Source organism: Acomys russatus, chromosome X (genome assembly GCF_903995435.1).
Source record: "Acomys russatus chromosome X, mAcoRus1.1, whole genome shotgun sequence".
Lineage (NCBI taxonomy): Eukaryota > Metazoa > Chordata > Mammalia > Rodentia > Muridae > Acomys > Acomys russatus.
The window spans coordinates 57240407-57384585 of record NC_067169.1 but is presented as its reverse complement, the minus strand read 5'-3'; the positions used below and the strand labels follow the sequence as shown (position 1 = coordinate 57384585).

General features: G+C 37.2%; 2 protein-coding genes and 2 pseudogenes across 6 annotated transcripts; 1 reads left to right on the top strand and 3 right to left on the bottom strand.

Moving 5' to 3' along the window:
* Positions 1–30882: 30882 nt before the first annotated feature.
* On the bottom strand, positions 30883–106659 carry LOC127184784 (putative P2Y purinoceptor 10). Of its 5 annotated transcripts, none has more exons than XM_051141169.1 (3): positions 59629–59826; positions 59150–59456; positions 30883–32868 (listed from the first exon to the last, which is right to left on the bottom strand). In XM_051141169.1, exon 3 carries the CDS (start codon positions 32670–32672, stop codon positions 31614–31616), a length of 1059 nt encoding a protein of 352 aa, XP_050997126.1. In that variant the 5' UTR covers positions 32673–32868; positions 59150–59456; positions 59629–59826; the 3' UTR covers positions 30883–31613. The 5 variants fall into 5 exon arrangements, with proteins under 5 accessions (XP_050997126.1, XP_050997125.1, XP_050997127.1 ...); XM_051141168.1 differs by having other exon boundaries at positions 59254–59456; XM_051141170.1 differs by lacking the exons at positions 59150–59456; positions 59629–59826 and adding an exon at positions 106570–106659 and having other exon boundaries at positions 30883–32721.
* Positions 82998–93263, bottom strand: LOC127185290 (glucosamine-6-phosphate isomerase 1-like; annotated as a pseudogene).
* P2ry10 (P2Y receptor family member 10) lies at positions 96216–106710 on the bottom strand. Its single transcript, XM_051141171.1, has 2 exons — positions 106570–106710; positions 96216–97395 (listed from the first exon to the last, which is right to left on the bottom strand). Exon 2 carries the CDS (start codon positions 97344–97346, stop codon positions 96360–96362), a length of 987 nt encoding a protein of 328 aa, XP_050997128.1. The 5' UTR covers positions 97347–97395; positions 106570–106710; the 3' UTR covers positions 96216–96359.
* Positions 106711–124614: 17904 nt separating this feature from the next.
* Positions 124615–127041, top strand: LOC127185289 (actin-histidine N-methyltransferase-like; annotated as a pseudogene).
* The last annotated feature ends 17138 nt before the right edge of the window (positions 127042–144179 follow it).

The following is a 144179-nucleotide window of genomic DNA, read 5'->3' as shown; positions in this document are numbered from 1 at the left end:
CACCTCACCTCCCCAGTTTCCCCTCCCTTTCTCCTCTGAGATGGGGAGGCCTCCCATGGATTTCAACCCACCTTGGCATATCAAGCTGGAGTAGGACCAGGTACATCTTCTTCTACAGAGGCTAGATAAGGAGCCCAGTTAAGGGTATAGGGATCCAAAGGCAGGCAACAGAGTCAGAGGCAGCCCCTGCTCCTGCTGTTAGGTCACCCACATGAAGACCAAGGTGCACTTATATTACATATGTATAGGGGGCCTAGTACTATCCCAAGCATGTTCTCTGGTTGATGGCTAAGTCTCTGTAGGTTTCCTTGTGGTGTCCTAGATATCTCTGGCTCCTTGAATCCATCCTCCCTCTCTTCCACAAGATTTCCTGGGTTCTGTCTAATGTTTAGCTCTGAGCCTATGCATCTCTTTCCATCAGCTGCTGTGTAAAGCCTCTCAGAAGACAGTTATGCTAGGATCCTGTCTCCAAGTATAGCAGAGTTTTAACTAGTGTCACCTTCATTGATTCCTGAAAGTTTGCTTTGTTCTGGTTCTCTAGCTCATCAGGACCACATCAATTCTGTTCTCTTCCATCCCTCCCGAGTACGCTCTCTTCTCTCTCTTCTCTCTCTCTCTTCTCTCTCTCTCTTTCCTCTCCTCCCTCCTTCCTCCCTCTCTCTCTCTCTCTCTCTCTCTCTCTCTCTCTCTCTCTCTCTCTCTCTCTCTCTCTCTGCCATCCTCATGCTTAATCCCTTCTGTTCCTCCCCTACCCTTTATTCCACCATGTTTCCTCTCTCCATGGCCCCATAACTATTTTATTTCCTCTTGGACCCTCGTTACTTAGCTTCTTTGGGTCTGTGTAGCATGGCTATCCTGTACTTTTATAGCTAATACCCACTTATAAGTGAGTACATACCATGCACCTCTTTCTGGATCTGGGTTACTTCATTCAGGATGATATTTTTTAGTTCCATCCAGTTATTTACTCCATCCAGTTACTTGCTCAACTATGTTCATACCAGCTTTATTCATAATAGCCAGAAACTAAAAACAACCTAGATGTCTAACAACCAAAGAATGAATAAAGAAAAAGCAGGAAATGTATACAGTGGAATAGTACTTACCTATTAAAAACAAATATCTGTTTTTATTCTTTAATATCTCTATCGTACTTGTTAATTTCTTCTGTTATCATAAAGCCACATCTCAGAGCTGAGCTTTGGACAAACACCAAAGTCTTCAAGAACTTTCACTTTCCATGCTTTGGTTTTACTATATTTTATTTTGAAATTATCTTATATTTATAGAAAAGTACACTAAATTTTCATTTATAATAGCATATCAGTCCACTGTGGATTTCTGGAATACTTAAATCAGGGTACTTTGTGAAGCGGTTTGCTTTGTTCGCCATTCTGTTGACTGAATGATCACAACAGTATGATACTTCCTTTCTGGGATGAAACTTTGGCTTCATCACAATATTTCAAACAAATAAGAAGAAAGAATTGGTAAAATGTACAGGTATTCGGTCATGTGGGATGATCTTATTTTATAAAACCTGATTTTGTGTAGAAAATATGTTTCCATGAAAGCTAAAATTCCCGAGAGATAGCACTAATCATTTCATGAGTGTGTCCCCATATGATAATTACATCTCTTGGGCCCTGTCTATTAAAGATTCTTACACATCTGAGCACAGCTACACTGGAGCCCATACTTAAAGTTCATGGACCTTGCCATAAACATACAGTTCAGATTTAGACCACAGTAAGTGCTAATACATTATACTACTATATATATTCATTATAATAATATCTAAAATTATTGTATGTGTAATAGTCATGTGTGCATAGGTTTTTTAATTTATTCTTATTTTATGTGTATCTATTTTACCTGCATGTATGTGCATGTGCTTCATGTGTGTCTGATGCCCACAGACTAGAGACAACATTGGATGCCTGGACCTGGAGTTACAGGTGGTTGTAAGCTCACGTGTGCATACTGGAAATTGAAGTCAGGTTCTTTGCAAGAGTAGCCAATAATGTTAATTACTAAGCCATCTCTACTGCCCCTATATAATGTGTTTTGAGCAAATCCACTCTCATCCTCTTCTCTTCAGTTCCTGCTCTACCTCTTACCATTATTTCCTCCCAATTTCATCTTGTTTTGTTTTGATTGTTTGTTGGCTTTTAAGCACAATGAGTCCACTTAGTGTTGATTGTATGTTAATGGGTATAGAACCATCTTCTAGAGTATAGGTAATATTAATACCACAAGAGAAAACTGTCTCTTCTCCTGTGGCAGTCATAAATTGCCAATACCTCTTTAACTCAAGGTAAGACTTCATAAGCTCCTCCTCTTTTCATGCTGACATTTTGGCTGGCTTGATCTGCAGGCCCTGTGCATGTAGCCCCTGCCCCTGTGACTTCATGTGTGTTACTGAACTGGCATGTCCAGTAAGTAATTTTTAAATATGTTATGTTAAGAAATAATAAGCTAGGTGTGGTGGCACATGTCTTGGGAGTCAGAAGCATGTGGATCTCTGTGAGTACAACTCTAGCCTGGTCTAGACCCTGTCTTGGGATGAAGGAATTATGGAAGGAGCAAAGAATTGGTGGGAGAGAGGAAAGGAGGGGAGGAGGGGGTAAGAAAAAAGGGATGAAGGGAGAGAGGCAGGGGCTTGACTAATATACAGAAATGCAAACCAAATTTAATCCCATGATAATTTAAATGCAGGAAAAATTTTAAAATGTGTCACTCACTAAGGTAAGGACTTAAATGCAAAATAATCAGTAACATATTTTTTAAACTTTTGTAAATATCTTAACTAGAGTTATAAAAAGGAGTTTGAGAAATTTGGAAATAACTATTGCTGTCTATTAATATATTTGAAGTTTCTTGTTTTCTACATACTTTTGCTTTTTAAAAAAAAATCCAAAAATCTGAGTAACAAATACATTAGATATTCTTGCTTATTTACTAACATGCAACCCGCTTTCAATCTGCTTTGTTGACAAAATCATAAAAGAGAGATAACATTTATTTAGTATTTTCCATGTGATAATTTTTAAGCTGGGTCATGGTAACTCAAGTTGTAGAATAACTTGAGTTGGTCACTACTGTCAATCCCTAACTTGCTGCATTAGTTACTTTTCTATTGTTGTGATGAAACATCATTACACAGACAATTTATAAAAGGAGTTTATTTGGGCTTATAGTTTTAGACAGGAAAGAATTCAGTATGAAAGGGAAGTGGCAAGCATAGTAGGAGGAGTAGCAAGTTGAAAGTTCACATCTTGAACAATAAACAGGTAGCAGAAAACACATATTCAAAATGGCTCCAGTCTTTAAATTCCCAAACCTTACCTCCAGTGACATACCTCTTCCAACAAGGCTACACATTCTAAGCTTTCCCAACTGGGACCAAGATAATAGAGGACATGTTCTTCAAACTGCCACAATAGCTAAGAAAAATTGATATCATTCTAAAGAGATTTTTAAAACACTGGATGAGATAATCTGCAATAGTAGGTGGTATGTTTAGGTCCTATAGTATTAAAATAATTTGCTTGGATTACAAAAATATTCACGTGACACGAACAGAGATTAATTTACTAAGTGGCACATGGCAATCTATTAAGGCAGACAGATTACCCATCTGCTAACTGGAAATCTTTAAATCACTCATGGGTCCTATATATAATTACTGTAGCTGTCTCAAAGTAGGGCCTAATAAGTTTAAGGACAGAGATTATAAAAAAAAATCAGTAGAACTTGGAATAGATTTTTATCTTCACAATTTACAAGCTGACAACCTTTTTACTTCTTACAACTTGGCTTCTTCATCTAAACTCCAGCTTGATAGCAATACAATTATAATAACAACTCTAAATTGTAAGGTTTTGATGAATATTGGGTGAGATGGCTTATGAAAAATAGATGTGCTAACACTTGATAAATGATAATTTTGTTTAATTATTAAGCAGTGTTTTGAAATGTGAGTTTTTTTGAATGGTACTTTAAGAGCTAGTTCTTACAAGTAAATGAATATACAAATAACTATTATTGCTCTGCAGACAAATGCTTTAGGGAAATGCTGCCAGTTAATAGCCTCCATTGGGACATTAGTAATTCAATTAGCATAATAATGTCTCTGTAAACTTCTACAATAAAGAAACCTACTAAATTTCCATTAACTCTATGAGAATCTCAGTAAAAAACAGTTTGCTTCAGATGTTCAAATAAATATGGTTTAATAAAGTGACATTCTAAGGAGTTCTGGATAGAGTTAACAAAATAAATTGGGCATGTCAAATCACCTAGAGGCTACTATCATTATTTATCCCTAGGGCTGAAGTAATCAGATAATTTGCTGTTTCCTTACTCTTTGATTACAAAATTCCCAATTATTTTTTAAGACACAGTTTACTTGTCATTTCCTGTGTTGTACCTTTGAAACTTGATGGCTTCAAATCTCTTATGTTTCTTGGTTAAAAAAAAAGATAGCCCAGTGATTGAGATGTCTAGAGTAAGCATTCAGAATCACAGAACAAAGCAAAAATTGGAAGAACTGTTGGAGGTGAAAACAAAATATAGAATAAACAATGCCCAAGTTGTTTACAAACACTTAGCCAAAAACCCCCATTTAAAAGTATCTAGTAGACTAGATTTTGAATGATTCTAACACCAAAAAATGATAAATGATTTAGGTGATTGATGTCACAATCACTCTGGCCTGGATACTATGCATTAGTATTCATGTTTAGAAATGTCTCATTGCATTCTACAAATATGAATAATTATTATATGTTTTTAAATGTTTATGGAATGTTAGGTATTTTAGAAACATTTTTGTGAACTGTTTTCAAATGTTTGACATAGCGAAAATCTTTGTTTTAATGATCTATCTTTACCTAGCAGCTATGAGGTGTTGGGATTATTTCAGAAGGCTTGAACACAGTGACTAACATACAGGGATGTTCCTTACATATTAAGGGGAAAAAATAAATTTTGAATTAGGTACAGGATTTTATGGTATGATTCATATGTAGGTATGTAGATGATTGATAGATAGATGGATAGATAGATAGATAGATAGATAGATAGATAGATAGATAGATAGACCAGAAATGGGCTTTTATGTTCCTTTATTCTACTCCTAGAACAACTTTGCTTGGGAAGAGGCAGAAATACAGTTTTTAATCTGCTTCCAAGACTCACAGGGAGCCAAGAATACATTATTTATTTATGAGTTTATTCATTTAGAGGCTGTCTCAAGGACTCGTTTCTAAAGTTGGATCTGAAGTAGAGACAAGCAAAATTGCATATTGGTGAATTCTATGAATCTACATAATGAAAAGTATAAAGTGAGGCAAACTTCATTGAGATGTCTGAAAGAGAGCAAGAAAACTCAAAAGCAACAGGATAAAGTTATTTTCAGCAAATCTAACTCATTTCTCTTCATAAGTTTAGAGCACAGAAGACATGCAGGCATGAATGAAAGAAAAAGCTATTATCTAAGAGCTCTATATCTGAAAAAAACCTATTACTTAAAAATGATGAAGTTCATATATGTCACAGCTGAGTAGGACTATTGATTGCCTGCATACCTTGGCAGCTTGCATATCACTTTCTGGCACTATAAAAGGCAGGCCTCAGAAAGGATTCTTTCATGTCACAACCAGCTTGAATCTTCCAAGTCCTGTGTCTGGACTGTGGTGGCTTCTACAATGTCTTACTGCAGCCTCTAGGAGTCAACCAAAGGCAACATCAATAGCCTGCATTGTTTGAGGAATCTCTTGAATTACCGTGACCAACCACTTGAAAGGAGTTTCTCATGCCTAGTACTAGATCAGGGAGTCTACTGTGAGGTTGTGTCTACTAGAAATAACAGGGAGGCTATACCCACGGCATTTATAAAATATGAATGCCTAAATAAGACCTGAAGAAAGACAATACAATAGACATACTAACATGGAAAAGAGAAAGTCAATGGCAACCCACCCCTAGACAAAGACCTGCAGGCAACTAATGACTGATGAGAGAGAAAGAATTAGTTTTTCCCAGGAATGAGTTCCCTAATTGGTTATTGAATACTAAGTGGTCAGTCCTGAAAAGATAAACACATAAACAACATTAATCATACTGTTCAGGTTGTATTTATATATTTATGCATTTCTGTGCATGTATATGAGAGAGGGGGTGGAAAGAGAGACAGACAGACAGAGAAAGAGACAGACAGAAAGAGAGAGAGAGAGAGAGAGAGAGAGAGAAGAGGGAGGAAAGAAAAAGAAAGAATAATCATCAAAGAGAAAGAGGATATGAATTTGAAAGAGATTGGGGGTAGCAAGGGAGGATTGGACTGAGGGGACATGGACAGAGTTAAAGAGAGGAAAGAAAAGGGAAAATGATATATTGTAATTAAAATTAAAAATATGCATAGAATGATGACATTAAGACATGCCCATGTAAACAGAATTGAGGATATTTGAATATGATCTACCCATTATACAATAGATACGAAATGGAGTCCTTATGACTGAAATAAAAGTTTAAAGAATAACTGAGAGTCATGCCCCAAAAGTACAGTGCTAGCCTACATTTACATAGGCAATGTATATCATTACTTGAAATTCTTTTTTCCAAGTGATTTAAAATGGAATTTCATGACATAATAAGCATAAAATTATGCTGACAACACAATGTATAAGAATTTAATTTTTAAGAAAAAATATAAAGGGTAAAAAGACAGGTCTGGGCCAGATTCACTGTGTACTATTAAAACTAATCTATTAGCAATTAGAACTTTGCAAACATTTTACCATAAATCTTTTAGAAATGGAACAAGGATAGAGTGCCATTGGATAGTCTCATGGTAACCAGTTGAAACAGAAAACAACAAAACAGGGAAATTAGAACTCAATCAAAACAATGCGCTAAAAGAAGCATATAGAAGACAATAGAGAATTTTCAAACAAAATATATAAAATACATTAAAAAGTAACAGAACTTTTATAAATCCTCCTTAACTAGCAGCTACTTTAAATACAAGTTTTGATTAGCTTACTAGTAATATAGAAAACAGTTAACTAAAATGAAAATCTTGATGGCCTAGTGAAGAAAGTGACATCTTTCAAATCACTAAATTTAAAAATATCAAAGTGAGGATAGTTCTACAATGTTAGAAGGAAATTTCATGAGCAGTTGTACACCAGGAAATTGGATGAAGTAGATGGAATGGAAAATTCTAAAAACCTCCACATTTTCAAAACTGGCTCAAGAAGTGAGGCAAAATAAGGTAAACATTATACACACACACACACACACACACACACACACACACACACACACACACACACATATATATATATATATATATATATATATATATATATATATATATATATAATGTTTTGGGGACTTTTCTCCAACCAAACAGAAAAAGGAAATATAATTTAAAATAAAACAACTAGATGACTTCACTAGTCATTTCTACCAAACTTATTTTTAATGGCCATAAGCATTCTTAACATTTTCAAAATAAGTAGAATGGACACTTTCTCTTTTTGTCAGGCTTATATTATTGTAAAAAATTATCCATATGCTGAAATCACACAAAAAAGAGAGTAATGTACTATATCTCCTTTAGTTTCTTTGCAATAAATATGAAAATCTCCATCACATTAACACCATAAATCTATGAATATATTTGAGGGATTTTGCATTGTAGCTAATGAGAATTATCCTAAGTATTTGAAATTTTCAACATATGAAAATCAACTACTATACTACAGTACTAATAGAATGAAGGGAGTAAATCTGGATGATGAAATTTGATACAGAAAGGCAACTGAGAAAATAAAATACAATTTCATGACAGGAACACTCAACAAACTAGACATTTGTTTCCTCAATATGAGCAAAGACATCTATGAAAATTCCACATCTGGCATTATGTTCTCTCCTTAGAATAAAAACCAAGGCACTGATGCCTATTTTCACAACACTCATTCAACCTGGTTCTTAAGTTTCAACTATAGACATAAGAAAAGGAAAACACACTCCAATCAGAAAGCAAGGTGTAAAAATATAATGAATTTCAAAAGTAGGAAAACAAATATTTGAAGAAATAGTGGCCCAAATCTAGGTAAAATTATCATATATACATAAAATTTAAGATTCTACACAGAAACTGTTAGAGATAAGTCAGTTGACCAAAATTGTAGCATGTAATAGTATCACTCTAAAAATGTTATGTCCACACAACAGCAAAACTAACATAAAGATGAATTAAAGAAATAATTTATACAGACATTAAAATAATAAAATGCTTCAGGATAAATTTCATAATGGACAAGTGTGATGGTTTAAATAAGAAATGGCTCTTATTTTCTCAGGTGTTTGAAAACTTGACCCCACTTGGTGGCATTGTTTGAAGAAGTTTAGGTAGCACATCCTTTCTGGAGTAAATATGGCACTGGCTTTGAGATTTAATAGCTGCACTGCTTCCATTTCACTCTCTCTGTTTCATACTTTTAAAAAATGAGCTCTCAGAATGCCATTCCTGATGCCGTACCCGCTACTTCCTACCATGCTTTCCTGCAATGATGGACTCCTATCACTCTGGAACCATAAACCCACACGAACTCTTTCTTCCATACATTGCTTTGGCCATGATGTTTATCACAGCAACAAAAAGAAATACATATAGGTGGAAAACCATGTACTTTTAAAACTTGGAAATTTTGCTAGAAGGAATTAAAGAAAACCTAAATTAGTGGAAAGGCAAACCATGCTCCTGGGTTGGGAGAATTAAGATTGTTAAAGATGGCAGCAGTCCCTAAATAGTCCATAGCTTTGTTAGACATTTCATTAAAATCTTAATGCTATTTTTCTTCAAAATGGAAAAGAGTTGTGAAAATCTATAAATATACAAAATAATATTAAAAGGAAGAAGTTCAGTTATTATCATGGCATACTCAGTGGGCATATCTTACAAGGCAGGTCATTATTGTAGCTTCCAGGTTTAACATCTGGGTAATACTGCCTTTTTTTATTCTCTGGTAGCATGCATAGACCCCTCCAGAACTATAACATCTAGTCAATAAGAATGAAACTTCTAAATAATTTAAAGATTGAATTTTTCCATGTTCTTTGACTGAAGTATGTGGTGCTTTCAACAATAGGGCCTTACAGTTAACTTCCAGAGGATCACATTAGAAATAGCCTCTTGTATTGGGTTGTCTATGGAAATTCACAGGCCAACAATTCCAGTACAGGTATCTCTTACAGTTATCTTTATATAGCTGTTTGTTTCTCTTATTTTATTTCTTTATTTTTATTTTTTAAATAATTTATTCAGATTACATCCTGATCATTAACCTCTCACTTGTATCTTCACGTTCCCCCTCTCTCCATCTTTCACCCTATTCCCCTCCTCTAGACCTGTGACAGAAAAAGGCTTCTTCCCCCACTATTTGATCATAGCCTATCAGGTCTTATTTGGATAGTCAGGTTCCTCTTCCTCTGAGTGCCACCAGGCCTCCCCACCAAGGAGTAGTAGTCAAATTGGGGGCACCAGCATTCATTTCAGAGACAGTCCCACTCTCCCCACAATAATGGAGAATAAGCTGTCCATTAGCTAAATATGAACAGGAGCTCTAGGCTTACTGCATGCATTGTCCTTGATTGGTACAGCAGTTTGTGTAGGCCTCCTTGGGTCCAGATCCACCAGCCTTGATGGTCTTCTTGTGGGGTTCCTAGACCCTCTGGGTCTTTCTATCTCCCCGTCCTTCCATACCACTCTCACCTGGAGTCCAATAGTGAGTGCCAGCATCTGTCCCAATGCCCTGCTGAGTGGATACACTCAGAGGACATCCATGTTGGACTAATATGTAATTATAAGTGAGTAGTTACCATGTGTGTCTTTCTGGGTCTGGGTTATCTCACTCAGGGTGATCATTTCCAGTCCCATCTATTTGCCTGAAATTTTCAAGATTTTCTTATTTTTACCAGCTGAGTAGTGTCACATAATATAAATGTACCATAGTTTCTTTATCCATTCTTTGACTGAGGGACATCTAAGTTGTTTCCAGATTCTGGTTCTTACAAATAAAGCTGCTATGAACATAGTTGAGCAAATGTCCTTGATGTGTGGTGGAGCATCTTTTGGGTATATTCCAAGAAGTGGAATAGCTGGGTCTTGAGGTAACCCTATTCCCAGTTTTTGAAGTTTTATTTTAGTGTTTAACTTCTTGAGCTCTTTTTTCCTTTTTTAAAAAAATAATTTATTCAGAATACATCCTGATTATTATCCCAATTTCTTGAGTTCTTTATATATTTTGGGTATTAGCCCTTTGTCAGATGTAGGATTGGTGAAAATCTTTTCCCAGTCTGTAGGCTGTAGCTTTGTTCTGTTGACATTGTCCTTTGCCTTACAGAAGCTTTTCAGTTTCATGAGGTCCCATTTATTGTTTGTTGACCTTAGAACCTGGGCTGTTGCAGTTCTGTTCAGGAAGTTGTCTCCTGTGCGAATGAGTTCAAAGCTCTTCCCCACTTTTTCTTCTAACAGATTTAGTATATCTGGTTTTATCTTGAGGTCCTTAACCTACCTAGACTTGAGTTTTGTGCATGGTGATAAATATGGATCTACTTTCATTTTTCTACATGTAGACATCCAGTTAGACCAGTACCATTTGTTGAAAATGCTGTCCTTTTTCTGCAACTGGCTATCACATAAATAACTGAGACTCTTATTTAGTTATAAAGCATTACAACACAATTTTGAGCACTTTAAATCTATTAACCTTCTATGTTTTCCTGACTCCAGCTTTGCCAAAATGCCCAAGCTACTTGCTTTATTACTTCTTTCTTTGCTCCAGCTAAATCTTCTTCATCTCTCTTGCACCTCTGCCTGAGGCTGAATCCCCTGGTGAATCCCCTACTTTCTCTTCTAACGCCTTCTCCCCTGGCTGTCAGGAAGTCCACCCCTATTCTCTCCTCTGCTCAGTGATTAGCTGTAAGCTGCTTTATTGCCATACAAGGGGTAATTGTGGAGGAGAGTTTATACAACATTGAGACAAGAGATTCTCAAAACAAGGCTTGCAATCATATATAGGGGATACAGAAGTCAGCATTTCAATTGCATAATAATATTCTGCCTACAGGTATACCATTACTGACACTGGGCTTTTGTATTTGTTGCACTGTGATGTCTAGTAGGGATATTACTGACCAATCACAACGTAACTGTGATTTAAAGTCTTTTCTATATGTATATGTTTGTATTTGTGGAAGCTTCTGTAGTTACGCTTTTTCATGACTTTTTCAGAAGATTTAAGGTTAGTTATCCTTTATCCTATTCCCTGTTCTGCCCTGCCCTGCCATCCTTTACCCATTTAGCACTTCCTGTTCCATTACTCATCTTATACACTTTGTATTCCTGTATTATGTCTTCTCTCTCTTAAAAGACTCCTTTCTGCATGGCTTCTTACAAGTTTCCTAACCGATATCTGTATTCCAAATGAAACACACATATCCCAATATTTAAGCGAATATCCATAAGTGAGAGAAAATATGATATTTGTTATTTTGGATCCTACCATGCTCGTAATGTTTTTAGATCAATCTATTTACCAATTGCTTTGTTATTGGGTTTAAGTCCTACTCCACAAGATGGGGCACATACCTAGCATCATTATCAGGACCAAGAACCTGTGACTAGTCAGGTCATAGCCCATAGCGAAGAGTCTACTATTATTATGATAATGAAAGGATGTGATATTAAAACAATTCCTAAAGCCTTGTCTTTCATTATGCCCATAGATTAGTTCTGTAGACTCAAGACTCATCAGAGAATTTTTTGCAATAGATACAAGTAGTGACTTAGCAGAGAGATCCACAACAGGTCAATTACAGAGAATAAATGACTGAACTAAATGATATATTTATATCATATTTCTTTCTCTAGAGCTTCAGGAATCATAGTGGAAGCATGAGAGAAAGGCTATAAGAGCCAGAGGTAGTTAATTTCTACAAGGGATCATTTTTTTTTCTGGACACAGTGGGGCAATTGCACATATGAACTCACAACAGATGTAATAGCAGTATCAAGACTTCAAAATAAACAAAATCCCAGCATGTAAGGAGTATATGGGAAGGAAGTGCTACCCCTAGTTGAGGTGTAATTGATTGCTGCAGGCTCAAGAGGGAGAGTTAGTTTTCTTTAAAGGTGAGGAATCTAGTAGACATAACATTCTCCAATGATGGCCACACACTCAAGAGTATATTGAAAATATTAATGGGACTCTTTAGGTTTAAAGAAATTAATGAGTATAAAAAGCTCTTGAGATATGGATTGTGGCTATTACACTCTTGTATCTGTATTCCCAAAGGAAAAGAAGCATATGTACAAAAATATCTATAAATGTCCATATCAGCATGCTTATAAAATCCAAAGAGAAAAACAAAACAAACATCTAATAACTTATGAATATATAAATAAATTATGGTACACTCAATGTTATGTAACATAAAAAGGAATGGAATACAATATATAAAATAAAAATAAATTCAAAAATATTATTCTAAATCATCATAACCACATATGAAAAATTATATATAGTATGATTCCATTTATATGAAATATCTAGAGAAGAAAAGCAAACTTGTGAATTCTAGGGTTTAACAAATATGAGCTTACATTTGAGTTAATGAAAATATTTTTAAACTAAATGGGAATTGTGAATGCTTGCACCAATTGTAATTATAAAAGCAATCTAATTTGTGATGTATCAAAATTTTTTTCCATTGCCATGGTATAATTCATATGTAGTAAAATCCATAATTTAAATTTAAATTCAGGCTACCAACATGTAGTAATAATCTCTTGTGATGTTAAGCAGTAACAGTAAGCTCCATGGAAGCCCTGCAACCATGGCAACAGTAAATAATCTATATTCTACAGTGCTCTGTACTACAAAGTTATTAAATTAACATCATTATGTGCATATTTGACCTTTGATATTGTTAAATTACCTTGAGCTTAATAGGATGTAACTTCATCATAAGTGAAGTAGAACTAAATGCTGCTGAACTGTACACTTTATCATGATTACTTCTATACTATAAAGTTTTTACATCAGTTTGAAAATAAGTTATCATTGAACTTATGCAACACTATGTGAACCAAATGAACAGACCTTGTATAGTCAGTATTTTCTTGAACAAAACCAGCATAATGAATCTATATGACAAAGAAAATTCACTAGATTGGCTTACACAATATAGGCTGGGGATTCTGGAAGTTGCTTTCTGCATGTTAGGCAGAATGAAGCTCTAGCAATTGCTATTATAGTATACAAAACTAGATCTCTCCTCAGTCACACTCTGGTACTGACTGCAGAGAAGATTCCTGGAGAGTCCTTAGTCTTTGGTGTGCACTCTAAGGCTGAAGAAACTTGGTTTCATTGTCAGTGAAGATGGCATCAGTAAAAGAGTAGATAAAAGGAGTTAAGGTGAGTGTGCAAATGGAGCACTTCTTTTTACTTGGTTCTCTTTATATGTGGGTTGTCATCGGAATGTTCTATCTGTCCAGAAGGTAGTTTCTTCCTTTAGTTAATCTTTTTGGAAAACATCTTTATAGAGTCACCTAGAGGTGCAAAGCTTAGTTGATTCAATCAAATTAACAACCAAGATTAACTGTCATATACCTCAAACCTACATTCTTGTAGATGTTTAGCAGATGACTTTAAATGTATAGGCAAAGTTAACAACTACTAACAAAGGTAAGGGAGAAAATAGATGCTTATGACATTCATAAGAGATTATAAAGCTGACTTACGATTAATTGCCTGTCATGTCGACATCATTACTTTCTTGAATATGGAAATGTGTTACATTAGTGAAAACATTGTAGTGGGGGAAGTTGAAAACAAAATAAACCTAGAGAACATATTTGTTGCTTTTTTGAATTCATAATATAATTCAGACAATATGGGCATGAAATATTTCAATACTAGTGAACAAATGGGCTGACCTGAAAAACATAAACACAGTTGCTATGTGTGCTTTACATGAAAGATGGCCATAGTGTGTGCTTTTTCATAGTTCATTAGCAACCGAATCAGTAGTTGTACTTACACAAGGAAGAAATTCATATGAAGAAATAGTACATATGATTATGCAGATTGAAAAGATTCATAGTCTGCTAGTTACAAGCTGGAGACACAGAAAAAACAGTGACAGGGACATCCTAGGAATAGAGCTGATATTTGAATTTCCAATATTAAAAGAAAACTGTTGTGATATCTCAAGCAGAGACGCAGAAGACAAAGGAGCAGATTCCCTGTTTCTTCTATCTTTATGCCTCTAAGATCTTCAGTTGACTAGAGGTTGCATGACAACATTAGACAGAGAAAATCATCTTACATAGCTGTATGACAATAGAATTAATGATCACAAGAAGTAAGAGAAATGCTATAATTGGTATTTTTGCAATGAGTCAATTTGTCAGCATTTCAACTTATTTTTCTGCTCATAGCAGTGATTGTCCATAGACAGCTCTTTATCCACAGAGAATAATGCATCAGTGAAATCCTCACCAAACTTGGCACAGTATCTTATCATGCATATGTTGGCCAATTAAATTATTCATCCAGTTATTCATTCAATGGGCATTGAGCTTCTAATACATTCTATGCATGGTTCTAGACACTAGAAATGGGGGAGTGAATAATAAAGACAAGGCTATGGGAGGATTTGAGTGGGACTCTAGTTGAGACTCCTAATAGGAGGGGACATGAAGACTAAAGAGGATGCCCTCTAACTGGACAAGACTCCTAGTGAAGGGAGGGGAACACCAACACACCTGCAAAAACTTTGATCCAAAACTTGTCCTGACTACAAAATGTGAAGAGATAAGGAAGATAAAGATAGAGCAGATGGAGCTGACATTGAGGGATTGTTCAAACAATGCTTGGCCCAATCCAAGACCCACCCCATGGAAAAGAGTCAACTCCTGACACTAATAATGATACACTGCTATGCTTACAGACAGAAGCCTACCAGAGTTATTTTCTGAGAGGCTCCCCCAGCAGTGGTTTGAAACAGATGCTGAGACTCACATCCAAACATTGGGCAAAGAATAGGGAGGCTTGAGGAAAAGTGGGGGGAAAGAGAAAAGGACCTGGAAGTGACAGGAGCTCCACAAGAAGACCAACAGAGCCAACTAAGCAGAGCCCAGAGTGGCTTGTGGAGTCCACGCATGGACTGGACCTCAGCCCCCTACATAGATGTAGCCAATGGGCAGCTCACGCTTTGTGTGGGTCCTCTAGTAAGGGGAACAGGTGTTGTCCCTGACACAGACTCTGTTACATGCTTTTAGATCACTTCCCCTTGCTGGCACTGCTTTGCCAGGCCTCAGGGGAAAATGACAGACTCAGTCCTGACGAAATGGGGTAGATGAGTAGGGGAGGCTCCCCTTTCCTGAGGAATAGGGGAAGGAAGAGGGAGGAAGAGGGAAGTAGGATGGGACTGGGAAGAGAGGAGAAAGGGGCTAAGACCAGAATATAAAGTGAACAAATAAATTAATTAATAAAACAAGAAAGACAAGTAAACAAAAAACTTACAAATTAGTATTACATAGAATAATTAGTAAACTGGTATTTAATTAAAATTATAATTATGAAAATATGTAGGTCAATTGAGAGATTTTTGAGATATTAATGTAAACTAGGAGATCAGTGAGTACCCCTATGAAATTGAGAATTAAAACGTACTGGTTAGTTTTAATTGTTAATGTGACACAATTAAAATAATCTTTTTTTTTTAATTAAATTGGCTTTTATTTTTTTTTCTACTTAAATTTACAATTTTTATTTTATTATTATTATTATTTTTTATTAATTTATTCTTGTTACATCTCAATGTTTATCCCATCCCTTGTATCCTCCCATTCCCCCCCCCCCATTTTCCCATTATTCCCCTCCCCTACGACTGTTCCTGAGGGGGATTACGTCCCCCTATATATTCTCATAGGGTATCAAGTCTCTTCTTGGCTACTTGCTGTCCTTCCTCTGAGTGCCACCAGGTCTCCCCCTCCAGGGGACATGAAGGATTATTTTCATTGGGCTGTCCTATGGGCATGTTTGAGGCAAATAGCCACAATCAAATTATTTGATGTGGGATGACACAGTCCACTATGGGTATCACCATTTCCTTAGTTGAGTCTTGAATATTGTATGAGAAGAAAATGTGAGTAGATTATTAGTAGTTTTCATCCATTCATTTTTCTCTGCTCTTGAGTATAGCTATGAAGTCTTTCCTTGACTCTCTTTGTACAATGGACTATCGCAGAATTGCAAGCTAAAATAAACCCTTTCTTCTGCAAGTTGCTTTTTGATGGGGTAATTTATCCCCATAATAGGAATGAAACAAGGGCAGAAGGTAACAACAAATTATGATAACCACATGAAAGTTTTCAGTACAAAGCAAAAGGAGAAGAACAGGACTTTAAAGTAGGAATGAGCCTAGGTTTCAGTGAAGAACTTAAAGGTGGTCAAAAAAGATAAGTTCTTAGACATAATGTAGTATCAAATTATGAATACTGTGGCTATAATAATAAATATTTTGTGAATAAGTCAGGCTCAAAAAATTCAAGAATTTTAACTATGTGGACTCTAAAAATCAGAAGTTGATAATAGAACTCTGGTTGCAAAAGACTAAGTGGAACAGAAGAAAAAAACAGATGGAAAGAGCCATGAAATAAGCCCTTTGGCACCAGGTAGAATGATACAAACTTTGGAGTTTCACCTGCTGGGTTTCAATTCTTGCTTTGGTCCAACATGTCTTCACTATGGCCAAACTTTCCTCCTTTTTGTGCCATTGTACTTTGGAAGTATATGGTTTCCTTTTTGATTTTACAGGAGCTACATTTAAGGGATTCCATTGACTCACAGAAGAGACTTTGGACTTTGTATTTTGAAACAGTGTTGAGACTGTAAAGAAATATGTGGACTTTTGAAGTTGTACTGAACGAAAATTAAATTATAATATGGCCATAAGCCTATGAGGGCCAGCGAGTGAAACGTGTTGGTTTTAATGAGAATAGTCCCCAAACATCATATGCTTTAATACTTTGGCTCCTAGTTATTGGAACAGTTTGGGAAGGATTCAGAGGTTTTACTTTTTGAAGTAAGTGTGGTTTTGTTGGAGGAAGTGTGTCACTGAGGAGGGGCTTTAAAGTTTCAAAAGCCTTCCCACACCAGGCCCTAGAGGAATTTCTCTCTGTCTCATCTATTCTCTCTTTGTCTCTCTCTGTCTCTGTCTCTCTGTCTCTCTTCCTCTCCCTCCCTCTCTCTCCCTCTCCCTCCCTATCCCCATTGCTCTCAACCCCTTCCCCTCTCCCTCTTCCTTCCCCTCCCTATCCCTCTCCACCCCCCCCTTGTCTCTCTTTCTCTCCCTCCCCCTCCCTCCCCCTCCCTCCCCCCCCTTTCTCTGAATTAAAATGCAATTTGTTAACTACTGATCCAGCACCCTACTGATCTGGCACCATGCTTGTATGCCTACAAATTACCACACTCTCTGTCAAGATGATAATAGACTAACCCTGAGAAACTGTAAGCAAGCCCCCAGTTAAATGTTTCCTTTTATAAGCTTCTTTGGTCACAGTGTCTCTTCACAGCAATAGAACAGTAACTAAGACAGCATGTAACTAATATACTGGGAAAAGGATAATTGGCCTTTCCCAAAGATAAGCTATTGATTATCCAATACAAAGTAGTCAGCCCTTAAATCATATAAAAACCAACATTACTTTTCTTCTTCCTTTTTTGTTGAGGCCTAGTCTCTCTATACAGCCCAGACTAGCCTCAAAGTTAGGATTCTCCTGTCTCAACCTCCCTAGTGCTGGCAATAAAGGTGTGTGTCACTTTTCTTGGCTAAAAGTTACATGTTTTAAAATTTGGAAAATTATATAATGGCACAAACAATTATTTTTTGTGGCTGTCACTATTTTTAACTGGTAAACTTTCTTCTCATTACTTAAATAAAAAAAATTATAATGTGTGCATTATATTGCATTGTTTCTCCTTTCATTAATGACTTGGAAAGATCTCACGTACTCTGGTGCCTCACATTTGACCATGTCCCCTGGAGGGGGAGACCTAGTGGCACTCAGAGGAAGGACAGCAGGTTGCCAAGAAGAGACATGATACCCTATGAGCATATACAGCGGGAGGTAATCCCCCTCAGGAACAGTCATAGGGGAGGGAAATAATGGGAAAATGGGGGGGAGGGAAGAATGGGAGGATACAAGGGATGGGATAAACATTGAGATGTAACAAGAATAAATTAATTAAAAAAATTTTTAAAAACCAAAAATAAAATATAAATAAATAAATAAATAAATAAATAAATAAATAAATAAATAAATAAAAAAGATTTGCAACAGAAACTACTCATAAGAGAACCAGAAATTTATGTGGCATTTTCTATACCCAAGTTTGATTGGAGTTGAATCTGTTCCCACATTACTCCTTTCTGGCCAAAGTACTGTTCCTTGTTGTCTACATTAATCCAGACCAAAAAAAAAAACATAGATAAAGGGGGCTGTGTGGAGAGCTATCTGTCATAAAACAGCATAGAAAGCCTAGCCTCTTCTAGCTTTATTTCCTCTACTCCCAGAGTGTTTGTGCTTTATGAACTTTTCTCCCCTCCCCTGGGTTTCACTTGCATCATTGTGCCTGGAGTGTGTTAAGAAAACTCAGTGTTCATTTCAAAACAACTGAGAGGCAGACATAAAACAGGAAACCAGCCACCATAAATTTCAACACCTCATTTGGCCAAGAGGAAATTGAGGCCCAGAAAGACATAGTGATTTGTGCGAAGTCTTAGCAAATGAACAGGAAAACGTGCACGTAATTTTGAGAGGCTGGCCAGTGTTTTTTTTTTTTTTTTCCCCTATAGGAGCAGTTCTTCTTTGCCCAACTATCAACCAAATTTCAGTTACCAGAACACGCTCAATTGCAAAGCATTCGGAGCTACTGAGGTGAAAGACATAGGCCAGAAGTTAGTCTTGGAGAATTGGAAGCTATTTAAGTTCTCATTAGAGTAACTATTGCCACTTTGCTAAATCAAGATTTGATGTTGGTCCTGCAGAGGACTGAAGTTTAATTCCTAATACTTTCATTGTGGTTCATAACCATCCTTACCTCCTGATCCAGGGTATCTGCTGCCTTTCTTCTGATGTCCATGGGCACTAAGAGTACAGGTAGAGTGTATACATACATACATCCATACATACACACATACACACATACACACATACACACATACATACATACATACATACATACATACATACATTCAAAACAGACATCCATTCATCAATAGATCTAAAAGAGAATTTAAAAGTGAATTTTTTCACCATATAGAAAAGAGACATCAAGGAGAAAAAGTGTTTCAAAGTTTTCTCGCCATCCACACCCTGCAGCCTGCAATCTTACAAACGAAAAACTTACTCACAAATGCAATAAATTCAACATTAAGAACATATAAACATATATAATGACAAAATATCATAGTAATCCATCTACACATGACATAGATTGCCATCACTAAGATATCTTTAACATCTAATAAGTACCACCTGTGGTTAAAAAAAAGAGAGAGATTTAATGTATATTGTCTCTCCATCCCCATGCGAGACCTACAAGCTAAGAAATTATAGCTTCAATTACCACTAAGGAAATAAAATCATCAGGAAACTAAATAACTCGCTGTAAATAATTATTAAGTTGACACTTAACTCCACAATTACCAAAACGTGAAACCCCACAGCTTCCTTTGGGGTTATATTGCTAAGAATGGGTAAAAATAAACAACCCCTCAGATTCAGAGCACAAATGTAACACGGACAATGTCAAATGGTCTCTTTGACAGAGTGATGTTTGACTCACTATCTTCATCTAATGAAAAATTTGAGAGGTACATATTATGATAATAATTATTGTGCCATTTTGTGTCCATGTGAGTTATTCCTCCATTAATGAACTATTAAGGAAGCAATAAAAAACTGAGAATGTCAGAATAAGGAACCTCAAAACTGTGTTATGTGCTCATGGGGAAAATCTCAGAGGGCCCTACCCCTAGATATAAAGCTCTAAGCAATTAGTCACCTCTAAGAAAATCAGAATAATTATTCTCATGGACGAACCTCCTAATTGGCTATCCAACACAAGTGATCAGCCCTCGAGTACAAATGGACTCAGCAAGTTCTATTTACATATTTATTTATATTTATCTTTCTCTGTGTCTAACAATAATAAAGGAAGGCAGGCTATAAATAGAAGGGGACATGGGAGGAGTTGGAAGGAGGGGAAGGAGAATAAAAAAATGATATAATACTATACCAAAAGGTCATCCCTGAAAACCTACATCCAAATACTATTATACAGACTGTGGAGGCTGTACTTATGTATTTATATAAATATGCAGAGAATATATGTGTGTGTGTGCGTGTGTGTGTGTGACAACAATTAAGGGAAAAGGAGAAAGGATATATGGAAAGGTTTGTGAAGAGGACATTGAAGAAAAAATTGATATAATTATGTTATAATTTCACAAAATAAAATAAAATTGAAAAATAAAAACAGAAATTGTAAAGGAAGAAACTAATCCCAGAGAGGAATTGTGACACTCTTTATTTTAAAATGCTGGCATATAGATGTTTATTATCATTCCATTTTTGCTATGTAAATAGTTATTCTGATGTAAATGAATAAGAGATGGATAATTATAGAATAAACATGTAAGTAATTATACGAAGCTATCAATCAGATATCCATAATAAACAAAATAGTAATGGACAGATTGTTACTTGGTGTAAAAATTCTGCTAACCTATGTTATCAAATTATAGATAAATATATCTGCCTCTAGACCTTGCTTCTTTTTTTTCTCATTTTTTAAAATTTTTTTATTAATTTATTCTTGTTACATCTCAATGGTTATCCCTTCCTTTGTTTCCTCCCATTCCTCCCTCCCTCCCATTTTCCCCTTATTCCCCTCCCCTATGACAGTTCCTGAGGGAGACTTCCTCCCCCTGTATATGCTCATAGGGTATCAAGTCTCTTTTTAGTAACCTGCTGTCCTTCCTCTGAGTTCCACCAGGTCCCCCCTCCAGGGGACATGGTCAAATATGAGGCACCAGAGTATGTGTGAAAGTCATACCCCACTCTCCACTCAACTGTGAAGAATGTCCTGTCCATTGGCTAGATCTGGGTAGGGGTTTGATGTTTACCGCCTGTATTGTCCTTGGCTGGTGCCTTAGTTTGAGTGGGACCCCTGGGCCCAAATCTGCCTATCATATAAAATGTTCTACCTGTAGGTTTCTAGGATCCTCTGGATCCTTCTACTTTGCTATTCTCCCATGCTTCTCTCATCTAGAGTCCCAATAGGATTTCCTCCCCTCTGTCCCAGTTTCCTGGTAAGTGAAGGCTTTCGTGGGACATGCCCCTTGGTCTAGTATGCAGATATAAGTGAGTATATACCATTTGAGTCTTTCTGCTTCTGGCTTAACTCACTCATTATGATCATTTCTAGCTCAATCCATTTGTCCACAAATTTCAGCAATTCCTTGTTTTTAATAGCTGAGTAGTATTCCATAGTGTATATGTACCACAGTTTCTTTATCTATTCTTCTACTGAGGGACACTTAGGCTGTTTCCATGTTCTGGCTATTATGAATAAGGCTGCTATGAACATGGTTGAGCAAATTTTCTTGTTGTCTGCTGGAGCATCTTCTGGGTATATTCCAAGAAGTGGAATAGCTGGGCCTTGAGGAAGCCCTATTCCCATTTTTCTGAGATAGCACCAGATAGATTTCCAAAGTGGTTGTACTAGTTTGCATTCCCACCAGCAATGAAGGAGTGTTCCTCTCTCCCCACATCCTAGCCAGCATGTGGTATCACTTGAATTTTTGATCTTAGCCATTCTGATGGGTGTAAGATGGAATCTCGGAGTTGTTTTGATTTGCATATCCCTGATGACTAAGGAGGTTGAGCATTTCTTTAAGTGTTTCTCAGCCATTTGATATTCCTCTGTTGAGAATTCTCTGTTTAGTTCCAAGCCCCATTTCTCAATTGGGTTATTTGGTTTGGTGGTGTTTAATTTCTTGAGTTCTTTATATATTTTGGATATTAGACCTTTGTCAGATGTAGGGCTGGTGAAGATCTTTTCCCAGTCTGTAGGCTGTCGCTTTGGTCTCTTGACAGTGTCTCCTGCCTTACAGGAGCTTCTCAGCCTCATGAGGTCCCATTTATTAATTGTTGACATTAAGGCCTAGGCCGTTGGTGTTCTGTTCAGGAAGTTGTCTCTTGTGCCAATATGTTCCAGGCTCTTCCCACTTTTTCTTCTAAGTGACTTAGTGTCTCTGGTTTTATGTTGAGTAGACCATGCTTCTAAGTAAACAAAAGATTTTTAATAAAAATAAAAGTAACACACATGTGAGATAAATAGCTCAAATTGGTACTAACCTGAAAGACTTTGCCTTGCTGGCTGGCTATCATATTACTGTAAGGTGCTATGTAGGCTATCAATGCTGTGATCTACTTTAATGACTTTTGTAGCAAGATATGCCCACCCAGCTGCATAATAGTGGCTTGAACATTATGGGGCTCTAAGGAACCACTACACTGATTTTCATAGTGATTGCACAAGTGTTCACTCTCACCAACAATGTATGATGGTTTCCCATCTTCCACGCCAGCCCTAACATTTGTTGTCATCTGTTTTCTTGGGCACAGCCAATTTAACTGGGGAAAGATGAAATCTCAAAGTACTATTACTTTGTATCTCTCTGATGGTTAAAAGAGTGAACACCTGATAGACTGTGGTCAAATGGGAGGGGAGGAGTGTCAGAGGTCTAGGGGTGGGGAATAGGACAGAAGTGGGAGGGAGGATGGGACTGGGAAGATATGACTGAGAAGATAAATGTCAGAATGTAATATGAATAATTTATAATAAATTTAAAAGGATAAAAATGAGAACTTATTTCCTTTTCAAATTTCTTAGCATAAAATTGTATTTTATGTTTAATTTTAATTTTTAAAATATAAGGTATAATAATCAGCTGTACTTCAGAGAAGGCTTTTGACCAAGAACTGGTCTTTTAGAAAAATCAACAAAACTAACTAAAAGGGAGAGGGAGAGTATTCAAACCAACAAAATCAGAAATGAAAAGGAAGACATAATGACAGACACTGAGGAAATGCAAAGAATCATTAGATCTTACTTCAAAAGCCTATATGTCACAAAATTTGAAAATCTAAGTGAAAGAGACAATTTTCATGATATATACTATTTATCAAAATTGAATCAAGACCAGGAAAAAATGCCCAGGGCCCAATGAATTCAGCACAGAATTCTACTAGACCTTCAAAGTAGAGTTAATACCAATTCTCTTTAAACTATTCCACAAAACAGCAACAGAAGGAACATGACCAAATGCATTCTATGAGGACACAGTCACCTTAATATCTAAACCTCACAAAGACCCAACAAAGAAAGATTTTCAGACCAGTTTTCCTTATGAACATTAGTGCAAAATTCTCAAAAAAAAATAATCACAAACCAAATCCAGGAACACATAAAAAACACCATCCACCATGACCCAGTCGGCTTCATCCCAGGCATCCAGGGGTAGTTCAATATATGGAAATCCATCAATGTAAAACATCATATAACAAACTGTAAAAAAAAAAAAAAAAAAAAAAACACATGATCATCTCCTTAGATGCTTACAAAAGCATATGACAAAATCTAAAACCCACTCATGTTTAAAGTCTTGGAGAGATCAGTGGTATAAGGCACATACCTAAAAATAGTAAAGGCAGTACACAGCAAGCCTATAGCCAGCATTAAACTAAATGGAGAAAAAAATAAAACAATTCCACTGAATTAAGAGACATGACAAACCTGTTCACTCTCTTAAATCTCTTCAATATAGTGCTTGAAGTCCTATCTAGAGCAATAAGACAACTAAAGGGATACAAATTGAAAAGGGAGAAGTCAAATTATCACTTTTCAAGGATGATATGATAGTATACATAAGTGACTCCAAAAATTCTACCAAGGAACTCCTATAGCTAATAAACACCTTCCACAAAGTGGCTAGATACAAAATCAGCTTTAAAAAAATCAGTAGTCCTCCTTTTTATAAAAGACAAACAGACTGAAAAAAAATTATGGAAATAGCATCCTTCACAATAGCCATAAAACACAAAGTATTCTGTAAGGCAGGAGACACTGTCAACAGAACAAAACCTACAGACTGGGAAAAGATCTTCACCAATCCTACATCTGACAAAGGTCTAATATCCAAAGTTTATAAAGAATTCAATAGGATTTCCTCCCCTCTGTCCCAGTTTCCTGGTAAGTGAAGGCTTTTGTGGGACATGCCCCTTGGGCTAGTAGCAGATTTAAGTGAGTATATATCATTGAGTCTTTCTGCTTCTGGGTGAACTCACTCATTATGATCATTTCTAGCTCAATCCATTCTTCTACTGAGGGACACTTAGGCTGTTTCCATGTTCTGGCTATTATGAATAAGGCTGCTATGAACATGGTTGAGCAAACTTTCTTGTTGTGTGCTGGAGCATCTTCTGGGTATATTCCAAGGAGTGGAATAGCTGGGTCTTGAGGAAGCATAGGAGAACAGCAAAGTAGAAGGATCCAGAGGGTCCTAGAAACCTACAAGTAGAACATTATGATAGGCAGATTTGGGCCCAGAGGTCCCACTCAAACTAAGGCACCAGCCAAGGACAATACAGGCGGTAAACTTTAAACCCCTACCCAGATCTAGCCAATGGACAGAAAATTCTCCACAGTTGAGTGGAGAATGGGGTATGACTTTCACATGTACTCTGGTGCCTCAGATTTGACCATGTCCCCAGGAGGGGGAGACCTGGTGGCACTCAGAGGAAGGACAGCAGTTTACCAAGAAGAGACATAATACCCTATGAGCATATACAGGGAGAGGAAATCCCTCATAAGGGAGGGGAATAAGGGGAAAATGGGAGGGAGGGGAAAATGGGAGGATACAAGGGATGGGATAACCATGGAGATGTAACAAGAATAAATTAATTTAAAAAAAAAAGAATTCAAGAAATTAAACACCACTAAACCAAGTAACCCAATTGAGAAATGAGGCTCAGAACTAAACAGAGAATTTTCAACAGAAGAATATCAAATGGCTAAGAAACACTTAAAGAAATGCTCAACATCTTTACTCATCAGAGAAATGCAAATCAAAACGACACTGAGATTCCATCTTACACCCATCAGAATGGCTAAGATCAAAAATTCAAGCGACACCATATGTTGGCGAGGATGTAGAGAAAGAGGAACACTCCTTCATTGCTAATGGGAGTGCAAACTTGTACAAGCATTTTGGAAATCTATCTGGCACTTTCTCAGAAAATTGGGAACAGGGTTTCATCAAGACCCAGTTATTCCACTTCTTGGAATATACCCAGAAAGTGCACACAACAAGGACATATGCTCAACTATGTTCATAGCAGCCTTATTCATAATAGCCAGAACCAGGAAACAGCCCAAATGTCCTTCAATTGAAGAATGGATAAAGAAACTGTGGTATATTTACCCTATGGAATACTACTCAGCTATTAAAAACAAGGAATTCCCAAAATTTGTGGGCAAATGGATGGGACTAGAGATGATCATAATGAGTGAGTTAACCCAGAAGCAGAAAGACTCACATGGTATATACCCACTTATAATGGGGCACTAGCCCAAAAGGCATGTCCCACAAAAGTCTTCACTTACCAGGAGATTGGGATAGGTGTGAGAACACCCTACTGGGACTCTAGGTGAGAGAAATAGAGGAGATGGGGAAATAGAAGGACCCAGAGGGTCCTAGAAACCTACAAGAAGAACATCATGATGGGTGGATTGGGGCCCAGGAGGGTCTGCTCAAACTGTTGCACTAACCAAGGACAATACAAGTAGTAAAGATCAAACCTCTACTCTGATCTACTCAACGGACAGGACATTCTCCACAGCTATGTGGAGAACGAGGACTGACTTTGACATGAGCTCTGGTGCTCCATATTTGACTACGTCCCCTTGGTGGGAGGCCTGGTGGCACTCAAAGAAAGAATAAGCAGGCTACCAAGATGAGACTTGATAGCCTATGACCATATAGTGGGGGAGGAGGTCCCCCTTGGTCACAGACCTAGGAGAAGGGAATAGGGTGAAAGCAAGGGGAAGGGAGGAAACAAGTGATGGAATAACAATTAAGTTGTAATCTGAGTAAATTAATTAAATAAAATCTAAAAAAAAACACTTGCTCAACTATGTTCATAGCATCTTTATATGTAATAACCAGAAACTAGAAACAACACAAATGTCCCTCAACCAAAGAATGGATAAAGAAACTGTGGTGCATTTACACAATGGAATACTACTCAGCTTTTAAAACCAAAGAAATTATGAAATTTGAAGGCAAATGGATGGAACTAGGAAAGATCATCCTGAGTGAGGTAACCCAGACCCAGAAAGACACACATGGTGTGTATTCACTTATAAGTGGTTATTAGCCACATACTGCAGGATAACCATACTACAATTCACAGACACAATGAGGCAAAATAAGGGAGGATGCATGAATCTCACTAAGAAAAGGAAATAGAATAGACAAAGGAAGTGCTTGAAGAGAAGGAGCAAGATAGGAGTGGGAATGCTAAGTGAAGTAAGGGTGGATGTCAGAAAAATCCAGTGACCTGGGGAACTCTGACACAGGCTGGAATCCTATGATGGCGTAGTCTGCTGAAATTATACAGGGTTGATTCTAGCTGAGACTCCTAATAGTGGCAGACACAGAGACTAAAATGGCTACACTCTGACCAGACAATGCTCCTAGTAGAGGGAGGGGAAAACCAATCCACCCACAAAATTGTTTACCCAAGATACTTTTATAACAAGATGTACAAGAAAAGAAAGAGCAGAGATTGAAGGAATGTCCAATTAATGCCTGGCCACCCCATGCAATAGAGTAAACCCCTGACACTCTTAATGGCACTTTGCTATGCTTGCCCATGGGAGCCTAGCATAGTTGTCCTCTGAGAGGTCCAACCCAGCAACATATTGAAACAGATGCTGAGACTCACAAACCTTGGGAGGAGCTTAGAGAACCTTATGAAGGAGTGGGAGGAAAGATAGAAGGACATAAAGGGAGCAGGAGCTCCAAAAGAAGACCAACAAAGCCAGCAAATCTGAGCCTAGGGGGCTTGCAAAGACTGAAACACCAACCAAGGACCATGTGTGGACTGGACGTACACATACGTACCTGATTGGTAGCTTGGTCTTCATGTGGGACCGTAGTGAGGGGAGTGGTGGGGAAGGAGAGCTGTCTCTGACAAGGACTTTCTTTTTTTGTTTGTTGGTTGGTTTTTTGTTTGTTTGTTTAAAGAAATATTTTATTGAATATTTTTAGATATATTTTTATATTATTACACATATATACAATAAACTACCTACAGCAAGAAGAACCATGAAACAATCAAGATTTATATAAATGTCACATTCATAGTGTGTTGGTTTTTTGTATTTGGTAACCTTGAAGAAAACATCTTTCCTATCTTGGTGTGTCTAAAATTCTGAGTATAAATCAATATCTATCACATCTCATATTTATCAACTTAAAACATCTATCTAGACCTAAAACATCTTAACCCCTAAACAACTAAGCTTAATTGTAAAACTAAACTATCTGTTCTTCAACCCTAACAGAGACTTGAGAAGGAATAAAATTAGTCACCTGAGTAAACAAGGAGTGCAGGTTAGCAGCTTCCAAAATGAGAAGATGACAGAGACAATTTGCAGCCTGAACAGTCATCCAGAACTATAACATTGGAGCATCATTTTCAGCCTTCTGGCCCAATGTATCTGACAGATATATTTGTGAGGCAGGAACTATCAAAGACTTTCTTTCCTTGTCTTGGCAAAGTTTGGCTGGTAACTCTGCTTGCATCCAAGCTTGCCTATTTTTAAGCAGAATTTCGTCTATGGCCAAAATGAGGACATTTTGCCCAGTGGCTGGTTTGCCACATTTGAAGCCATCTCCATAAGGAGGTTCTTTGATGTTCATCATATTCTTTGATATATGATGAGTGATGTAGAAGATAACATGTCTCATTGTAAATTTATCTTTAAAATAATAAAAACATCTTTAAATGCCATATTCTGTATGTCTCTCAGGTTTTTGAAGAGCTTATCTATTTTACCTTATCTTTCTATAGAATCATATCTATCTGTTACACCTAGGATGTATATTCTTGTGATAAAAATAGAATAATAATTGATATGACCAAGATTTGATCAACTAACAACTTGAATAGCTTATTTATCCTAAACAGCCTGCAGTAGCACTTTCAAAGTATTGGAAGTATTATAAATGCATTGTATGATTAGAGTTAAAATCTATATAATGTGTGTAAAGAATACTCTTAAATTTGAATTCTATACTAATGTATCTAAAATTAAACTTATTTTGTATCTATATATGAAATTCTATACCAGTGAATTAAAAATACCCTTGTTAGTAACAATCAAGGCATTAAGTTGCAGAGTAGATTCACTAATCTACTTTTTGTCCTATCATCTTTATATATTTCTATATTCCTCCTTCTTTCTTTTAAGCCCCCATCTGCAAACCCAAGAATGAAAGATAAAGGAAAAGAGAGACATCCCTGAGTCCAGCCTTATTTTCTCTCTAAATAAGACCAATAATAACTTATAAGCAACTCACAATGAAAATAAACATCTATCACCCAAGAAAACAACCCAAAACCTACCTAATCTCTCTTAAGGGAAATGGCGTGTTGTTCTCTTTTTCTAGCTGATTCAGGATGAATAATACCTTTGTACAGGACAAAATAAAATTGGGGGAAATGGTTAAACAAGCTAGGAATAGCATTTGTGGTCCAGTTTCTAAATGTTGAGAAATTCCAGGCTCAATTAGAGTCTTGTATAGTACAATTGTCAGAGGAGGAGGGCTTTCCTTTCTTAGGACTAGGGGACTGAGAGATAGCAGATAAGGGAGGGGGATACAATAAGGATGTGAAGAATTCAAATAGCAGAACAAGCAGATAACATACTGCTAATCCCATTACACAGGAATAGTTCTGAGACTGGATAAGACAGGAATGTCTAGGCATAGACAATACTTCTTGTTGGCTACAGAATCCTTGTGAATTATTATTAGATACCATTCTTTGTATGGCATGAAATAAGATTTACAGATGTCTTTTTTTTTTTGCACATACAAAGAGCAGAGAACCAGCCTTAATTGTTCTGTGTATCATGCACACCTTATAAATTTATAATTTTAGGACTGTATAATGCTTGTGAGAAATTATATGTTTTCAAAACAAAAGAACCAGACACTGACATTGGATCCGACCTGACAGGATTCATTCCTCTCAGTATGCTGGATACTGAATTCCTGCATCCTTCATGTTCCAACACCAAATGCTTCAGTTGCTGTGCCTCATCAGAACAGGACAGCTTCGAATCCCAATTGGTCCAGCATTTCAGACAAGGACTTTCTTACATACTTTTCGATCACTTTCCCCTGGTGGTGCTGCCTTGCCAGGCCACCATGGTAGAGGATGCACTCAATCTTGATGCAAAGTGACCAGCTGAAATGGGTAGGTGGGAGGGCATCTCCCCTTTTCTGAGGGGTAGATGAGAGAAGAAGGGAGGGTGGGACAGGAAAGAGAGAAAGAAGAGGGCAACGATTGGGATGTAAAATGAATAAATAAATAAATAAATAACAAGATCCAACTATCTGTTCAATTTATGGGTATATAGCTCAGGAGTTATAAAAATAATATCACAGAGATAATTCTACTGTGTGTTTATTGCTGAACTGTTCAAAATAGAAAAGATACAGAACCAGTAGAGGCATCCATCAATGAATGAATAGATGAACAAAATGTAGTTTGTATAAACAATGGAATTTTTTGATCTATGAAGAATTAAATTACAGCATTTTGGGGAAAAGAATGGATCTGAAGATTAGTATGTTAAGCAAAATAAGCCAGACAAATATCACATTTCAATCATTCAGATATACATATATATACACACACACATACAAAACATGAAAGTAGAGAGGAGAATGAGAGATGTAAAAGGATACATGCAAAGTATGATAAGGGAGGTAATCAAATCAGGAGGTAATACAACATTTATTTCAAGAGTGCAAAAAGGAGAATGCAGGAAGTAGAAATGGCACCAACAAGAATGGGAGAGCAGCCAAGAGAAGGCTGTGAGAAGTAACTAAGAACAAATACAATGATGTATTCATATGAAAATATCACCATGAAATTCATTCCCTTGTAAACTAACCCGAAATAAAATAAAAAATTAAAAGCTACTCAAAACAGTAGAGACAAGACAAAAATAATAATTTTGTAAAACCAGCCTTTGCTTTATAAAATTTCATTTTAATGATACACAATATTTTGCTGGGCATGGTGGCGCATGCCTTTAATCCCAGCACTTGGGAGGCAGAGGCAGGTGGATCACTGTGAGTTCAAGGCCAGCCTGGTCTACAAAGTGAGTCTAGGACAACCAAAGCTATCACAGAGAAACCTTGTCTCGAAAAACAAAAAAAAAAAAAAAAAAATTGATACACAATATTTAAAATGGTAAGCTTCAAATTTTCCAGTGGGAATGATTCATATTAACAACAATTCAACTACAGGCATTTTTAAAATGGCAGTGCTTGTTCTGTATTAATAATAGAATTTCATTTACGTCATTGGTATATTTTATTTATAAAAATTAGACTCAGCTAAATCTTAGCAAAATGAATATATATATTAGGTGATTCTTCATTAATCTTTTGATTGAAATGTATCAAGTAAAGTTACATATGAAACAATCGCTTAGCCAGGTTGATTTTTAATAAACAGATAGATGAGAATATTTCCCCATTAATGCCAGTAAACAAAAATATCATCATATCACAAACTCACAGCCATTCAGAGTTTCCATTTTAAGCCTTTAACCTCAAGTTTGTTACATATATAGAGGACAATTCTATTTAAGGTATTTTCATTGCCTGTGGTTTCCATGGTAATTTTGACAGGTTCATCTGAAGTGATACTTTTTTCTTCAAGGTGAGGAAAAAGAAAATCTTAGAGATATTTTAAGTTATAATGTTAATTTCCATAATTCATATTAATATGAAAAGTTATCGCTCTGTAACCCAATTGGCTCAAGTAGTGCATGTTTTCTAAATAAAGTTTTGGTCATATTATGATGTAGATTTTTCAACATGTGGATAACTTGTACATGTCCAGTAGATTTTAATATATTTTGTTTTTCTCAGTTAAACATGAAAATATTGAGTCCATTCCTGAGGAACAGGTGTGAAATTCCTTCTGTCAATTGTCACTTTATGTCAAGGCAAACAGTCATGTTCCACAAACATTCTTGGCAAAGAGAATGCCTATACACAAATTATTTTGAGTGAAGTGGCCGTGTTTCTTCATGGCATCCAGTATCACTTTGAAATGGCTAAAGTGTCAGAGTATAAAGGTTGTTCTAGATAATTACTTCATCGCATTGTGTTGGAACATCCAAACATTCCAGAGAAATAGTCTGAAGATTCTCCTTCCTCTGAGGAATTTCCAAAGTTCTGTCCTTACAACGCAAACATGACTGGATTACCAAACTGCCATGTTCTGAAAATTGGTCACGAAATTCTGAAGTCATAAAATAATACACAACTGGATCAAGACAACAATTCAGATTTGCAAGACACAAGGAAATGATGTGGAAACATAGAGTGCTCTTAATAAAGGAACAGTTCAAGAAGACATGTTGCTTTACCATCATAAAGAACGGGAAGTTGAGATGGTAAGGAGTGAAACACACTATGAATACCACTGCACACATGAGAACCATTCTCAGAGCCTTTTTCCTCTCTTTAATATTCTGAGGTGGATCTTGGAATTCCTGTAAAGATTTTCTGGTCTTCCATGTGCAGTATGTAATAATTGCAACGGGTAATACAAACCCTCCAAGTTCAGCAGCAGTTACCATGCCAATGGAGGAAGCCATACTAATGTCATGAAGCCCTAAATCAGCAAAGCAGGATTCACTATTATTGGCTAAGCCAGCACTTCTCAGGATGGGAAGTGGCAAACAGGCAGTCCCCACAACGATCCAGACGGCAGCACTGATGCCCACGTCATACCTACGCTTCCAGTTTCTGGCTCTGAATGGCTTGAGGAGAAAGAGGCACCTCTGAAGGCTAATGCATGTCAAGAAAAAAATGCTGGCATACATGTTGAGATATTTCAGATAGAAGCACAGCAGGCAAAGGGCCCTCTGGAACGGCCAGTGACGGTTGATATAATAGTAAATCCGGAGAGGTAAGGACAGGACGTGAGCAAGGTCCGCTACTGAGAGGTTGATCATGAAAATGATGGCCTTATTCTTCTTGCTGATGAAGCGGCACAGGACCCACAGGGCTGCACTGTTAGCCAGGAGACCCGGGATGAATATGAAGATATAGGTGGTTGCATACAGAGAGTATTGAAATGTCAGATGAGTGACACTGCAATTACTCTCAGCGGTGCTGGTACTATTGCTGCCCATCTTGAATACCTCAATATGCTCATCAAGGTAAACTGTGGAATTACGGCTCCTGCCCAAAGATAAAAGTGCCTGCAAAGAGGGAGTACTGACACAGCATTTGTAGATCAGTGCACTTTATTATCATGCTGTTTGTGCTGTTACTTCCCATCTTGAGCACTCATGTTCCTTCCATACGAAAAGCCTTTGCATGTGATTTCTGTGAAAAATAGAATAAAGATAAAGTCAGAGGCCAACACAAGCACATATGCATATTAGTTTTATTCCTACCAGAGAGATGTTTAAATGTGAACTTTCATAAATTTGAAAACTTTTGTCTATGCAAAATTAAAATAGTGTAGCAACTTCCCAACAGATAAATAGTAGTGAGGACGATATTTTCAAGAATGTTTACATGATCTTTTAAAACTATAATTTTGATAACTTGAGTTTGTTTTTTACTCTGAAAGAGAATCATCAAAGTTGCATAGGTAAGCAACAGGCAAGATCTCCTGACCAAACTGCCCTCGGACAAATATCTCGTCACTCTTGAGACATTCCATATTGCATTTGTATACCTGTTTCTGCCTAAAGTTTTCCCAAGTTACCATCATCAACTCTGGGAGAATGAAATCTTAATTTGTTTTCAATAGCTACATTATAAGTTAATAAATGGGTGCTAGGGTGAGCTATGAACACTTGGGAGTGGAACATGGATTAAGGCCCTAAGCAAGGGCTGCTGGCAGGTCATCAGGTTTTAGGGATGATTGGTCTTGGGGAAAAAACAGGGCTCCCTTCTTCAAATTCTTGGCTAAAAGCAAGGTTTTCTATAATCTACAACACCTTTTATAAGCTCTTTCCAAAAACTTCTGAGTTTATTAACAATGCCATGACAGCTTCAGGCACTCACGTATATTGAAACTAGCTTTTCACCATTTCAGTCAACTGCCAGGAGAAGTAAAGGTCTAGAAAAAATCCTCTCAGAAATGAAGCAAATTGGGGGGGGGGAGCTTTCCAATTCAGTGGAAATTATTCATGTAAATGATTGCATTTTCAATGCTCATAAATTTTAGTACTATCTTCCATTTATTTAGTGACATAAAATCTGTTCCCGTGTTGTTTCAACTTATTTATTCCTTTCAAAGAGTAACAGTTTACTCCCTCTTAAACATAAAAGCTCTTCAAATATCTAAAGATAATAGTCAAATCTTTTCTCAGATCTTCCTTATTCAGATTAAACATTCATTTCCTAATTTGACATCGTCCTTGGTCTTGGTTTTGGTTTATGTTAGATCATTATTACTTTTGGCCAAAAGCCACCACAATACAGTTTATTTCACTCTGGACATGAATGTTTAACTAATAAACATTTGATAATTCTTATGAAATATGTTTTATGTATTCTGATTTCAAACACAGAAGAATAAATAAGATTTTAATGTTTTGTTGTAGTTTTTAGTACTTGTAAGGCCAGTTACTTTGCTACACATTTTATAAAGGTAAAGAAAAAAACTGAAAGAGCCCTAATGGTAATGAGTTCTCAAATGGCAAAGTAAAATGCCTATGTGGCAAGGCCGCTTGAATTAGTCTGGAAAGTAATATAGGGTCTACGACTATGTGTACCAACCTAGACACAGCCAATTAAAAATTGTGGAAATGTGGTCAATCCAGACAAAGCCGACACAGTGTCAAAACCCATTTGATGTCTCTGCACTGAGTGCATGTAACTCTTGGATAAACTGTATTTACTGAGCTGAAAGTTCAGTGCAGTCAAACAACCAGGTCATTCAGGCAAACAGCTACTCTGATTTTTTTCACTTAGTTAAATATGCTGCTGAATCAGGCAATTGTTCCAGTGAAGTATAAATAGAGACAACACTATTACCTTTTTAGAATTTTCTTGAACTAACTGAAATAATTTATATTGTGTTTTTCTTTTTATATTCTGGGTAATTTTTTTAAAATACTTGCAAACACAAACCAGGTGGAGCATTCAAATACAACCAGGCAATTAATACTTATGATTATCTTTGGTTCAATTATAAAAATAACTAAATTACTAATTGCTTATTTTTCCAGATGTTATAATAAATACTATGTGTACACTCTATCAATTTCTGACACCCAGGCTATGAAACACTGACATATAATGGCCATTTTGTCAACTGAACAAACCAAGGCTTCCAAAAGGCAAGACTCACTTCCTCCATGAAAGTCTTTTTGACATCCATAAGTTACAGAAGTCATTTTTCTGGATTCACTGTATCCATAATTCTGACCATTCTCTTTAGTGAGCATTACATAATATTTCTGGCAAGATGAGATTACTTTCCTTTCCAGGTGGCTTTGCTGTGGGAAATAGCAAGAAATCTCTACATGCCAAGTACTCATCCTCTTATTACATCCTTTCCTCCAAAATAAAAGTCTTCTAAAGTACCTGAAATATGTGAAGGATTTGTAGACAGCTTTTTGGGTGAATACATTTATGAGAGACAAGTCGATCTGAGAGACAGAAAGACAGTCTCTGTGAGAGGAAGGGAATGAATGAGAATGAGTGTTTTGGGATTAGAATATCGCTGTGATGCTTGACTTTACCACCAGGTGTCATAAGTACACCAATGTTCAAAGGCATTTACACTTGAAAGAAATTGGTTTGAAACCCTGTTAATGAAAAAAATTAGGCATCCCATGAACTTCAGAAACAAAACTCTTTCAACAGTATTTTAGAAGGCTTGGTTTATTCTTGTCCTAAGCTTCCATAGGTCAGAATCATTTTCTTTTTTTTTTTTTAATTCCTTATTAATTTATTCTTGTTACATCTCAATGGTTAACCCATCCCTTGTATCCTCCCATTCTTCTCTCCCTCCCATTTTCCCCTTACTCCCCTCCCCTATGACTGTTCCTGAGGGGGATTTCCTCCCCCTGTATATGCTCATAGGGTATCAAGTCTCTTCTTGGTAACCTGCTGTCCTTCCTCTGAGTGCCACCAGGTCTCCCCCTCCAGGGGACATGGTCAAATGTGAGGCACCAGAGTTCGTGTGACTTTCACAGAATCATTTTCTAAATATTGTTTGTCTTCTAAATATATTGTAGATACCTAAATTATAGAGCTGTTAAAGACCTCTAGATAAGAATCAGTTACTTTTCAAAAAAAGAAAACAGTGCCAGAAAAGGGAAACCTAAAAGTTACAAATTCACACAGAAAGTTAGTGGTAATGGCTGGCCTGGGGTCTCTTGCTTCTTACCACAGAACAATATCTACTTTTCCAGGAACTTTGGAGATGGAAAGCATTTTTGTAATTATACAATAACACACATGTTCAGAAATGAACCAATGCCAGGTTTTAGACCACTAAACTTGACAGTGAACTCTTACAACAAGAGAGATTGCTTCCTTCAAATTTTTCTATGGCAAATATATTACTTTTAAATGAATAATTCAGTCCTTGATGATAAGATTTTGTAAGATGCAGCCTTTAAAATATGAATTATGTTGTTCTTAATCTTTTATTATATCTACACATAAGGGAATGAGTTTCATTAGAAAATAGAGATAAACAAAGACAAAACAAATTTTATTAATATAAAATACTCAGCCTAAGGTTCTCATACTGTCTGGTTTTATATATATACATAGACATTTATATACAAGAGTTTCCAGACACAACATTTTCATTTATAACTTTCCAGGTAATTCTATGTATGCTGATTTATAAATGATTCATAGGTAGTCATTTTAATGGAATTGGACTTACATATACATATAACTTTATAAGCACAGTGTTGAATCCATAATCATAGTTAACACAAAATCTCTTGTCAATAACATCGAAATCATAAATTTAATGGATATTTGCATTTTAATTAGAATTATCTAGTATAATTTATTTAATTAATGAACATTGTAGTAGATTATCATTTTTTATTATTAGAAACAATGTGAAAGTCTAAAATGGTGGTACGTGCCTACAATCCTAACATTGAGAGATTCAAGCAGGAGGATCAGGAGTTCAAGATCATCATTTTTTACATAGATATGTCAAGGGCAGCCTGCACCTATGTGAGACCTTTTCTCAAAAAGAATAAAAATAAAAGTTATGGTAAACATTATTGCACCCTCATCTTTATTTTAGGTTGAATTGCTAGGCATTAAGTGGGCAATTCAAATTATCCAAGAAGGCTTCCCATATGAAATTTCAAAGCACATATTCTTTTCTGTAACATCACCATGTCCAATATGTTAGTGTTCCACATAATTCAAATCCTATCTATCTGGTAGAAGTATGATGTAGCTAACTATGTCTCAATCAAATGACACATGAAAAATAGTGAATGCCTATGCTGAACACAGCTGTACACACTGTAACATCCTTTACCTCATATATTTATGATTTTCATGAGATTATTTAAAATTCCCTGCTAACACTTCTCCATTAGTCTAAGAATTGGTTACTATTTTGCGATGGTGCACAGTAGACCTCCAGAGTGTACAGCTCATTCCCTAGCACCCAGCTAAAGGATCAGCCTTAGTTAGAAAACTCAGTTAACATCATAATGAAAAAGAATCTTGAAAGTTACACTTTCAATAGGCTTGTAACAAAAAATCCAAATACTTCAACACATGGTCTTTAAAGTTAATCATGCCTCCGAGTGATCTAGAGTACAGTTTTACCAGAATTTCTCATTCAATCAGTCTGGGATGAGGACCAATAATAAGCATTTCTAAAACTTATCCCATGTGATTCAGAGATTACTCTTTGAAAAATCAGTGCCGTAACATTATTCCAATACCAGCAACAGTTGTTTTATCTGAGAGAACAGTACTTTTTCCCACACAAATATTATGAATCATTTAACTCACTTTTTTTCTTTTCCACATTGGAGATGAGGAAATTTTTTGACAGGTTTGTGGTGTACTTACCAACAATTTCTAGTATAATCTGGCATGTTTATCTATATTTATTATCTCTCCCCATCAACACCCTGGAAAGAAATGCTAATAAAAAAACATTGAGAGGTTTTGTTCAGTGCTTAAGAGCTCTTGTTGTTGTAAAGAACCCGGGTTTGATTCCCAACATCCACAGGGAAGGCTCACTACCTCCTCGGACAGCAGGCACCCATGTGATGCACAGGCATATATGCAGAAAATACTCATGAATAAAAAATAATAAAAATAAATCTGATTTTTAAAAAAATTTAATGCATCATGTGTAGGTTTTTTAAATAGTCAAGGTTCTCTGTTTTTCAAAAAAAAAATTCCATAATTGAAAAACAACGTCAATTATCAAAATCAGTTGTTTCCTACCCAATGCATCTTTGAGAAAAGTTTAATGCACTTATTTCTGAAAAATCTCATGCAGTTAGTTCCATACAAAGTTATTTTTAATGTTCAGAGTTACCACCATGCTGTGGCTTAAGCATTTGTATAAACAATGTTTCCCAAAACTCAAACCACTTTAAGACAAAACATGCATTATCTGAAAAACAAATTACTTTGTCTTAAACTTCCTAGTCCTCTTCCAGTGTCAGAAACTTCAAAACAGGAGGTTCAATAAAAGTCAAAGGATACAGTGATCTTAAGACTTTCTTTGGCTTCAGAATATAACTGGTAAAAACACGTTGCTTATTTATGGCTGACGTTCATTTTAACGGTAAATTCTATTTCTGATTTTACCACCACCCCCTCCCCCAGAATTTGGAAAAACTCATAAACTTTGTCCCAAAACCACCTATTTCAAATTCTTTTTTATCTAGTGCCAAAGTAACCTAAATTCAGTTTTCTAGCTTTGTTTATTTTTCTTCTTGACAGTCAATATACTGTAGTAGTACAACTGCAGACTATTTTCAGACAGACCTGAGTTTGAAAGCAAGTATCTGTGCTTGTGAGTTGTTTTTCTTGATTTATCTTATCTACAGCCTCATAAATTGCACAATGTGCACCATTGTTTATATGTTCAAAGAAGGAAGCAAATTTTCACAATGCTTGCATCTGGCATGTAGTAATGTCACGATACATACTGCTTTTATTCTCTTTTGTTTGGTGAAAGTTTTTCTGAGTCATGAGAGAAGACAAAATATAAATATATTTCAAAGCTCAGTTTAAGTTTCTTTTACCTCAGGAAACTACTCCTGACTTCATACGCCCTTGTTAACCTCAATTTTCTTTGGATTTTTGATGTATCTGCCAACTTACAACTGCATGGATACCATATTTCATGAAAATTAAATTTTCTGAGAATTTCTAATGTACTTTATACCCCTTCTATCATTTAATCCTCATGACAACTCACTATTTGACAACTGGAAGCAAGCATTTAATGTTAAATTGTTTGGGGAATTGTTTTGAGTTCTAAGCTTAACAAGCATATTATCTTACTATTTTTGCAACATAGTTCCCAGTCCTTTAAAAGTGTATATTTACATGATATTATATGAGCACTCTGATATAGTTTCAATTTACACAACACATGATGCCTTGAACATGTTTATCAGCTAGCCTCATCCATAATCACCAAATCATATTTCTATTTTCCTGAATTTTAAAATATATAATCCCCTCTTTTATCCCATTTCATTCAGTCCTATTCTGATACAAGTAGCCATCATTTCTATCTCTTGTTTAGCGTCAAAGGAGTCTTTTTACTTCCAATGATGCTCACTGAAATTGAGCTGATATTGATCTGAAGGGAATTTCTTCAAGGAAAGGTGTTACTTGCAATTCAAGGGTAAGCAACTGAGAAAGACACTCAAAAATGAAAGCAGAAGAAACATAAATAAATAAATTCAAATAGTGACAAGAAAATGTCTATGTAACACAAATGAAAAGGAAATAGAATATTAAATTAAAATGTCATGATATCATAAAACATTGAAAGAATCAATACTCAAGAAACTTATTAACACCTAACTGTATTTTAAATTAAATACAAGCAAATTAAACACATTGGGAGAAAGTTACACATTGTAAAATGGAACACTATAAATAGCTATATTCAACTATATGTTGCATACAGAGAACAGATCAAATGTATCTTCAGTATGCACAAGATCCAGGGTTCATTCTCAGCACCAAAACATTAAAATAAATCCACTAATTTCTTGGTATATACATTACTTTTTGCTCCTTAAAGGGTAACCTAAAACAAAAAGACTACTTGAGCTCATTAATTCAAGGCCAGTTTGAGCAAAATAGCAAGAAGAGAGATGAATTAAGAGAGAAAAAATTGGACTTTAACAAATATAAGCAAATTTAAAGACAATGTATTAAATATCAGCTGGGTTAAAATACCGAAAGACTAATAATAAATGTTTTAATTAGTGCTTAGAGGAAAAGTTTTAGATTTAAAGATATATTAAAAATCGACATCATGTTGAAATCTATGGCCTAGCCTTCTACATTATAGAATTATCAATAGAAAAAAATCACTAAGTCAAAATCTCACAATATAAAAGTAATAAAATAGAACATTAATAAGCAAAAATGAATAAAAATAGAAAAATCAATGAAACCAAAATGGATTCATTGAAGTCATCAACAAAACTGGCAAACTTTAACTTGACTAGCAAAAATAAACTAAGGGAAAAAACACAACTTAATAACAAGGGTTGAAAGAAAAGACATTATTACTGACTAAATGAAATGAGGATTATAGTAAAATAGTATTAACAAGACTATGCCAATGTTTATACGGCTAAATTTAGATATTTACACAAACCAGTCAAATGATAATTAAAATTTCTTTTAAAAAATAAATGAACCTAGGTAGAAAGGAAACAAAATTAATGATCAATAACCATACTACAATAAAAAGTGTAGGCTCTAAAGGCTTCATTAATGACTTCTAAAGCTTTCAAAGAATTAACACTGAAGACTTAATATTGCTGGGAATATACCCAAAAGATGCTCCATCATACAAGGACATTTGCTCAACTATGTTCATACCAGCTTTATTCGTAATAGCCAGAAACTGGAAACAACCTAGATGTCTTTCAATCGAACAATGGATAAAGAAACTGTGCTACATTTACACAATGGAATACTACTCAGCTATTAAAACAAGAAAATATTAAATTTGCCGGCAAATGGATGAAACTAGAAAAGATCGTCCTAAGTGAGGTAACACAGACCCAGAAAGACACACACAGTATATATTCACTTATACGTGGATATTAGCCCAACATAGATGTGCTCTGAAAGTCTCTATCCAGCAGGGAATCAGCACAAATTCTAAGTCTCACAGCAGGCCTTTTGGTGGAGCACTGAGAGCGATATGGAAGAATAGAGAGATGGAAGAACCCAGAGGGTTCAGGAGCCCCACAAGGAGACCATCAAGGCCGGTGGACCTGGACCCAGGGGGGCCTGCACAAACTGTGGCACCAACGAAGGACAATGCATGCAGTAAACGTAGACCCCGTACTCAGATTTAGCCAATGGGCAGCACATTCTCTACAGTTGTGGGGAGAGCAGGGACTGTCTGTGACATGAATTCTGGTGCCTCCTTGGAAGAGAGAGGGGAAGCAGGTTAAATGAATGCAACCTGATAGGCTGTGGTCACATGGTGGGTGAGGAGGTCCCATTCTGTCAGAGTCCTGGGAGGGGGGAAGAGGGAGGAAGAGGGAGGGAAGGTGGGAACAGGAAGATACAAATGAGCGGATATCAATTGGGAGGTAATCTGAATAAATTATAATGAATTAAAATTTTAAAATATTGCTAAAAGGGTAGTGACATCATACTGTTCTGCAGTCAAAAACATAGCTGCCTGAACTGCAGATATTGACAAAATGACCCTAAAATTCTCCAAAAATGCAAAGAGCTTATGTGTGATAAGAGAAAAAAGGTAGAAGATGTACTCTTACATATTTCAAATTATAGTAATCAAAGCAATGTGGCTGGTGTATAATGATAGATATAAATTCATGGAATAAATTTTAAACTTTAGAAATAAAACTTTTACATGTATGGTCAAGTGGTTTTCTAAAACAGTACTAATAAAATGTTAGGAAGAAGGAATAATAATAATAATAATAATTCAACGATCATGGAACAACTCGATAGCTCAACAGGGAAGTATGAAGTTGATAGCTGTATCCGTATTTATTCAATCACACCACATACACACACACACACACACACACACACACACACACACACACACACACCTTTATGAGTTCCTAAGAAGATTCCATATCTTTTCAGTTGTAGACAATATTGTAAAAACAAAACAAAAAAACCCAAAAAGCATAAATTGCAGCTATATCCTTTAAAACATAGTAACTATCCAAAAGAGGAGTTTTCTTTCCTGACATTTTCATACATATACATAATTTATTTGATTATTATTCCCATTCCCTCCTCCTCCTCCCCTCTCTCTCCTCTTTTCCACTGGTCACACCACCTCCAAATAGTCTCCTTTCTACATTCATTATATATACCTAATGCTAAAATGCCTTATTCATCAAAAGAAACGTGATAGTTACATTTCTTGATCTGCCTTATTTTACCTAACAGAATGTCCTCCAGATTTTTTTTCCATTTTCCTTCTGATAAAATAATTTTCTTCTCCATGCTTGATTAATACCCCTATTATATGTACATAGCACACTTCCTTTACCTATTCATTTGATGATAGACATCTTGATTAATTCTATATCTAGCTTATTGTGAATAGTGGTAAAATAAAAATGGATATTCAGGTATCTTTTATTGTTCAGATACATACCTAAGTGGTATTGCAAGATCAAATAGTAGCTCTGTTTATTGATTTTTTGAAGGCTGTTCATACTGATTTTCATAGCAGCTAGATTAATTGACATTATATTAACGGGAAACAAGGGTTCCTTTCTTTAGTGTTGCATTGGTTACTTTCCTGTTTCTAAGGTAAAAAATACCATGACCAAGAACAACTTATAGAAGAAAAAGATTCCTTTAGCTAACAGTTCCCGAGTGGGAGTTCATAATGATAAGAGGAGGCATGACAGCAGGCAGCTGGAGCAGGAAGCTTGAAGATCACATCTTCAGGTGACAACATGAAGCAGAGAGTGAACCGGAAGCACAGCACAGAACAAAAGTATAAAACACAAATCCCATCCTTGGTGACAGATTCCCTCCACCAAAGTCCTAACTTTCTAAAGATTCCGTGACTTCCACAAACAGCATCACCAACTGGGAACCGAGTCTTAAAATGTGTGAGCTTATGGGGAAAAATTCTCATTCAAACCACTATACAAATAATACAATATTTTTTAACCTAGTGATAGTTCTTCTAGGTGTATCAAAACAGAATGGCAATGTTTTGGTTTATTTTTACTTGCTGGCTAAAGATCTTGAACATTTTTTCATGTATTTAAAGCTTCCACCACAAGGTGGTGTGTAGGTCAGCTTGTTTGAAGGAAAGAGGCCTGGCCACGGCCCACATGCATGGAGCCTTCCCCCTCTTATCCTCATGATTTCGCCTTAAGACAATGGAACCCTAGGCAAAGCTGTATACATAACACTAATTGGAAACTACTTATACTAAAAAAAAATTTTTTTAAATAACTAATTCTTCACTTGAGTGCACAGGGTTTCTAAAAACAGGAAGAACCTGAAACCGCTGCCATAAATTTATGTCCGTCTTTCTGCTTTTTGTCAGCTGATGGCATAGAGCTAGATCATTGGTCTTATATCTATAAGGACTGCTTAGTTATACTTTTGTCCCTGATCTTGTTCTCTTTAAATCTAAAACTCACATCAGTTCTACAAAGGTGGACTTGGAGTCCTTGGTCTCCTTTATCTATTCTTCTTCAGGGTGTGGCCATGTTGGATAACTCTTCTTTCCACTTTTTGCCATTACACATCTTTTTAAGTGGACTATTGGTGTGTGTTACCAAGTAAGCTTGTTGGGGCTGCCAGAGCTCAGGCTTTCACACTAAACTCTCAGTAGAGGAGACTGATTTCCAGATAATCAGGCATGTGACAGGATTTTAATGTGTTTGAAGACATTTCCATGATCTGACTAAACTACATATTCACTTGACTGTAAGGAAAATCATTTGGATGATATGAGTAGACATCATTCAACCTGTTAGAAACCATAACAGTAGAATTTTCTACAAGATCAAACAAACAAAAATAAAACTTGCAGATAATAGCTTTAGCCTGTGCATTTGATCCTCCTTGTTCTGACAAGACAATTTGGCTTAGGAAATTTCTGCCTTGCCTCATCAGCACCTACTACTGTATAGACAATTCCTTGGGATCTATCTCTTAATTTGTGTCCACTATAAGTTCTGTTCCACAAATTGGATATTGAGTGATACTAATATGAGGTACATACAGGAGAACTTTATTAAAAAGTAGCATCTTAAGGATGAATTTTGGTATTTCTCCTGTATCTTTATTAATTTGATATTCATTAATCTGATTAGAATTAAATGCCTCAATGACCATTGTATATGGTGAAAAAAACCATGGTAGCCTAAGGTATGATTTGTCAATGAATGTACTCAAAACATTGCCATTGAAATTTTCTAATCAATCTTAAAGAAGATAAAGTCATAGAATACCATCTATTTAATACTCTAGAATTAAAATTTTCAAATATGTAAAATTGTAGAATAAAGCTATATTGGTTGCTTATTCCTCAATATGCAAGAGGAAGTGGAAAAAGTAAAGTTCAAGCCCAAGGCTATAAATTTGAAGCTGTAGTTTCATATATATAACCTACTAGCATTTTTATTTTCTATTTTAAAAACTTATCTTCTATTGTCATAGAGCCAGTTTAGTTCAACCAAACAAATGTCATCTTTAATTGACTGAATTATAACACACATTAACTTCTTAATTACATAAATAATTTTCTTAAAGAAAATCATTGACTTGAAACACAGAGAGAATAAAAACTAGAATGGATATATATCAACAAATCCAAGTGAAGCTGGCAATATTAACATCTAAATTGCTCTATGTTCTTTCTAGTCAAAACAAGCCCCTGAACTCTGCCTAAGGATTTTACTGTCCCTTTGCTTAGGAATTTGTAATAACATCCTGTGTGGTAATTGTCTCTGATTCTTTTCAAAACTCACTATCCTAAGTTCTCATGCTTCTAAACCAAAAACATCATTATAGTCCTAGTAGATGTCAACAAGTAAGACACAATGTGCAAATCACAAGTCTTCTAGCTCTGAAATTTTTTTAACTGATTATGTGTATGATGTATGTTGAGATAACCCAAGAAAGGTGGTAGATAAGGAGCTATTTGGAAGGTACTGTTGGTCAACACTTGGGTAAACAACTGAGGCTTTGCTATTCTCTGCACATGTGTCGTTCCCTAAAATCTATGTGTTAAAATCTACTCACCACCATTTTTAAAGAAATTGAAATATCAATTCTCAACTTCATATGGAAAAACAAAAATCCCAGAATAGCTAAAACAATCCTGTACAGTAAAAGATCCTCTGGAGTAATCTCTATCCCTGATCTCAAGCTGTACTATAGAGCAACAGTAATTAAAACAGCATGGTACTGGCATACCAATAAGACGGTTGATCAATGGAATTAAATCAAAGAGCCAGAAATAAATACACACACTTATGGACAGTTGATTTTTGACAAAGATTCCAAATCTTTTCAATGGAAAAGAGATAGCATCTTCAACAAATGGTGCTGGTCTAACTGGATGTCTATATGTAGAAAAATGCAAGTAGATCCATATTTATCACCATGTACAAAATTCAAGTCCAAATGGATTAAAGTCTTCAACATAAAACCAGAGACATTAAATTTGTTAGAGGAAAAAATGAGGAAGACCCTGGAACACATTGGCACAGGAGACAACTTCCTGAATAGAACATCAACAGTACAGCCTTTAAAGTCAACAATCAATAAATGGGACCTCATGAGGCTGAGAAACTTCTGTAAGGCAGAAGACACTGTCAACAGAACAAAGTGACAGCCCACAGACTTGGAAAAGATCTTCACCAACCCTATATCTGACAAAAGGCTAATATCCAAAATATATAAAGAGCCCAAGAAATTAAGCACCACCAAAGCAAATAACCCAATTAAGAAATGGGGCTCAGAATTAAACAGAGAATTCTCAACAGAGGAATATCGAATGGCTGAGAAACATTTAAAGAATTGCTTAACATCTTTAGTCATCAGAGAAATGCAAATCAAAATGACTCTGAGACTCCATCTTACACCCATCAGAATGGCCAAGATCAAAAACTCAAACGACAGCATACAGGATGTAGAGATAGGGAAACATTCCTTCATTGCTGGTGGGAGTGCAAACTTGTACAACCGCGCTTCAGAAATCAATCTGGCACTTTCTCAGAAAACTAGGAATAAGGCTACCCCAAGACCCAGCTATTGCGCTCCTTGGAATATATCCAAAAGATGTTCCGCCACACAAGGACATATGCTCAGCCATGTTCATAGAAGCCTTATTCATAATAGCCAGAACTTGGAAACAAGCTAGATGTCCCTCAGTCAAAGAATGGATAAAGAAACTGTGATACATTTACACTATGGAATACTACTTAGCTAATAAAAACAAGGAAATACTGAAATTTGTGGGTAAATGGATGGAACTAGAAGTGATCATACTGAGTAAATTAATTTAGACCCAGAAAGACTAACACGGTATATACTCACTCATAATTGGACACTATCCCAACAGGGATGTCCCCAGAAAGTCTTCACTTACCAAGAGATTGGGATAGATGCGGGGATTTCCTATTGGGACTCTAGGTGAGAGAAGTATGGGAGAATGGGGAAATAAAAGGATCCAGAGGATCCTAGAAACATACAAGAAGAACATCATGATAGGCAGATCTGGACCAAGGGCAGTTGGCTCAAACTACTGCATGAACCAAGAACAATACATGCAGTAAACATTGAACCCCTACTCAGATCTAGCCAATGGACAAGAAATTCTCTACAGTTATGTGGAGAGCATGGACAGACTCTGACATAAACTCTGGTGGCCCATATTTGACAACTTCCTCATAGTAGTGAGGCCTGGTGGTACTCAGAGAAAGGATAAGCAGGCTACCAGGATGAGAGTTGATAGATAACCTATGGCCATATAGTGAGAGAGGAGGTCCCCTCGTGGTCACAGACCTAGGGGAGGAGAATAGGGTAAAAGCGGGAAGGGGGGAGGAATGGGAGGATACAAGTGAGGGGATAACAATTGAGATGTGATCTGAATAAATCAATTAAATTAAAAATATATATATAAAAAAGACAATACCAAAAAAACCCTACTCACCAATATGATGACACTAAAGGATGGGGGAATGTGGTTAGGAGAAATCCTTATGAGTGCAACTGTAAAATTGTTCTCAGACACATGTGTTGCCCGCTCCACCATGTAAACATGTATGAAGAATATAACAAGCATATGCCAGAACAAAAGGAACACCATGGTATCTTATCTTGATATTATTCTTTTTGCATTCTAGTTAATGACTATAAGCTATTCAGCTTCATGGTGCTTTTATAACACACCAAATAAAATAAGAAAATAAATGTATTAAATGATCCACAAACTTCTGATTTCTACTGGCTTTCAGGTCACACCCTTTGCTACAAGTCAAGGATGCAATGCAGCAGAAATAGTGTTTGTGGTGTCAACAGATGGCAATATTATATATAAGGAGCTTGTTTGAGACCCTTTATAGAGGAAACAGTGGAATTATTGTAATTTTCAGGAAAAAAATGTCATTCTTTTCAGGTAAATACTGTTGGAATTCTTAGTAGGCCTTCCTAGAGACTCAACATGTCATTTTAGCTGGTCCTCTTAAACTAGATATGCTGGACCTTTCAAGCTATAAATTTGTAAATGTATAGCAGTATCCCATTATCAAATGTAATATATATAATCAAATTCTAACAATTCCAAAAGCACAAGTAACCATGAAAAGTAAATCAAAGTCCACCGTCATGACTATCATGATTTAGGAATTCCCTACAGCCCTCTGACTACAAAAGTAAACCCTGGTGTGGTTAGGAAATGGTTCCTTATGATGTGGAAACATGAAAAAATGTTGACAACTGCAACCTTTTAGCCTCTTCTTTTTTAAAATTTTTTATTAATTTATTCTTGTTACATCTCAATGTTTATCCCATCCCTTGTATCCTCCCATTGTTCCCTCCCTCCCATTTTCTCATTATTCCCCTCCCCTATGACTGTTCCTGAGGGGGATTTCCTCCCCCAGTATATGCTCATAGGGTATCAAGTCTCTTCTTGGTAACCTGCTATCCTTCCTCTGACTGCCACCAGGTCTCCCCCTCCAGGAGACATGGTCAAATATGGGGCACCAGAGTACAATACAGGCGGTAAACTTTAAACCCCTACCCAGATCTAGCCAATGGGCAGAATATTCTCCACAGTTGAGTGGAGAGTGGGGTATGACTTTCTCACGTACTATAGCCTCTTCTTGAGACCTCACTGAAGATTATAGCAAGCTTAATACTCTTAGTGGGAAGAATACTTAAACGAGACCTTGACTATGCATTTTGTTGCAAAGTTAAATCCCAGTAGGCATGATCATATACCAATTCATATACCACAGCTGACAGTTTAAATGGAGGATAAGTGACTCAGAAAGTGTACTATACTGAGGAGGTTTGAGAAACAAATATCTGGCTAGAATATTCTAGCTAATGTAAATATAATTGTAAAATGATTACACAAACATATAAAACCTGTCTTCTATTAGGAAATGAAATCCAAAACCATGGGATGACAATTCATGTCCATTAGAATAATTCAAATTAGAACTATTAGAGAATGTAGGTAGCAGTTAGTCTTTATCCATTTCTGGTTAGAACATAATATGTAGTTCTGCTTTGTAAAACAGGTTGAAAGTGCCTCAAGATGTTACACAATGAATTACCAAGTGACTCTAGCATTCTATCTCTATTACAACCAAGAGAAATTAAAACTATGAGAATTATAAAATTCATAGATGAATGCTAATAGCAGGGTCACTCATAGGAATAAATACAGAAGTAAAACCAAACCCCATCAATGAAAGCTGGATGAATAAAATATGATGTCAGGATGGAGACAAAGTATAGTGGCATATAAAAACACTATCGAAGGACCAGATAAAAATGTACTATATGAAAAATGTGCTATAGGAACAAGAAGTTGATTTAAACTTTTAAAGCAAAACATTGTAAAGTTTTTATTAATATGTTAAGGAAAAATATCACAGGAACATATTAACTAATAAAGAAAAGGCACTAGACAAAATTCTTTAGTCATTTAAAAATTTCTCAAAACCTAGAAATATTAAGGAACCATCTCAACAAAATCAGTAACAAATAGTGTCATCATTCAAGATACTACCAGAAGTTCCAGCCAGAATAATGAGTCAAAAAAAAGAAAAAAGAAAAAGAAAGAAAGTCCAAACAGAAAGCCAAAAAGACATATTATCTATTTTAAAATGACTTTCATGTATATAATAATAAAGCAATCTTCAAAAGAAATCTCATAGACATAACAATGATATATTTATAACACCTTAAAATGCATGCATAGTTGTATATAAATCTAACAAAACATATAGAGGAACTATATATTGAAAGCTATAAAACATTCATTAAAGTTACAGGCTTATATAGTGTGTTCATTGATTGGGAGATTATGAAGACTATAGGCTATCCCATCCCAAGTGGTCATTCTTAAACACTTGTGTTTACACCCAACACTATATGTTTATTTATTTATATATATCATTAAAGTAATATGTGTATGTATTATATAATATAAAATATACAGATTACACATGTAACAATAATAATTATAGATGATAAGGTTTTGAATCAGAAAGACTTTGAGATAGTGGAGTTGGAGAGGTGAGGGGAGGGGTGGCTGATGTAAATATAGTATACTAATATATGAAATCCTCATAAAGTAATAAAAATTACATTAAAAGTATAGATGTTGTTCTTGTTAGTTTTGTCAACTTGACACAAACTAGAACCATGTGGAAAAAGAGAACCTCAATTGAGAAAATATAGATTGGTCTATAGGCAAGTCTGTAGGGGCGGTTTCTGGATTAATGATTGATGAAGGAGGCTCCAGTCTACTGTGGGTAGTGTCATCCTTCAGCAGGTGGACCTGAATTTTATAGCAAAGCAAGATGAGAAAGCCATGAAGTGCAAGGCAGTAAGCAGCATTTCTTCATAGACTCTGCTTCAGTTTCTGCCTCCAGATTTTTTCTGAATCTCTGCCCTGACTTCCTTCAGTTGAGGAGTGTGACCTGAAATTTTTAGGTTGAAATAAACATTTCTTCCCCCAAGGTGTTTTTATTAGTGTTTTATCATAACAAAGAATCAAACTAGAAGGACAATACAGGAGGGAAACTTTAAACCCCTTCCCAGATCTAGCCAATGGTCAGAATATTCTCCACAGTTGAGTGGAGAGTGTGATATGACTTTCTCACGTACTCTGGTGCCTCACATTTGACCATGTCCCCTGGAGGGGGAGACCTGGTGGCACTCAGAGGAAGGACAGCAAGTAGCCAAGAAGAGACTTGATACCCTATGAGAATATATAGGGGGACGTAATCCCCCTCAGGAACAGTCATAGGGGAGGGGAATAATGGGAAAATGGGGGGGGGGAGGAATGGGAGGATACAAGGGATGGGATAAACATTGAGATGTAACAAGAATAAATTAATAAAAAAAATTAAAAAAAAAAAAAAAAGAATCAAACTAGGACAGATGTGCACTCTCCTCCTACTGATAATAGGATTCCCAAGCCCCAGCAGATATTTTTGTAGAATATGGACTTGTTTATTTAAAAATTTGAATCATCAGGCAAAACAATGTAACAACTAAAATAATTATGAAAGACAACAGTCAGAACAATCATGATACATTTTTTCTTTCTTTTAAATTTTGAGACAGGGTTTCACTAAGTTAACCAGGTAGCCTTGAACTTGTTTTGTTATCTAGGCAGACCTTGATCTCATATTCTTTGGCTTTATCCTGCCAAGCAGCTGTGATTACAAGCTTGCTCCACTCTGTTCAGTTGTGTCTTCCACAGCAATCAGGACAGCATGATATTTTGGACCACTAAGAAAATGGATTAAACAAACTTAAACAAAAAGAATAGAACAACATAAAAAAACATACTTCCATTCTTTTTACAAAAGTGAAAATTTTAATGAAGAAAATGAAGCCCTTCAATCGACAATAATTTAACAATTATATATCCATAGGTGAATAAAAATACACTACTTTTACAAAGTATGTAAACTACCCTCAAAGTGTCTCATACTTCAATATATAAAATGTAATGGTATAGGGCTCTTTCCCTGGGGGGACTGCTTTTTTATTTTATTTTATTAATTTATTCATATTACATCTCAATGGTTATCCCCTCCCTTGTATCCTCCCATTCCTCCCTCCCTCCCATTTTCCCCTTACTCCCCTCCCCTTTGACTGTGACTGAGGGGAACCTCCTCCCCCTATATGCTCATAGGGTATCAAGTCTCTTCTTGGTAGCCTGCTATCCTTCCTCTGAGGGCCACCAGGTCTCCCCATTCAGGGGATGTGGTCAAATATGAGGCACCAGAGTACGTGTGAAAGTCAGACCCCACTCTCCACAAAGCGTGGGAGAATGGCAAAGTTGAAGGATCCAGAGGATCCTAGAAACCTACAGGAAGAAAATTATGATAGGCAGATTTGGGCCCACGGGTCCCACTCAAACTATGGCACCAGCCGAGGACAATACAGGCTGTAAACTTCAAACCCCTACCCAGATCTAGCCAATGGGGGGACTGCTTTGCCAGGCCATAGGGAAGAGGAAACACTCAGTCCTGACTTCCTTCTTCTAAGGAATAGGGAAAGAAGATGTGGGAGAGGGAGAATGGATGGGGCTGGGAAAGTGAAGATGGATGGGACTACAACCAGGATGTAAACTGAATAAATAAATAAATCACACACACACACACACACACACACACACACACACACACATATATATATATATATACATATATATATATATATATATATATATATATATATATATATATGTATATATATATATATATATGTATATATATATATATACCATGTCACTGGGGATTGGTGAGGAGACTTCAAATCTGTTAGTAAATTGTTATTAGATATGACACAAAAAGGTGGTATAGGAAGAACTGAAATGAAATAACTAAATTTCATCTCAGGAAAATTCAAAACTAAGTTCTATGAAAAAATAGGTCAAGAAACTATAAAGCAAGGCACAGGTTTGAAGAAAAATGCTTGAAAGCTACAAATCTAAAAGAGTTTTGTATTTGATGTATTATAAAGAAAAACTCTCAAAGCATGCTAATAAAAAAAACAGTGTAGTTAGAAAATAGAGACAGTGGAAATGGTTGAAGAGAGGGAACAGGATAGGAGAGGGAACACTGAGGGAAATGAGGGTGAAGATCAGATGTGGGGAAGAGGGTTGGACGATGGGAGGACAGAATGCTTGCAGAGAGAAGAGAAACTATGGGCAAAGGCAACTCTGACAAGCCGGAGATCTACAACAGGGTATTCTCCTGGGAGGATATGGGAGTGACTCTAGCTGAGACACCTAGTAGCAGGGGTCATGGAGACTGAAGAGGCCACCATCTGACCAGACAGGACTCCTAGTGGAGGAAGGGGAGCACCAACCCACCCACAAGAACTTCAACTCAAAATTTACCCTGCCTACAAGATGTGCAGGGATAAAGAAAGAGCAGAGACGAAAAGAATGTTCAACCAATGCCTGGCCCAACCTGAGACGAACGCCACGGGAGAGAGCTAACCCTGACACTCTTAATGACACTCTGCTATGCTTGCAGATGGGATCCTAGTATAGCTGCCCTCTGAATGGCTCCACCCAGCAGCTGATGGAAACAGATGCGGAATGCAAGGAGCCTTGTGGAAGACTGGACAGGGGGAGTGATAGGACCTGAAGGGAACAGGAGCTCCACAAGAAGACCAACAGTTCCAATTAACCTGGGCCCATTGGTGGGAGTAGAGACTGAAGCATCAACCAAGGACCATGCATACACTGAACCTAAGCCCCCTACAGATATGTACCCCCATGGGCAGCTCAGTCTTCATGTGGGTTCCCTAGAACCCACTGTCTGTAACAAGCAGCTGTCTGTGACATGGTCTCTGTTGCTTGCTTTTTGATCACTTCCCCCTGGTGGGGCTTCCTTACCAGGACACTGTAAAAGAAGAGGAAGTGCAACTGGATGTGCTGGGGTGGTTTAGTAGGGGGACTTCCCTTTTCTGGGGGGTAGGGGAGGGAGAATAGGGGGACGATGGAGGAAGGGAGGGAGAGGAGGGCCTGGGAGGAGAGGAGGGAGGGGACTACTATTAGGATGTAATGTGAATAAATAAAGAAAAAAATTAAAAGAAAATGGAGAAAGGAGATGAACAGGTAGTTTTCCAAAAATCGAACTGTAAAACATACACACACACACACACACACACACACACACACACACACACACACACACACAGACACACACAAAGGAGAGGGGGGAGAGGAACATTACTACCAAGGTAAATACAAATTTAAACGTGCAATATTACACTTGGTAGTGTGTATTATATAAATATTTGCAACAGCAAATGTTACAAGGAGGCAGAATAAGTGGTTATTCCATACATTAGTTCTCTTAGGAAAGGTACAAATGCACTGCAAAATGTTTGACAAATTTAGCAAGACTAACAGTATGCAAACTACAAAGACTACCATAAGAAACTTGTAAATAAATGCTCACTGCTATTTAGCTGTAATATTCTCTCCCCAAAACAGAATGGCAACAACTAAGATACTTTAGTGGATTGATGTAAATATATAAACAGGGTTTGTTATATCTCCATGTTTAACAATAAAACTGAACCAGCTATTGATACAGGAAACAAAATATATAGGTTTTAAAGAAACTAGCTGCGTGAAAATGGCTCATCTAAAAAAGGTTATATATTATTTCATTCTATTTATATAATGTTCTCAAAACAAAACATTGATGTGGAAAGCATATGAAAAATTATCAGAGTGCTACAGACCAGGGTGGGCTATGATATAAAGGTATAACACAAGAGAACTTTTGTTATAATAAAGAATTTCCAAATTGATTGTGATGTTATTTGAACAAATGTATACATGTGATAAAACACACACACATGAGTAGTTTCCAAAACTGATGAAATATAAATAAGGTCTGCAGTCTAGCTCATTGTATTATATCACTTTTAAGTTTCTGTTTTTGATAGTGTACTATAGTTTCTTAAGATCTTATCATTAGGGAAAAATTGGTGAAGTAGACACAAAGAATCTATACTTTATTAATTTTTTGTGAAAATATTTTAAAATTAAATGTTTAATTTCTTGCTGAGATTCATTAATCTCATTAGTCAGCAAGTAACTAGAAACTGAAAAAAGAGGCTGTGTCTCAGATGTTGTATATATAATATATTTGGTGGAAATCATTGCATGTCCATCCATGCTGTTAATTGTAATAAGTATGATAAAAAAGAAATGGGTTTCTGAATCTCATCCTGAGTGAGGCAACCCAGACCCAGAAAGACAGTCATAGTGTGTACTCACATATAAGTGGATGTTAGCCATATAGTACAGGATAACCCAAAGAAGCTAAGTAACAAGGAGGGCCAAAGGGAGGATGCTTGAATCTCGCGCAGAAGGGAAAATAAAATAGGTACCTGAAGTAGATGGATGGAGGGATCTGGGTGGGGAGAGTGGGTAGGGAGTGAAACGGGGAAGGGGATCAGGTGTAGGGAGAGGGGGGCTGAAGAGGACTGGGAGAGCAAATGAAATTCAGTGGGTGACCCTAGATGAGACTTCTATTAGCTGGGGATATGGAGCCTGCAGTCACTACCTCCTGTAGCCAGGTGGAGGTGGCACTTCCAGTAGAGGAATGGGGACAATCCACCCATAAACCTTTGACTCAAAATTTGTCCTGCCTATGAGAAGTGTAGAGATAAAGATGGAGTAGAGATTGAGAGAATGATCAATCAATGACTGGCCCAAGCAACCAATGAGACCCACCCCTAGTGAGAGAGCCAACCCCTAACACTATTAATGAAACTCTCCTTTGCTTGCAGACAGGAGTATAGGATAACTGTCTTCTGAGAGGCTTCACTGAGCAGCTGATGGAAAGAGATGCAGAGACCCACAGCCAAACAATAGGCAGAGCTCAGGGAGTCTTGTGGAAGAGTAGGAAAAAGGATTGAGGGAGCTTAGTGGGGTCAAGAACACCACAATATGACTTACAGAACAAACTAACCTGGGCCCATGAGGGTCACAGAAACTGAAACACCAACAAAAGTGGACTGGACCTAAACTTCCTACACATATGTAGCAGATGTGCAGCTTGGTCACCATGTGGGTCCCCTGACAATTGGAGAAAAGGCTACCTCTACCTCTCTTGCCTGCTTCTGGATCCCTTTCTCCTGCCTGGGCTGCCTTGTCTGGACTCAGTGAGAAAAGGATGTGCTTCATCCTGCTACAGCTTGATGTGAAAAAGAAAAAAAAAAAGAAAGAAATGGGTTTCTGATTTGCTTTTGTTTATTGTAAATATCACTCTCTGGCTTGAGAAGCTCAATTGCAAAAGCTTCAGAAGCATCTCAGGAAAATCTTGTGGCAATTTTGCAGCCATTGAATTGAATCTTCCCTCAGACCCAGCTCTCAAGTCGATGTTTTATGTTAAGTCAAGCCCAACCATGAGTTCTCTGCCTTGCCCACATAAATGCCTCAGCATCCCTTCAGTGCAAATCCAGTACACATAAGCCATCCAGAAAAGAAACAATTACACACTACTGGTAGGAATGTAAATGAGTATAGTCACTTTTTAAAACAGAATCCAGGTTCCTCAAAAACTTAAAATAGAAGTATATGATCCAATAACTCCTATCTTGAGTATATACCCCAATAACTGAAATCAGTACATTGAGATATTGATGCTTTATGTTAATTTCATGATTATGCATAGTCAAGATATGAAAGCAGTAAGTCTGTAAATAGATAACTGAATAAAATTGTGGCATATATACACAAGGAAATACTGGACAATATTGAAATAAAATATTCTATATGCAACAAAATGGGTAAAACTGAGAGACAATTTGCTAAGTGAAATACACCAGGTTAAAAAAAAAAACATACTATATAGGCAGGCATGGTGATGCATGCCTTTAAGACCAGCACTTTGGGAGTCAGAAGCAGGTGGACTCCATGAATTCGAGGCCAACATGACCTACAAACCAAGTCCAGGATAGCCAAGGCGACACAGAGAAAGCCTGTCTTAAAACAACAACAACAACAACAAATGTGTGTGTGTGTGTGTATCACTTATATCTGAATTTTTAAACACATTTTATAGAAACAGAGAATAGAAAAATGGCTGCCAGAGACTGACAGGCAAGTGAGGGCATGACTGACAGGGATAGAGAAAGAGAAATGGTAATTAAAGTTAAAGTGCCCTTGGTCACTGACGTAGGAGAGGGGGAATTGGGTGAAAGTGGGAGGGAGGGAGGAACAGGTGGATACAAGGGATGGGATAACAATTGAGATGTAATCTGAATAAATTAATTAAATAAAAATTCAAAAAGCAAATAGATTTTAAAAATAAATTTAAAGTGTACAAAGTTAGCCAAGCATGGTTATGTATACCTTTAATTCTAGCACTCAGGAGAAAAGGGAAGGCAGATCTCTGAGTCTGAGGCCAGCCCAGTCTACAGAGCAAGTTCCAGGACAGCCAGGGCTACACAGAGAAAACCTGTCTTGAAAAATTCAAACTTTAAAAAAGGTATAAAGTTAATAAAGAAAATGTTACATAGTGATCATAGTAAATAACAATATATATGACAAAATTTCTATAAAAACACCTTTAGTATCTTTACCACAGAACCATGTCTGTGATCATAAGATGATACTGTAGCTTATAAACATATACGATTTACCAATTAAAAATAAGTTTTAGGAGGAAAATAAATGATTTAAAAGATATGTAAATTACCAAAGTAGATTATGCCACATATTTGTAATAAAGTTGAAGAAGTAAAATTAAAATTCCCAAACATAGAAAAGAAAATTGAACCCCATGATTGACACTGCTCACTTTTATAGCTACATTCTGAGGTTATCTAGGTATCACTCACAAGTATTTTAACTACATTCTTGCTTAATACGTAGGCAGGATGTATGAAGTCAGAAAATTTCTCTTTATACTGTACTGTAATGTCTCTCTTTTTGTCTGCCTTACCTCCTTTTCAATTACTTAGTACAATTTCAAAGTGTAGGCCTTCCTCACTTGTGAAAAATCTACCAACTGACATAAAAATTCAGCCTATAAACTCATTAACTGATTTTTCACTAGCTTAACCTTTCACCATGATTAGAATCACTTCTGTTTCAAGAAAGTAGAACTTTGAGAGACCATAAATAACCTCTGGATTAGATTATTCATAATAACATTTCTGGTCAAAAGCAGACAGAAACACTTGCTGGACTGGAGACACATCCAGTTCAGAGTGTTGTCTTTTTTTTTTTTTTTTTTCTTTTTCTTTCCCAGCCTCAGAATAATGTGCCTAGACAGTTGCCAATTTGTAAGTCTAACTCTAATGCTCTATTATAATTTTGTACCACTAAAAATTTCAGACAAGTATTATTTTTCCAATCTTGAGCAATAAGTTTGACCAAGTGGAAAATGTCTCATGCTCTAGTGAATAATTTCTTTCTCAGCCTTCTAGGACACACACATTCACAGCTGCAGAAACTAAGACATCAGCACAGAGTCAGCCAACAGCAACCTCTACTTTCCCTGAGGGCTTTACAATTCAGCAAACAGCTAGTCCCTACTAAGCTCCAACTTTGTGTTAAAGTCGGCTTCTAAGGACACACGGGTGATTAATTTCCTTCCTCCCTCATCTAGTCTCAGAAGCTGCTTGAATAACTTGATCTTTCTTTCCATTAAACATCCTGGGTGGAGTAGGGGGAAGGGGAAAGCAGATGGTGGGGAAAACTCCACCCAGAGCTTTTTTAAGTCTACTGAGAGCATCTTTTGTCACAATCCCACCAAAATTGTTTCTAAGAACGGTCTGTCCAGGGAGTACTGCTGATTTCAGCCCTTCTAGAGGGTCCCAGAGCTGTGCAGCTGCTTAGCCTGCCTGAATTTCATATACTGGCCCTAGTATCAGTCACTTTGGAACAACTTTGCTAGAGGAAAAAAACTCCACCCATACTTGCGGTCAGAGAGATTAGGCAGAGTTCTCTCAATAGCAGACAGTATGGTGCCGCTTGGCAACCATAATATACACATAGTGCCATCCTGTGAGTCATGCTCATGTAGTCTACAGCTGTTAGTTTCATTTTGTTACTGGGGGAAAACTAGTAGTACAATAAAGCATTTCTTCTAAAATTTTACAGAAAATAATAAACTTCATTTGGGAATATTTTTAAAGGAAAGAATTTAACTGTCTTCAACACTCCACTCCAGGGGAAATTAAATATGTACAAAATACACTGATTTGCTCACATCAGGAGAAGGAAAGTTGTTGGTGTAAATAGATTTAATTTATATTTTCCTAATAAATATGTTTCACTTACATTTTACTACAACTTCCAGTCTCATCTAGAATCAAATGTAATTTAACATATTATGGATATTTTTACATATCAATCAAATTCCATGTGTGAAATTAGCAGACTTTAAAAAGGACACATTCTTTTAAAACCACAGAAGAAATTCCTTCTAAAAAAGACAGCAAAATGCTTGGAACGTCTTCTGAAAATGCTTCCCATGTTCTCAAATTAAAAATACATCCAAAGAAATGTTCATCGTAAGCTGAGAATCAGCCCCATTGAGACTCGACAGCTGTGCTAGCTTCTAGGGCTTGATGAAAATCCTTTTGTGCTATTTGAAGCCATCACATCCCACCAGAAAATGCACGCATGGAAAATGTCCCAATCTCAGAAAACATGTCAAGTCTCATCTTATGAACAGATTAAGGCACTTAGATGCATTTACTACTTGAATGCTGCTTTAATTTGGTTGACACAAACCATGGGTTTAAAACTGTAAGTTTATTTTCTCCCCTTGGCTCACACTAACAAAAAATGCATTTAATGAACCACAATCTCAATTTTAACATAGAATTGTTAGGAGCAATGTTTACTACAAGTCTGGACCCCTGGTTTTTGTCAGTGGCATGTTAAATTGTAGAGAAAGGAGCTTTCTATCTAGACAGCCACATTTCCTCTCAGAAAGCATGCAGCAGTTTCAGCGAACATTTTAACCACTTAAACTTATAAATAGATATTACCTCACTGAAGTCTCCATTCTTCATAACAATATATCCCCCCAAAGGTAAGATATTAGCAGACTCAGAATTGAGTTTTCAGTGGAAGCAGCAGAAATTCACACTGTCGTTTTCAATTCACAGAGGCTTTTTAGTTCTATTTTTGAATGTATGAAGAGAAAGCCAAGAACCTTACCCTTTCTACCCAGATATCCTGTAGTGAACTGCAGGCTTGTACAGCTAGAAGAGGAAGTAACGTAGTTTATTCAGCAAAACAGGAAAAAAAACAAAACCGTTTACCTCTAATGGGAGGTAGAACTGTTCGTCGGCATCACTCAGTTATTTGGGGAAGCATTCGCCTCAGAGGATATTGTGGGCAAAGTAAATTCAAATTTTGGCTTTGATAAATTCAGAGTTTCCATGATTTGTACACTTCTTCAATCAGGAACAGAGTATCTGACTTTAATTTGCCACGTACTACAACGTAGTTTGCCCAGTCAATTCTCAACATTTAAAGAGTGAGGTATGTAAAAACCCAGCTTAACTGATAGAATTTCATTGTACCATTGAAAAATTGTTATGTATGTAAAATTCTAATTATTTTTTACCGAAAGTAGTAAATCTCAATTTGTATATTGATCCCCCATTCTCTTTCCATCATATTTTATTACTTACCATGGCTTCTCTCTGCAGCAGTCTTCTGGCGTCTACTTCTTAGAGAAATCTATTTCCAGTCCTAAGAAGGCAGAGGTAGCTAGCTGCTCCGCAGCCTGTTGAGCTTATAGAAGATACTGTGCTTCCAGATATCATTGCATCCCATGACTCTTATGGCTAATGTTTCCATCTAAAGACACAAAAGGTCATGTGCCTTTGCTATGATACTTTGACAGAGAATGTATCAAGAATTCACTGAACTTCCTGTAACGCACACGCCCATCTTATTCTATCATCATCTTTCGTCTTCCTTTTTTCTCCCTTTCTATGTGTATGCAGGCATATGTCTGAGTCACATATGACTTTCAGGCTGGCTAGATGAGGTCAATATTTCCAAATTAGAATGTAGCTATGTTTTGCCATATTGTCTGTTTTAGAAATTAAAGAGCGGTAATAATAACTTATTTGAGAGTTAGGACTAACCTTATTGGCTCAGCCAAATAAGGTTTTTGAGATCACCAAAAAGACTGTGCTTAGTACAGTCACCCCAAAAGATGAGGCAATGTGTGATTTGTGGTCTTGAGGCTAAGAATTGTGTCTTCTTATACTTATCTTTAACAACACTAACTTTAACATATTAAGTTCTTGAAACGATATTGTAAAGACATTGTTAGGGTACCTTTAAGCAAGACTGGAAAAAGAGTGAAATGCCTAAAAAGCATCACAATTGCTCAGCACAGAGTAATAAAGATCTCAAATACAAACATTGAGGACTTCATAATCTTAGGCTTGGCCCCATTGAAAATGCTAACTAGTAGTCATGTACAGACTTTCATCTGGAAACATCAAGTGAAGAAAAAGCAAAGCTTCAAAACTAAAAGTTCCTCTCCACTAATCTTAATTTTACTACTTTAAAGCTTCAATATCTAAGATGCTATGGAAACTTATTTTACTCTGAGCCTTTCCCTTTTCCATATAGTAGAATTCTATCTTCTCATATTATAGCAGAAAAAAAATGGGCACAATATTGCTATGAGGCATGAAGCCACAAGGAAAAAAGAAGGAATTACCCAGAATAGTAGTTCTGGCAACACCAGAATTAATATATGGATGCCTTAGATTCTTTCACATTGCTGTGATAAAGTGCCCCAATAAAGAAACTTATGGTAGAAATGGTTTGTTTTGTTTTGCTTTGTTTTGTTTTGTCTTTGCACAGTTCTTTGTGCAATGGCCTAAGGCAAGAAAATTAAAGTCATGTAAGTTAGAAGAAACTGGTTATATTATATCCATAATCAGCAAGCAGAAAGCAATGTATGTGTACCTTTTAACCACCCTAAGCAAATTAGACTGCTATCCTTTTTTTTTTTTATTTTTTATTATTAATTTATTCTTGTTACGTTTCAATGGTTATCCCATCCCTTGTGTCCTCCCATTCTTCCCTCCCTCCCCTTTTCCCCTTATTGCCCTCCCCTATGACTTTTCCTGAGGGGGATTACCTCCCCCTGTATATGCTCATAGGGTATCAAGTCTCTTCTCGGTAACCTGCTGTCCTTCCTCTGAGTGCCACCAGGTCTCCCCATCCAGGGGACATGGTCAAATGTGAGGCACCAGAGAACGTGAGAAAGTCGTATCACACTCTCCACTCAACTGTGGAGAATATTCTGACCATTGGCTAGATCTGGGAAGGGGTTTAAAGTTTACCTCCTGTATTGTCCTTGGCTGGTGCCTTAGTTTGAGCGGGACCCCTGGGCCCAAATCTGCCTATCATCATGTTCTACTTGTAGGCTTCTAGGACCCTCTGGATCCTTCTACTTTGCCATTCTCCCATGCTTCTCTCACTGCTATCCTTTAATTCAAATGCTCTCAAGATCTCAGAGAAGGAAGAATGCAGCCAGATTCTTAACCAAAATACCGTTCAAATGACACCTAAGCCAGTTCTTGTTAGATCAGAGTCCTTATTCCCTCTTGAAGCCTTATGAACCAGACACATAGTCTTACCTTCAAGTTCCAGGAAATAACTAAGAGCAATGACAATAGCTTATGTTGTCCTGGGATTATCTCTTGGACTTCATTGACCAACAATCTAAAGGGAAGTTTCCAATGCCTGGCAATTGAGGATTTTATTAGATAGTCTTTGAAATGAGCATTATCACCCTAAGTAATATAACTTCGTTGAAATTGTGTGTGTGTGTGTGTGTGTTAAATAAACATAAAATGCATTTGTATGGTTCTTCAAACATTCTTAGTATTATTTATCCCTTCTTCCCTCCCCCACTGTATTATCCAACCCCTCTTCCCAGTTACAGTTTCTTCCATTTTTGCCTGTTTCTCTCTTCATAGCTTTTCTTTTGTTAGCTTTAAGTCAAGTGAAGACATTGTTGTCCTATTTTAGAGTAATTGCATTTGTACATATGTATGTGTATATTTTAGGAAGATTCTACAGTAGTATGCTTCCACATGACTTTTTCAAAGGGCCATTAGGTCTATTTCCCATTTCATCTGGTTACCTGAGAATTTGATGGTTTTGCTTTTCTTAACAACTAAGTAGCATTCCACTCTACATAAATATATGAAAATATCATATATTCATCAGCTGAGCAACATCTAGGCTGCTTCCACTTCCTAGATATTATGAAGAGAATAACAAGGAGCTTATATTCACAAGCATCTCTACACTAAAATATGAGAGTTCTTTGGGTGTATTCCCAAGAGTGGTATAGCTAGATTTGGGGAGCAGATCTATTTTTAGCCTTTTGAGGAACCTCCACACTGACTTTTATACTGGTTGCTATGGTTTTTTACTCCCACAAGTAGGAAATACATGTTCCTCTTTACCCAAACCCATGCCAGTACTTGTCATCATTTTTTTTTTAATCTTAGCCACTCTGGAAGGGGTAAAATGAAATCTCAAAGTAGTTTTAATTTGCATTTCACTGACAGAAAAAGATGTTGAATTTTTTTTTTGAAATGTGTCTCTTACATTTGTGTTTCATCTTTTGAGAAGTCTGTTTAGTTTTATGCTACATTATGGCCATTTAGTAGTTTTTGACCTCTAGGGGTATTCCAAATTAAACACTCATATCTCAAGATTCAAAGCTAACTTATACAAACAAAAGAAAAAATAAGACGTTTGGTTTTTGGGATCTGGGTTACCTCACTCAGAATCACTTGTTTTCTTGATATTCAGCTTTTTTAGCTTGTTGTATATTCTAGTAACTGCATTTCTGTCAAAGGCATAGCTGGTAAATATTTTTCTCATTCTGTAGGTTGCCTTTTCATTTGAATGATGATGTTCTTTGCTGTACAGAAGCCTTTTAGTTTCCTGGGGCCACATTATTTTGTTAGGCTTAATGGCTTAGCATTAATGCCCCGTGAAGAAAGTACTTTCTGGGGGTTGGGGGATGGGGAGAAGGGATAGGATGGGAGGCTGTCATCAGAATGTATTATATGAGAGAAACTTATATAATGAATTTGACTATTAATAGTTTTTTCTTTACCAGTGCACAAAATCTTACACTGAAGCTTTTGATTCGTTTAGAGTAGAGTTTTGAGAAAGGTGAGAGATGAAGTTTGAGTTTCATTCTTCTACATGTAAGATTTGCATGTGCACCTTATTCTATTTCACTTGACAATATATGAGATTTTGTCAATACCATCTGTTTTCAATGTTATAGCTTTATAATATGACTTGTAATTTGAAGAAAGACATTGGAGAAGACATTAGAAGTTAGAAAGATTATGGATATGTAAAATTAACAATGTGAAATGGCTGTATTATTGAAAACAATCAACACATTCAATGCAATACCCATCAAAATGTCAATTATATTCAATTCCATAAAAATGTCAATGGCATTTTTCATAGAAATTGTATAAAATAATCCTTAAAAATGAAATAAAGGTGTGCGCACACACACACATACACAGACACACACATACACACACACATCTGGATACCCAAAGCAATCTTAACAAAAGGAGTAATATTGGAGGTATCACTGCACATAATTTCAACATATACTATAGAGCCACAGTAGCAAAAATAGCATATCACTAGTACAAATATAGACATGTAGACCAATGGAATACAACAGAGATCTCAGAAATAAACCCACACAACTATACCTGCTAGATATTTTTAATTTCTAAATTTGTTTTTGTTTTTATTTCAAATATTTATTTTATTTTTATTTTTATTTATTGACTTTACATATAAGTAGTAGCCCTCTTCTTTCTCTCCTCCCTGTTCCACCCTCCCACCCTCTTGCCCGTATCCCCGCCCTCTTATTTCTCAGAAAAGGAGAGCTCCGCCCCACTACCAACCCACCCAAGCACATCAAGTCCCATCAGTACTGGGCACATCGTCTTCCATGGCTGGCCAGTAGATTTTTGACAAAGGCAATTATTTTAACCAGAGTACCATATTAGACAAAAAAAGAGATTGTATTTTTTTCAATTTTGTCAAGAAGTCAATCTCATGTGATGAAACAAAAGGGGCTATTGTAATATTCTGAACATGAATTGATGAGGATTTGGGAAGTTATATGGACAGACCATGAGAAACTAACAATAGTGGTTGAGAAATATTCAGTGCTAGCATGTGAGTTGGGTCATTGGAAATTGCTGAACCGTTTTTCTATAAAAGAAAAAGTAGTAAGAACATGTGTTTATGAAGTGGGTACGATGATCACATAGTAGAGCTACCTAGCAGTGACACAAAGTAGCCAACTTTATGTTTGTTACCCACATTTTCCCTCAGTAGGATAATCAAAAGTAAATTTGATGTTTTAAATTGCTCATTCCATGTTCCTACCACAATCATGTTCCACTCTCCCACTAAGTGAGACAGTTGAACTCTTGATTCCATAAATGGGTTTTCATTGGCTAACAAAACCCTTGAAAGTGTGAGCATATTGTAGATGGGTTTCTATTGTCATATTATTATTCATTTTAAATATCATGTTTTAGAGTTGTTATTTGGTATTCATGTTTTTCTTCAGAACTGAAAGGAAGATGTATATAAAGGACAGAAACATGAAACAATACATAACTGAGCAAATAACAGCATCTTAGAATGAACAGACTAGAGAAACAAATAAGAAAACAAATAAGAAAATAACATAACTAGTCTAGACTCAGTAGTCAGAATTTTTATTTATTTATTTATTTATTTATTTTTGTTTGTTTTTAGAGACAGGGTTTCTCTGTGTAGCCTTGGCTGTCCTAGACTCACTTTTGTAGACCAGGCTGGCCTCGACCTCACAGTAATCTGCCTGCTTCTGCCTCCCGAGTGCTGGGATTAAAGGCGTGCACCACCATACTTGGCTAGTACTCAGAAATTTATTTTGAATAAGAGGGGAAAAAGAATGACTGAAAATTTAGAAGTCTGAAAGCCTGCCATGGACAAGTAATTACATGTCATCAACATAGAAATTCTATGATGTTAAGAAGAGAGTATTCCAGAATTCTTCCAGCCTACTGACTATCAGCAAACTAGGTCAGAAAAAGTTGTGTATGAAGTAATAAAAAGCATGATCACAACTCCATTTTGTTGAATGCTGCCAGATAGGATAGTCAAAAACAAAGAATAGGTTTAAAATATATTATGGTTACAGAAAGGTGGCTCGGGGGATTAAGAACACTTGCATTGTGGCTTACAATCATATGCAGTTTCAGTTCTAGGGCATTTGATACCCTCTTCTTGCCTTCATCAGTTCCAGATATGCATGCAGTACCTGTGCACACAGGCTGGCAAGCACTTACACACATAATATAGTTTAAACACTTACAAATTTAAAAAGATGTCACAAAGAAAAAATAACAAGATTTTATGTTTAATTTCTACTGGAAGCTAAGAAGGAAAGAGTATCAACAGACCCTATATTTTGGGCTGGATCATGGTATTATAAAAAGCAACAAGACACCACTAATGTATTCAACAAGTATTTATTAATCAAGTACCTAAAAGAACTCTGTTCAGTGATACAATAATGACAAAAACCGTAGTCTCTGGTCCCAAGAATGAGTTTAATACACTGTCATTTTTGTTCCTATTTTAATGAACACCATCATTAAGAAACTTCACTATATCTTAGATTTGACAAAGAACAAAAACAATTTCAAGACGACTTATTTGTTCAATAACCTAAAGCTGCTTTGTCTGAAATAACGCACTTGGCCTAGGGAGAGAACTCAGTCTATAAAATATTTTCCTGAGGCCTCAGCAATCAGATAAAGCCCTGGCATGGTGGCACACATTTGTAATCCCAATGCCGGGGAAACAGAATCAAGAAGACCACTTTGAATCAAGGGCCAGCTTGTATGTCTTATGAGAATCCTGAGCTAGTAAAATATCCTGTCATTTTTCTTCTGCTTGATATGAGTTATACACTTGCACATATTTATGTAAGCTTATTTGCCTTAATGTTCACAAATTTTTATCATTGAAAAATAATTTGTAAGCAACTGTGGAAGCTTTCAACATTATTAACTAGTGAGAAAATCTATGGCATTATATTACATTCATGAAAATACTAGACTGTAACCATTGGCGTACATTTCCTGATATTTTTAGCCGGACCAAAACAAGTTACTATTCTTTGCAATTGAAATATAGTATCCTTCTCTGCATATTCCCTACATTTTATGGTGTGCCTCAAGATACCTGTAGTTGTTTTTCAAACTGACACAATAATTAATTCATGGACAAGCTTTTATATTAAATAGCTTTAACATAATTTTTTAAGCTATAGTGTGCTTTGCGTGGGATGCTAAAGTTTTTATATATGTCTATGAAACAATTAATTTAGGATTTTATAAATTTATTTTAGAATCATGATTTATTTAACATTGCCTGAGTTTTAAGTCTTTAAAATGAAAAGCTGCAGTCTGTTGTCTTTGTTACTTGAAAAGCTAGCTAAAAAGAATGCCTTTCTACTAATGCATATAATATGCAAATTAATTACATAAACACTGATGAGAGACTTTTAGGTAGCTGATGAATGGAAAGACTAAAATTACAGGTTTTTTTTTTTTTTTTTTTGAAGAAACATGAAGCCTAGCTCCAAAGAATTGTATACAAGGCCCTACCCTTGAATAATGAGATATAGGCAATCAATGACTGGTGAGAAAGGGAGAATAAGTCTTCTTCAAGAATAAGACAACTGTTTGGTTATCTATTCCATGTGGGTCTTCCCTGAACACATACACAAAACAATGTTAAATGGTCTTAATTTACACACACACACACACACACACACACACACACACACATATATATATACACCTATATAGAGTGGTAGGATATGGGAAGAGTTGGAGGAGAAAGAGATGAGCCAATGGTGTAAATGTTTGTGTATGGGAATCTCAAAGTATTTTAATTGTATATACATATATTATCTAATATAAAGAGAGTAACTTTAGGTAATTTTTACTATTACCCCAATTTTGCAGTCAGAACTCTGTAGCATAAAAACTTTATTCAATAAGTTCTCCAAGGTAACATAACAACAATAAACACATTAAGAAGCATTTCAAACTGCATTTATCCAGGGCCTCTATTCACTAAATTATTCTGCCTTTGTCATGAGAAGAACATTTTCTCAACTTAACTCTTATATATTATATTATAATTAGCATAAAATTCTACAGAGTAATATTCACATATTGACTATTGCTGTCTACAGCTCTATGAAAAAATCTCACTTTAGCATGCCTAGCCCTTTTGGTTATATACTAGCAACACAGCCTCTTTTGCTTTTTGCTGAAAGATTGTTAAATGGAGAGGAATGTAATGTGAATTTTAGGGCTATATCAACAAAAGAGAAAGAAGACAATCCCTGAAGGTTGTCTCTGGGTATTAAAAAAAAAACCCTAAAGCACATTTATTTTAGAGACAGATGTGCTTTGCTGTAATCTGTAAAGTTAGCCTATCTTCTATTTATCCACCTCTGGACTCAGTGTTTCCAAAACCTATATAGTCTAGAATGCAATGGGCATTCAAAGATAAATAAAGTATGGTCCCTGACTTTAAGGAGTGTGTAGTTTAATACGCTGCTACCAAGTCAACTTTAAAATTTTATGACCTCCCTGATCTGGAGAACTCGTTAACACAACATGGGCCTATTTTTAATATTAACTGTGTTTGGGGAAGTGGTCTTAGGGTCCTTCAAATACTTTCCAGTACTGCCTAAAATACCAAAGTTTGACATTTCTATCTTCTCAACTGAAAACTGGTTTCAAATTTAGAAAAGCCAATATTTGCCTAGAATAAAACTTTAGGTTGTCATCTGTGGAGTCATTATGGTTAGAAAACATATCTAGTCATGTTTGGTATCTCGAGCATATAGTTCAGTGCCTTGAAAAGGAAGCACTTAATAAATGGTATTTTAATAAATAATGCATACCTCAGCATAAAGTTCTGAATATGAGAAAAATAGTAAATGAATACACTTAGAAAAGACCAAGGAGAAAACTATCACTCATAGGAAGTTGAAACAAAATTAGGAATTCAACTTTTGTTTGCTAAAATATCTCAAAAATTCTTTAAGTTCTTTTAACTCTCCCTAATATGTTAATACTGTTTCTCTGTGACCATAACAAGAGTTATGTTCTCCACCCCACTCATGTTCTACACCCCAGTGACCCTATGCTGCCCACAAAATATCTTCTGTTGTTCTTTCCTAAGGAGAATATAGTGTTAATGGCCACAAATGGTCCACAAAGAAATATACCCTGTATTGGAAACCTATAAGAAGTTCATTTCTACAACCAAATTTGTACCTGGCTATTGTTTCAGGGATCTGAAGAGAACATAGTCTGGTCAAAATTAAAGAGAGAATGGAAATAAGTCCATGCTGTTTGTTCTATTGTTTACAATCCTCCAGCATGGCCTTCAAACAGGAGGGTAAATGATGATATGCATTTATGTTATTTGTCTTTCAGAAAAATTTACTCAGTGTTTGATCCACAGGGAAGTTGAGAAGGAAAGTGATAATTTTGGGTTCTTATGACTGGATTTAACTTGGTTTGATCTGTTTCCACACATTTAATCTCTAAACAGATGTCAGCAGTTTTGTGGACATCTCCAAAACCCTGGTTTCTGAAATCTTGACAATTCTGATGTTTAAAATGACTGTAACTCAGGATTTGGTTTTGGTAGGAATGTTTCTACATTGAGGGCCAAACCCTAATTCCTAATAAGAATGTTAGTCTGTGCTGGGCCTGGAAACTATCAGAACTACTTATTATTAATGGACCAGTGAGAGTCCTTTTGACTCTTAATGACCAGGTGTTAACACTAAAAAGTGTTGTAAACTTCTCTGTACAGGAAAAATTAGGTGTAAGATTTCAAGGGGCCTTTTGTCATCTCCAGCAATTTCTTAAATGAATCAAGATCAAAGGACCAAGTCAGGAAGAAGATAGAAAATTATATATAAAAATTAAACAACTACTCATGGAATTGTACACTGTAGGGAGATGCACCTTATTCTTCATATAGTATGAATCTATGAAAATATCCTGTTTGTTAAAAAGCAAAACAATTTAGTATTGGCTAAAGCTTACATTTCAAGCAAGCCATTTGGGAGAATATCAAGCAGATACTTATATAATTCATGGTGTAGTGAATTAAAGATACAAAATAAGACCAAGTAAATAAAAATGCAATCTGCTGGTTGAATACTAAGACATTTAAAACATCTATACAGTACTCACACCAGTGAGGTGGCTCAGCAGCTAAAGGCACTTAGCTTGGTGACCTGAGTTCAGTCTCTTGTCTGATGGATTCCATCAAGTTGTCCTCTGACAGCCAAAAGTATTCCATGGCGTGTAAGCACAGAGAAACATACATACAAAACAAAGAAGTAAATTATATGAAATTGTCTTCATTGCCGATTTTCTAATCCAATACACAGAAAGTTATTGCTACAGTTGCCATGTCTCTCAAATAGTCATTTGTGTAAAGATTCTATATATGAAAGAAAACATACAATATTAAAGTTGCTTAGCCTTGTTCCTATTTCCTGCAATTATCTTAATTTCATTAAAAAAACATTTTCATTATTTTCATTTTCATTACCTATCGAAAACCTACACCAGTTTTGTATCATGGTGTTTAATATTGATCGTAAACTTGACAGCATCTAGAATCACTCTGATGATAAATCCCTAGTCATTTTTGTGAGGGATTTTTTAGCTGAAATTCACTGAGGTGGGCAGATCAGTTCTAAATGGGGATCCTGACCAGAGGTCATGGACTGCACAAAAGTAAGAAAGTGAGCTGAGCGCCAGTATTCACCAGTGTCTGCTTCCTGACTCCAGTTGCTCTGGGAGCAGGAGCCTCATGGCACTGGTGCCATGGCTCCATGCCATAAAGGACTTCCCCTCCAAGTGTGAGCCCAAACAAACCTTTCTGGCCTATATTTGGTTCAGTGAGATATTTTCTCATTGCAGTGAAGTAACTAGTACACACATCTTGTCTACTGTGAACAGTACAGCAATAAATATACATGTATAAGTCTTTCTGCAGTATGTTGGCATAGGTTCCTTCAGACACATATTCAGGAGCAAGATAGGTAGAACTTGCATTTAGGTTTGTAGGACTTCCACAGAGGTGGCACCAGTCTACTTCCGAACAGCAATGTATAAAGATTTACCCTTTCTCTTTTTCCTACAACCATACCAGTAATTGCTATCATTTGGGCTCTTGAAATAAAATGACAAAAAACACAAAGAGGTTTTAATTTGCCTTTTTTGGTCATATTCATACATAATCAAAATAGATTTTTCCCTTTAGCTAATATGTCCCTGTTTCTCCTGACATGCTCCCTAGCAACTATAATTATCTTTGTTTTTCATGAGCTTAACCAATTAAAGTTTTCTCATGTAAAACTTATCATAGAGTTTCCTTCCTAGTGTATCTGCCATATTTTACTTAGCATGATGTACTCTATTTAATCTACAGTGACAAATGTCAAATTTTTCCTCATTTTCTAAAGGTGACCTATATTCTTCGATAGTATGTATACACTAAATGTTCTTTCTACATTCAGCCACAACTGTAAATTTCTATAACTTCTTGGATACTTTAAATACTACAAGAATAATACAATGAACATGGGATCACAGTCTTTGAAATAATGATTCGAATATGTTTAGATATATGGCCGTCATCTAAGATTTCTGCATACCATGGAAGATTCATGTAAATGTGTGAAGAAACCTCCATGCTCTTTTAAAAATATTTTCATTTAAAAATTGTTTTCAGGGGTCACACTGACCAGAGAATCGGGTAAACTAACAGCAGACCTTCACTTCTAATTCCTCTCCTTCAATTCCAATTCTCCAGTCTCACCTGTTCTATAAGAGATCACTTGCTGCAGCATCTCATCCCTTTCTGCCCCAATTTCCAATGGATCAAACAGATCAACTACTCCAAACTTCTCCCCCCCACTTGTCCCATTATCTGAATCCCCAAATCTAGCAGGCATTTCTTGGGAATCCTCCAGCTAAACCTGTGCAAGAAGCAAATAAGCTAGTAGAGCACGTAGACAAGCTTCAGACATTCACTCTCCCTTCTCTCTTCCATATCAAATACCCATGTCATCTCCTTCTCTGTAGCAGACTACCCTCTGTGGCCTCACCTCATCCTCTGTCCCATTTCTAGGGAACTAAGACGATCCTGGTAGAACACCCTGCTTTCCTCCCTACGGTGGACCACATCAGCACCCCCTCCTAGCCCATTTCCACTCCTAAGTGTCAGCTCCAAATCCCTAGAAACGTTTTTAACCCAACCCGTGCTACACCTGGCATGATACAAGAATAATTTCCTACTAGGCAAACACAGCAACCACAACATCCCAAGAACAAGAGAGAAGACAACAGAAAACAAGGAACAAAGCACCTACCCACAAGGACACCACATTTCAGCACCTACAGTTAAAATTACTCCAATCCCAGACGCCTAAATACCAGCATAACAACACAATAAGAGCCAGGACAATATTATATCAGCACAGAAACCTAGCAATTCTACTATAGTATGTTCTGAGTATTGAAACACAATTGAAGCACAAGGACCTTGAAACATCTTTTCTAAATATGATAGAGGTCCTAAAAAAGATATGAATATGTCTGTTAAGGAAATCTATGAAGCCACAAACATGTGGTGGTAGGAAGTGAATAAAATAATTTTAGACCTGAAAGCAGAAATAGAATACATTAAAAATCCCAAGCCTTCCTATACACAAATGACAGGCTTACAGAGGAAGAAATTAGAAAAACCACACCCTTCACATTAGCCACAAGCAATATAAAATATCTAGGAGTTACTCTAACTAAGCAAGTGAAGGACTTGTTTGAAAAAAAAATTCAAAACTCTGAAGAAAAATATTGAAGATGACCTGAGAAGATGGAATGATCTTCCTTGCTCATGGATCAGGAAAATTAACATAGTAAAAATGGCCATCCTACCAAAAGCAATCTACAGATTCAATGCAATCCCTATTAAAATGCCTACACAATTTTTTAAAGACATTGAAAGTTCAATTCTGAACTTCATATGAAAAAACAAAAAACCCAGAATAGATAGCTAAAACAATCTTGTACAATAAAAGGTGCTCCGTAGGAATCTCCATACCTGATCTCAAACTGTACCATAAAGCAATAGTAATTAAAACAGCATGGTACTGGCACAGCAACAGGCTGGTTGATCAGTGGAATCGAATCGAAGACCCAGATATGAATCCACACACATATGGTCACTTGATTTTTGACAAAGACGCCAAATCCATTCAATGGAAAAAGGATAGCATCTTCAACAAATGGTGCTGGTCTAACTGGAGGTCTCTGTGTAAAAAAATGCAACTGGACCCATATTTGTCACCTTGCACAAAACTCAAATCCAAGTGGATTAAAGACCTCAATATAAAACCAAAGACACTAAGTCACTTAGAGGAAAAAGTGGGGAAGAGCCTGGAACATATTGGCACAGGAGACAACTTCCTGAACACAACACCAATGGCCCAGGCCTTAATGTCAACAATTAATAAATGGGACCTCATGAGGCTGAGAAGCTTCTGTAAGGCAGGAGACACTGTCAAGAGAACAAAGCGACAGCCTACAGACTGGGAAAAGATCTTCACCAACCCTACATCTGACAAAGGTCTAATATCCAAAATATATGAAGAACTCAAGAAATTAAACACCACTAAACCAAATAACCCAATTGAGAAATGGGGCTTGGAACTAAACAGAGAATTCTCAACAGAGGAGTATCAAATGGCTGAGAAACACTTAAAGAAATGCTCACCCTCCTTAGTCATCAGGGAAATGCAAATCAAAACAACTCTGAGATTCCATTTACACCCATCAGAATGGCTAAGATCAAAAACTCAAGCGACACCATATGCTGGCGAGGATGTGGGGAGAGAGGAACACTCCTTCATTGCTGGTGGGAATGCAAACTAGTACAGCCACTTTGGAAATCTATCTGGTGCTATCTCAGAAAAATGGGAATAGGGCTTCCTCAAGACCCAGCTATTCCACTCCTTGGAATATACCCAGAAGATGCTCCAGCACACAACAAGAAACTTTGCTCAACCATGTTCATAGCAGCCTTATTCATAATAGCCAGAACATGGAAACAGCCTAAGTGTCCCTCAGTAGAAGAATGGATAAAGAAACTGTGGTACATATACACTATGGAATACTACTCAGCTATTAAAAGCAAGGAATTCCCGAAATTTGTGGATAAATGGATTGAGCTAGAAATGATCATAATGAGTGAGTTAACCCAGAAGCAGAAAGAATCAAATGGGATATACTCACTTATATCTGCATACTAGCCCAAGGGGCATGTCCCACGAAAGCCTTCACTTACCAGGAAACTGGGACAGAGGGGAGGACATCCTATTGGGACTCTAAATGAGAGAATAGCAAAGTAGAAGGATCTAGAGGGTCCTAGAAACCTACAAGTAGAACATTATGATAGGCAGATTTGGGCCCAGGGGTCCCGCTCAAACTAAGGCACCAGCCAAGGACAATACAGGAGGTAAACTTTAAACCCCTACCCAGATCTAGCCAATGGTCAGAACAGTCTCCACACTTGAGTGGAGAGTGGGATATGATTTTCTCACGTACTCTGGTGCCTCACATTTGACCATGTCCCCTGGAGGGGGAGACCTGGTGGCACTCAGAGGAAGGACAGCAGGTTACCAAGAAAAGACTTGATACCCTATGAGCATATACAGGGGGAGATAATCCCCCTCAGTAACAGTCATAGCGGAGGGGAATAATGGGAAAATGGGAGGGAGGGAAGAATGGGAGGATACAAGGGATGGGATAACCATCGAGATATAACAAGAATAAATTAATAAACATTTTTTTAAATTAAATATCCTATGTACCTATTCAGCTACCTGTGTTTAAATCTAACCTTTTCTTCAGTTTCGTAAATAAAGATCCTAAGTAATTGAAAAGAAAAAAAGAAAAAGAAAGGCAGAGGCAGGTGGATCACTGTGATTTAGAGGTCAGCCTCAGGTTCACAGATTTGGTTCATTATTGCCATGTCAGGAAGCATGGTGGCACGGCGGCAGACATGGTGCTGGAGAAGGAGCCACGAGTTCTACAGCCAGAATGGAAAGCAGCAGGAAGAGAGAGTGACACTGGGCCTAGCTTGAGCTTCTGAAAGCTCGCAGCCTACCCCTAGTGACACACTTCCTCCAACTAGGCCACACCTACTCCCTATGGTCACACTTTTTAATAGTACCACTCTCTGTGAGACTGTGTGGGCCATTTTTATTTAAATCACCACAACAGTGTACCAAAAATTTTCATTTCTTTAATCAATGTGGATGTTTCTCAAAAAATTGAAAATTGAACTTCCATTTCATCAGCTATACCACTGCTAGGTTATACCACATCCAAAGGACTCCAAAAGCCACCACAGTGGTATCTGTACATACAAGTTCATTGCTGTTCTGGGTAATAGACTCAGTTTAGATGTTCAGTAAGTAATGACTAGATGATGAAAATATGGTACATATTAAAAATGAGATTCTATCACATACTAAAAATAAGTGACTTTATGGAAATTTAAGGCAAATGAGTGGAACTGGAAAATATACTGAGTGAGGTAACCCAAGCCAAGGAAGGCAAATGTCTTGTGTTTTGTATCATATGTAGACTCTAGCTTCAAATTTTTAGACCTCTGTGCTTAGGATGGATTGTCTGTCAAGAATAGAAAGCAAGTAATGAGTCACAAGAGTATGTGGAGGCAGGAGGTAGTTCTTGAGGAGTATAGTAAAATACACATGATCTATAATAGAGGGCTATGCTAGGAGTGGAAAGGTATAAAATGGATGAGAGGGGGAAAGAGAAAAGTTTAAGCTGAGGGAAGGCTATCCCAAACTAACCAGGTATAGCAAAACCTATCAACCTATAGTAGTGTGCAAACTAACTACAAATATAATTTATACTAAAAAAAATTTAAAGAAGGTACCATGGGTGAACTGATAATACTACTCTCAGTAATTGTAAACTTTATGAAAATCCAAGTTCCAAATACAAAATGCTCCCTATGAGCTATTATTCCAACTGTTCCCAAAATTATCCTTCTGACATACACATATACTGTAACTCTTAGTTGGCTGCCATAAGGCAATGGTAAGACCTGTATTACTCAAGACACCATACACTTTGGTTATAGGGCATAGTCAAATCAAACTGTAACTGACCAGAAAGTTATTTACTTTCTGCTGACTAGCTGCCTTATGGTTAGAAGGTTCTATTCAAGCTTTTGGAGGAGAAATTCTTCAGTGGTTTTATCCAGCTGTGAACCCTGAATACTATGATATTCAGCTCTTAGACAATATATGAAATAGTGTTGTGACTGTTTTAAGGGCAAGGCACTGCTGTCTAATAGGGTTTGAGGTCTGCTCAATGGGAGAAAATACATACCACATACTCTAAACTTGGTCAAAACCTGTGGATGGGAGGTCATAGGCCCTAGTAGTAGATTTATTACTACTGATGATTTCCTGAATGGATATGTAGTTCAGTGCTTTCTAAGTTTTTATGTTTACAGACTTAGACTACAGATCACCTATTGCAATGGACGTGGTGTGTGTAAAAAACAAACAACTAGTGAAGGTAGTCAAGTGGCATAAGATAAGTGACTGCTGTATACTCTAAATGGAATGTGTATATCATCCCTTCTAGGAGTCAAGTAAGGTGGTGTAAGGAAGGGTGAAAAGATGAGAAGAGACAGTGAGTGGGAAGAAATGCTGTTAAGCACTATCTTGTGGATTTGTCATGGCTTTTGCAATCATGAACACACAGCAGCTTGTACAATATATACAAAGAAACAAAAAGACATGAAGGTAGGAGGACTAGTTAGGAGGATGAAAGGGGGCATCAAAAGTAGACAAGAGATAAGATAGTATAATTGGGGTGAATATGATCACATTGTATACATGATTAACTTTCCAAAACTTAAAAACACAATTCTCATCAAGATCATCAGCAACAGTGTTTGAAAAGCTGTTGATAGTTTATTTCTTTTCACTAATATCACACCTTAAACTACTGGGTCACAAGCTACACTCCTAAAGCTAATGAAATCCAAAACAATTATCATTAAAATAATTTATTTTCCTCCATGCCTGTTGACATTTTTTATCTTTTGGTGGTGGTGGTAGTGCCTGTGCTGCTGGTGGTGGTGGTAGTAAAATAGCACCAATGTGTATGAAGTATAATGAAGTTTTGATCTATATTTTCCAAACAATTAGTGACATTCAATACATTCTCCTAGTGTTGCTGTATATCTGTATATCTCTGAAACACTAAGATATTTAGACATATCTGCTCAGGTCCTTTGGGTTAATTGCTACAGAATTGTTGGGGTTTCTTCTCCCCAACCGCACTTGGCAATTTGGCTTTAGTTCTCTCTAACAGCCTAGGCTACCCTTGAGCTTGCAATTCTATTGCCTCTAACTTCCTTTTTATGTCTTTTTTTTTTTTTTTTTTGAGACAGGGTTTCTCTGTGTAGCTTTGGCTGTCCTGGAATCCCTTTGTAGACCAGGCTGGCTTCAAACTCACATCGATCCACTGGTCTCTGTCTTCCTGAGTGCTGGGATTAAAGGTGTGCGCCACCATGCAAGCTCTGGCTCTAACTTCTAAGTACTGTGTTTACAGGTATGTATGATGATGCTGGTTACAGATTCTTATGCATTTTGAGTACTAACACCATATCAGAAAAAAATATTTCAGATACTTTTTCCCATTCTGTAGACTTTTTTTGTTGTTTTTCTTGTCCAGCAAGACACTTCTAATTTGAAGTAATTCTGCTTCCTGAGTTTTGCTTTTATAACTGCACTTTGGGCATTATATCCAACAATCCTTTCGAAAGTCAATGTCAAAGACCTTTTCTCATTTCAAGAGTTCCATATTTTCAGGCTTTATGTTTGAGTCTTTTTTTTTTTTTCACTTGAATGTGACAAAAGAAAAATATAGTGGCATTCTTTTATGTGTATTATACACTTTTTTTCAACATTTATTGAAGAGGCAATACTTTGCCCATTATGAATTCCTGAAAACTTTGGTGTTCTATGTATAGACAGACTCCAAGAGAACTAGTTGAAGTTTCTCAGATTCTTCTGTGTAAAGACAAAAAATTGGATGACAGATCATACTTAGAATTAGAAAGAGACAACCTATAAAAGGAAAAGTTCTTCCCTGAAAATAATTTTTGTACAGGAAGATAGATATGGGTATAACTTTCATTCTATTTTTTCAATAATTTGAAAAGTATTAGATGTAATTCTTCTTTGAAAGCTCACTAGAAGATGATTGTGTCTCTATCTGGACTTGGCATGCATTTAGTCGGAAGAATTTTTCTTACTATTTAAATCTTCTCACTTGTTCTGAGTCTGCTTGAATTGTTGCGTTCTCAGTTTAATTTTGGTGGTTTGGTGGTGTCAAGAAACTCATCAATTTATTTTACTGCAACATATTTTTTAACTACTCTCTTATAATTTTCTTAACTTCTTTGGTATCTGTTTGCAACGTCTCTTTGTTCATTGCTAATTTTATTATTTTCGATCTCCTCTTTTATAAGGGGAGTTGAGCTAAATGTCTGTTGTTGTGTGTGTGTGTGTGTGTGTGTGTGTGTGTGTGTGTGTGTGTGATTCAAAGAACCTGCTCTCAGACCCATTGATTTTCTACAGAGTTTGTTAGAATTTTCATTTGTTTTTCCATGACATTAATTTCTACCCTGATGTTTATTTCTTTCTGTTACTAAATTTGAATGTGGTTTGTGTTTTTACAAACCCTTAAAGTACATAAGTTATATATTTGTGCTTTTTCTGACTTCTGAATGGAGATACTTAGAACTATAAATTTCTTCTTAGCAGCAGTGCTTCCCAGATGTTTTCATTTTGACTCCTTTATGGGAGTGTTTGATTTCTTTCTTTGTGCTTTCATTGACCCATTCATCATTCTGTAGTGTGTTGTCTAGTTTCCATGTGTTGGTGAAACTCTTAGAGGTTCTTTTACTCTTGATTTCTACCTTTATTGCATTGCAGCCATATAGGACACATGGAGTCATTTCAGTTTCTCTGCTTATTGAGATTTATTTTGTGTCTCAATATGTGGACCATTTTAAAGAAACTTCCATTGTCTGTTGAGTAAAATGAATATCCTTTCGTGTTTAGGTAGAATTTTTACATATGTATCTCTTAAGTCCATTTGATGGATAGGATCTGTTAATGCTAATGTTCTTTTTTATTTTTTTATTCAGATGACCTGCCCATTAGAGAAAGTAGGATATTAAAATCACCTACAATTACTGAAATGGGGTTAATCTGCACCATGAAGTCCAGTATAATGCTTGTTTGGTCTATAGATGTTTAAGATTATGTCTTCTTGGTTAATTGTTCCCTTGATTAGAGGGAAGTGGATTTCTTTCACTGTTTGCACATCTGATATTAGGGTCTAGCCTTCCCTGCTGATGCTGAGTGGAAGTTTGTTTGGTTTTCTCTATTGCCTCAACTTGGTTTCATTTCAGGTCAGATGGAAAGCATGAACAGGTTACTGTCATAGCGACTCAACATTGGTTGCTGATTGGAGAGGATGAAATACACTCGGTGGTAACTGGTGTGACAGAAGGGTAGTGTGATACTGCTTGGGTGAAGTCCCAGAATGTCCTCTGGTGTATCTCTCAGCTGTGCCTTGACATAGAAGAGTAGTATAGGTCAAGGGACCAGGAAAACTCTCTGAAAAAGCATGAGAATTCAGCTTATGGTCCAGTCTGGGCCTGAGCCTATGGGAAGCACAGGCCCAGTGACCTGGGTCAGACTCACCAAATGAATCCACAGATGATGATCCTGGCTAGGTGTGAGCCAAGGGAACTTGAAAAAAATGTCTTCCTTCTGAGCCTGGAAGGCTAGTGACAGGTGAGTCCTCTATCTGACATAGCAAGAGAGCTTGTAGATGTGGCTTCTACATGCTCCTTGGCCATGAGAGGTGGTATTAAGCAACAGCAATGGCTCAGAGTGAGAGTCTTAGGTCAGACTCAACAAGAAGGCACATGGATAAGGCTACTGCCTGGACTTCAGCTTGGCAGGGAGGCAGCATGAGAGAGGGAAATGTGTCACAAAGCGAGTACCCAGAAGCAACTGCTACTTGTGCCTAACCATGAAGGGACAGCATAGACTGAAGGTCCTGAATCAGACTTACCAAGAGAGCTTTCTGATGTATGTGGCTCACTCCTGAGCCTGATTCTGGCTCTGGGCCTGGACTGTAAGCATGATGTAAACAGAATAAGGATCTTGGGGCAAAGCAACTATTTTATTGAAATAGGACATCCATCCATCATCTTCTGTCCTCAGACAGCATAGCACACCTCTTAAACTTTGAGCACCAGGGCTCCTCCTGGGACCAATTCTCTGACAAATCTAAAGCCTCAAAATTTTTTGAATTATGTCACTGTTGTTCCTGATTTGTAGGTTGCTGATGGCATCCTTTAACTTTTCTTTACCTTCATAATTTTATGATCCAATACTCAAAGTCTCCTCTTTCAAATGCATTTATTTATTTATTTACTTATATATTTTTAAAACATGCTGCATGTTAAGTATCGTGGTATAAAATGTCTGTTTTTACATCTCCACATATCTTATTAGTTCTGTTTCTCTAGAAAATTCTGACTATCGAAATTTTTTGGTATGGAGAATTTTGTATAAGAATAATTTTCATAGTAAACCAAGTCGTCACAGATCTGCCCTTTCTTTACCCAATTGTTTGTCCTTTAAAAAGAAAAAAAAAAGTCATCAAGATAACACTGTGCAGCCTAAATATACTTGTATGTGTGTCCTTCCGGTGGAGCCTTACCTTTAAAGGAAACTGTCTCTCTCTCTCTTGCCCTCCCAGAGTATACCAATTGCCAAGCAGCTTCATGAATAAAAGTGGGGTTTCATGTCCAACTCTCCTCTCCATTGTGGGGCTTAGTCTGACTTGGGTTTTCACAACTACTGTAAGTTCATATGTGAGGCCTCCGTGCTGTGTCCAGAAGATAATGTTTCCTTGAAGTCACCGACCACCTGTAACACTTACACTCTCTCCTCTTCCTCTTCCTCACTGACCCCACCAGGCCTTGAGAGGAGGAGCTGTGGTATATATGTTCCACTTAGAGCTGAGTATTCTGAAATCTTTTACTAAGTAGGAATGGTTAAATGGGGTTGGGAAGAAAAGTGTATGGTAGAGGAGGGAATATGAGAGGGATAAATGCCACTAGTGTTTCTTTCATATATGAAATATTTCATACATGAATATTAAAGGTTTATTACCTTTTTAGGCTTTTGCCCATGTCATTTCTTCTGACTGGACTCTCACTAGCCCTTTGCCTATCCTTTTTACATTATTCAAGTGTCAGCACAAATATATCATCAAATTATTTATTGCCCACATATTACTACCTGTTTCTTCTAAGTTATCATGTTTCACAAAATATATTTACTTTATGAGACTTGATACAATTAATCTTTTTTTAAACTTTTTACATTCTATGGTGACAGATATTATCTTTATCTTCTTTGTCAGTATTTTGTAAATACCTAGTAAGTATAAAGTTCAATATATACCTTTCAAATAAGTAAGTAGATAAATATTTTTAGAAAATATATTTGTATATGTATGTGGTGGATGCACCTCATATGTGTTTGTTGGTAGGCTTGCTAATATGTGCACACACACACAGGAACCAGAAGAGTCTTCAAGTGTCTTACTACAACACTCTCCACCTTATTCTATCAGACAGAGTCTCTTGTTGAATATGGAGCTAGGCTAGTAGCCAGCAAATTTCAGTGATCCTCCTGTCATCGGCCCCTACAATGCTGGAGTTATAGGCTCATGAGGTTATGTCCAGCTTTTTGTGTGGATGCTTGAGATTTGAACTCAAGTTCTCGAATTTGCACAGAAAGCACACTCACTTGTTGAACTATCTCTCTCTCCCCAATCTCCAAGTAAATATCTTTCTTTTAAATATATTTTTATAATATGAAATTTTAATTAGCTCATAACTGTATACAAAATTCTGTATGTTCAAACCAAATGCAACCTTGCATTGCATTTTAGTCAACATTGTAATTATTTTAAATATTAATAAAATAGTTTGGGAGTTTAGGAGATGGGTTTTTTTTTTTTTTTTTTTTTTTTGGTTTTTTTGTTTTTTTTTGTTTTGTTTTGTTTTTAGTATTCTTTACTTTTAATTAAAATAAAATAAAATCTTTAAGATGACATTGTAAGTTTTTCTACCCCAACATGATTTATTTTTAATAACAAGAATTATTTTCACAACAATCTTGGTTGTAATAGTATCTTGATTTTTTTAAAGCATATGACTGGTTTTGGTGTTGGGCATTAATTTTGTTGATGACTTTAACTGGATGTGAGGCTTACTCACTTTCTAGATTCACCTTTATTTGTTCTGGAGCTCAGTTGTGCTGCGGGGGCTTTTTTAAAATACTAGATTTAATAAAAAATACCACATTGTAAACAAGTCTATTGATCCATTAGCTTAATACAGAATGACATCACAATCACATATAAAATCTACAAACAAAATGCTGGGCCAGGATCTGGCAAACCTCTCCTTGAAAAAGGCAGCTGTAGTTTCAGACAGGCAGAAAGTCAAGAAGAGGAGGCAGACACACGCCAAACAGAGGAGCCTGGAAGGGGAGCTTGAAGGACAAGTGAGTGAAGGCTTGTATTTCTGATGCTCTGAGAGCATCAGAGGTTGTCTTGCACCCCTGAGAGGTAGGAATGACAAGATTGTTTAAGGGAGGAGACAGTACTAGTGTGTGTATAATCTTGGCATTTGGCTCTGAGGAAGCACAACGCAGAATGTGTTTGTGCAGATGCCAGGTCTCCATTTTGGGTAAAAAAAAAAACAAAAACAAAAACAAAAAACAAAACAAATAAAAAAACAAACAAACAAACAAACAAAAAACCACTTAAACCATGGCTTTGTCTATTACCCAAGTGGACCTCCTCACTATGGAGTGTTTAAGAATATAGTGAGAAAACCACAGCTCAAATGGGAAGAGGTTTAACCTTTGCTTGGAATCTTGAGAGAGGACAAGACATGGCTGGTCTTTGGAAGGTTTGAGTTCCTCTGTGAAAACCACCTTAGCCGCCATGCCCAAACCTACCCAGAAAGCCTGTTTACAGGAAGGCTAGCTGTTGACAGCAGAAAAAGAATATCCACACAATGGGAAAGAACAAGGGATAGGCTTCTCCCTGAGGTGCTTGGTTCCAACAGGAAGGGATGCTTCCTTGTGCGTAATTCAGGTTGAGGAACTGTATTTTTTAACAATGATTCTCAATGGGCCGGCCTGCAGAAGAGGGGCTCTCAAGGTTATGTTCAAAATGTACAAGCCCTAATCCTTGGCTACTTGAGAAAGTACAATTACAGATTCTTAATGGGAGTATGTTGCCTACGATTGTAGGGGCAGAAAGTTAAGCCGAGAGTCCTCACTTGGGTATAATGACAGGCAATGATGGAGATCTTATCTGATAATTACCAAAAAAAATCATTAAAAAGGGGCAGAAGATTGGGCACATAGCTAGTTAGAGGAATTGCCTGGCATGTGCAAGACCCTACATTCAACCCCCAGTACAGCCCCAGTACAGAAGGAGGAGGAGGAGGAGGAGGAGGGAGGAGGAGGAGGAGGAGGAGGAGGAGGAAGAAGAAGAAGAAGAAGAAGAAGAAGAAGAAGAAGAAGAAGAGGAGGAGGAGGAGAAGAAGAAAGAAAAGTTATAAACAGAAAAGTAATTCTATTTCCTACTATTTCCAGACCTGCCTGTCCCTCTGAGGTACTCAGTGCCATGTTCCATCACAGGCTAGTCACTCTAGGGCTTTTTAGCAAACTGGCTTTCCTGAATTTCCTTCTCTTGATACTGTACAGGAGGTCTACCACCAACTTGTTATGAACAAGAATTAAATTTTTGAAATCCATGACTGTCTTCACTTTCACCTCCAAGGTGGCATTCTTATCATACACAAACATAGTTCAGAGATGTTGCTGGAAGGCCGACACAGTTCACATATGGTTCATGCCCTCCTCACTGGCTTTGTGCAGAGCAAAAGCCTTGTAAGCACCTGTGATGAGGACCTCTTTAGCATCTATGGCAGTGCCTACACCCACTGTAAGGGCCATGGTGGACACCTTGATGAGATCTCCATCAAAAATTCTTTTACTGGCCAGGACGGTGCCCATGGCCAGAGTCTTCACCTGGGTCCTGGACACCAGACTGGAGCCTGGCTCATTGAAGGGAATGTGCCCATTGGGGCCAATTCCTCCAGCAGAGTTCTATCCTGCCTGCAGCCTGAACCTTCTCCTCAAAGGTGTTGCACTGGACCTGTATGTCAGCAGCATTTCCATCCAGAATGTGGGTGTTTTCAGGGTAGATGTCCATGTCCTTGAAGAAATTATTCCACATGAAGGACTGGTAGCTCTCTCAAGGAAGGCCCATGTACTCTTCCATGTTGAAGGTTTTCTTCAAATATGCCAAATACATGTAGCCAAAACACTATGAATGTAACATGTATATAATTCCTGATTATTTCATGGTTGTTGTTGCTATAGGTAGTTTATTGCATATATGTGTAATAATATAAATGTGTATGTAAAATTGTTTAATAAAAATTGTTTAAAAATATATAAAGGGACAGGTCCCCATTCTTATAGTACTCAATCAGTTTCTGGTAGAAACTAACTAGGGTGCTCCTGGTAGGGAGCCCCAGGGTGAAGTACTTGTCAGGCCCTGGGTTAAACTGGATGATGCGTTCCTAATATACTTGGCTTCCCATTCACTGGCCTGTGAATAGTGTTTCAGGACAATGAGATTTATCTTGTCGCAAATGATTCTCTCACCCCGCTTCCACGCTCCTCCCCCCGCCCCCGGCACTGCAACAGCACCAGCCTTTTTTTAAAGCAGTAACTTAGTGTGTAGTTCAGGCTAGCATACATCTTGCTATGTAGCCCATACATAATCTTGCCTTCCTCCTACATCAGCTTCCTGATCATTAAGACTTCACATGCATGTCACCACATATGGCCCATAACATAATTTTAATGACTCTTTAAAATCATGCCAAGTGATAAGATGTCTTGAATAAGAAATGGCCAGCATAGACTCATGTATTTGAACACTTGGTCCCCAGTTGGCAGCACTGTATGGAAAGGTCATAGAACATTTAGAAGATGGAGACTTCTTTAAGAAAATACATCACTGGATTGGGCTTTGAGGTCTTATATCTTTTCTCCTCTTCCTGTTCCTCTTACTTCCTGTGTTCAGTTAAAATGTGATCAGTCAGCTTCCTGCTCTTGTCACCTGCTACCATAACTTTCCCACCATTATGGACTCTAGCTCTCTGGAACCATAAGCTAAATGACACTCTTTCTTCTATAAGTTGCTTTGGGTCATGATATTGTATTACAACAATGAAAAATTAATTAAATACAGGTGGGTATAATACAATTTATTTTATCACTCTTTCCCCCATCATTGGTCATTCATTCTACTTGCAACTATTTTCTGCCAGAGTACACTCATATCTTTAATTTTTATTAATATATTACATGTGATTTTTATTAATATATTACAGATCAGAGGATGGCTTGCAGGAGCCAGTTCTCTCCTTCTACCATGAGGATGATGGGGCTTGAACTCAGGTGATCATCAGGCTTAGTGGCATTTCAATGGCCTCAAAATGAACTTTTGTCACAAGCAGTTTTTTCAACATTAATTCACCAAGGAGTCCTCAAAGTATCATTGCTAATTCAAAATGTATGAATATTTTCAAGTCTTGATAACATTTTGCCAAATTACTTTTAATAAAACAAGTCATATTTTTACATTTCAGTAAAGTCTTAGCAAGGCTGGGCTCCCACATTTTGTCAGTACTCAAAACCACTTCCACATGTGATCTACAGAAAGTTGAACTTCAGGAGGGTGGGGCACTTGAAATTCCTTCTATTAGTCATCCCTCTGTTTGCCATATAATCGTCTAAAGTTCTGTTTTAAATGTTCATATTTTCTGATGGGTAATCTATAGTGCTCCCATGAGGCAAAAACACATCATCATACATTAGTTTATTGATTTGAAAAAGAACACTGGGGTAATGTGACATAAATCAGGTTAGATTGTGAAACATCCATGTATATGAAAAGATGTTAAGTAGATGTGCCCAGATTTTAGTGAAATCTTTCAAAGACAGAGATTGTCATATTTCTATGAATTCCCTAAAAGTTTGAGGAAGGATCTTCCACCACAGAATGAGCACTAATGGAAACTATTATTACAGCAGTTTATGGAACCTGTTAATTGTCATTAGTTAATCTTCATAATGCTATTAGCATGTCTATTTGTAATCTATGTTTATATGTTAGAAAACTGAGGCTTGAAGCTTCTTAGTTAAACAAGGTAAAAATGACTTACCTGTGGTCAAACAACCAGTAAGTAGAACCAGCAGAACTTAAAAATCAGTCTATGCTATCCCAAAGCCACATTTCTCTAGTGAATTCTTCCAATTATCTGAAAGAGTAGACAGAAGAATGAGAGGACACAGACTGTTGGCAGAGGAGAGGCCAGTGTGGCAGCTTCTGTGCAACCAAAACTGAAACAAAGTCGGAAAGAGATAGATACCAGGGAAAACTGGCATGGTGAAAGCTCAAGCTGATTTCTTCCCACGCTTGGATGTTCCCTCTTCTCTGTAACATCATTTTTTAATTATCAGTATTCTCTTTTGCCTCTATGATGGTTTAAATACTCATCATAAAGAGGAGTTAAGCATCCTGCTTCAGTCTGTGGTTGGAAGGAATCTGTGTCTATGACATCCTTAGATACATGTCAAAAATCCAAGTGTAGCCACACTGTGTATCAGGAACTGATGATTCACTGCTGTGGCTTGCAGACTACATAGAATGAAGCTCAGTAATTCTTGGTTAAAGTAAGTTTGATTTTCCAAAGAAAAACAGACTAAATTTCTTTCCCTCAAACACTTCATGTTTCTTGAAGAGTTACAAAAAATTTTAATGAGAACTTGTCTTTCTTCATGGCCTACTAATTGTACTACGAAAATTTTTATAGTTATTCCTTCATAAAACATAATTCTTCATTTTAAAATTTTTCCACATGCCTGAAAACGCAATTTGACTCATGTTCTAATGCCTTGTCTATATTTTTCATGTCTATATGTACATAATTTTCTTGACCATGAGCATAGGCATAGACTATCTGTAGAGATGGTTATCAAATAGTTCTTCTTCCCCAAGCATAAGTATGACTGACATTATGCTTTCTAGACTCTGCTCTACTGTTCATGACTCAAGCATTTATTTATTGCAAGTGCCTGGAAATATTACAAACTTCAGTTACTCTAGAAGTTAAACACTCAAACTCAGGATCAAATTTCTGTTTTAAACAAATGTTAATAATCAAGTGGCTTACATTTGCATTTGACTTCCTTAACTATTTAATAACAGTCAATTAAGGCAGCTTTGCTGGTCCATTCCTCACAAAATGAAAGATATTTAAACTCAATTTCATTTTTATTTGGGGAAGAAAAGGAACAGCAAATTGATTTTGTTAAGTTTATTTATAATTGAATATATATTTTATTGAGTTTTTATATTCCTAACAGTATGTTAACATTACACTCATATAAGCTTTGCCATAAGATTCTACTTAAATATAATATTTTTCAGATTTTAATGTATTAAATTGTATTTTTCATAATTTTACCTAGAATTTTTAGAGGATTTTAACTCATTTTTATGCACCTCAAAGTAAGGATACAATTGCATTACAGGATGATTTACTATGCCTGTTTCTGCATTTTAGAAACAACATCAAAAAATTAACAGTAAAATTAATAGGAGTCGCTCATAAATTCCCCTGGAAAAGGGGGGAGAAAGGATTTGAAGGAGCCAGATGGGTCAAAGACAAGATGAAAGCACAGCCTACAGAATCAACTAACCAGGACCCATAGAGGCTCACAGAGAATGAAGAGACAACCAGGGAACCCGTACATGTCTGACTTAGGTCCTCTGCATATATGTTATAGTTGTATAGTTTGGTGTTCTTGTGAGACTCCTAACAGTGGGAGTGGGGTATCTCTGACTCTTTTACCTGTGTTTGAGACCCTTTTTCTCCTCTTGGATTGCCTGACCCAGCCTTAATATAAGGTTATATGCCTGGTCTTATTGCAGTTTGTTATGCTGTGTTCAGTTGATATCTCTGAGAGGCTTGCTCTTTGCTGAAGGGAAACAGAAGAATGGATCTGGGGGGAATTTTGGAGGGAGAGGGGAGGTGTTGGGGGGAACTATCAGAAGAGGAGGGAAGGAAAACTATAGTCAAGATGTAATATATGAGTGAAGACTACAGAAAAACAAAAAACATAGTTCAAATCCGCAGAACATGAGAAAAAATGTGTGTGTGTGTTAACTTTGTAAATTATTTTAAAACACAATCAATAGTAATGTTATCATTGAACATTTTAAAAATATACATCATTTATAGCCAGTTGCCCTCAGTAGAAATGCACTAAGTATTCATAATTTTAATGTAATCAATTTTTAACTATTCTTGATGCATTTTGTTAATTCTTACACATACCCATCTATACTAGTAGGATTTTCATCAGTGTATAACTACAAGGAAACAGTGTATTTTAGATACTGCAGGCCATTTGCACATAGGAAATGAAAGCAGTTGTGACAGAATACACAAAACCTGTCAAAGTCAATGACTCAGCATGAAGACTGGAGTTTGTTATGAAATTCCAGGCCTAGCCAGGAAGCTGTTGACAATTTTGAGCTTTTGGGAGAGAGAGAGAGGGAGAGAGAGAGAGAGAGAGAGAGAGTTTTCTTTAAGGGTTTAGTGCTTGGTGGATTGACCACACTTCAGTGAAAGTCACAAACCAAAGAGGATATGATCATCACAAACTATATTTGATAGGTTAAAAAAAGAAACAGGACACAAAATTGGATGGGTAAATAATGGAGGGTACATCCAAGAGGAGTGGGAGAAAGGAGAATGTGATCAAATTACATTGTGTAACACTATCAAAGATCTGATAAAATTGCAAATAAACATATTTTTATATTTATTTGCAGTGGATATATTATCATGAGTCTGCTTTCCTTAGTTTGTTTTTCAGAGGTAGGAATTAAATTATACCCAAGGTCATGCACATACTCCAAAATACAACTTTAGCAACTACATAACATTGTTTTCTACTTTTATTTTTGAGGCAGAGTCTCACTTTTTTATCTAGACTAGCCTCAAACTCACTGTGTAGGACAGGGTGGCCTTGAATTTGTGATTTCTTACCAAAACCTCCTGAATAGCCAGGATTACAGAAGTGTTATGACATAAATGACTTACCATTGTATTTTTTAATTTTAGCTTGTGTTCATTATTCATTTTATGTTCTATTTATGTTCTTAATAATTCTAAATTTGGTCACACAATATAGATGTATAATTACTATATCTTGGATATGACATTTTCTTTATAGCCTAGTGCATAATAGACTATTGACAGCAGTCCATAGATGCTTTAAAACTCACAATTATATTTTATGTAGTTTAATATCCACTAATTCTGTTTTGGACTTTATTGCTTTAGTCCACTCCAAAACATTGTGCTTTTAAGCAATTGTTTTTCTTTTTACTTACACAGTTTCCAATAATAATAGTTATTTTCTATCAGCATTGCACAGTCACTCAAAGAATGCAATAGTGGAACACATGCTTTGGTGGTCTAATTGGACTTAAGACCCATTCACAAGAAGGTAATTGTGTCTGGTACTGGAAACCTAGTCAACTACACAGGTATAGTGAAGTGATGGATCTTGAAGAAGAACCTACAACTACTATTTTACTAAACCAGAGTAATCCCTAACTAACTACATTCTAAATATTTGTATTTATACCAACAGTATATGCCTACCTTTCATTCAAAAGAAACTTTGCAAGCACTACAGAAAATCACAACCATTCAAAATCAGAGTTGTGGGGTCCAGTCCAAATGGATACATCTATAATACAACTCTTCCACCAAAGACCCAGGAATCATTGCAGAGAAGAAGCAGAACGATTGTAAGAGCCAGAACAGGGAGTTTGCTATGAGATTGTGTCTCCTAGGAATTCCAGTAGCTACATCCATATAGTCTCACCAAACTCACAGCCAAATGTAAGCTGAACAAGGACAACAATTGATATTCTAATGTGGAATTGGAGAAGCAGAAGGCTTCAACCTTATACAAAGAACTGCAGGCAACTAAAGAATGCTAAGAGCAGAAGAAACAGTCTTCCCTAAGAAGGAGAATACAATTAGTTATCCAATACCAAATGATCACCACTGAAAACACATTCAAGTAACATTATGGAGACTGTGAAGGTTAGATTTTGTACTAAATGAAATACTCATATGTATATATAAATATATATATATATATATATATATATATATATGATAGATAGATAGATAGATAGCAACAATAATAGAGGCCATGCATTTAAAAGAGAGCAGGGAGGAGTTTATGGAAAGGTTTATAGGGAGGAAAGGAAAGAAGAAAATTATATAATTATATTATAAATAATTAAAATACACATGGACAATGATGATAGACATCTAAAATTAGAGAAAATTAACATGGAACTCAAAAAATATTTGTTTGCCTGAGATGGTGCCACATATCTGCAATCTCATCACTGAGGAGACTAATGCAGGAGGATCTTGAGTTTAAGGTTAATCTGTGCTGCACAATGAAACCCTAAACAAAAAAAAAAAAAAAATAAGTAAATAAATATAATGTTTTTATCCAAGAAATTCTGAAATATTCAAAAACATTAAATCAAAAGTAATTATATTCATAATTTAATCCCCTCAAAATAACATGCCAATATATGAAAATGGCATCCTACAGAATGGGAAACAAACTTCACATTCAAAGGACGTTTTCATTCTACCACAAGAACATTTGTTCAATGACATTCATTGCTTATCTATTCATAATAGCCAGAAATTAGAAACAACCTAGATGTCCTTCAACATATAAATGAATAAAGAAATGTACATTTAAACAATGGAATATTTTTTAGCCATTAAGAAATGAAATCATGGCACTTGCAGGTAAATGGATAGAACTAGAAAAAGCATCCTATGTAACTCTTACTCAGATTTTTTAAAAAACCAAATAAGGTATGTATTTGCTTCTATGTGGATATTAGCTGCTAAATCAATGATAACCAATCTACAATCTGTAAAACCATAGAGATTAAGTATAGAGTAAGGGAATGAGGGATCAGAGAGATCGCCTGAGGAAGGGGAAATAGAATAGATAGTTATGGATTGATAGGAAAGGGGAAACTAGAACAGGAGTATCAAGTTGGGAGAGGTAGTGAAAAGGAAGACAAGGGAGGGAATATGGGAGATACAGCTAAAATTGAGATCCATGCAGCAGTTATATGAAAACATTACACATAAATTTCCTAAAATATGTGAAGATGGTCTAAATGAAATCACCAAATGACAGGGAAGACAGAGCCTCAACTGGCCATCTCTTGTCACCAGACAAAGCTTCCAGTAGCAGGATGGGGCTATACCTAATTGAGTTGTTGGCCAATAGGCTTCCATGGGAACCCTCAAACAACCCAGGCTACTGCCAAGACTATAGGTTGCTCTTCACAGCAAGGCACCAATGCTGAAGACAACACCTATACAACTCATGGAGCATGGAGAAGTGGAGCTGGTGCCTACAGAGAGCCTTCACCAATATGGGCCAGGGTCTTTGGTACAGGATGATACTCTGCATGATACCAAAGGAGAAATATAAACACCAAACCTGCCACAGGCCCTTTGATTTAAAATGGTGTCCTTTCTGCAAGACATGATAGGACAATGTTGGCACAGGCTTGTGAGAGTAACCAACCAATCCTTGATTTGACTGAAGACCCAATCTACAAGAGCAAGCTCGTACCTGAAACTGCTTGAGTTACCAAGTACCTGAAACTAGATAGCCCAAGGACCTAGGGTAAAACCAAAAGAAAATGTATTCTAAAAATAATAGTCATATCACAATAAAATGACCCCTAAATACATTCTCTTATACAATGGGTAAGTGCCTTTCTCAGCCATCATCAGAGAAGTTTCCCCTTGCAACAGATGGGAACAAATATAGAGAGCCACAGCCAGGCATTAGGCAGAAAAAGAGGGAACACTCAAGCTTAAGTGGTCTGTCTCCATTAAATCCCTACCTTTAGAGCTCATCAAACCCTATGGAGGAAAAGGCATAAAAGTATACAGTCCAGAGGGGAGGGAGAACACCACAAAAATAAGGCCCCCTATGTCAACATGATTGATGTACATAGGAACTCATAGAGACCAAGGCAGCATGCATGAGATCTACATGGGTTTTCACCAGATGGGGTCAGAGATCTGAAAGGAAAAGTGAACACATGCCCCTATCCTTAACCCAGAAATAATCACTTGCAAAGTAAAATTTATTTTCCTCTAAGGGAGTCTCTGAGGGAAAACAAACTACTCTTAAGGGTAGGCTACATGCCCAATAGTAAATGGTCAACAGAAAATGAACTTAATGACATATTTGAAAGTTCCTTGTCCCATTATGTCATGTCAACGATATTTTTCCTTTTTTTTTTTAATTTTTCTTTTTCATAGACAAGTCCTTTGTAGGTATGTTATGTTTTCCAGTTTATGAGATTCCTGAGTGGGCTAACAAGTGGGTCTTTGCATTTATTTCTGTTTCTTGTGCCTTTTCTATGGCTTTCCCCCTTCTGTCTGTTTGTTTTGTCCTATTCCAGTGTGTTAGTTTTTGTTTTAATCATATTTTATTTTATTATCATTGCTTAGAAGCCTGTTGTTTTCTAATGAAAGACAGAAAGGGAGTAAATCCAGGCATAAGAGAAGCTGGGGAAGAACTGAATTGAGTAGGGAAGAGACTATAATTAAGATATATAATGTAAGGGGAAAAGCTATATTCCATAAAAGAAAAAAATAAATTGCAAATCACAATCTAACCCTATGCAACCAGTGTAGAAAAAAAATCTTTCAAATAAATTGAGCATTAAAATGTGGAGAAAAAAAGATTTCCTGTATGCAAAGGTATGCTTCCTAAAACTAAGGCCATGAATAACATCAAATGTTTAGAACTCGTTGTCACATAAAGGACAGAGATAAATATTTAGAGAAAGTATGATACAATGATATTTAAATTTAGGGGGTGTTGAGACAGGGTTTCTCTGTGAATCCTTGGCTGTCCTGGACTCATTTTGTAGACTAGGCTGGCCTCGAACTCACAGAGATCTGCCTGATTCTGTCTCCCTGAGTGCTGGGATTACAGGCATGTGCCATTGTGCCTGGCTTGACATTTAAATTTTTAACTTAATATTTCTTTAATTTTAAAATGACAAATTATGATTTTATATTTTTAGATTTATTTTCATTTTTTGTTTCTGTTTTAAATCTTCTTTATTGTTATGAGATAGTCTTCATTGTTATAAATAATAATTCCAAATATAGATTTATAAACAGCACCCTTCTTTCAGTACTTGTCATCTCTGTCTATTAAATAAACTCCTTAGTGTTGATAACTGATTTTATATTCAGTGTGGCTCTCATTAGCAAAATATAACTGAAGGAAAAGTTGTTACCCATCTCCAATATCCAACTTTTTTGAAAGTTGAATAAAGTTGAAAAAGATGAAATCCAGTGGTGTTTGAAATCAGTTTGATAATTCTCCTGAGATTGTTTTCAAGAAAACACCTATATCCATAATCACCTATATCCATATTGTCCAATAGACAAAGCCTCATAGCCTAGTATCTGTTTCAGATATACTTATTAATTACCTGAGTTTTAGTTACACCATCGAAAGCAATAGGAGAATGGAAACTGCGGTGAGAAATGATCACTAAGCTTCATCAAGGAGAAAGTTGTTAAGTGCAGTTGTTTGCAAGCTCCAAGAGACTGGATCAGAAAGCAATTACGCTTTCATAGACAGACTAATAATGCGTTGCAGGTTCAGTCGGCACTGTCCCCTCACCAAGTCCAAGTGGATTATTTTCATTTTTACGTGTGTGTGTGTGTGTGTGTGTGTGTGTGTGTGTGTGTGTGTGTGTGTGCATACTCTTCCTTTGAGCTGTCATTAATGTTTTTTAACTAGCATATGAAGAACTGGGTTTCATTCTGACTAGCAGCATATGCTATAGTTTAAGTGTAAGTTTGTCTTTTTGTCTTTTTTCACTCTGGAAAGAGGAAATAAATATGGTACATACATGATGTTATTGTAAAAAAAATAGTAAGTGTGAAAATCCATATAAAGACCTTCATATAATTATACTAACTAGATAATAGCTATTTCTTTTGTATCTTTCTGATTATTCAATATACCTTTGTGACATTGTCTGGAGAAACTGTGCCTCAAAATGAATGAGTAAGCAATGATATACACTAATCCCTAGTACTGTGTTCGTATTGTGTTCCAATCATTTATGCTTTCAGAATTTTAATTGTCAAACTTGTATCACACTATAAATTCCAAACCTGATGCCTGGCATTCAAGGCTTTCTTATTCTAAACCTTTAATTTTATAACCATATAAATTGCTCCTTTTTAAATTTCTATCCAAACTATAATGCTCTTTGCTAGTGACTTTTTCCAACATTGGTATAGGAGGAAATTGACAAAAATGTTGTCATTTCACAGAGTGAATTGAAAAATATTGTACCTATATGTTTTTTAACATTTACTATTGTATGAAAAAATAAGAGTAAACAACACTTTATACAAATAAAATTCCTTTCTCCTAGAAAGTGAACAGCATGCCTAATCATTCAGAAACTGCATTTAAATACACATATATTTTGAGTTATAATATTCTTTGCAGTTTTTTCAAAACTATTAGAATTAGTCAGTATTGTATAATTTGATATGATTTGTAAGTAGAGTTTGGCAATTATCTTAGAGATTTGGGGGATACTGTAGAACAATTACAATTGAAAGTGACTTTTGAAGAGTCAGTTCTAAGTGGTATGGTTTGCTATCCCCTTCTTCTGACCTCATATTTCTGTGATAAACGTAATCATAACTTTCACAGTTATTATCCACTGTAATAACTTAAATCATCTTGCTGGTTACTTTTATTTGAACACAAAGTGGAATAGAAGAGTTACTAACTATAACCCATTTCTTTCAGATTTCAGGCTCCTCATGTAACATGAATCTCATCATTTCAATTAGCATCAACATCCTCCTTGAAATCTAAAAACAATCATTGCTTACTTAGACATTATCTTTTTTCTCTATGGCCACATTACAGATTCACAATTGTAAAAAGCCCAGATTCCTTTTATATGAAGGACATATTGGAAAATGTATAGTTTAATTTGCATGCTGTTCAACAAACTGTGCAAAAAGAACGACATTTCTCCCAACACTTGCAAGGAGTCATATAAAGTGCAAACTATGAGAGATAAATTTTTTCTCCACAAAGATATAGTAGGATATATGGTTCCAAGTGAATTTCTTAAAAAGCCATCTCTTTGGAGTGAGACAGTCTGTACAATGACTGTGGTGATGCTACCATTAATCCCCAATGCACTGAGAACCCTCTGTAAGCAGTGCCTACAGATTCAGGCTAATAAACCACGTACCATTACAAATTTTAAAAAAACAGTTTATTACTTATAATTACAGAACTATCTCATGCCCAAGAAACCAAGAAATGTTCCTTTTAATTCCTCCTTTTGCTGGTCCCTTCCTCTTCCTTAGTTGACACAAATGCATATTCTAAGAACTACCACTTCCGTCTCTTGCCTGTACACCAAACGTCTATGCTATATAAATTTCATACCTAAATACCAATGAATTATCAACCTGAGAAGCTTAGTGGTCTCTCATATTTATATCTTCTACAAGACACTTAAAATAATAGCCATAACTTCCAGAAAAATAAAATAAGCTTACATGTTTCTTTTATAGTTACACAAATGTGATAATACTTCTGTTTCTAATGCAATTTGTGAGTTATAATAACCGAAAATGTCTTGAATTTTTGTTTAGTGACATGTAGGAATGTTTAAGAATTATAAAGCAGAGGAATTTTTAAAATGAAAACCTACATAATCTAAAATATGGCTCAGTTTTATAGCTTTCTATTTATGAGATTTGCAAGACTTACATTATGCTATAAAATTGATTTTGAAATAATGAAGTACTGGGCTTCTTCTCATCACAACTATATGGATCATTACAGTATTAGGACAATATATTTATCATAGAAGGCTCTGTAGCCAGAATCATACTAATCCCCAACCTATGGATTTTTTGATGAACCCCAAAAAATTGTGTTGAGATGATCTTTGTTTCCTATGCTTATCATCAGTTTGTGTTCAGAATTCAACTCAAACTTACTATTGACTTAATACATATAAAATATAAGCATATGTCATGTATACGTAACTGTTAACCCTGAGGCATGCTGCTTAAACTTTCTGCTATTATATTTATTCATTTGTATTTGTAATGTCGATATTTATTGTCACTTGTATTGGAAAACTAGGATGAGATTTTTTTGTAAAAATACATAGCAATATGCCAACCCAGAAAACAATAGGCATCTATGAATGTTCAGGGGTAGATTTTCATGCCCTCCGTTCAGTAGCAAGAATCCAGTGCTAAAATTCATTCACACATTGTTTTAACATTTTGTGTCACTTTGCCTGTGTTTTATGTTTTTAGAAAGATTTGAAATCTTTACTACATTCAGAAATTAAGTTACTCTATCCAAGCCATTAACTTTTCTGTAAAGATTAATATATAGTTTGCATCTCAGTACTATTCTGTTTACAGAAGACAATTTTAAATACATGCACTCAATTTATATTTAGTTGGAAACATCTGTTAAAAATTTAATCTCAGACTTGTAACTAATAAAATGCCATGAATTTTAAATTGGAAACAGATGGATCCCATTTTCCTTTCTTCTCCGACATTTTTCACATTGTGCCTCCATCAACACTGAGACTACAGGCATCACACAAGAAAACTTATTTCTGCTATTTACAAGATTACGTTAAAGAAATTGTTTGCCTTGCAGTTCTTGCCTTTGGAACAAGCCAATGAACATAGGGAAAGAGAATAATAGCTGAAGAATTCTTTCATTTTAGCCAACCATTGATGAACCACTCTCCCTGCTCATGAGACGAGAACGAGTAACAGAGCTACCATGGCGAGATAGTTGGTCACGGAACTCTGAAGCCATGAAATAATAAAGAATTGGGTCCAAAAGGCAACAGAGACTTGCAAGGCACAGGCAAAAAGGATGGAAATACAGTGTGCTTTTGACAATGGGACAGCTGGCAATGATACTTTCCTTTACCATGGTGTAAAAAATGAAGTTAATGTGATAAGGAGTGAAGCAGACAAAAAAGACTGCAGCACACATGAAAACCATCCGCAGAGCTTTTTTCCTCTCATTAATCCCTTGAAAAGCAATTGGTGGCTGTTTCAAGGATATAGTTGTTTTCCAGGTACAACATGCGATGGTGATCACTGGAATCACAAATCCAGCAAGCTCAGCAACTGTAACCATGGTGACCAGAACCACTGCATCCATCTGTTTGTATCCAAGATCAGCAAAGCAGGATTCACTATTATTGGCTAAGCCAGCACTTCTCAGGATGGGAAAAGGCAAACAGGCAGTCCCCACAACAATCCAGATGGCAGCACTGATGCCCACGTCATACCTACGCTTCCAGTTTCTGGCTCTGAATGGCTTGAGGAGAAAGAGGCACCTCTGAAGGCTAATGCATGTCAAGAAAAAAATGCTGGCATACATGTTGAGATATTTCAGATAGAAGCACAGCAGGCAAAGGGCCCTCTGGAACGGCCAGTGACGGTTGATATAATAGTAAATCCGGAGAGGTAAGGACAGGACGTGAGCAAGGTCCGCTACTGAGAGGTTGATCATGAAAATGATGGCCTTATTCTTCTTGCTGATGAAGCGGCACAGGACCCACAGGGCTGCACTGTTAGCCAGGAGACCCGGGATGAATATGAAGATATAGGTGGTTGCATACAGAGAGTACTGAAATGTCAGATGAGTGACACTGCAATTACTCTCAGCGGTGCTGGTACTATTGCTGCCCATCTTGAATACCTCAATATGCTCATCAAGGTAAACTGTGGAATTACGGCTCCTGCCAAAAAATCAAATAAAAAGCACAATAGTTAGCTAATACTTTAGTGAATATCCAGGACTCTGTCTTACACTGAGATAAAAATATTCCAATTAGAAATAATGCACAGATCTGTAAGTGAACGCTCAAAGAAGATGTACTACTGACCCAAGATTGCACAGTAAATTCGTTAAGATATGACGGAAATGTGCCTTGATATGTTTATTATATTCTTCTACCATACCAAAGACATTGTGGCATTTAAATATATTCCTTAACCTGGTTCTCTAGCATTAAAAAAATGATCTTGCCTCCTTGAGTTTGAATTGCCACTGAGCTGGCTGACTTGGGGAACCTGGGAATACGACTGTTTCATAAATTTATCACAATAGCTTGCTACTCTGGAGTCTTCCTGAAGTTGTTTTATCTCCCTGGGTTTGTGTCCCACTCTCAGCTTATATGAAATACTTCAATATTGTACTATTTTAGATACTGTACTATGATTACTTCCTTCTTGTAATCTTGGAAGTATAGTGCTGAGGTTTCCCTCTCTGAACAATCCTATATCATTACACATGTCAGTCTGTATAACTTACAGCTGACATTTCACTAAAGCAGCATAATCCCTAACTACCTTCTAAATATTTGTCCTACCTAGAGATGTGTATCCTTCACCCCTCATTAAGTAAAATCCTCTTTGCAATAAACAGAGGCCAGTAAAGAAAACAAAAAATACAGATATCTGGACCCCAATCCTAAGGAATACTTCTACAGTACAATTTCTGAATCTAAGGCTTGGGGATTATTGACAAAGGTGTGGAAAGATTGTAAAAGCCATAGAAACAGGAAGTTTGCTGTTTGACTGTCTCTCTTAGAAACATCAGGGAATATATGCCCATGAAGTCTCATCAACATGACTGCCTAAACATAAGCTAAACAGGAATACCACCAATAGACACACTAATGTGGAAGGGGGGAAACTCATGAGACAATAACTCTTTCCAACAACCACTCTGACTTCAACCTTGGCATGGCTTCAGTTGTCACCTGTTACCCATGCAGAGGCTGCCACAGAGCAAAGGAAGTTACCAGCACACTACAACTTCAAGAACGACGAACAGCTCATGCCCAGTCAAATCACACTTCCACTTTTGCACTTAGCAAACATGGCTGTTTGGTTTTTGCTTCATTGGTGCAGACAGTTTCACTTACTAAGAGAGGACATTCCCAGCACACCCCTGAGCTAAATAACAGAGCTCAGGTCGGCCAAAACAGAATGCTCCAGTCCAATTTGCACCTTATTTTTTAATTGTGGGTTTGCATGCCTCTGAATCTGTCACATATACAGCTCAGAAATTCACCATTAGTCACGAATTTAGAGAATCTCACGACCTGGTTACCAAGGCTCTTTTCTTCTCCAAACAGAAGAGTAAATGGGAAGAGGTTTCCCTCAATCTCCTCAGTGAAATTTAAGTGTAAAATCCCCATGCTGGAGAGAGATGGGGAACTTATTTTGAATTCAACAGAAATATAACACCTTGAAAAAGAAACACCTAGCTTGCTCTGAATAATTTGTGTCACTCTGAAATTTAAAAAAAAAAAAAAAGAAATAAAAACAGTCTAAAAATCTAATACCAAAATGTCCAGTATGTCCCCGCTTTGCCTCCATATTTGTTCTCTATTGCTTCTGTTTTCTCTAAGGTCTGTGCCTCTATAGCCCTCTATCTCTCATTTTCTCTTTCTCTCTCTATTTCTGGGTAGTTTTTCTTATGTTGCCAACATTGGTCTCGTTTAACCTACGTGTGTTTTGGTTCCTGTGGCATGAAGAGATGTGAAATCCATGACTCGTTCTGAGTGTGTGCTTCCCTTTTCTGCATCTGTTGCTCCGTATATCTAGAATTTGCCCCTCCATATGTTTTTATAGCTATCTACTCTGAGTCTTGGTTTGACGGTTAGGGAAGCCTTCACCATTTGATCTTTGAAGGCAATCCTATTTATCCTTGCATGATCTTTATTCTTAATCTTTGTAGCATGAACATTTGAAATGCACAGGCTCACTTATTCATTTACTCACCACATTATTCACTCTGTTGTTGACTTCATTGGTGGCATAAAAAGATGTTTTGTCCATCACCATGTAGCTACTAAGCACTCAAAGAATTTTGTATGTAAATTGCTCTAAGCCCCATCTTAAAGAAGTTGGCAAAAATAAAAACCTTGGAGTATCAACTAGCACACTTTTGTTACCTGCTGCTTCCCTAAACATTCTGTCTGCTGATTTGGATTATTCGACTGCCTAGTGTGTACTCTTTACTGCTCAGGAAAGTCAGGCAGGTCTGTAGAAGCTTAAAAGAAAAGGAAAGGAATCATTTAGAAGTCACAGATGGTCACACATATCCTTTAATAAAATTCAACATATCCCAGGGTCTCAGACTATCCATCAGCTGGACCACAGGAGAAGGGCAGCCTTTGTAATAAGTTTCTCATGGATTTTTATACTTTCATTAATTTTTGTTGCACATGATAAAAGTATCACAGATATGTGTACCTGATTTATTTTATTAGAAAATGGCTTCTTATCTGCACTTGGGACTCAGACTGACAGTGAAAAGACTGAATCTGCAGATCCCAAAGCTCTTGATATGTAGAAAGGAAATATAAAATGAAATGACCCTGCATATTTACCTTTCCCTCGATGGGCTTCTGAGGACTATGGCAGAATCCAATCCTACGAGTCTTGTGATGGATTTTGTGGAAAACACAGAATTTTCACAAATAGTATCCCTATGAAGCTCACTAGAGGAATTTTCTAGAGAAATCTTTGAAAAGATGTTTCAAATATCTATAAAATCAGTGTATCACATGCATTAAGGTGAATGTGTTGGGTAATAAGGATTTTTTCCTCCCTGTGAGGTAAGTAGAATAGATATCATAGTTTTAACTAACTGGATGGTTGTATTCAAGAAAATTTTAGTGCCTTGTTCATGGTCACAGGGTTATTTTATGCTAGAACGAAAATCAAGAATCAGGTATGTAGGCCTATTATTGACCTTTGTGCCTTGTTCTCCCACTTTTGTGAAATTCTAGGCTATACGGTATCTCAACTGAGTGAAGATGGCATTCGTGCTGAGATGTTTATACTCTCAGATTGGTCTCTATAGGAACAAGGTTTTGGAGGAAAATGAAGGTTGGATCTGGAGAAAGGAAAAAGTTAACCTTAGTTTGCCTGAATTGTTGACTACTCTATTTACATTGTAGCAATCTTTCAAAACTAAAGTTAAGTTCCATCTCTCCAATAAAAACTTCCACAACCATGGCAGTATGAACTCATTGTTATTAATGAAATCCATCTGGGACTTAATTTGCAGTTTAATCTAGCAAGCAGGTATCCTAATTACTGAGGATAGGGAAGTCAAATGATAAATTCTAGAGAAAAATATGCTTGATTAATGCCCTTGCTTAGTCCTGATGCCACTTGAGGTGCCAGGGTGAGTTGATACCCCTGGGGGGCCTCCAATTCCCTGAGAAGAAGGAGAGAGGGTAATAGGGGAGGGGGCTTGTGGGTGGGGCTTGGAGGAGAGACGGGAAGGGCTGAGAACAAGATGTAAAATGATAACATAAAAAAAGTTTGCATCACTGGGCTGAAGAGATGGCTGAAGAGTTAAGAGTACTTGTTCTTGCAGAGATAGAGTTTGATTCTCAGTAGCCACATGGAAACTAACAATCATACATGACTTCAGTTCCAGGGGATCTAATGCCCTCTTTTAACCTACACATGCACCAGGCAAGCATGTGCTGCACAGGCACAATGGCACATAAAATTTAAAATACTAAATGGATCTTTAACAAAGAAGTTTGTAGTCATGTGATAGAGAATATAAGAGTAATTCACCATAATAAAATGTAAAAGTATGCCATAAAAGATGTACCGAAGTTACTTCTATGGAAAGAGAAAGAAAGCTTTTGTAGAAATGGTCAGAATTGAAACTTGAAGGATAAGGTAATTTCGACAATCAGAATTGAGGGTAAGCAGCTGTAGGAGAAGAAAGAACTTGAGAGAGAATTCAGTGAGAATGAAGGTATAAAAGTATACCAAGGTATAAAAATGGCATAATAGTCATTCTACCACAGCTGGTACCTAAGATTAGATTGTAAAAGTATGGAATAAGAGAATCCAGTTTAAGGGAAAGATGATTAAGGCAGATGGTAGCATATCATGAAAGGTTTTAAAGGCATTCCAGGGGAAGATAGAATGCTTGAAATATGCTAACAAGGATTCTGATATAACTATAACTTAAAGTTCAGAGTGATCCCTCTGTCAACACTTAAAAATTAGTTTGAAAAGATAGGACATGGTACATCCAAGCCCTTTTGGTATAGGTAGGTTGATCAACAGCTCAGGATTGCCAGAAATGTGTAGGATGTACTATATTCAGTGCCCAAACCACAAAAGACCAAGTCAACAACAAAACTGTTCCTCCTGACTAGTACAGCAACTGAAGTGATAAAGAACAAGCTCTAACTTGGTAAGACATGAAAATTAAAATTCCAAGTAAAAGGCAGATAGATCTGGATAGGTCTTGAAAGTCAAAGACAGTTTTGTTATAAAATGTTATAAAATTTACCTCTCTTATACTGGTTATCTCTGAAATTTTCACTCTCTGTCAAGATTCATCAATTTTTGTAATTTCCATGAACTTTTTTCTCCTACATAAACACTAAGTTCCACTCTAAAATGTACCATGCTCACTTGTCCAAGATATATCAAATGTATTTATACTATCCTTGATAAAATCCTTTCTTTAGATATCATCTCAGAGGTCAGTAGTTTCCTCTTGTCTCAGAGGCTCACTTTGAGCTTCATTTATTTTGCAGCAGTGGGCAACTATACTTTGACTTTCCTCTTCTTCAAATTCCTACTCTATTTACAGATTTCACTAAGAAAATGCACGTTCTATATAGGAAGATTCTGTATCTTAGGGATATATATATATATATATGAATATATATATATATATTAGTCTACTTAGCAAAGGTTTAGACAAGCAATAGGAACGTATACAGACAAACGTACGTAGTGTAGGTATATGTTAGCAAACACTTAAAAAAGGATGCTTCTTGTGTCTGTCCCACGAATTACTTTCCCAGTAAACTGACATAACCTTTCACCCTCTGCTCCTGAAATAAATGAGGTTAAACTCCATCAATACACCTAAGAAATTCAAAGCCTATAAATTCCAGATTTCTATTTCCAACAGGAATCTAAAATGCTTAAGTAGAATGTCATCACTTTGCTTTATATTTTTGTAGGAACAATTATGTTTTGTTTCAAAATACATGTTTATATCAGGCTTTTGAGTCTAATTTACTAATAATGCTCAGGCTAGATTTTAGTAGATTCAAAAAAAGCAGCTCCCCTTCCTAAAAAACTATATTAATGTCCAACTTTTACAAAGATACAACTAAAGCATGCCTATATAATTATGATACGAGCTTTGTCCTTAATTCATAGTAAACTGATAAATCCAATTCCCTATGTTTCCTATCAGTTATTTAATGCTATTCTTATGTAAGTAAATAATTCTTATAGGAATTAGGAATTTTATTATACCATTAAGAGATCAGGAAATTTAGTCTCAGCAGGATTAAGTTTCTCTCCCCAAATCCAAGAGGGACTGAAATTTGATTTGTAATAAAACTCTTCACAAAAATAGAGAAAGCTGAAACTCCATTTCCAAATGAACTTTTGCATGGAAGAAAACTATTCTAATATGCCCTGATATGGAATATACTCTTCCTAAAAATAAAGACAATGCACTTCCTGCATCCAGTTCTAGCACTTTTATCTGTATGCACTATGCATATATGGCAAATGACTGCCCACCATGTGTCACGGTGCTGTCATATCAGAATCAAAGCTATTTATGAAGTTTTGCTTTGGGACTTAAATCTTAGTAGATTGCCAATAGAAAATCTGGGACAATGTAATTTTAATTTTGATTGCAGGAGTGCTGAGTTGAGCAAGACTTGTAGGATAGATAAGATTGACAACAGTAGACCATATTTTTTTTAAAAAATACATTTGGATTAAAGAGACTTTGATTCTACAAGTCAAATATGAATTCTCTATGTTGCTGGAATAAGCCCTTTCTTTCATTTCTTTATTGCTAAAATAAGACAATTGAACTCAATGGTCTTTAACTCTGTTCTAGCTCTAATGTACCTTGTCTATATGGACACTGCCCCTAATGCTCCTAGCACTGCCACTAGATGCCATCAGCATTTGGCAATCCTGATGCAACCACTATCCCCGATGAGCACATACACAGAGCATTATGGATATGTATTTAATTGTCAAAAATCATTATTGAATGATAATTACAAATATTCATATCAAAGAATATCATCTAATTGAAAGTTGAGGATATTAGCACTCAAATACGAAATCCCATTTCTCTGAAGGTATTAAGCTCTTCCCTCAGAGTATGGAAATTCAGTTCTATAAGTTCTACTCATCCCTAAGCACCATCTTTATGAGTCTTCTCCTTCTCAGCTCTCCTTCTCTTTTTAACCTCTTATCATTAAGAAAGCAGCATAATTTAACAACCATGTTTATGAAAATTACTTCTATTTTCCTTGATAGGTGGAGCAGCCTGTGAGCTTGTTTTCTTGGAAGAAGAGAAATTTAAAAAGAGGAATCACTATATACATGAGGGGGGAAACAAAATCACTGTCTTAAAAAAACTTCTGAAAGTATAGATCTCCACATATTTCTTGGTAACTGGATACATGGTAGTTGCAAAGTATCAATGCAATGGGGTAGATTGTTCTGAATCCAGGATTCAGTTCTTACAATCAACAGCAACTCTACAGTATTTTTGTTTGTTTGTTTCTTGAAGAAAATGAAGGCTTTAAAATTCTTATCTGAACCTCAGGTAAACTTTTTTGGATAATTTAATAAAAATAAACTGTTACAACTTTCTGCCCAATCATTACCCTGATCGTGGAAATTTGTCCATAGTGTGATTTCACAGAAACATCTCTATGTTCTTTGTAAGAACTATGAGACAGGCTTTGTAGAATGACAACTTACTTATCTCAAACACAGATAGCCACCAAACACCACCCCAAACTTCCCCAAAATATGTGCTCATTCACATAGAGTTCTTTGCTCTTCTACTACTAGGATTTAGTAGTCCATACCTTTTGAACTAAGCACCTTTTCAGTTAAGCCCTAAATAGAACTGTGTTCGACCAAAGAAGGGACTGTTTTCAACAGAAACCATTTACAAAAAGCAGCTGTCCTAAATTTAATGACCTGATTTTCAGTATAGTTTATACAATTAGCAACCAAAGTATATCTGCATATCACCTACCTGTGTACCCTGTGTTTTAGTTTTTCCTAGATAAATTCCCCAACCAATAGAAATAGCAACGAGTACCTGCATCCTATTTAAGCAAGCAAAATAAAAATATCCTCATTTGAAGAATTCTAAGAGTTGAGACTATCTTCTACCAAACGCCAAAGCAAAACTATCGCCATTGTATCTAGACTAATTCTGGAATCAGCTAAGCACAGCCTACCGTGAAAAACACCCCAGATAAGCTTCCTTTTGACTCACTACTGCTAACTCCACTCGTAAGAGGAATCACTGAAAAGATAAATGACCCACATTTGGACTCTGCTACCTAGAAGGACTGAGGTTAAGACAGCAGTTGCCCATTAACAAATCAAGGAATATCTCTGAACAAACTCTAAAATCATCTGATACAGTATTTTCCAAAAACAAAACGGTAATAGGTAGATTTATGATATTTCTGAAAGACACGGGCTTCTGTAGGGGAAAGAAACATGAGTGTTAAGACTCAGTCCCTAGCTGGCTTAGAATAGAGATTTCTGACAAGAGACTGAGAACCCCATGTTCTGCTTCTCCAATTTGAGGGATGAGGCCGAGGCTGCCTCAGGAAGAAGACTGGGGACTTCTTTTCCTAAGTGTTGATTGGGCCTCAGGAGGACCTAATAGATCCAAGGAAACCTCTATAGCCACGAAGCTTCTGGGAAGGTCTGAGAGAAGTCCGGCACACACCTCTTTTCCTATTGCCCTCAGCCCCTTCCAGGAATAGTGGGCACAGTTGCATCTCCTGAGCTTCCAGATGTGAGTGGTATTCTAACCAGGCTTCAAGAGCCTCGTTGCCTTCCATCCAGTGTGTAGATGGACATTGCCTGTCAGTGGCTTGGGCATTTCACCTCACAGACAAAAAGAGACCCGAGCCCCATCCACTCCATAGAAGGCTGTCACCACTTTATAAGCAAAGGCATGATGTTTCCAGCAAGACCTGACATGGCACACAACATTCTCTCCAGGGCCTGGGAGGATGGCAAAAAATAAAAATAAACAAATAAAAACCACACAGTCCTTAGCTGTCTGTAATCCTGCCACTAATTACCTGAATAGTCTTAAGTGGTTTCATCTCACTGAATCAGATAATTAAACTGCAAAAATCATGAGGGATTTTTGTCCCTATAGCCATTTTATCTCTGAAATACATCATCTGATGTTCATTTTTTCTTAATATTTTTATTTATTACACATACACTTATATTATTATACATATATAAAATAAACTACATAGAGCATGAAGAACCACAAAACAAGAAGAATGTCTATTTGCATTCAAGGTTGCCAAATACAAATAGACAATCTTCTTTTATCTTAGAGGAAAATACTATTTGTCTCAGTACATCTGCAATCTAAGCTTACCATTAAGAGCTCAAACCTAAAATGTTTTCCCATGTAACCAGATAAATTATACACAACAGAAGTTCAATTCCTCATTTATAGGCTAAATATCAAATTGTCCCAAATGAAAGTAAATACCACCCTGTACCTACCTTTTGTGGCATCCACTATTCCTTGTCTACTCTACAGAAAGCCCTTTTAGCAATCAGTGAGTTGTACCACATACTACAAACTGCTGTAGTAACAGTGGGTGTTGATAATATTAAACTTCACTTTGAACTCTGGTTTGACTCAAAGGCAGTCACATCCGTTCCCTCTGTAAGAATCTGACAAGAATCCAGAGACCATTTCATGCAAAACACTGCCTTCACATCTGTTCCTGTCCTGATCTCCCTGTCTCCACCAATCCTCCCAAATGGAAGCACAAAGGTACAGGTGCTGGGCTAGAACTTACCCTGATGCTGAGCTAGGAGAAGGAATCTTGTACCTTTGCAAGGAGATGAGAGCAAAAAATGTACAACTCTGGGCAGCATGCACATATCCTGCTGATAACTGAAAAAAAAAATTAGTGTTGAAAGAGGAAGTTGAGCACACTGATGTCTCACCACAGAAACCTTACTTGCACAAAACGAAGGTAAGTCCCTTGAGCAAATGACGCAAGTCGAGTTTGATTTCTTCTTTATTTCATTGGTGCTGCACAAACAACTAATACATCTTTGCTTTCTTAACTGTTACCCACCTTATTTCCTTCCACCACAACCCAAATGTTTTTTCTACTATATTCCAGTATGTTTTGTGTCAAGATAAGATTTTGATGCCAAAGAAGAAAAAAGTTTGCCTAAGAACTGGAAAGCTTCTGCTCTTTCAATTCCGGGGGCAAAGGCTAAGGAAATTCAAAATACATGTCAAAACTAATAACAGGGCTGTCTTTGTTTAAATTTTCCACTCAAGTGAGTACATACCATGTGTGTCTTTCTAGGTCTGGGTTGCCTCGCTCAGGATGATCTTTTCTAGTTCAATCCGTTTGCCTGCAAATTTCATGGTTTCCTTGTTTTTAATAGCTAGATAGTATTCCATTGTGTAAATGTACCACAGTTTCTTTTTTCTTTTTTATTGTAATTTATTCAAATTACATCCCAAATGTTATCCCCTCACTTGCATCAGTTTCTTTATCCATTCCTCAGTGAAGGAACATCTAGGTTGTTTCCAGATTCTGGCTATTACAAATAAAGCTGCTGTGAACATAGCTGAGCGAATGTCCTTGTGGTATGGTGGAGCATCTTTTGGGTATATTCCAAGGAGTGGAATAGCTGAGTCTTGAGGAAGCCCTATTCCAAGTTTTCTGAGAAGGTAGAGCTGTTCCCAATTTTCTAAGAGAGCGCCCGATTGATTTCCAAAGTGGTTGTACAAGTTTGTGCTCCCACCAGCAATGGAGGAGTGTTCACTTTTCTCCACATCCTCACCAGCATGTGCTGTCACTTGAGTTTTTGATCTTAGCCATTCTTACGGGTGTAAGATGGAATCTCAGAGTCGTTTTGATTTGCATTTCCCTGATGATAAGCGGATTTTAACCACTTAGTAAAGGAAAAACATACTACAATTTGTAGACCCAAGGAAGGTAAATAAAAAGGAGGACGAAAGAGAGGATGCTTAAAACTCTCTCAGAAGGGGAAATAAAATAGACAGAGGTTGTGGTTGAAGAGAGGGAACAAGGTAGGAGAGAGAATGCAGAGAAATATGAGAGTAGATATCAGACCAGGGAAAAGCAGGGCCAGGAGGACAGAAGGCAGTCAGAAAAAAGAGAAACTGCGGCCAGGGGCATCTCTGTAACAAGATGCAGACCTAAGTTAGCTATTATTAGGCCTCTGGGAGAATATGAGTGGGACTCTAGCTGAGACTTTTAGTTGAAGTGGTAATGGAGACTGAAGAGGACACCCACTAACTTGACAAGATTCCTAGTGGAGGGAGGGGAACACCAATACAATCCACCCACAAAAACTTTGATTCAAAACTTACCCTGCCTACAGTATGTGCAGGGATAAAGATAGAACAGATAAAGCAGATATTGATGTAGTGTCCAACCAATGTCTGGCCCAAACCAAGACCCACCCCATGGGAAAGAGCCAACTCCTGATACTATTAGCAATTCTCTATGCTTACAGACAGGAGCCTATCAGAGTTGTCCTCTGAGAGGCTCTACCCAGCAATAGTTTGAAACAAATGCTGAGACTCGCAGCCAAACATTGGGCAAAGCATAGGGAGCCTACTGGAAAAGTGGAGGATGATGGAAGAGAAAGGGATCTGGAGGTGACAGGAGCTCCACTAGAAGATCAACAGAGCCAACTGACCAGGACCCAAAGGGGCCTGTGGAGACTGAAGCACCAACCAAGGACCACGTATAGACTAGAACTAGGTCCTCTACATAGATGTAGCCTATGGGCAGCTCAGGCTTCATGTGGGTTCCCTAGTAAGAGTAGCAGGTGCTATTTCTGACACGGACTCTGTTGCCTGCTTTTTGATCACTTCCCCCTGATGGGCCTCCCTTGCCAGGCCACAGGGAAAGAGAACCAACTCAGTCCTGATGTGACTTGATGACCTGAGGCAAGTGGGTAAGGGCAGGGTCTCCCCTTTTCTGAGGAATATGGGAGAGGGGAGGAGGAAGGGAGGGTGGGACTGGGAGGGGAGGAGGGAGGGGGCAATGACCGGGATATAAAGTGAATAAATAAATTAATTAAAAAAGAGAAAAGAAAAAAATTTCTACCCAATCTAGATCATCCTCATCTTGATCCATCTATCTTTAGGTTCACATTTTAATGTGTAGTTTAATTGTTTTGTGTATTTATTGTGCCTTTAGTATATATGTCTAGATTATCTCTGCATTCCGAACTAAGCATTTTCATGAATGTTGTTTGTATGAAAATGGAGGAAAGAGGTAAATAAATAAATGCCCAAAGAATGCATATGTAAATAAATGGAAATTACAATTAATTGTAGAGTATGCATCTAGTGTAATAAGAGTGTAATGATTCTTTACTGTGTCTACAGGATCTTCAGAAATATGAAAGTAAATATCACCAATTAGAAACAGCACTTTCAGCTGAGTTTCAGAATAATTCTGAGAAGCAAGGTTTAAAAAGTAGTGCAAACCTCTACAGGCATATAAAAGAACCACATGCAAAATTTTTAGCCTGGAGCTGCAGAGACTTTCTTGTAATAACCATAGTAAAGAAGAAAAACATAAATACTTGTGGGTTAGGTCAAAGAGTAGCTTTTTGATTCAAAGATAACACTGATTAAAGAAGGAAATGGAAGACCGTATTTTTGTAGGAGGGCATACTGGATCTGCAATAGCTCATTTTGCAACAAACACATCTTATAAAACCAGAACCGTTAAAGACCTAGATGGAGCTAGGCCTAATACTCAGAGATGTCCAATAAAAATCACAGGGGCATGGAGGTATGAAAAATAAATGGTTTTAGCATTGGAAACTAAGAGCCTGGGCTGATTGATGATATGACCATGACTTGTGAGAACTGGCAAGGGGATAGGGTATTCTTCCTGGCTAAACTATGTAAATGAAACAAACTTGACCTTGCAGTACTCTTATTAATTCTGATTTCATAGATGTATCCAGCTTCAATCTGTTGTTAATTTAGTTTTTTGACTTGGCATCCCTACAGAAAAGAGACTAAGTTGACAGGCCAACACACATCTCAGTCCATTTGGCAGTTCTCTTCTCTACTATAAATTATTAAATTGGCGTCATGATACAAATCTGTCCCTTGCGAGTTTGAGTACTGTAAGCCAGTTTTCTAGGGTATTATCCTTCTCAGACCTGTTAAACTTTGAAGCCAAAGCCTGGGGTGGAGGGAGAAAGAAACTCCTTCCTAAAAAGTGACCAATGTCACCACATAGCACAGTCATTTCACAGACACCTTCTTAATGTTGCTAGAAGAAAACTTGACTACTGACCTCACCTCTCTCTTGTATATAAGTAGCCTTGTCTATCATTGGCTCTAACAAGGGGAGGAAAAGATCAGAAATTAGTGACTCAATTCAGGCAAAAACAATTGAATTCAGTTAACTTTGGAAGTCATCTAAAAGGAAGAAAGCTGTAGACAAAGTAAAAGAACTAATAACTTAGCAGTCATCAGTAACTAGTTGCTGAGTGCACTTTGTGGCCTGGGTGTCAATATCCTAGGCGTAATAGTCTAAATTTACTGTAGTTGACTCAGCTTGCCCATCAGTCTAGATGCTTCCTTCCTTCTTGCTTACTACATCATATACTCCCTAGGCTGGGGAAAGTTTACAATTAGTGCTTCAAATGATTTTAGGCTTTCTAAAAGTAGCATTCAATAAGTAAAGATAGAAGCATAAAATGCAACTTCTGTTCTCCATGAGTTGATTTATGACAGGTTGATCATTCCTAAAATTAACTAGAAAACATAGCATAGTATATAATTTTATATTAAATTGTGTGACTACAGTATGAGTTAGTTTGGCAAAGTATGTAAGTTCTGGATGCTCAGCAGACAAATTTTACATCTTAGAGCATAGAATTAATTAGATCCAGGAAGTTATGAGGTAGGTTTTTAACAGAACCAAGACAGGGAAATGAAAAGTATTATGAATACTTTTGGTGTATTGTCAGAATTATACCCAATTTATGTTTATCATCTCATTGAATCCTTCCTATGAAGTAGGAACTGATATTATCTCTTGCCTTATCCATTACTGGATTGAAACACAGAAGAGTACCTTCTGAATATGGAAAAACACGTAAATAAGAGAGGCAAGATTCTGACCTAAAGCTGTTTGCCTCTACAACTCCATAAAAGAACCCTTAAAAGGCAAAACTAAATGATGAAAGCTCTTTTGGAGGATATATTAGTAATTTAAGTATAAGATAATACGCATGAGGATTATGGCACCAACAGTACAAATGAAGATGAACAGTAATTTCGAAAGAATTATTTCTCTCTAAAGGGCTCTTAAACCTGTAATCAGTAAAATGAAAGAGGAAATGAACCTTCATGAATAAGAATAAATCAGTATTTGAAGGGAGCCAATTTTTGCATATTTTCCATTAAAGGTTTTTGAATTGTACCTTGAAGTGTCTTCTTTCAGGAAGAAAAATATGATTAACAACTGGAAGAGAGGTTCATTTTCCTGAACCCCAGAGGCTTGTTTCAGAGACATTTATTAGCGCAGGGACACCTCTTGAGACCCCCTATGAGGAACCTCCTGTCATAAGAAGAGAAGTAGTTTCAGTGGATATGAAATCTAAAGAAATCTATTTCAGAGGATTTTCAGGGGAAAATATTTCATTAAGACAAACAACTGACCAGTTTGGCCTATGCAGTGTATATCAACCAGAATGATTAAAGTTTACTTGATTCTGGATAGTCTAACTTTCTTATTTTATAAATAAAGCATGCATTTGTCAATGAAACTGGTAGTTGGGAAAATTTCACAACAGATGAAGACAATATTCCTTCAACACCTTTCATTGCAAACAATTTAGTTTAGCTTTCTTTTGAAGCATGTATCTTTCCACTGTGTTCTTGTTGTTTTACAGAAGATTATTTTATGTTCAAAGATGGATAGCATACTTTACCTTACTTGTGACATCTAGATTTTTAAAAATACTTGATTATTTACAAAGAACAAGGACATGCATAAAATGTGAAATCCATTGTTTTGAGCAATTAATATTTGGTAATAGAATAATAAAAAAATAATGGCTCAAGTGATTCACATACTAAAATGATTTTTAGAAATGGCACTGATAACACAAGGGTATGGAGTCCAAACGTAGAGAATTTCAGTTACCTACAAGTAGCATTGTTTGATTTATTGATTAATTTACATTATTTTACTCTTAGAAATTATTTAGGATCCAAGGCATGGTATGGTGGTACAAACCTTTAATTTTAGCAAATTAGGGGGGCAAAAGGAGGGAGATATCTGTGAGTCTAAAGTCAGCCTGCTCTTCATAGTGAGTTCCAGGACAACTCACAAAACAAACAACAAAAACAAAAATATTTAGGATCCAAATAAGTCATTCATTTCTTTGTATTCTATCTTATGATAGTAATCATATTTCACATTAAAATATTTATTAATCTGTTCAAATTAATGAATCTATCATGCCTCAAGATAACATGGTTTTGAAATGAGATAGGGACAATATTTCTGAAGTTTTACAGCAAAAACAACAGACTGAAGGTTAAAAACATAAGTGATAAACTGTCTTTGTTAAGTGAGACATCAGAAAGGGTTACAGAGATGTCAAAGAATAGTCTTCATTATTTTGTAAAGTAATATCATTTCAGCATCTCTCTTTGTAGCAGAAAAGTAATTAATCTGTCCCTCCCTTTTTCTGCAAAGTATAAAGGTTCTGACACATAAAACTTCGGAGGACACAATCTATACTTGCTTAGCCAATAATTCCCTAGTGACAAATTCACATTATTAATGTGTCACTGAGAGATCCATTGAAAGAACAAGACACAATAAATATTTTTAAAATACAATAGGAAAATTCTCACTTTTTTCAGAATCCACATTGCAATTACTCCATAAAATACATTATTTTTTTCAAATTGAAACAAAATAGACTTTATAGAATATATTAAAATTAAATTCAGAAATAGACAAATCATTTTGTATAATAGTTGCAATATGTGTCCTAAAAATACCAGAGAACCACTTCTACTCTGTTTCTTTAAAATTCATTGGTTTAGCTGTTCATTGAATGGCTCTCAAGTGACACATTAATAGCATGAATTAGTCTGCAGAAAATTACTGGCTAACTAAGTGGATAAATTGTATCCTCCAAAAGTTCATCTGTCAGAACCTGAAATTTCCCATCAAACAGAGTATATGTGAAGAGATGCTTAATGTAAGCTGCTTTGCTCATGAGGACAGAGCCCTCACTATAGAACAAATGCCTTTTTAATGAAAGAACTTATAGTCCACCCTTTTTCTCTTCCAAATGTTGTGTTTATTTTGTCTTTTTCTCCCAAAAGTTGAAGTAGCCCATAGCTCTCCCTGGAAGTTGAGCATATGTTCTTGTACTTTTAAGCCATTCATGAGCCAAAGTTTCCTTCTTTTCCTTATAATTTATCAACATCATATTTTTAGTTATGCGAAGAGAAAGCAGATTAATAGGCTGAATTAGAGAGATTCTAACACTTGTTGAGGACCCAGGGTCCCCTTAGTTCTTCCTAGTGGCCCCTTTCAGCCTTTCTTTCTAGCTTGTTGCCAACCTTTTCTGACTGCACTAGTACCTCTCCCTACCAGAGATCCAAAGCTGCCACATGAAACCGGAATTCATGTAGGTGATCTTCACCCTCCTGCCAATACTCCATGTCTGTCTTTCCAGGCTTAACTGCCTGCAACATGCCTTCTTCCTAGCACAAACTCACGTCCTGGGACTTGGCCATTTTGTGAAGACCCAGAGTCCCTTCATTCTCATTCTTCTCTGTTTTCCCTTTCCTCCTTTCCTTCTACTTTCTCTCCCTTCATTCCTTTGTGACTCCTCAATGACATACTTGAAATCTTTATGAAAAAAAAGGGACTAATATCCCCCCAAATAACAGCGAGAAATAATCAAACTGAAATCAATGAAACGAAAGTGTAAGCAACAACAAGAATACACTATGGTAAGTAGCAACAATTCAATTCCTAAAATACTTGCATTATATAATTGTAGTTGTTCAATAAGAAAAAAAAGATGATAAATGTGAAGAAACAAGAAATATGGAACTCAGAGGGAGAAACAGAAAAATAAAGGAATCCTAAACCAGTCATGGTGGCACTTGCCTTTAATCCCAGTACTAAGGAGGGCAGAGGCAGGTAGATCACTGTGAGTTAAAGGCCAGCCTGGTCTACAAAATTAGTCCAGGGCCATTTAGAATATATTCAAAGGTCCAAGGAAATTCATTTTGTAAAAAAAAAAAAAAAAAATCACCTAAAAGCACACTAAAGACTAAAGACACAAATTCAGTAGAGAAAGAACTTCAAACAAGTCAAATGAAAATGTTAAAAATGACAGTATAGGCCCAGGCCTTAATGTCAACAATTAATAAATGGGACCTCATGAGGCTGAGAAGCTTCTGTAAGGCAGGAGACACTGTCAAGAGAACAAAGCGACAGCCTACAGACTGGGAAAAGATCTTCACCAACCCTACATCTGACAAAGGTCTAATATCCAAAATATATAAAGAACTCAAGAAATTAAACACCACCAAACCAAATAACCCAATTGAGAAATGGGGCTTGGAACTAAACAGAGAATTCTCAACAGAAAAATACCGAATGGCTGAGAAACACTTAAAGAAATGCTCAACCTCCTTAGTCATCTGGGAAATGCAAATCAAAACAACTCTGAGATTCCACCTATCAGAATTTTTCTGTTTCTCCCTCTGAGTTCCATATTTCTTGTTTCTTCACATTTATCATCTTTTTTTTTCTTATTGAACAACTAAGAAATCCCACAAGGAGACCATTAAGACTGGCGGATATTGACCAGGGAGAGGGGGCGCTGAACAAACTCTTGTACCAACCAAGGACAACGCATGAAGTAAACCTAGACCCCCAGTGCAGATATAGCCAATGGACAACTCATTCTCCAAGGTTGTCAGGGGAACAGGGACTACTTCTGACTTGAACTCTGTTGCTCAAAATTTGATCACTTTCCCTTGGTGGAAAGGCCCTGCATGCACACAGAGGAAGGGGAAGCAGGCTATCTGGATGAGACCTGATAGGCTGTGATCAGAAGGTGGAGGAGGAGAACCCTCCTGTCAGAGGTATAAGGGAGGGGAATAGGGAGAGAGTGTGGGAACAGGAAGATAGGAGCTAGGTGATAACAACTGTGATGTAAAATGAATAAATTATAATAAAAAATAACAAAAAAAGAAAAAAGGTGCGCTGTGCAGGAGGGATTGGGGAGATGAATGGAAAAGGGAAAAATTATGTGATTATATTTCAATTTCAATCCTACAGTTAATAAAATAAGAACAAAAAGAAAGAATAAAAGAATGAAGGAAATACATAGCATTACTAAGCAAACCAATGTGTATATAATGGGAATTTCAAAAAGGAAAAAAGAAGCAAAATTTTTTCAATTATTTGAAGAAATATTTGCCGAAGGCATTGGACTTGTGAGAAAATTTAAGTGGCAGAAAGCATACAAGAAGCTATAAAACCTCTAAGTAGGATAGATTTGGAAATACGTGACTACACGAGAGTGATTAAGCAAAACAAAACCAAATCTCGAAAGTAACCACTTCTCATCTTAAACTCCATATGTGTGAAGACAGAGGCCTAAACCAAGACACAGAAGCAGGATGGAGTCAAATGTAAATAATGAAGCAGGAGGTAGAATTAGTCATTTAATAGGGAATCTGAACACATCATATATTGAGCCATACAAAGATTAGCTACATCATCTTTAATGTCAAATAATTCAACCAGATAAGAACTTTTCAACCAAAGTCTGTTACATTTGAGGTAAGGTAAAGGGCAACAGTGAAGGCAACAGAAATATTAACACTTCACTCTTAGCAGTTTTGTTTGCACATTCTTCAGTTTTTGAAGGGCTACCAATTGTGGTGCTTGAAACAAAGACTGGGTAAAGATTATTCAATAGTTTTATGAATCTACAAAACATTGATAAAGTTTGTCTTATTTTACATGATTAATACAAACTGAAAAGGTCTAGAAAGACTGAGACTTGTTGGAGGAATTTAAGTACTACACTGAGCAGTCTCAACACTGTGGGTGTGGGAAGCACTGAAGAGTTATTGAAGGTTCATTGCTACAGTATTGTGGTCACAGTGGTTTTTAAAAATATTTTTGAACAAACTATAGACCCATATGTCATTTTGAGAGATAGTATCTTGTGCCAATTATAATTGCTATGATATAAAAATATAATAACTGCTTCTGAAGATGTGAACAAAATAGAACTTTTATATATTTGGAAGATGTAACTAGGTACATTAGAGACAATGCATGGCAGTTCACAAAAACTGAAAATGGATTACTATATGGTATAGTTATCCTACTTCTAGGCATAAATTAAGTCACTGAAATAAGCACACAAAAGAGGTACTTGTATCCCTATGTTAATTGCAAGACTACTTGTGAGAACGAAGACATGGAATGAGTTTAGCAAATCATAAACAAATGACTAACAAAAATTCCTGGGTTTGATGGATGATACAAGCGCAAGAGCCTGAGTTTGGCTCTCCAGCACCCATGTAAAAACAAAAACAAGAAAACAATCCTTCAGTTTTGTAGTTCACGCTTGTAACCCTAACACTGGGGAGGTAGAGACAAAGTAATACTTGGACTTTGATGGCTAGCTAGTCATACTAAGTTGATGAGTTCCAGGTTAGTGAAAATGAGGTACCTAGCCTCAAAACATAAGGCAGAGAATAACAAAGAAGATCTCTATCTGATGCTTACCTCTGGCCTCCACATAAATGCGTACTACATTTTGATTACTAGACTTTTGGGACAGTGTTGGGCAGGGTAGATAAATGAAAGCTAAATTTAACTAGTTCAATGCTGTGTACACACGTTACAATACCACATTGTATTCCATTAATATACATAAGAAATGAATGTTGATACATAGTTTTAAGTTATATTTGTTAAGGAAACATCAAATACACAGCCCAATTAGCTGATGTAGTGATTCACATTCTGAGAAACCAGAGCCTCAGTTAATGAAAACAGTTAGTTCTTGAGCTGACACACTATTCTGCCCCCCAGGGACTCATGTTTTGGTTAAATTGAACAATTGTACCTTCCTTGGAAACTTATACATTGTCTCAACTCCCACGTAAGCAAAACATTATCTATGCGGAACTACCCTACCCTCAGTGACAAACATTTGTGGTGCTTTGATTCCCTGGATGGAGTAGGCTCCAGAGGCTGAGTGACTGGGCTGCTCTACTTCACCATAAAACAAGGTCAGCACTGTGTTTTTGACTGCCTCTCAGCACTCAACCCACAGGTGCACTCTGTCATTCTTAAGTTCTTGTTGTCACTCAATTTCACTTCAAAGAAAATGATCTACTCCCATGCCACAGTAGCCCAGTGTCTTAGGTTACCACTATGTGGCTGTTCATCCCCAGATGCCTAAAGTTGCCACTGTGTACTATTTGTTTGAAACCAAAATTACAGCTTCAGAGCCCTCCATCTTCCCCAGTGCTGTGTTCAAAGGCCAGAGACAGCTACATCTTTACCTCCTAGATTCAAGCCACTAGGGTATGTCTCAGAATCAAAGACATTGGTTGTGTGGGTAATAAACATCCAGATATGTTTCAGAGAGTAAACATATAGCTTATGTTCCAGGTGTTGCCGTAGCTCCCACAACCTCTAAGCTCAGGATCTGTGCGCATAACCACTATGAGCACTGCACCCTACAATACAGTGCACCTGTGGCTTCCTTTCTGTTATCTTAAACTCAACAACAAAAATGAAACCCTTATCTAAAATCCCCCATTATGCAAAAGATAAGTATCCAAAACGCCACTCACACTGAACAATAATAGCTTGTTTTGCCAAGGCCCTGGCACCTTATGTATTTTAGGTACACAATTAAACACAATTGAATAAGTTGCACAGAGAGACTATGCCACTATACCCACTCACAGAGTGCCATGCATAGTGAGCTCCTGGTTTTCATCTACATATGAACATGACTCCCTAAGAAAGGCACTCAGAAATGTTTAGAAGTAACTGGGTTAAAGGAACTCAGCAAAGAATCATGATACCAGTTGAACTCAAACCAATGAAAATTTATAAATTCATGAAAGTCGAATTAAAAATAGTGATCTTGAAGAAATGTTGTTTGATACAGTAAAATACTGATAGATAATTAAATAAAATCGAAAATTAAGTCATCATATGAACTTTTAATTTCTACCAATATATATATATATTAACTTGCATTCAGAATGAAGGAAAAATTATATTTGCACCCACCAAAAAATAGATGGAATTTAGCAATAATATCAGGCTTTCAAAGGTGCCTAAGTGCATTCTTCAAAAGAAAACAAAACCATACCAATTATTGACATGATAAAATACGAAATTATAAAATTCAGCAACAAATATAAACATTCTCGAATTCAGAGCACTCCAATGTTATAATAGTAGTTAATTAATCATCTATATTTCTAGTATGATGGTAAATAATAGAAGCTATCGTGAATAATTAAATTCACAATAAGTTCTTGAAAAATATATAATATAAAAAGATGTAAAATGTGACAGCAAAAGTTATAAATTATAAAATGGAAGATAAAGGCTACAACTTTTCATATACAGCATGTCACATTGTCAGCTGAAAATATCAGAAATTATCAGATATTATATGTCTCACAATAATAACAAAATGCCATAATAGATCCAAAATGATAAACTGAATCAAAACATAATACCAGCAGAATTTCCAAAAGTGTAAAGGTATACAGGACAACAAGACCAATGAATCTATAAACATCCAGGGAAAAAGGAACAAAGTGACAGTTGGATTCCTGTATATTGACTTTATTTTGTTGATATATATTCCCTATATCCCTAGATTCTAAAGTCCAGCACTTTTATGATGTTGGAGCTAGTCAAAGGCCTTTTCTTCATCTAATAAGGTGCTTGTATGCTTTCTGTTCTTGAGTCTTTATGTGCTAGGTTACATTTATTGACTTCTGAATGTTGAAACATCCCTGTATCTCTGTGATGAAGCATACTTGATCCAGAACAAATGCCAACATGGAGAGAGAAAGTAAGTATGAAGTTTCATTCCTATCTTAAAAGCTATAGGCAATTGATAGCTACTTAGAAAGGAAGAGTCCATTTTCTTTTGTGATATGTCCCATGGTAGGTTGGCCATGCTCCAGTGGAAGCCTCCCATCCAACAGTATGGAAAAATTTGTCTTGGTGGTATTTTTTTTAAAGGGAAGAGAATTAAAAATTGGATGAGTTAAAAAAAAAAAAGAATGGATCTTGAAAAAGCTGCAGTAGGAGTACTATGATTAAAATACATTGTACAAAGTTATCAAAAACTAATACAAATATATCTTTAGTTATACCTTTAGGGAAGCTATATTTTGGACTACATGATCTAACTAGAAAAAAATTGACTTAGGTCCACATAAATGAAATGCAGGCTATTCATAATAACATTATTACCCATAATTTTTAAAATTCCATTTTATAAGTGTATCTATCTTGATAAGAAAATAATTTTACTTTAAAGCTCAATATATGAATAAGAAAAATATAAATATATAATTATAAAACTTTGGAGCATATAAATATATAAGATGGAAGGGAAAAAGAGGCAGAAATACAGTAATAGAAAGCACCTTCAGCATTCTGTACAACAATAATTGTACAGAAAAATACTAGGCTTGAAAGGTATTTCAGATCAAATGAACATAATGAAATGAAGAATAGTTAGTCCAATAATGGCAAAATACGCATTGTTTTCTACCAAACATGAAACATTCTCCAGGATGTTATGCCACAAAATAAATCATATCAAGTCTAAGGAGACTTGAAATTATATCTTGTATTATGGCCTAAAACTCCAATATTATAAAAATAAACATTAATAACAAGATAACTTTTATAATGTTTGCTGAAGGAAGTGTGTCACTGGGTGTTTCAGATGCTCAAGGTAGACTTAATGTGACACTTCTCTTCCTGCTGCCTGTGGATCCAGATGTAGACTGCCAAGATGTTCTCCAGCATCATGTCTGCCTGCACACACCACCATGCTTCCCACAATAATGACAGTGGATCAAATCTCTGAAACTGTAAGCTAGCTCCAATGAAATGTTTGCCTTTATAAGAGTAGTCTGCAGAAAAAGCATTTGATAAAATCCAACACCCATTCATGTTTAAAGTTTTGGGGAGATCAGGGATAAAAGGCACATACCTAAACATAATAAAGGCTACGTACGACTGTAAACAACAAGCCAATAGCCAAAATCAAAGTAAATGGTGAGAAACTCAAGGAAATTCTTCTAAAATCAGGAACCAGGAAAGGCTGCCCACTCTCTCCATAGCTCTTCAATGTAGTACTGGAAGTTCTAGCCAGAGCAATAAGACAACAAAAGGAGATTAAGGGGATCCAAATGGGAAAGGTGGAAGTCAAACTATCCCTATTTGTAGATGATTGATAGTGTACATAAGGGCCCCCCAAAATTCCATGAAAGAACCTTCAGCAAAATGGCTGGATACAAAATTAACTCAAAAAAGTCAGTAGCCTTCCTATATACAAATGACAATCATACCGAGGAAGAAATTAGGGAAACTATACTTTCACGATAACCACAAGCAACATAAAATATCTAGGGGTAACTTTAACCAAGCAAGTAAGTACTTGTTTGAAAAAAGACTTCAAATCTCTGAAGAAAGAGATTGAAGATGACATCAGAAGATGGAAAGATCTCCATTGTTCATGGATCAGGATAATTAACAAAGTAAAAATGGCCATCTTATCAAAAGCAATTTACCTACACAATTTTTAAAGATATTGAAAGATCAATTCTCAACTTCATATGGAAAAACAAAAAAACCCAGAACAGCTAAAACAATCCTGTATAATAAAAGGTCCTCTGGAGGAATCTCTATACCTGATCTCAAGCTGTACTATAGAGGAACAGTAACTAAAACAGCATAGTACTGGCACAGCAATAGGCTGGTTAATCAATGGAAATGAATCGAAGACCCAGAAATGAGTCCACACATATTTGGACACTTGATTTTTGACAAAGAAGCCAAATCTATACAATAGAGAATGGATATCATCTTCAACAAATGGCCTAACTGGATGTCTACATGTAGAAAGATGCAAGTAGTCCATACTTATCACCATGCAAAAAACTCAAGTCCAAATGGACTAAAGTCCTCAACATAAAACGAGAGACATTAAATCAGTTAGAAGAAAAAGTGGGGAAGAGCCTGAAACACATTGGCACAAAAGACAACTTCCTGAACAGAACACCAACAGCGCAGGCCTTAATGTCAACAATCAATAAATGGGACCCCATGAGGCTGAGAAGCTTCTGTAAGGCAGGAGACACTCTCAACAGAACAAAGTGACAGCCTACAGACTGGGAAAAGATCTTCACCAACCCTACATCTGACAAAGGTCTAATATCCAAAATATATAAAGAACTCAAGAAATTAAACACCACCAAACCAAATAACCCAATTGAGAAATGGCTTCCAGAACTAAACAGAGAATTCTCAACAGAGGAATATCAAATGGCTGAGAAACACTTAATGAAATGATCAAGGTCTTCAGTCATCAGAGAAATACAAATCAAAATGACACAGAGATTCCATCTTACACCCATCAGAGTGGCTTAAGATCAAATACTCAAGTGACAGACAGCACATGCTGGCAAGGATGTGGAGAAAGGGGAACACTCCTTCATTGCTGGTGGGAATGCAAACTTGTACAAGCACTTTGGAAATCAATCTGACACTATCAGAGAAAACTGGAAATAGGGCTTCCTCAAGACCCAGCTATTCCACTCCTTGGAATATACCCAGAAAATGCTCCGCCACACAACAAGGACATATGCTCAACTATGTTCATAGCAGCCTTATTCATCATAGCCAGAACCTGGAAACAACCTAAATGCCCCTCAGTCAAAGAATAGATTAAAAAACTGTGGTACATTTACACTATGAAATACTATTCAGCTATTAAAAAAAAAAAGGAAAATCCCGAAATTTGTTGACAAATGTATGGAACTAGAAACGATCATACTGCGTGAGTTAACCCAGAAGCAGAAAGACTCACATAGTATATACTCACTTATAATTGGACACTAGCCCAAGAGGAGATTGGGATAGATGTGAGAACATCCTAATGGGACTCTAGGTGAGAGAAGTATGGGAGAATGGGAAAATAGAAGGATCCTGACTGTCCTAGAAACCTACAAGAAAAACGTGTATATTGTCCCGGGGGCCCAGCTCAAACTGCAGCACCAACCAAGGACAATACATGCATTAAACTTCGAACCCCTACCCAGATCTAGCCAATGGACAGGACATATTCACAGTTGAGTGGAGAGTGGGGGCTGACTCTGACATGAACTCTGGTGCCCCATATTTGACCACTTCCCCTTGGTGGGGAGGCCTGGTGGCGTTCAGAGAAAGGATAAGCAGGCTACCAAGACGAGACTTGATAGCCTATGATCATATAGTGGGGGAGGAGGTCCCCCTCAGTCACAGACATAGGGGAGGGGAATAGGGGGAAAGCAGGGGGGAGGGAGGAATGGGAGCGTACAAGGGATGAGATAACAATTGAGATGTAATCTGAATAAATTCAATAAAAAAAATAAGTTGTCATGGTCATGGTGTCTCTTCACAGCAATAGAAACGCTAAGACAGGTACTTTTATTCAAACTCTTCTTTAAAATTTTATTTTTTATTTTTTTAGTAAACTTATAGGATAGTCCACATTATGTTTCAGGCATCTTTGGTGTTTGTTATCCTCCCTTCATCCTTTCCTTTCAACTTTGTTGACTGCAACACATTCCTTTCTCTTGAGCTGTTTCTGCTCCCTGATAGCAGCTCTGCTCAGCAAGTAGCCCATGACTCTGGCATCTACCATATTTGGAGAAATCCAAGGAATCCAGACTTCACCTTCACAGACTTACACAGTGGCCTCTCTAAGCCTCCATTCAGGGACACCCCTAACATATGCCTGGCCTCAGCAACTTTTCTTAGCCACAGAGGGAGATTCTTTAGCTCCCTTCTCATATCCTTGACTCTAAAGCCAGAACCATGTGGTCAAACTTGCCAAACCCATACTGTTTTCTGGGGCTGAACATGTCCCCCTCATTCAATTACATCTACACTAGCTTTTTTCCCCCAATGGTTTCCTTCACTGCCCATGCTGGCTGTTGTGGAACTAGCTCTATAGACCAGGCTAGTCTCAAACTCAGAGATCTGTTTGACTCTGCCTCAGGGGTGCTGGGATTAAAGGCTGTGCCACCACATCTGTCTCTAAGATTTTTCTAAACTCCTTTCCACAAATTGGAAGTTTAGCTGTATGGGATCTTGCCCTGAGGTCACCAAAACCCTTTATTTTATTTAACATCAGGAATTTCGTTAATCTGTTTCTCTCCTTGAACATAGGATTTAACTCCATTCCACTTCCTTGAGCCCCTTTGCTCCTCAAAATGTACATTTTGTAACTTTCCTTTCTCAGCTTGCTCCTGTTCATTATAGATCTGCACAAATATGGCCACTAATAATCACATGTCACAATCCATAGTAGGCTGCTTTGAAATCTCCTCTGCACATGCAAATAATATTCAATTTAGCTTCAGGCAGGCTCTTTGAACAAGGGCTGAAAGCAGCCACATTCTTTACCAAAATATCTCAAGAATAGTCTCTAAGCCAGATAGTAACATTCCGCTCCTCTGAAACCTCTTGAGTCGGGCCCCCACAGTTCCAATTATCTTCAGCACTACTGTCTTCTATACTTCAACTAGGATGGCCCATTAAGCCCCCACTTAAAGTATTCAGCTGCTTTTCCAATAAAAAAAAATCCCAAAGTCGACATTCCTCCAAATAAAAGCACAGTCAGGCTTATTACTCCAATGTCTTACTCCCGGTACCAAATCTATAAAAGATAATACTCCTCCCAGAAATCGTAGATTTTAAAGCAAAGCCACTCTAGGGACAGGATAACTCCCTTTGAGTTTCTTTGGTTTTTTTATGGTTTTTGTTTTGGTTTTGGTTTGGTTTGGTTTGGGTTTTGTCTAAGGGTCCAAGAAACCCCTCCACAAATAGTACAGGGTATTGGAGTTGCTTTTCGTTGCCCACTAGAACTTAATGACCACTTGTGACTTTCTGTAAGCAAAAAGAATCTTCTTTGGTAAGAGGTGAGAGCTACACTCATTGAGGAATATAAATATAAGTATTTAGAATACAAGTAGAAGTTATGTTGGTTTAGGAATGTGGCAGTAGTAAGTTGTCTTTTAAGATCCATGACAATACTAGGCCTGGGCAGTTGGGTGGGTTTCCAGTACCAAATATTACTTCCCTACTGATAAATGGTCCTTACATCCAATTGGCCTGCTGTTGGTTACTGCCAAGATATAAGTTCCGCTATTGAACCTTTAGAGATTTCTTGCTATAATGGTCATTATTGTCATGTGTAAATATCACAATTGGGAAGAATATCAATTGATTTCCTCTCTTGGCAACTTGCACAACACCTTCCAGTATTAAGTAAATCCTCAGGGAAAAGGCTTTTGGGTCAGATCTGGGTTGAATATTTCCAGGCCTGTATTGAATGTGTAGAGCAATAGGGACTCATTTTCAGCTTCTAGGAGAAAACCAAGGATAACAGGAACAGCCTATTTTGTTTTAGGAGTCTCTTGGACTCTCTTGAACAACAAATCAAAAGAAGATGCCACTGACCACCACCACAGCTGCTACAGTCAGAAAATGAGTAACAAGAGTTGAGTGAAAACTCAAGAATCAGATACTGGGGCCACAGCCACCGTGCCACCAAAGGAAATCTTGAACTTGACAAGTGAGCTGTTGTAGAAATGCAGCAGTCCTACACCCAGCCCAGGAAAAGAATGGGAAGAGTACACAAAGATACGGTCTCTGGTTAAGAAAATATGGAAGAAGCAAAACAATCTGTCTGCTACTTTTGATGGGAAAGCATAACATTACTTTCCTGATCTAATGCAATGGACCTCTGAAAGCAGGGCTTCTGTCAAGGGTTTTGAAATGGTTTAACTTCAAAGAAGAGGGTCTTGGTTTGAGAGCAACAAGAGACATCAAGGCAGATGAGTTATTTATATGGGCTCCACGAAAGTTACTAATGACTGTTGAATCTGCTAAGAATTCAATATTGGGCTGTCTGTATTCTCAAGACTGAATTCTGCAAGCTATGGGAAACATTGCACTGGCCTTTTATCTGCTCTGTGAGCGAGCCAGGCCCAACTCTTTGTGGCAGTCAAACTTTCAGAGCCTCCCCAGTGAATATGACACCCCTCTCTACCTTGAAGTAGAGGAAGTGTGGTGTCTTCAGTCAACACAAACCATCTATGATGTCTTCAGCCAGTATAAAAACACAGCATGCCAGTATGCCTATTTCTTTTTCTTTTTAAGTTAAAAACAAATTTATTCAAATTTCAAGGGTTCTTCTATTGGGCACTATTCATAAAAATACAACAATAACTAATAGCATGTACATCTCACAATTTCAGAATCAAACTAGTTTAACAATGCCTAATGCATATGAACAACCAAATAGGCAAGTGTGACAGGTCTCAGGTATCACATATGATTTACTTCAGTGATTTGACATCTTGCTGTCCATTGCTCAATTCTCCTTGGCCTGGGAGGGGAGGCAAAATCAAGGTAAATGAGTTGTGAATGAAGATGCTTCATAGCACCACAAATGCAGGCAATTTTATTTCTCCTGACAATACCCCACACTCCCACTGCACTTTATTTGAATGCAGCATTTGGAATACTTTGGCCAAAAGGACTGGGATTTCCAAATGTAATCAGATCACAATGATGCGAGCCACAGAACAGTGCTTGGGCTTTTCTTGTCCTCATCATTGAAACTGAGTGACTCCCATAGTCAATATTCTATTGTGTCTAGGACACAGTATGCCTATTTCTATAAAATCATCCAGACCCACCCTCATGCCAACAAACTGCCCTTGAAGGAGATTCTTTCACTTATGAGAACTACAGGTTGGCAGTCTCTTCAGTTATGACACAACAAAGCCAAGTGCCTACTGAGGATGGCTCCCGGGTGTTCTTTGCCCTGATTTCTTTATGCCACATGTGCAATCATACCAATGGCCTGATCACAACTGGTTATAACCTGGAAGATGATTGCTATGAATGTGCAGCTCTGTAGGGCATTCAGGCTGGAGATCATATATACGTTTTTTATGGCACTTGGTCAAAAGCAGCGTTTGTGATTCACAATGCCTTTTTCTTTGACAATAATTCACATGACAGAGTGAAAATAAAGCTTGGAGTGAGTAAAAGTGACAGGCTCTATGGCATGAAGGTCTTGGCTCATGCTGCCATCCTAACAGCTAGTGTTTTGGATGCACTTTCCTGAATTGCCCATGTCGGCTCAGCTTCTGGATTTTCTCCTGGTATTCTGCAGCCCAAAGAGGAACTGAAAGAGCATTTGCTAGGGGACCAGGCCATTGATAGGCTCTTCATTCTGGGGAGCTCTGAGTTTCCTGTCAGCTGAGACAATGAGGTCAAACTTTGGACATGTCTGGAAGATAGAGCCTCACTTATTTTAAAACCGTATAAAACAACACTTGACGAAGATAAAATCGCCTTGAAAAACCTTGACCTGTCTGTCCCTGCCACAACTGCCATCAAATTACGATTGAATGAGGAGATTTTGGAAAAATCAATAGAGAGTGCAGCCAAGAACCGAGAACATATGGAAGAGAGGGTGCCACTGCCCAAATAAGAGGAGTGTGACCTGGGCCTAGTAGAGGGTGGTGTGGGGACTTGAGGCTCCCTCTGGTCCTGAGACATCTGGAGGAGGAGGTAGGTATTCAGGAGTCTCTGAGCCTTATGGAAGCTGTCAGCAAAACCAAGGCTGCCGAAAATGGGCATGTCAATGGGGAATACTCCATTCCTAATGGGACCAGGTCTGAAAACGAAAGCTTAAGCCCAGAAAAAAAAAATGAAAATGTGACTGGAGACACCAGAGAGTCTTCAGGCAGCAGGAGCCAAATGAAGGGTGACTCTGAGACACTCGTTGGGATTCAGTCTAGCACAAGGTGGTGGACAGCCCACTACATCACCGTGTACCTTGTTAACATTTTTCTTTTTTCAGAGAGGAAAATATGTGTTTACTGCTTTGTATAAAATGATTTTTAAGTTATTTTAAAGATGTAGCTTCCTTTTTTTATTATTAAGATGGCCATCTTGCTTCTTGGCAGAATAACATAGTCAACAGCAGTGGAGGGAGGAGGCGCCCTTGAAAGACTACAGACCACTACAGACCAGCTGTGGACACTCACTTTGTCTCTTCCTCAGCTCAGCTAGGCTCTGCAGGCCTGCCATCCTGACTCCAGAATGAAAGCTGATGCTCTGCAGGCCTGCCATCCTGACTCCAGAATGAAAGTTGATGCTCTGTAGGCCTGCCATCCTGACTCCAGAATGAAAGCTGTCTCTGCCTCCTCCTGAAGAAGGCAGGATAGTCTGTGGGTGAGAGATGATGGTGGGGATGAAAGAGTGGAAAGAGCGCTGGATGAGGTCATTACATGTAGAGTCTGGGCAAAATATTTTTCCCTTCTTTTTAAAAATATTATCCCAGTACCAAAAGGTAAAGTGGCAATCTAATTTTTTAATACCTTTATTTTATTACCCATGTATAAAACAAAGTACATACAGCAGGGAGAACCATGTGACAATCATGAGAATACTGAGTTCTATACATGTTACATTCATAGTGAATTGGCCATCTGCATTCGTCCAGTGTGAAGTAAGTGTCTTTCCTGTCTTGTTGGGTCTAAATTTCCGAATGAGATTCAATATCTATCCTATCTCAACTCTAATAGCTTAACTTTTTTATCTTGATCTAAAACGCTCTTGTCCCCTAACCAACTAGGGCAAAGTGTCCTTGTTCCGGCCACAAACAGAATCTGCCTAAAAATGGGCAACTTAGATGCAGGCAGAGTCGAAGACTGCACTCTGGCAAGTCAGGGTAAGCAAGTCCTCAATGTTTCCTGCCCTGCGAACAAGTCTGGCAGAGATATTAGGCCAGAAAGCTGAAGATGAGGCTCCAACTTTATAAAGTGTATCGAGTGACTGGTCAGGCAGTAAATTGTCTTAAGTCAATTTGTACATTTTGGAAGCTGCTAACCCACACTGCTGGTTCACTCAGGAATTTAAGTTTTATTCCTTCTCAAGTCTCTGAGGGGCATTGAAGACAAGATAGTATAGTTTTACAACCAGACAATCTAATTTTTAATGACTTAAAATGTTGATGATGATTCTAATTATATGAATACATGTCTAGTGATTTCTAAGGATTTGTTTACTTTTTTTCTGTTTTGCTTTATTAAAAATTTGTCTTTTTCACCGGGCAGTGGTGGTGCATGCCTTTAATCCCAGCACTCGGGAGGCAGAGGCAGATGGATCTCTGTGAGTTTGAGGCCAGCCTGGTGTACAAAGCAAGTCCAGGACAGCCAAGGCTACACAGAAAAACTCTGTCTCAAAAAAACCAAAAGCAAAACAAAACAAAACAAAAAACCAAAAAATTTGTCTTTTTCCATAAATCAAAGTAGGACTTAAGTCCTCCTCCTTAGGTTCAATGCTGGCTCTGATTTAAAAGCTGTGCACTGACTTCCATTTATGGCAGTAGAGTGTCACAGACACCTCAGCAGCTGCCATGACTTCACACAGGGTGTTCAGGATGAGGCAGATCCCTGGCTTCCTGGTTTTCACAACAAGCTAGAGATTTTCAAAGCTACCCTTTTGAGTAGAACCCTCTATTAAAAGAAAAAGAAAAAGAGACGATGCCTATAACCTGAGTTTTGTGAGACAGTCTAAGGCTCTTCGAAGAGGCCTTATTATCCCAAGTGACAAAATTTCATGTAAGTAATATATGTTAGTATTATATATAATTTTACATAAGTACAAAAGATTCACTATAACTATTCCAAACATCCTCAGTTTTATTTATCCCTCTTTCTTTCCTCTCCTTCTGTATTGTCCACCCTCCCCTTCGCTAATATAAGCCTACTTGTCTTTCCCATTTTCCCCTATATATCACTTGTATCCTACTATTTCCTTTAGGATAGCTCCTTTTTCACCTCTATGGTTGCTTTTGACTTTCCTGGTTTCTGTGGTTACTCCAGGTTATATACTCACATATGAACATTTGGAGTTAGGAACCACAAATAAGCAAAAGCATGCAATGTTTGTTTTACTAAGTCTCAATGTATTTTCTCATTCCATTCATTAACCTTCAGATTTCAATTTTTCATCTTTCTTTTCAGCTGACTAGTATTCCATTGTATGCATCTATCACAAATTAATCATCCACTCATTAGTGAAGGACATTTGTATTGTTTCCATTCCCTGGTATCTTTGTTACTTTTCTGTTGCTGTGATATGACAAGACCAATGCAACTTAATAAAAAGTACTTAATTTGGGCTTATAGTTTCAGATGGTTACAGTCCATGATGTTAGTGCAAAGACACAGTGGCAGGAGTAGCTGAGTACTTACATCTTAATCCACAAGTAACGCACACACACACACACACACACACACACACACACACACACACACACGGACAGGGAATGGATCCAGTCTTTTGAAAAGCCCACCCTTAGAAACACACCTCCTTCAATAAGGCCACATCTCCTAATCCTTCCCAAAGTGTTCTACCAACTGGAGATCAAGCATTCAACATATGAGCCAAAGGACAGTCTCATTCAAACTACCACTCCTAGCTTGAGTGACAATAGAGATAGCCTTCAAAGTATGCATGGAGTAGGATATAAAAATAATTTAGGCATAGCCAGAGGTTAACTGAATCATATGGGAGACTGCTTTTTGACTTTTGAGAACTCTCCACACAAGTGTTTGCATCAGTTTGTAATTCCACCAACAAACAGTAAAGGAGGGTTCTCCTTTTCCTACATTTTCAACATCATTTATTATCTGCTATTTTCTTAATCTCAGCCATTTTGAAAATGGTAAGAAAAAAATCTCAAAATTGAATTTCACTAATTGCTAAGAACGATGACCACTTTTTGAGATGCTTCATAACCATTATTTTCTTCTTTTGATAATAACGTTCTTGATTCTGTTATTTTAGTTCTTTATAAATTATGGGTATTATTTCCTCTGTCAGAGCAATACCTGGGAAATATTCTCTCCTACTCTGTGGGCTTGCTTTTCACTTGACAATATCCTTAGGCTGTAACAGAGGCTTTTGAACCTGAGTGCCTGGAGTTGGGTCTCGTTGTGGAGATGCCATCTGAAGGCTTGGTTATTCTCATTGGCTTTCATAGTTTCATGTATGTTCTGAAAAATACTTCTGTTTTGTTTCTGGGTACAGTAATCTCTTACTCATCTTCTTAAAGCTGGTCTGGTGTTCATTGGTTCTATTTTTCTTATCTTAAAACATCTTCATTTCTTAGATGGTAGGTTTTTTTTCACAAGTTAGGATCACTCATTCTTTCTTTCCTGTCCTCTAATTTTGTATTAGTGTATTTAGAATTCTCCTAAATGTGACTTGGATCATTTTTCCTTGCAAATTTTAGGATTCTTTCCCAATATTATACTTTTGACAGTTTGGTAGTCACATGTTTGGCTAAGGTTCCTTCCAGGCTGTGTTTATGTGGCATTCCTATAGGTCCCATCACCTAAATGTCCATATAGTTATTATTAGGATCATGTTTAGCTATCATTTCACTGAATAAAATTTTCTAGGACTTTTCAGCACCTTTATCCTTCAAGTACCACAAAATAGAGATATTTGCTAATTTAATCATGTCTTAAAAGTCTCAAGTGTTGTTTTCATTGTTTCTTTAATTTTTTTCTGACTGATATATATATCAAAATACACATCTTAATTTTCATCAAAATACATCTTCTGCCTGATGTATTTTGGTTTTATTTTCAGGATTTTAATTGTATGTTTTATTCTTGATAACATTTTATTTAGCAAAATTTATCCAAATACTGTTATTTCAAAATTTAATCAATAAAAAATATTGAAATGGGTATGCTATGCCTGTGAAATGATGAATATACTTGCTTGAGCAAGGCTAAAGGAATCTTGGTTGCTAGCAAGGGCCTCTGGCACCAGGAGCTCAATTATTGCTGGGTAGTTGAAACACCTGTTGTAGAGCCATACAGAATCACAGGCCAAATGCTACAAAGGGAAAGGGAGAGCTGCATATCTCATTTCAGTGTGCGCACACCACCCTGACAGCACCATGTACTCAGAGATGATGCAAAGGCAAAATGGTAGTAACCAGTCCTGCAGCAAGGATCTCATGTTCAACAGGATACAAGCATGCCACCTACCTGATGTGAAATGCAATGTAGCAAGAAGACACCATGCATGTTTGCCTTCAGTGCTGGTATTGTCACAACTATACATGGAGCTAGACATACACTTATATACAGAAAACAAATGTCATGAGATAGTGCCTTTTGGATGAGTATACATACAATTGAGCTATAGCTCCCTTCTCAGGATGCTGTCAAGCCATAGCAACCTGAGTTCTGGTGTTTTGTGGGAAGAATATGTGAATTTATTCTCCAAACAAAGCTACTTTATAGGTAGGTTCCTGAATATTCTTCTAACTAGTTTGTAAGCTGTGGTGCCTATTAAATTTCCCAGCCAATAGTATTATCAATATCTGTACTAACGGAATCTACTAACACTCTTCTATTTACTCTCTCTTCTTAAGGAGGATATTCCTACTCCCTGACTTGAATACCCAGAGTCTCAACTGCTGAAATTCATTTGACCTCTGAGTCATCTCTCCTGCCTACCAATTAGAATATCTCTTAAAAGCAAAGAATACCAAATATTAGTGAGTATGTAGAGAAAAGGGAACTCAATGTTCCCTGCCAATTAAAACATAAATGAGGAAAGCCATTAGAAAACAGCATGGAGTTTCATAATGAAAAAAGAAAGAAAGAAAGAGTCATCCACTGTTGCTATTCTTCATAATATGTATATATTCCTAAAGGAATGGAATCATCACCTTTTTTAAAAATTAAAAAAGTGTATTCCTGTCTTCACTATAGTGTCATTCATAATGCCTATGATAAAGAAACTACCTAGGTATTTATAAACAGATAAACATATAACAAAAATATTATATATATATATAAGATATCATATATAGCAAAACTACAACCCTCCAAAATGGGGGCACAACCAGGAGACTGTTCGGTTGTACCCTGTATCAATGTCTGTACATAAGGCAGGATTCTTTGCTGAAGACCACCAAAAGATTGCAAAAGGCAAAGAAACATGAAATTTGTTGTAAGATTGTGTCTCCTGGAAATGTTACAGAGGTTACACCCATGAAGCCTCATCAACATGCCTGCCTAAACAGTACCTGAACAACAATGAAACCAATGGACATACTAACGTGGAAGAGGAAAAGCTTGCAGAACCTCAACCTTAAACAAAGAACTGCATGAAACTGGGAGGTGTTGAAATCAGGAAAAATGATCTTCTCTGGGGAAGATTGCCCAAATTGCTAATCCAATACCAAACGGTCATCCTAAAATCATATCCATACCGATAACATTATATGGGCTGAGGAGGTTGTATTTAGGAATATTTATGTGTACATATTTAACAGCAATGAAAAAAAAAAGAAACCATGCCTTTGAGAAAGAGAAGGGTAATGCGTAGAAGACATTGAAGGGAGGAAAGGGAAAGGGGAAAATGATGCAAGTATATTATAATTTTAAAGTAATATATATGTATATATACATATCTGAAAATTAGATTTGAAAAGTCTACGTAGCAAAGTGATCTCCATATGGGATGGCTTTGTTTTCAGTTCAAGATAACAGACACGTAGAAAACAAAGCTTCTTCCAACTACAATGATATAGATTTTAATCAATAATGTAAAAAAGTATTGAAAATAATCTTTTCTTGGTTGAAACTTTGAAGAGACCTCCATCCGAACTAAAACCTGAAGGAGCAAACACAAGTAAAGGATTGACCAAAATGTATCCTTGGAATTGCACCAGTAGAAACTGAGATAATAAATTAGTGATGTTTTAAATCAAAATTTTTGATAATTTGCTAGACAGCATACAAAACTAAAGCAGAGATTAGAGGCAAATTTCTCCCAAATGATGCTGTTCTTGAGGAGAAATTCTGAATTCCTTGGCACTTAGAGCCAGCTAGAGAATGAAACTATTAAACTAATGTTTCTACTGTTAGGAATAGACCTTTTCCACTTAAAGACCACACTCAAGACACTTCACAAGCACATGAAAGTATCATATGTCAGATAGCTAGATTCTGGCACTTTCTCAGAAAACTGGGAATAGGGCTTCCTCAAGACCCAGCTATTCCACTCTTTGGAATATACCCAGAAAATGCTCCACCACACAACAAGAACATATGTTCAACCATGTTCAGTCGAATGTCAATCGAAGAATGGATAAAGAAACTGTGGTACATTTACACTATGGAATACTACTCAGCTAGTAAAAAATAAGAAATCCCAAAATTTGTTGACAAATGGATGGAACTAGAAACGATCATAATGAGTGAATTAACCTAGGAGCAGAAAGAGTTACATGATATACACTCACTTATAATTGGACACTTGCCCAAGAGGCATGTCCCAGGAAAGTCTTCACTTACCAGGAGATCGGGATAGATGTGAGAACATCCTAATGGGACTCTAGATGAGAGAAGTATGGGAGGATGGGGAAATAGAAGGATCCTAATGGTCCTAGAAACCTACAGGAAGAACATCATAATGGGTGGATCGGGGCCAGGGGTTCTGCTCAAACTATTGCACTAACCAAGGACAATACAATAGTAAACATCGAACCCCTACTCAGATCTACCCAATGGACAGGACATTCTCCAAAGTTATGTGGAGAGCGGGGGCTGACTTTGGCATGAACTCTGATGCTCCATATTTGACCACCTCCCCTTGGTGGGGAGGCCTGATGGCACTCAAAGAAAGAATAAGCAGTATACCAAGATGAGACTTGATAGACTATGACCATATAGTGGGGGAGGAGGTCCCACTTGGTCATAGACCTAGGGGAGGAGAATAGGGTGAAAGCAGGAGGGAGGGAGGAATGGAAGGATACAAGTGATGGGATGGCAATTGAGTTGTAATCTGAATAAATTAATAAAAATATTTTTAAAAGTATACTAAAGAAGAATACAAATCCAGTCAGATAACCAACACATCCCAAGGGATCATATTACCAAAAGAATAATATAAACCAAATGCTTAATGTATTTAAGTAAATGTAGCTTATTTCAGCCTGAACTTAACTTCCCAGCTAAGAGAAGTCATAAACTGAATAAGGAGAGACACAGTATGTTTCAGTTGTATGCATTATTACTGATATGAGGACCTTGGTCTAAATCAGTGGGGCCTTTAGCAAAATCTTTGTGGTTGCTCCATTTCTGTCAGTGAACTCCAGCGAAAGACTACCAGAAGCACATTTTGAATTGGACAGTTCAAATTGGGTACTAGGTGATGAACAGGAAACTATATATTATAGGCTGTTAGAGAGGATACATGAAATTTGAAGTCTGATGAGAATTTTAGAAAAACCACCTTTACTCTAGATTAGATGATGATGAGAATGCGTGTCTGCTTTTGTTTAATTTTGTTTAATTTTACTTATTTTTCAAGTATTAATTTGTTTGATATACTTTTTCTTTTATTTTAAACTAATATTTAACATTCATTTATGTTATATATAATTGTATTAATATATGCTATATTATATTAATATGTGCTATATTAATTATATTGATTATGTTTGTTAATCTGCAATATATTAATTATGTTAATTGATGTATAATATATTAATTAGTATAAGTGTATTAATTAATACATAAAGCACATTGTTTTTAATGATGTGATGGAATTATTTTAAGTCCTCAGACCTACGACAAGAAGTACTCAGGACAATCTATGTTTTGAAATGTTTATTTTGACTCAAACTAATAAGGTAAAAGCATCATGAAAAAGTGGTGATATTATCCTCACTCCCATGATCATTAATTAGTATAAAAGTATGGTTGAAAGAACCATCAGCATATATAAAAAAATTTTAATAAAAGTGCAGAGGAGAAAATTGTGTCATATTTTAAGTAACATTGGAAGAGCTTCTTCTCCCCCATGCCCCCTACAATGGGCAAAGAGACACCTTGTTGGTGTTGTCAGGGGCAGAGCTGATAGCAGTCCTTTGTCATCCTAGATTAATTCCTGCCTTGGTGGCCAAAGCTGTCTTGTGCCTAGGACTCATAAAAATCAAATCAAGTCAAATTCAGGCATCTCTGCAGGAGTAGAAAGATAGACAGAGACCTGCTGACTGCCATGCCACCAAAAGACATGTATTCAAGCGCATGGCACAGGCTGGCCATAGATTCCTGCTTGCTGACACATTACGCAGCATAGATAGCGGTTGCCATCAGCAGCTGGCAGAGGTCACTACACTGTGAGAATATGTGATGGTCAGGTGGGAGAGAATGAGCAATGGAACAGCTTGAACATTATGAAGAGAGATGGAACTGAAGACTCAAGGACGGAGAGAAATAGCCTGTTATGAGTAGCCATCCCACCACCTGGGACCATGGTGAGGTCCTAGCCCAAGCTGCCACTGAGGGCCATGTCTGAGACCCTGGCTATGAAGTGGCAGGAGTAAATTTTGATGTCTGTGGCTCATATCACCACTAGAGAACATGAAGATGTCCCTGGTCAGGGCAGCCACTAGGGACCACATGGATGTCCAGGGGCTGTGCAGAACTGGCCCTGCCCCTCACTAGATGTAGCACTCTGTAGAGCTGGCTCCATCTCCCACTGGTGATGGCACTAGGGAGAGTGAGCCCTGTGCCTTTCCCAGGCAGCACAGTGGAGCTTGTCCTGGTGGCAAGGGTGTGAATGAACCAGCCCCGAAAGCATGAGTGTGGGAGACCTGACCATGCCAATCATAGTAGCATGGGCACAGAGGTGATGACCCTCACCACTCATGACCCCCAGCAGTGGGGAAAGTTGCCCACAAAGTCATGAGCTCTGGAGAACTATCCATGCCCCTCACCAGCTGTGACACTAAGGAGAGGGGCCTTCTTCCTCACTTGAACAGCACAGCAGATCTGACCCTAATGGGAAGGATACAGGTGAGACAGCCCCAAAGTCAAAAGCTTGGGAGATCTGGACCCACCATTCATCTGCTGTGAGGTGGCATGGGTGCCAGGGGTTTATGCCTGCCCCCACCCCTCACCACCTGCAATAGTTTGACAAGCTGGCTCCACAGTCATGAAAGCAGGCCCTGCCCCTTGCAGGCTGCAGCACTCAGGAAAGCCAGCCCTGCATCTCATCTGGCAGGACAGTAGAGCTGGCCCTGGTGAAGGGGGCACAGGTGAGTCGACTCTGGGGAACAAAGGATGGGAGATCTTTCCCCGCCACTCTGATGCACTAAGGTGGCCTTGGGGGAGTGTCTTCTGCCCCCTTGCCCCTCCCCACCTGAGGCAGTGGGAGAACTGATCCAGGGGTTATGAGTGCAAGTGAACTGGCCCTGACTCTCACTGGCTGCAGCATTTGGAAGAGTGGACACTTATCTCTCCTGGTCAAGGGAGCACAGGTAAGCAAGCCCCAAGGGTAAGAATGCAGGAGAGCTGGCCCTGCTACTTTTCTGCCATGAGGTGGCATGGATACAGGGGTGACACCCTCCCCCACTCCATCTCTCATCTCCTATGGCATTCATTCAGGAGAACTGATCCTGAGGTCATGAGAGTGGGGAAGCTAGCCCTGCCTCCTCACTGGCTGTAGCACTCAGAAGAGCAATCCCTGTACCTCACCTGGACAACATAGTGGAACTGGCACCAAAGACAAAGGTGCAGGTGAGCCAGTCCTGAGGGTGTGAGAGCATAAGTTCTAGAGAGCAGTTCTAGCCCCTCACAGGCTGCAGCACTTGTGAGAATGACCCACTCATCTTGACTGGGCAGTACAGTAGAGCTGGCTTTGGAAACATGGGTACCCAGTGACCTAGACCTGAGGATATGAAAACAGGAAAGTTGACACTGCTTCTTACCTATGACAGCATTGGGTGGCCTATCTGGAGCAGTGCTAGACAGCTGACCCTGGTGGTGATTATAAGAGATAGCCAGAAAACTGACTAGCTCAGTTACTACTCAGGCCCAGATCCAGGGTATTAGATTGTCCCACCCTAAAATCTATATTATCTGTGAATGGTTGGGATGTGTGAAAGGACAAGCCCTGCTGATCCAAAGCTGCAGGATCTTCATGACACAGGGCTACGACATGATAACTGGGAGCAGTCCTGATGAGGGTCCAATATTGATGGTGTCACAGAAGCCAGAGATATTGAACCACACCAATGACTCATTGCAATGAACACTTGTAAGTGAAGGTGTGTGGACAAAGGGATATTCTGTAGAACACACTGTGACACACTACTGTTTCCATGATGAGATGTTTTCTATGCTTTGTTGTTCATGGTGGTGGTGGTGATGGTAAGGTGTGTGTGTGTGTGTGTGTGTGTGTGTGTGTGTGTGTGTGTGTGTAATTTTGGAGGGTGAAAGGAAGATATGAGGTGACAGGAGATGAGTGGGACTGGAGTGCATGATGAGAAACTAACAAGAAATCAATAAAAATGGGAAATGGAATAGACAGAGGTAGCAGTTGAGGAGAGGGAACAAAGTAGGAGAGGGAGCACAGAGAAAATAAGGGTGATGATCAAACCTGGGGTGAAGTGGCAGGAGGACAGAAGGCCTGCAGAAAAAAGAGAAACTGTACACAGAGGCATTTCTGTGACAAGCTGGAGACCTAAGTCATGATAGGCTTCTGGGAGGGTATGAGGAGGACCCTAGATGAGACTCCTAGTAACAAAGGTCATGGAGACTGAGGAGGACAACCTCTAACTAGATAGTACCCCTAGTAGAGGAAAGGGAACATCAACCCATTCACAAAAACTTTGACACAAAATTCACCCTGCTTACAAGACATGCAGGGATAAAGATGGAACAGAGATTGAGGGAATGTCCAACCAATGCCTGGCCCAACCTGAGACCCACCCCAAGAGAGAGAGCCAACATCTGACAATATTATCATACCCTGCTATGCTTGCAGACAGAGGCTTAGCATAGCTGTCCTCTGAGAGACTCCACCCACCAGCAGCTGGAAACAGATGGGCAAACTTTAGGCAAAGTATATGGAATCTTGTCGAAAAGTGGGGGAAAGGATAAAAGGACCTAAAGATGACAAGAGCCCCACAGAAAGACCAATAAAGCCAGCTAACCAGGGGGGAGAGGGGCTTGTGGAGACAGAAACACCAACCAATGACCATGCATGGACTGTACCTAGGCCCCATACACAGATGTAGTAGCCTATGGGCACCTCAGGCTTAGTGTGGGTCCCCTAGTAAGGGGAGCAAGCAAGAGCTGTCTCTGACATGGACTCTCTTGCCAGCTTTTCAATTACTTCCCCCTGGTGGACTGCCCTAATCAGGCCGCAGGGGAAGAGGATGTGCTTAGTCCTGATTTGACTTTATGAGCTAGAGTGGGGGGGGGGCTCCCATTTCTGAGGAATAGAGAAGGGGGAAGGGGAAGAGAAAGGGAAAGTGGGACTTAATTAATAATAAAAGAATTTTTACTTTTCTTTCTTTCTTTCTTTCTTTCTTTCTTTCTTTCTTTCTTTTTAGACAGGGATTCCCTTTGCAGCCTTGGTTGTTCTGGACTCACTGTATAGACCAGGCTGGACGTGAACTCACAGAGATCCACTTGCCTCTGCCTCCCCAAATTCTGGGATTACAGGTATGTGCCAACAACCCAGTATAAGAGCTTTTTCTAGTTGTTTGCAAGTGCTGTCTCTTTCTTATGGAGTTTTTTGAAGTTGAAGTTTGAGACTTTGGTGAGCTTCGGCACATTAAAGACATTTTAAATATTTATTGTTGTTTATTTATTTTATTGCACATTCTTTTTGCCTAAGTGCATTTCTGTGTACCACATATGTGTCAGAAGAAGACATTGGAGCTCCTGAAACTGGAATTACAGATGATTGTGAGCTACCACTGAGGCATCTCTCCAGCCCTGTTTTTAGATGTTCTGATCAAAATTTTTGTCTGGGACCATGTTTCTTTACATGTAATGATAAATACTACAGAGATCATTATAATCCATTTAAAAATGGAATCATTCTTTAAATATATAAACTATTACAACCACAATATTAATATTGTCAAGGTACAGAATGTTTCCATTTATGAAGCTTTCTCATGTTGACCTCTTATAGACACAAATCTTTCCCACTACACACTCTATTTAAACATTGGCCCACTACTATAATCACCATATTTATAATTTAGTCATTATAAAATTTTCATACAAATAAGAGCTACATAATATTTAATCTTTGGAGATTAGTATTTTCACTCAGAATAATTATCTAGAAATTTATGAGGAGCTGCATATGTCAATAGGTCATTTATTTTATTTCCAAGCAAGATTCTACTATAAATCTTATTATTTAATTATGACAGAGATCTCTGGGCTTTGTAAAGTCCCATAGAAGTGTAATTTATAAATAGAAACTTTTTAAATTTTTTATTTTTTACATATACATTTATATTATTACACACATATAAAATAAATTACCTATAGCAGGAAGAACCATAAAACAATCAGGAATTATATAAATGTTACATTCATAGTGTTTTGGCTATTTATATCTGACGGCCTTGAAGAAAATATCTTTCCTTTCTTGGTGAGTCTAAAATTCTGGATGTAAATCAATATCTATCATATCTTATCTCTATCAACTTAAAACATCTATCTATATCTAAAAACATTTTAACCCATAAACAACTAAGCTTAATTGTAAAACTAAACTATTTGGTCTTCAACCCCATCAGAGACTTGAGAAGGAATAAAATTATTTACCTGAGTAAATAGTAAGTGCAGGTTAGCAGCTTCCAAAAAGAAAAAAAAAAAATGACAGAGACAGTTTGCTGCCTGAACAGTCACTCAAAACACTTTATAATGTTGGAGCATCATCTTCAGCCTTCTGGCCCAGTGTATCTGACAGACATATTTGTGAGGCAGGAACTATTGAGGACTTGCTTACCCTGTCTTGGCAGAGTTTGGCCATCGATTCTGCCTGAATCCACGTTTGCCCTTTTTTAGGCAGAATTCTGTCTGTGGTAGAAACAGGACATTTTGCCCAGTGGCTTGTTTGCCACATTTCAAGGCATCTCTATCTTCTTTGAGGTAGGCTGCGTGTTGCCAGGAGTTAACCTGTCTCATTGTCAGTAAATCTTTAAAATAATAAAAACATCTTCAAATACCATTTTTTGTATGCCTTAACTTTCTACAGAATCATATCTATCTGTTAAACCTAGGATCTATATTCTTACAATAAAAATAGACTAGTTGAGAGATATAATGTGACAATTTGATGTACATGTACATTTCAAAACAATCATGATAATCTCAGTTATTATACATCCATCATGTCACATAGTCACCATTCTTGTGAGAAAAATATATTTAAAAGTTACTATAATACAATTTAAAACACATACTTTACTGCTTGTTTTGTGCTAAGGATCAAATAGAGCTTTCCATATAGTAACCATGCACACTATCAGTTCATTGTACCCAAAGCCTATAATAAATTACTATTTGTACAATCACCATGTTGTACATTACACCTCAAGAATGTATTAATCTTATAATTAAACTGGTATTCTTTGACGACTGTCCTTTTACAGTTTCTGCCAATCACAATTCTGTGTTCTAATTTCTGAGTCTGATTTTTTTAAAGTTTTTTTATTAATTTATTCTTGTTACATCTAAATGTTTATCCCATCCTTTGTGTCCTCTCATTCTTCCCTCTCTCCCATTTTCCCATTATTCCCCTTCCCTATGACTGTTCCTCAGGGGGATTACCTCCCCCTGTATATGCTTATAGGGTATAAAGTCTCTTCTTGGTAAGTGTCCATCAGTAGAAGAATGGATAAAGAAACTGTGGTGCATATACACTATGGAATACTACTCAGGTATTAAAAACAAGAAATTCCCGAAATTCGTGGATAAATGGATTGAGCTAGAAATGATCATAATGAGTGAGTTAACCCAGAAGCAGAAAGAATCAAATGGTATATACTCACTTATATCTGCATACTGAGTCTGATTTTTAAATGCTGTATGTGAGACAATGAAACATTTCTCTTTGGATTCTCTCATTTAGCATAATACCTTTCATGTTACCCATTTCGTTAAAAATAAATACCTCCCCAGCCTGTTTGAAGGAATTCTGAATGATTTTCCAGCACAGCTTGGAGAAAAGTAATGTAAAGTCTTGTGTCTATGTAAGGACACAAGGCTAAATATTTTATTATATACACAAACATACACCAATCACATTTTCTCCATCCATTCTTCTGTTGACAGATACTTAAGTTGTTTTCACACATTGGCTATGTTGAACTGATTTGAAATACTCTTCAGAAAATTTTTATTTTTATTTTCATGCTTTGGATTGAACCCAGGACTTCCTGGATGGAAAGTAAAGTGGGTTTTCCACTATCCACTCAAAATGTAAAGAAAATCATAGTACTATGTGGAGTCCCCATAGTCACACAATTCAAATAGTCCAAAGTGTTTTCTTGGGAATATGTGTGTGTGATATTGTCAAAATTAATGCTCTAGATACATAATGCCCATAAAAAGTTTATGCCTCTGGAAATTTAAATGTAAGAAGTAAATTCAACCCTCAAACTAGTCTCAGTGAGCTAGATTACTGAATATAAGTTATATAAAGATGATTCTGTAGTATAGTACCTGATATATATATATATATATATATATATATATATATATATATAGAGAGAGAGAGAGAGAGAGAGAGAGAGAGAATCAATTCATCTTAGCTATATAAATTTGCCTCTAATAAGGATATTTTTGCTTTTTAAATTAAATGTCCACCTATCTTGTTACAAATCAATCCAATTTAGTGGATGGTTTAGGCGTGAGTCAAACACAAATTGTACCATTGAAATGTCTGAGTTCGGAGGATCCAAGATGGTGGCAAGCAGTGTGGACCGCGTTTGGAGGCTTCAGTGAACAAATCAGGGAATTGCACAGATTTCTGAGCCAGGAACACTGGGGTCCGAACATCACGGCAGCGGGAGTGCTCCACGGTTCTGAGGGACCAGGGTGCAGACGACCTGCGTGCCCCTGCACACGGGAGGAGCATGGTTTTTCTCTGATCGGAGCGGCAGCGGCAGAGGCAGCAGCACCAGCGGCACCAGCACCAGCGGCTGAGGTTTGCAGCTCATAGCCTTCCGGTGGAGGCGATTGGTGTGGTGGCTGGTGGGAATTGCTACGGGAGAGGGGACTCGGGGCAGGATTTGGGTCGCGTGGAGCCTTTGGACCCAGACTGGACTCGGCGGACAGTTCAGCCCCAGAGTCCCGGGTACTGGCCCGGCCCAGCAAGCAATCCTGCCTGAGGCACTAACTCAGCGTGGCCACAGCTCCCCTGCTGTGGCACAGGCTCAGTGGAGCTCGCAGCTCCACACTAGGCACCACCTCAGCTCAGCGGCAGCTCCCCTGCGGTGACACAGTCCGGGCGGAGCACTTGTTCCACCACTGGCGCTAACTCAGAGCAGCCGTAGTTCTCCTGCCGTGGCGCAGGCTTGGTGACATGCTCAGTTCCATCCTAGGCACCACCTGAGCTCAGCGGCAGCTCCCCTGCGGTGTCACAGTCTGGGCGGAGCACTTGGTTTCACCACAGGCGCTAACTCAGAGCAGCCTCAGTTCTCCTGCTGTGGCGCAGGCTTGGTGACGTGCTCACTTCCATCCTAGGCACCATCTCAGCTCAGCGGCAGCTCCCCTGCGGTGACACAGTCTGGGCGGAGCACTTGTTCCACCACTGGCGCTAACTCAGAGCAGCCGCAGTTCTCCTGCTGTGGCGCAGGCAGGACAGAGCTCTCGGTTCCACCAGCTCTAAGACTCTGGTTGGACACAGTGTGCAGTTTGAATCCAGAATTCCTGGCTGAGATTGGTGGTCAGTTCGGGCCCTGAGTCAATAACTGACCACAGCACGCACTTTGGGCCAAAAGGCCCTAGCGGAGCTTGGTGCGTAGTCCCAGCCCAAAAATTCTGGCTGGACCCTGTGTGCATTTTGGGCCCAAAATCCCTAGCTGAGCTTGGCAGACGGTTCAGGCCCTGAGAATCTAGCTGAGTTCTGCCCGTGGTTCGGTCCCAGTGCTCCTGGCTGGACTTGGCAGGGAACACAGAGGCTGTGGATACCTTGGCCTGACCCAACGCTCATTCAGAGACCCAGAACAATTGCAGGATCCACAGCAAAGGGGGGCTGAGGATCACTGGCTGTGAGAGACCAGAACAACAGGGCTAACCTCCTAACATCCACACCAGTGAAGCTCTGAGCTCGCAGCCTAGGGAAATCGTGAGAAAACAAGTGAATCTATCGTCAGACACCCTCCATTCAACTCTGGAAGCTACCCAACAAAAACAAAGACGGCAAGATGTCTAAAGGACAACGAAAAAGCATACGCAAAAAAACCCAAAACAACATGGCGTCTCCAGTTTCCAGCTATCCCAAAGAAAACAGCCCAGAGAACTCAAATACAATGGAAATACAAGAAAATGACCTCAAATCCTTAGTAATGAGGATGATAATGGAGGAAACAAATAAAATTCGTAATCAAATGCAGGAAGACGCAGACAAACAGGTGAGAGACATAAAAGAAGCACATAGAGTGGAACTGGAAAAATTGCAGGAAAATGCAAAGAACCAGATGAAAGAAAGAAATAAAACGGTTCAAGCTCTGAAGACCTATAAAGAGGCAATGGAAGAAACTCAGGAATATACAAAAAGTCAGATGAAAGAAATCAAAAAAATCAGTTCAAGATCTGAAAATGAAAATGGATTCAATGATAAACACACAGACAGAAGAAAAACGAGAACGTGAGACCTCAGAGAAGAAGGCGAGCAACACAGAGGTGAGCTTTTCTAACAGAATCCAAGAGATGGAAGAACGAATCTCAGGTCTAGAAGATACAATCACAGATCTTGAATCAACCATTAAAGAAAATGCCAAATCTGGAAAACTCCTGACACAAAACATCCAAGAAATTAAGGACACCATGAAAAGAAGAAATCTGCGGGTAATAGGCATTGAAGAAAGAGAAGACATCAGACTCCAGGGCCCAGAAACTATTCTCAACAAAATCATAGAAGAAAATTTCCCCAATCTAAAGAAA

Excerpts from the sequence above, each read along its gene's own strand:
- LOC127184784 (XM_051141170.1), bottom strand. The coding sequence starts at position 32,672 with ATGGGCAGCAATAGTACCAGCACCGCTGAGAGTAATTGCAGTGTCACT.
- P2ry10 (XM_051141171.1), bottom strand. The coding sequence starts at position 97,346 with ATGGGCAGCAATAGTACCAGCACCGCTGAGAGTAATTGCAGTGTCACT.